At 41.0% G+C, this 144179-nt stretch overlaps 1 protein-coding gene across 4 annotated transcripts; it reads left to right on the top strand.

Annotated features, from left to right (window-relative positions):
* Positions 1 to 28984: 28984 nt before the first annotated feature.
* On the top strand, positions 28985 to 141709 carry GNG2 (G protein subunit gamma 2). 4 transcript variants are annotated; one of them, XM_080642481.1, is made up of 4 exons: positions 29047 to 29159; positions 49449 to 49490; positions 119728 to 119843; positions 138465 to 141709. In XM_080642481.1, the coding sequence occupies exons 3-4, from the start codon at positions 119757 to 119759 to the stop codon at positions 138591 to 138593; spliced, it is 216 nt and encodes a 71-aa protein (XP_080498607.1). In that variant the 5' UTR covers positions 29047 to 29159; positions 49449 to 49490; positions 119728 to 119756; the 3' UTR covers positions 138594 to 141709. The 4 variants fall into 4 exon arrangements, with proteins under 4 accessions (XP_080498608.1, XP_080498607.1, XP_080498609.1 ...); XM_080642483.1 differs by lacking the exon at positions 29047 to 29159 and adding an exon at positions 42584 to 42650; XM_080642482.1 differs by lacking the exon at positions 49449 to 49490 and having other exon boundaries at positions 28985 to 29159.
* Positions 141710 to 144179: the final 2470 nt, after the last annotated feature.

Raw genomic sequence — 144179 nt, 5'->3', positions numbered from 1 at the left:
CCTCAAAATGGCTGACAAGGCCCTACAACATGACCTGTGTCTTCCTCCCATTCTTCTCTGACCTCTGTCCTACCACCCTCTCCTTTGCTCATGGCACACAGTGGCCTCCCTGCTAGTCCTCAAATATACCAAACATGTTCTGTCCTCAAGGCCTTTGTACTTGCCATTTCCTCTGCCTGGCATGTTCTTCCTCCTGACATCTGCTTGTACTTCCCCAATACCAAACATTGTTCAACTCCAATAGCTTTGAAGTCATATTCCCAGAGACCACTGTACTTAATATTTCAACTTACCTCCTCATCCTCTCTTCTGCCACTTTCTATCCCTCTTTGCTTTAATTTTTTTCCAACACCTAATCACCATCCAGCATAGGGTATTTATTTGTTTATTGCATGTGTTCCCCAATAGAATATAATGTTATTGAGGACAGAACAGGAATGATTACTTGTTTAGTTCACTATGTTGTACTTGGTAATTAGAACAGTATTTGACCATATATTAAGTGTCCAATAAATATTTTCTGAAGGATGGTGGTTCTCAGATATTAATCTAAAGTCAGATTTGACATAATCTGGAGAAGCCCTAGTATAATTGAATTACCTAATGGCTAGTGCCAATGTTGTACTGCATTCAAAAGAAATCACAGTCTAACATCCAAAAGTAATTTTTCCTCCAGTTTTATTGAGCTAGAATTAACATACAACATTGTATAAGTTTACGGTGTACAGCATAATAACACACCTACATCTTACAAAATGATTACTACAAATTTAGTTAACATTCATCACCTCATACAGTTACCAACATTTTTTTTTCCTTGTGATGGGAACTTTTAGTATCTCCTTACTATCTTAGCAACTTTCAAATACACAATACAGTATTGTTAACTATAATCACCATATGTATATTACATCCCCAAGACTTATTTATTTTACAAGTGTAAGTTCATACCTTTTGACCACCTTCCCCATTTCTTCCAATCCCCAACCCTACCCTGGCAACCACAAATTATATATTTTTCTATGAGTTTGATGTTTTTCCCCCTAGATTCCATATATAAGTGAGATCATACATTATTTGTCTTTCTCTGTCTGACTTATCATTGTTGCAAATGGCAGGCTTTTTTCTTTTTTATGGCTTAACGTGTGTGTGTGTGTGTGTGTGTGTGTGTGTGTGTGACATTTTTATCCTTTTATCGATTGACGTACACGAGGACACTGTTTCTATGTTATAGCTATTATAAATAATGCTGCAGTGAACATGGGGGTGCAGATATATCTTCAAGATTAGGATCCTTGCCAGCATTTATCTTTTGCCTTTTTGATGCAACCATTCTAACAGGTGTGAGATGATATCTTACTGTGTTTTGATTTACATTTTCCTGATTATTAGTGATGTTGAGCACCTTTTCATGTATCTATTGGCTGTTTTAATATCTTCCTTAAGAAAATGTCTATTCATGTCCTTTGCTCATTTTTAGTTAGACTTTTTTTGTTATTGCATTGATAGTTCTTTATTTTGTACATTAACCCATAATCAGATAATAATTTACAAATATTTTCTCCCATTCTATCAATTGGCTTCTCATTTTGTTGATTATTCCTTTTGCTGTGCAGAAGTGTTTTAATTTGATGTAGTTACACTTATTAATTTTTCATGTTGTTGCTTGTGCATTTTAGGTATCATAGCCAAAAGAAATCATTACCAAGGAGTTTTTTCTCTATGATTTCTACTAGGAGTTTTATGTTATCAGGCCTTACATTTAAGTCTTTAATCCATTTCAAGTTAATTTTTGTGAGTGGTGTAAGATAGGAATCTAGTTTCATTCTTTAACATGTGAATATCTAATTTTTTCCAGTACCATTTATTGAAGAGACTGACTTTTCTCCATTGAGTTTTCTTGGCTTCTTGTCAAATATTATGAGCATATATACATGGACTTATTTCTGGGTTCTCAGTTTTATTTTATTGGTTTATATATCTGTTTTCATGCTAGTACCCTACTGTTTGATGACTGTAGCTTTATAATATAGTTTAAAATCAGGAAGTGTGATGCCTCCAGCTTTGTTCTTCTTTCTTGGGGTTGCTTTGGCTATTGGGTGTCTTCTATGATCCCATATGAATTTTAGGATTGTTTTCCCAAAAAGTAATTTAAACACTTCTGAACTCACAAAGAGGTTCCAACATGTAGCATAGTTCCTAAAGATTCTCTTCACAGTCGAAATTATTATTTTCAAAATGAAAACCACAGTTCTTATACAAATACACAGTGAGCATGTGTCAAAGCTTTTAACTCATTAAAATGTTGTGGAAGCCAGGTCAAAGGATAATAAGAGAATATTATATATGGTTAGAGACAGCAAAAAGGAATGTAGGAGTAAGATTATTACTAGTAATTAGATACAAAATTAATTCATTTACTATAGGAAAAAAAAAACATTATCTTTAAGGTTATCTTTTCTACTTTGAGAAATAATTTGCTTCTTAACAAGGCAAAAATTATTCTCTGTGCATGTCTTAATTAGTTGGACTGCCACAAAATACCAGAGACTGGGTGCCTTTAAATGACAGATATTTATTTTCTCAAAGTTCTGGAGGCTGGAAGGTCAATATTGGGGTGCCAGCATGATCAGTTTCTGGCTAGACCTCTCTTCCTCATTTGTAGATGATCACCTTTTTCCTGTGTCCTCACATGACAGAGACAGAAAGAGAGAACTCTCTGGTGTCCTTTCTTAAAAGGGTACTAATCCCATTCTGAGGGCATTGTGCTCCTGAACTCATCTAACTATAATAATCTGCCAAATGTTTTATCTCCAAATATTATCATACTAGAGGCCCGATACACGGAATTTGTGCAAGAGTAAGCCTTCCTTCCCCCGGCTGCTGGCAATGGCTTCCCTCGCAGCCCCGGCTTCGTCCAGAAGGTCATCCAGTCTAATTAGCATATCATGCTTTTATTATTATAGATTGAGGGTTGGGCTTCAACATATGGATTTGGGTAGGGTACCCAATCCAGTCCATAGTAACAGGCAAAACATTTACATCTTATCACTTTTCTGAAAAGTTTAAAGGCTAACCTTATGGAATTACAAAATGGTCTAATAAACATTTTGTAGAAATTAGAAAGACAACTTTACACCCTTCTGAATTCAGGTGACCCTTAGGAAGGCTTATTAGGCAGGGCCCTAGCATGACAAGGAAGTCATTTTGCCTTTTGGGTTTGGAAAATTTTTCTTAACATCACTGATTTACAGTATTTCTCTTAGATCCACTCAAGATTCAGATTTATTAGGTCTAAAGTTTATACAATTTTGGGGAAGGGTTCTCTGTGTGAAGAAGAACATAAAATGAGCGTATAGATGCAGTGCTTGGGTCCCAAGGACTTAGAAGGGGACTGTGCTGGTGAGAACTTCATGGAAAACTTATCTCATCCACCTTTGGTCCTCTTCCTAGCAATTTCTATACCCTTCCCGCCCCCCCCCCCCCCGCCCCCCCGCCCCAGATCTCTCTTCTCTTCTAAACATTCCATACAAATCTTCATCTTTTCCCGATTCTTTCCCCCTATTCCAAACTCTTCTCCAGCTCTCCTTGGTCCAGGAATTTCTTCTAATGTTTTTCTCAGATGAAATATTTTAACCTCACCAGGCATCTTTTAGTTCTTGCTACCCATCAAGAGACAAAAAAAAGTGCCTTAGAACCTGGGGTTCTAAGATTGTGAATACAAATATACATTTACTCTTTTTTAAAATATATTTTTATTAATTTCAGAAAGGAAGGGAGAGGGGGAGAGAGAGAGAGAAACATCAATGATGAGAGAGAATCATTGATCGGCTGCCTCCTGCACACCACCAACTGGGAATGGAGCCCGCAACCCGAGGCATATGCCCTGACTGGAAATCGGACCAGTGACCTGATTCCTGGGTCGACACTCAATCGCTGAGCCACACTCAGCTGGGCTACATTTACTTTTAGGAAAAGTCCAAATGCTTTTTACACTAAGTGGAGATGACTGGGAAAGCTTCATGCATATATTCCCTGTGAGTTTTTTAATAATGGTTGGGATGCCCTAATCAAAGGAATGAAAACCACTATTTGTGGCATTTCAGGCATAGGGGATGAGAGGATGATGTGATATTTGAAGGGCAACATTGATTTTTTTTAGAAAAGCTACCAGGAACACACATTCTATGCAGGGGTGGGCAAACTTTTTGACTCGAGGGCCACAATGGGTTCTTAAACTGGACCAGAGGGCCGGAACAAAAGCATGGTTGGAGTGTTTGTGTGAACTAATATAAATTCAAAGTAAAGGAGTGGAGGGGAGAGCAAGAGAACCCTCCGCTCTTTCGGCTCCACGGGCCGGATAGAACAGCCGAACGGCCCGCGGGCTGTAGTTTGCCCATGGCTGAATCTATAGAATATTACTCACTCCCTGTCACTGTACCCAGCTTTTCACCTCATTCCTGTGTGCCATCTGGTGGGATGATGAATGCAATCATCATCACATCGCAACTGCCACCGCTTTCCCTGCCATTTTTTTTTCCTTTTTTTTTTTAATGGTATGGGAGATGCTGTGTTTTCACAGTTCACAGTCACTGGCTTGAGATCCACTTGAAAAGAGCATGAGAATGCCTTTAAGGCACCCTCATCATGCAATATGTATCGTGTTAGAAACATGCTCCTCCTCCCTGGACAATGAGTGGAGGACTAACAAAAATAGGTAAGAAGATTTGCAGAATATTGACTTCATTCAGAAAGTGTATGAAATAAAGACCCCACTGAGGCTTGTGGAGAAGGCAGAGGACGAGCATTTCAGGGCTGGGAGGAAAAAGGAAAGCAGGAATTCTCTCAGAAAATCCTTGTTTTTCTGTTAAGTACAAGAATGCAAGCATACCTATTTTTCTGTGTATAAAAAATCCTCCAGAGTGTGCCTGCACTCATCATGTAGGGCCTCACAGCCCTGTGAGTGCCAGTGCTGAGATGATCTCCATGCCCCGGCTGGCCTCCATCCCAGGCCTGGCTCCCTGTTGAGGCCAGAGCCACGCGGAAGCTGGAACTTCCCTGGTGAATGACCACAGAGCCTGTCCACCAGCTGGGAGACAAGTCAAGTGCTAGTGTTACTCCCTCCAGAGGGGAGCAAGCCAGAAGGAAGCCTTCCCTCCCCTGTGCAATAACAGGCATGTGCTCCCGTGCCCTGTGGATGTCACTGCCACTGGGTCCTAGGTAAGGAAAACATGCCACTGAACCCTGGGGTTGTCAAAGCCACTTTCATTTTCTAGAAGAGTCTGTTTTCATGGGGAAGGGAGAGGAGAGCATAAGGGATGTCATCTAAATGGATTCTGGGAACACAATGAGGGCTTAATAAATGCGAAGTTATTGGGTACATGGCCTGAAGTGCTCATTAATAGATGCAAATGTTCTGGAAAAAGATTTTCTTTTCCATTCCCTTTAGGCATGCAGTTTATTTGTGCTATGTCCAGAGAGACCCATTTTTCTGTGCTCTCTGAGTTTGAACTCTTTATTATATGCCTGGTGTAATGATACCCAAATGCCCACCCAGTTACTGTACATACAAATAAGGATAAATTTTGTGCTAAAAAGAGCTGGGGACTCTGATGGTCAGCAGGGACTTCACCAAAGCAGTAAGATGCAAATTAACAGAGGGTGATTGAATTAGGCTTCAGCCCCCGGAATTATTACCAAGGCTCAGCTTTTTTTATTCTCTCTCTCTCTCTCTCTCTCTCTCTCTCTCTCTCTCTCTCTCTCTCTCTCTCCCTCTCCCTCCCCCCCCTTCTCTCTCTCTCTCTCTCTCTCTCTCTCTCTCTCTCTCTCTCTCTCTGAGGAACTAGCAACAAAGGAGACGCGAGAAAGCTTCCAGCCTAACCTGATGTTTATAAATGGCCTGGCTCAGCTGAGGGGAAGAGGGAAGCCAGACTCCGTAATTACCATGTGAAGCAGGAAGGAACACTGTCTTAATCATATTGGATAAGAGACAGAAAGTATCAGAAAATATGAAGCGGAGAGAAAGACTAAGCATCCGGTTTTTTCATTGTTTCAACATCTGAACCTACCTTTTTACCCCATTTTTTTTATTCTAAGAAGGAGAAAAATTACTTCTACATTCAGACCCCCAGACCTTCCAGCTCTCTTTACCCGGGATATTTCAGAGCTCCAAAGCTCTGTGGGTAGATAGGATAGCTGTTTTCAGACTGTGCTCTATTCCCCCTTCCTCCCCACAGCACCAGAATACCCCCTACACATACACACACTGGTTTGCAGTGTGCTAATCCAGGCATCCCAAGGTCTAGCCCACGCCTCCTTCCCAGGCTCCATGCTTCTCTACAAACACTAACACAGATGCACCAAACTTACAGGAGCATCCACTCCTGCTGCTTACCTACAGCTTCCCAATAAAGGAAAAGCCCACATTGATGAGGCCCCCAAATTGTCTTCCTTTAAGAATTGAGAGTAAATACAAACATATAATAAAGTAGAACATCTTAGCCAACGTGCTGTAGTTTTCCTTTTCCTACACCTTGTAAGTATTCGTTTTGCTGCTAATCACCAGCTCTGTTGCTGACAGGTGCTTAAAAGGAAGCATTAATGTCCAATCTTGGAAATTTCAGGATGAGATGCTCTCAGCTCTGTCACTAATTAACTCATCGAGTGACCTTGAACCCTTCATCGCTCTATTTCCTTTTCTAATAAATGAAAGAATACATTTTACCGGATTACTTGGACAGCCAAATGAGATAATGTATGTGAAAATGCTTTTAGAATGATAAAAAGTCATACAGCTATGTTTTTATGGTTACCTCAGTTTAGCCCCTGTCTCCTCCCTCTTCCATAACTCTAACAAGCAGCAATATCCCCTACCTCACTCTGGGTAACCTGACCAAAACATATCAACTCTAACCTATTTCTCCTTCTCTGAGTGCAGGCTCCTCTACCACACTCTTGTGTTGTTGGTTTTTTAATCTTTATTGTTGAAGGTATTACATATGTCCTCTTTTTCCCCCATTGATCCCTTCTAGCCTACCCCCAACCCCCAACCCAGGCCTTCATCGCCCTATATTCTGTGTCCATGGGTTATGCATATATGCATACAAGTTCTTTGGTTGATCTCTTCCCATCCCCTACCTTCCCCTGCATTCCCTCTGAGATTCCGCATTCTGTTCCATGCATACATGTCTCTGGATCTATGTCTCTGGATCCTAAATAGATGGCCCTGGAAGAACATTGTAAGGCAAATTTATAGGATTATCCACTCCTGCCTCTAAAAACACACAACTTCCCAATAAAGAAAAGTCTCAATGCTGACCTATAATAAAAGCTTGTCTTTATAAACATAGTAAAATATTTCCAGTATTATTCTGTTAAGCAATCTCATCTTAACATTGATGAAATAAAACAAAAATTAATTGGAAACCTGTTATTAAATATACCCCATTTTATATTGTTTCCCATGCCTAGACTTGGAAGAATGAAAAATGTTGGATGAGACTAAGAGCTAAAATTTACTGGACACTTACTGTGAGCAAAGCACTCTGCTAACTGTTGTCAGCTGTGCAGTTAAAAGCATGACTCATTCAACTATAAAGTGAGCACATGTCCAAGGCTTTTTAACTCATTAGTGAGGGAACCAGCAAGATGGTGCAAAGATAATTAGGAAGGTGGAAGTATTTGTAAAAAACAAAAAGGAATGCTTGAATAAAACTTGTAATTTAAATACAAATCTGGTTCATGTCCCAGAAGGCAGTAACATTGTAATCTTGGGGTTAATCGTTTTCATCTCTTCTGGGCAGGAAGAGAGAAAGGGGAAAGAGAGAAACATCCATGTGAGAGCAACACCGATGGCTCCCTCCTACACACACCCCTACTGGGGATTGAGCCCGAAACTGGGGCATCTGCCCTGATCTGGAATAGAACCAGCAATCTCTTGGTACATAGGACCAACTGAGCCACTCTGGCCAGGCCTGTTTTTCATTTTAGAGGAACCCACAGTGCATGAGGATTCCTTTTCTCCATAGCCTCACCAACACTTATTCTGTGCTGTGTTTTTGATAATAGCCATTCTGACAGGTGTGAGGTGACATCTTATTGTGATTTTGATTTGCATTTTCTTGAAGGTTGGCGATGTTGCACATCTCTCCATGTGTCTGTTGGGAATGAGTGACACACTAACACACACACCAACATGCATGGATCTCCAGTACATTATGCTGAATCAAAGAGGCCAGATGCAAGAGGCTACAAGTATATGATTCCATTTATTTGACAACGTCATTGGAATAAAAACAGATCAGAGGTTGTCAGGGATCAGAGGTCAGGGGAGGAATTAACTGCAAAGGGGAACAGGAATTTTGGGGAGGGTGATGCAGCTGTTCTTTGTCTTGATTGTGGTGGCAATTACTCGATTATATGCATTTGTTAAAACTCATATAACTGTACTTTGAAAATGGTATATTTTGCTATGTGTAAATTACTGTATACCTTAATGTGTTTTTTATTTTTTTAAATATATTTTATTGATTTTTTACAGAGAGGATGGGAGAGGGATAGAGAGCTAGAAACATTGGTGAGAGAGAAACATTGATCAGCTGCCTCCTGCACACCCCCTACTGGGGATGTGCCAGCAACCAAGGTACATGCCCTTGACTAGAATCAAACCCAGGACCCTTTAGTCTGCAGGCCGACGCTCTATCCACTGAGCAAACCGGTCAGGGCACCTTAATGTTTTTTAAAGACAGAAAACAGCTGGATGTACCACAGTCTCGTACAAAAAAGAAAACAACAAAAAAGCCCTTTACTGTCATTGTCATCTACTTACACTCAAGGAGTCTGAATATGTGCAGAACCATGCCTGACTTCAGATACATTTCTGGGACTAGATTGCCAATAGTCCTGAAACTTTCGCCATTGGCAGGATGCTCTGGGAGGACTGGTCTTTGCTTAATTATCTTGCAGGAGACAATAGAAATGTGCTGCACTTGTTTTGCATTAATTACTTAATGAGTAAGTTATGAAGAACTTATGAACTCCATAATTCAGGGAGTTATGAAGGACTCCAGAAGGTAATAAAAATACTTATAAGAATGGGCAAGGTGAGCATCTCATCTAGTTAAATCATTGCTCCACCTGGGTGGCTTCATCAGTGGCTATGCATCATTGTCAGAGTCTGTACTGCAGCCTAGGAGCGTGCCACTGTGTCTTCTGCTGTTCCTCACTCCTGATCTTTCTTTATCCCTTATCATTATATCATTAAGAAACTTCATGTTCCTGTACTGTGTCTGTTGACATCTTTCCATCAATCATGTTCTCTATGACTTCCATGAAATTTTCCTCACAAAAATCTATCTTCAACAGAAAATCAGAAGTGGCTACTTGAGCCCATTAGTCTGCCCCTTCTTATTCGGCACAGTCTTAGTTCTCCACTCTGGATGCAAACCCCACTGTTCCCAGTTCCTGACCTCTTGAGGTACTCCTTTTCTCTGTAAATGTCTCCCCTTTGTCTTCCCCCATTCACTGTCTCCCAATGTTCTCAAAGCTTCTGCATCTTTAGTTTTACTCCTCAACCTTGTTCCTGGGTTGTCAACTCATTCCATTGCCTCAGGACTTCTTCTGGAATAGAGCTGAAGAAGCTTTGGATCTAGCCAGTAGATGAAGAAAGAAGAAGGCTGTCTTTGCTCTTCTGCCCACAGGTCAAGCATCCAGGAAACGAGGCTGACTTTCCACACCACTATTAGTGATTGGCTTTTAGCTTGACTCCTATGCTTATAGCTGGAAGAGAGCCCTCCATTTTCTTCCATGTAAACTACATTATATAAACAAGTCCCTGAGAGTTCTCAGATGCTGTGAGCCCTGAAGCTAGGTTCAACTGCACACACGTACAGTGCCTGAAACATATTACCTCCCACCATAGCAAACAGCCCTCATGTAGCTGATAATTTTTTCCAAGAGTAGAAGTCATAGACAGACCCTGAGAAGTGACCACAAATCCATTATATGAAACCAGTCTAGTAAGTAAGAATATGGGCAGCTCCAGACAGATCCACCATTAGTAGGCAAATCAACCAAAATCTACAAAATCTGAGTCTTGCCATTTTGAGACAACACATGATAGGGAAAGCTCATGAGTGTAGGAGCCAAAACTTTAATTTTAAGTTGTGGTTCTTAAATGCTACTGCATGAATCAGCTGCAATGGCCCCTTTCCTCATGGACTGAGTCAGAATCTGTCCTTTAAAATATCTCCCCAGGTAATTCAACCTTTCACCCAGATTTGGGATGCCATGCTTAGAGGCTCCACCAGGAAAAGAGTCCCTCACTATTATATATTAATTCATATAATCTTCACTATGGTCCTATTTTAGAGATAAGAACACCAAAGCACAGAGAGGTCACAGCTAGTAGGTACTGGAGCCTGGATTTGAAACCAGGTAATCTGGCTTCAGAGCCCAAGATAGTATTGCAACAGCACTATTAAAAGGAAATTAGTATGTAGTACCCTGGAGCAATGGGCCAACTTTTACTAGTAGTTCAAAAGGAAAATGCTTACATTCATGGGAAATGGGAATCTTCAATGATATCTGTATTATTTTCTTACTATAATATTTGTTATAGAAATAAACACAATTATGGAAATATTAAATAAAACAAATTATATTATACATTAAATATGTTTAATAAACATATATAACTATATAATAAATTATGTTAATAAAAGGATATAAGTTGAGCAAGCAAAATATTAGGACACATGGAAGAAAAAGAATGGGAGGACATGAGAGGCAAATGAGAAAATCATTCTCTAGGAATTAGGACATTATTGTGAAAAACACACGTGACTTCCAGCCTGCATGGGGTAGGTACAGATTCAAGGAAATGCTTTTCTTCAGGGCTGTACAATGGTCTTAATGACAACCCTCAGACAATGCAAACTCTGTCATGAAAAAGGAATAAATTATGGCCTATAGACTGTACATGAACTATATATTAGTACTAATATATTTGAGAAAGGTGTTTAACCTGAGTTGACTCTTCATCTTAGCACCCAGACTGTCCCAGGCGGAAAACATGCTGATCTCTGAACATTCTGCTGAAGGAAGTTTTCACTCCACTGGATGTTATTTTCCTATTGTCTAAACGGCTTCCTTTCTTGTCTAACCTAGAGGGACACCATGACATCATGCTGATTTGCCCTTGCCTGACCTAAACAGTAATGAAACTGAGGTCCTTGAAAACCCTCCTATTCAGAGCTAGGACTCTATAAAAGCTTATTCAGATATGAGACAATTAGCCTGATAACATCTAGTCTAGACAGAGGGACTCATGAAAGAAGGTACCATTAGAATCTTTCAGTCTGGAGCTGATGTCTTGAAATACGTTTTCTAAAAATCTGATTTTATATGTGTTCTTTTTGGAGAGAAAGGGAGAGAGCAAACATCTTTCCCAGGTCTTCACCAGAGCAGTTAATGGTGTACCTTCTGTCTGCATCTCCGAGAGCTGTCCACGTCAATAATGGAGCCTGTGATTGGCAGGTAGAATTTCTTTTGCAGCAGTCACAGGGCTCCGCACAACTAAACAACAGTGCTGAGAAGCTGGCCACTCACTGTCGCAGCACAGGCATAGGGTTTCCCGGGGTCCCACCAGAATAGTCACGGACCTATTCAGGGTCCAAACTTAATCTAATAAGATGGCAACTCTTTCTACATTGCCAGAAGGAAGGCCCACATGGGACCCTTTCTTTCAGAGAACACAGTAAGTATCAGAACTGAAGACAGGGGAAAAATTCCTCTTCTTTTGCAGAACTCTGCTGCTAATCTTGGTGACACCAAAGTAGCAAACCGAGACATTGCAGCAAAAGACCCACTCATGTTATTGTAAAGCGGATGAGACCAACTTAAATTATAGTTACCTGAACTATTTCAGTTGCTTCTAATCAACACAATTCTGACTGTCAATCATAGGGAAGGTCTTTGGGGCGAAGAGAGAAAAGAGATACTGCTTTTGTATTCATGCAAACGAATAATGATTGAGTGGGCAGATGAAGGCATGCCATCTACTCTGGTTGTTTTACTCTTGAGAGTAATCCTTATCCCTTCTTTCTTGCTCTTCTCCCAGACACTTGACTATTCGGTGCTATGGAAACCACTCAAATATTTTGTGTCTACTATGCTCTCCCCTTCCACCCTGCTCCCTTTCAAAGCTTACCCTACAGTCATGGAACTGTTGCTCCCAAATGCAAACCTGATCATATTAGTCCTCTGACTAAAATCTTCGATGGTTGAAATGCTATGGAAGTACTTCCCAAACCAACACCAGCCCACCTCTTCAATCCACAGTGTACCCCACCAACACACCTTGGCCCTGTGCTCCCACTGTGCCAAACCATTCATGGTTTGCAGAATAAGCCATGCTCTGTCCAACCCTCATGCTCCTGAGCAGGCAGTTACCTCAGCCTGCAAAGTCCCCTTTCTCTTCTTTGGCCCTAGGCTGCCATCTCAATTACTACCGCTGTTCTAAAGACTCTCCTGGTAACCCAGGCAAAATATATCGATCTCCTTGCTATGCCTCCTCTTCTCAGTTTCCCCATCTGTGCTCTGACTTGGCTGACCCAGCTACTTAACCAGTTTGATTGCAGACACTCAACTTGTTGAGGTAAAAACATAGACCTATTTTATCTTTCAGATGACTACTACCAACTCTGTTCAAGTCAGCTCTCCCTAGGCAGCAAGCTCCCTGACCAATGTTCATTCTATCCCACAACTCTTCAGTCACTTCTGTTTGTTAAATCAATCTGGTCTTGTTAACCATCTCCTCTTTGGTTCAAAGCTCTCTCCATCTCCTCTGGGCAGACTAGACTAGGGCACATCTGCTCTCTGACTATAGTGAGGTGGAGAAATAGGAATCACTTTTCTTATTGGCTTCTTTGGTGGTGAGGTTGCTGGAAATCAGTTGTTTTTTTTGTGTTTTTTTTTGGTTTTTTTATATTTTTTTAATTGATTTTTTACAGAGAGGAAAGGAGAGGGATAGAGAGTTAGAAACATCGATGAGAGAGAAACATCGATCAGCTGCCTCCTGCACACCTCCTACTGGGGATGTGTCCGCAACCAAGGTACATGCCCTTGACCGGAATCGAACCCGGGACCTTTCAGTCCGCAGGCCGACGCTCTATCCACTGAGCTAAACTGGTTTTGGCAAATCAGTTGTTTTTCACAGCTGGTTTGGGGTTGTTGTATAAAGAGTCAGTGCAGTCAGATGAATGCTCCAAAATCCCCGTTGAAGAAGACTCAGTCCCAAGAAGGTCCCCTAGCATTGGTGGTTCTTCCCAGGAGAGTCCATATGGAGCCAATCACTTTTTAAATTTTTATATTTTTTTCTTTTTTTAATATATTTTTCATTGCTTTCAGAGAGAGGAAGGGAGGCAGGGAGAGAATTAGAAACATTAATGATGAGAGAGAATCATCAATTGGCTACCTCCTGCACGCCCCCTACTGGGGATCATGGCAGAAACCCAGGCATGTGCCCTGACCCGGAATTGAACTGTGATCTCCTGGTTCATGGGGCAACACTCAACCACTGAGCCACACTGGCCAGGCAAACTTTATAATTTTAAATCATAAATAAAAGTCCATGTATCTTTAAATTAAATCTGGCCAGCATATTCTCAAAATAAGCTCAGAAGAACTAAGAGATGTTCTGTCAAGACATTGCTTGGTGATCAGAGACATTTGGGAAATGTGATCAATATTATTGAGCCTCCTCCTAGTGTCACCTTAGATATCAAAAGCTCTGAGAAGTTCTGCAGTAAATAAACCTAACATTCTTAAGCAAAAGAATTTGTTTTGCAAAAGTATTTGAGCTCTGAATTTCCTGCCCCAACTTTTTACCTTGTGTGACATTTATTGACCCAGTTTAGAACATACTGGCTTTTGTGATGAGGCAATGTTAAATGCCAGAAAGAATATTAAGAAATAGCAGTTACATTGCCTGGATCCATCGGCTTCATACCCTAGACTACCATAGTTTTTATCTCTAGGGGCCATTCTCTGGCATCTATAAAACATGGGCTACTTTAGCTCATTGCAGCTCCAACTTCCCACAAGGTAGGTGTTCAAAAATGACTTCGTGATTCAGTTTCCGAAAATCAACAATACAATTAATAGTAAAAAATAATGGTGTCAGTTTTTCAGCAAACCTATGGAAATTCTTCTTGATTAGGTTTCTAAAAACCTTTATATGAAACTGTTGTCAAAAGGCAGAAACATTTGTCAAAAGACTGAAACAACACATGCATTTTAAACCACTTAACTCTAAGATTTGATGACAAGTCAAGAAGGTAAGTTATCAACAATTTAGTTTTTGTATGCATAGAGGGTAATACAAAATATGTTTTACATGCCAGTGTTCTTTATAGATATTACTAAACATAGGTAATACCCAGGCTTTGAAAACCATAGCAATCTGGATTAATCAAATTTTGGCATGTGGATTTATCAGGGTGTTACAAATCAATTTAAAAAATAGAAAAACAACTGCATTTTGTTGTTGGGTAGAAATAAAAATTCAAAAATTGTTGGATAGAAATAAAAATTCATCATCAAGCAAATATTAGAGCATTTGGAAACTTAATTCTAAAATTATTAAACTATACAAATAAAAGGAATTCTTAAAAATGTCCATGAGGCCTGATTTTTTTTGTTTCGTTTCCAGTCTAACTCAGTTCTCCCTCTCCAGTTAAATATCTCAGATTTCCTCTCAGTGAGACGCAGTCTGATTACTAAAGGGCTCTTGCCACCTGAGAATGGCATCTGTCTCCCTGTCACCATGCCAACTCCTCCAGCTACAAATGAGGGATTTCCCCTGTTTTTTCCAGCCTTCCCTCTAATGAGGGAGAGACACATTCAATCCTTCCTTGGGAAGAGCTCTATTTCTGATTGCAATTGTTTCCTTTCCTCCACTTTTGTGGGAGGAAAAAAAAAAAGGCTTTAGATGAAATCCTTTGTCTTTTTAAATATGATTTGTGTTTTCTCACCATTCTTACTGACGTCTTTGTGTGGTGCAGTGGATGGGATCCCACTGCATTTACATGGCAACCAGGAAATCAGTCATGCAGAGTTGCCATGGGAACAAGAGGGGGAAGGGAGGAGAAGTCCATTTTATCAGAGCCGGCTGTGTCCCTTCCTGGAAGCCTACAGAATTTTTAGACAGAGGTTATGATGAACACAACCACAACAAAGATGCCCGTTGGCATCAAGACCACTGTGTACTGGCATCACAAAGCATGCTGTAGATGAGTGTGAGAGTGAGCGTGTGGCAAACATTACAACAAGATGAAGGTTGTTGCCTTCTCCCCCATCAGAGCACAGAGGGTGCTGCTTGGTCCCTAGCAAGTTGTAGCCGGAAGTCTGTAAGCATAAGCTCCACACTGCATTGCCCTAGGCTTCAGGTCTGCAGAGGAAAAGCAGGTAACCACTGATGTGCAAGAGAGGGAGTGTCTCAGTTTGGGTGGGGGCACAGCTCTCCTTTTAAGGTAAGAAGAAGCCGTGAACTGCAGAAGTAGGACAAAGGGTACTGTCCCAAGAAAAACGGAAGTGTCTGCTAAGTCTTGTTTCCTGCCACATCTGCTCAGAGCTGAAGGCTGTCAAAATTCAAATTTTAAAAAAAAGTCATGTGAGGTTGGCCAGTGAGATTATGTTTTACAGGCATGATCATTAGAGCCCTCACTCGATAGGCAGATTGTGTTTTATAATAAAATAGGGACCGTGGGCCCAGAAACAGACTTGGCCCCTGGGTTTATTTAGTCTGACCTTCGGGGAGTCAGAACTGACCCATAACTGATCACATTTATCAGCAAAGTTGAGAGCACTCTACTTGATTTTAAGTCTTCTAAGGACAGGTTTCTAATGGGCCAGAGAGAAATGTTATTCTGTGATGGAGATCTTTCTCTTCGTAAAGTGAGAAAAATCCTTTCACCATCCTTTTTTATTATTATTATTAAACGGCAGAATGTTGCCCTTTTTCTCTTTTGAAGGTAAAATGAAAAAATTCTTGATTTCCACTCCCTTTTCCTCCAAACTGCCCCCCTCGGCTCCCTTATGCTCATTTCAGTAAATTGCTCAGCATTCATCCTTCACTGTAGAGTGTTCCTTACTCTTACTTCCTTCACATCCAATTTAGCAGCAATTCTTACAGGTCTGCTTTCAAAATACATTCCAAATTCAACCTCTCCTCTCTACTTTTAATACCCATCATCTCTCTAAATTCTGAAAGAGCCTCATTACTGGTCACCCAGTGTCCACGAGCTCTACCTATATCCTGGTCTCACAATGTAGCTTAGATCATGGCATGCTCTGTTCCAGGGGTCCTCAAACTACGGTCTGCGGGCCACATGCGGCCCGCCGAGGACATTTATCCGGCCCGCCGGGTGCTGCTGCCTGTCCTGCTTAGCAGCTGACTCGTCCTGGGCCCGCAGTGCGCATAGGAATTTGTTCATAGTTTGTTTTTTTTAAACTATAGTCCGGCCATCCAACGGTCTGAGAGACAGTGAACTGGCCCCCTGTTTAAAAAGTTTGAGGACCCCTGAGAGTCTGTTCAGACCACTCCCCACCCACCCCATGACTGTACATGACAATCTGAACACAACCATGGCCCACAAAACTCTGCCTGATATGGCCTCTGACTACCTCTCCATCCTCCTACCCTAACACTTTCCGATTCGTGCATCCCACTCTACCCACGCTGACCATCTTGCTGTTCTTTGAACACACCCAACATTCCTTCATCTCAGGGTCGTTGCATTTGCTGGAATACTCTTTCACACATGTTAGGAGTCCTCCTTCCCTTATTTCCTTCAAGTCTCCAAATACCCTCTCCTACAGAACGCCTTCATATCGGAGTGGATCTTGGCATAAAATAGAAGCTACACAATCTTTAGGAGAATGAAAGGACTAGTTACAGAGGTGTTGTAGAATTAGGGAAACTAACAGCAAAATGCAATGCCATGTCTAGGCTTTGAAGGGACAGAGGGAAGAACAGTGTTGTAGGAGCAGGCCGAGAGACTCAAGGGGCTGCCCAGAAAGAGCTGTGGTGACTGAGGGAGAAAACTGGGGCCAGAGCAGCATAGACACACCGAGGAATAAACACACTGACCTCATTTTCTGCACACTGGCCAAACACAACCGGAAACCAGAGTCCGGGGAGTCAGGGTAATGTAGTGTTTGGTACTATACAAGTCATTTATTGTTGGATGACTTGTATAACAAATTACCCCACATACCGTGGCTTCCAACAATAAACATTTATTATCTCTTACAGTTTCTGTGGGTCAGGATTTCGGAAGCAGCTTATCTGGATGTTGTTATGAGATAGCAGTCAAGAGGTCAGTTATTTGAAGGTTTGTGTAGAGTGGAGGATCCACTTCCAAGGAGGCTCACTTACACAGCTGGTGAGCCTGTTGCTGGTTGTTGGCAGAAGACCAAAGATTCTCCCCATGTGGGCCTCTCTGCAGGGCTGCTTGAGTGTCCTCACAATATGGCACCTGGCTGCCTTGAGAGTGAGTGATTCAAGAGGCCACGATTGCCCTGGCCAGTTTGGCTAAGTGGATAGAGCGTCGGCCTGCAGACTGAAGGGTCCCAGGTTCGATTCCGGCCAAGGGCACATGCCTGGGTTGCGGGCTCAATCCCCAATAGGGGGTGTGCAGGAGGCAGCTGATCAGTGATTCTCTCTCATCATTGATATTTCTATCTCTCTATCCCTCTCCCTTCCTCTCTAAAATCAATAAAAATATATTTTTTTTAAAAAGAGGCCAAGATGGATGCAACAATGCCTGTTACAACATAGCCTTGAAAATTACACACTGTCACCTCAGCCTTACTCAATTACTCACAGATCAGTTCTGAGTTAATATCCACAAGGAGACCACACAAGGGTGCTAACAGCAGAAGTGAAGAATAATTGGGGGCTATTTTGGAGATACCATGGGGTACAGAGCAAAGCAAAGAAAGGTGGAGAATGAATTGAAATGGATGAGGGAGGGTAGAAATCAGAGAATAACCAGCACCCTTCCTTAACCATCTTACTTAAAATATTGCATGCAGCCTGGCAGGTGTGGCTCAGTGGTTGAGTGTTGACCCATGAACCAGGAGGTTGCTGGCTCAATTTCCAGTCAGGACACATGCCTGAGTTGCTGATTTGATGCCAGTGGGGGGCATGCAGGAGGCAGCTGATCAACGTTGATGTTTCTCTCTCATCCATGTTTGTATCTCCCTTTCCCTTCCTCTCTCTCTAAAAAAATCAATAAAAACATATTTAAAAATATTGCATGCAGCCCTAACCGGTTTGGCTCAGTGGATAGAGCGTCAGCCTGCAGACTGAAAGGTCCCGGGTTCGATTCCGGTCAAGGGCATGTACCTTGGTTGCGGGCACATCCCCAGTGGGAGGTGTGCAGGAGGCAGCTGATCGATGTTTCTCTCTCATCGATGTTTCTAGCTCTCTATCCCTCTCCCTTCCTCTCTGTGAAATATCAATAAAATATATTTAAAAAAAAAATAAAAAAATAAAAATAAAAATATTGCATGCACACCCACCACTCTGTTCCCCTTTACCCCGTTTGATTTTTCCCCTCAGGAATTAATGGTATCTGATACATCATATTTATGTATCAACTATTTTATTTTTTTATTTACTCACTATCATATAAACGCCATGAGATAAGAGGTTTAGTCTATTTTGTTTCCTGCTGGCACCCAATAAGCTTCCAATAAATGCTTGTATATTTGAATGTATAAGTTATACCCAATTTCAGGTAATCAAGATAAGCACACAGCTATCTTCTCAGAAATTTAGGGGTAGAAAGGTGTTTATATTGTCCCATCTGATGGTCATCATAAATAGTGGGTCTTTGAAGGATTTCCTTAAACTATTGCAGAATAAAATGTCTTGCTAATGATTAAGCAAATCTATTCATTCTGAACACTTTAACTTCTTCCTTGAAAACTTATTTTTCTCTAGTGGTGTCTCCTCAGCTATGACATGTGCAACTTCTTTCCCTCTTGCCTATATTATTTGAGATTATTGCTCTCACCTTCTTCAGCTATAGAATCATTCGTTTATGTAATCCTTAAGTAAGGGTGAAGGTAATGTAGTTTTCCACTCTAAGGCAGTGTACCAAGTGTGTTTATAGTGTATTGTTGGGTTTTTAAGTCATATTTGTGCTGTCAATTTTCAGTTAGTATAACTCTACTTTCTAGATGCAGACATTTGGGGGTGGATAATTGTGAGGAATGTACATAAATATTTTAATAGCAAGCAAATTACTTGCCGTGGTCTGGGTGAATTCCAGTATTTTGAGCTGGGAAGGATTCAGTAATAATAACTGATCTTGTGCAAGTAACTTACTTTTTTCATTTGAAAACACAACCATACATGAGGATGTATAAAGAATAACAAACTTCTTTACTAACAAACTATAGGATTTAATGATTTTTTAAAATTATAAATAAATGGCCTGGCCAGAGAGGCTCAGTAGTTGAGTGTCGACCTATGAACCAGGAGGTCACAGTTCAATTCCCTGTAGGGGCACATGCCCGGGTTTCAGGCTTGATCCCCAGTGTGGGGCCTGCAGGAGGTAGCCAATCAATGATTCTCTCTCATCATTGATGTTTCTATCTCTCTATCTCTCTCCCTTCCTCTCTGAAATGAAAAAAATATATTTAAAAAATAAACCTACAGATGTTTGGCTTATAATTTTTCTCCTAAAATTAATCTCTGTGCTTCTCCTGGCATGCTTTTGCTTCTATTCATATATGCAACAAAAATTTATTGCACACCTACTATGTGCTATCACTGAGCATGGTGAGAGGTACTAGAGATGCAGCACTGAGTAAGACATTACCTGTGTATTCTAGAATTCCACATATGGTAGAGGATAGAGAATGGGAAACATGCAGTAACCATACTGTGTGATAAGAGATATAACCAGAATAAGCAAGAGGTGATTTGTGGAGAAGGGGAGATACACATAACCCAGCCATTTTCTTTTAGAAAATCATGTAAGTAAAAATAGCAATTTGCTAATGAATCTTATTGTTTTTGCCAAGTCAATAATTTGAGATTCCCAAATTTACTATACACCTCACAATTCTTCTCTGCTGAAATTTCCCTGTCTAACCATACAATTAATACTTAAAGAGTGCTGAATAACTTTTTACTAAAGCAACTGAAGTCATTTTTGTAACATTTTATAGGAAGTTATATCAAATACCTTACCAAAAATGTACCTTCCAAGTTTACAGATTTGGAAGAAGAATAATCAATTGACAAAACTTTATAAGAACTTTCTACATATAGTGGGGTTTCATTATAACTAAGTTATAACAGATTTTTCCTCCTGGTTTAATATTATTCCTTCGGCATCTTCCCTTTTTCAACATCAATATTACATTTTTGTCCTCTCCTCATTTTTTCTGATTCCCAAGGGCATTTTTGTAATATTTCAAGAAGCCTTCGTGGTTTGTTTGCTCATTCAGTTAGAATTTTGTAAAATGTATGTTCTTGTCCTTTCTAAGTGGTCAGTAATACAACTCTCTTCCATGGGGCCTAATTATTTAGGTTCACCTAAAGTTAACAAACATGTCCTTAGCACACACAACATGCCGAGCACTGAGTGAGGTGCTGAGCACACAGATGTCAGACACGACTTCTGTCCTCAGGGAGCACTCAGCCTAGTTACTAGACTCAAATGGACTTAATAGAAGAGGCAGATTTCACCATTCCACTCTCAGCATGATTCCCTCCTCAACTCCTATGGTTCTGTTTCTGAAATTCTATCATAGGAAAAATCAAAGTGAGTACCTTAAAAGTTGGGAGAAAACAGAGCTTTGGAGATCATAGGCAAACCTGTGGATATTCAACAAAGACAGGATGCCTCCAAACACCTTTCATTCTCTAGACTTTTGCTAACCTGTTTACTATCAAAATAGATCACCCTGTCTGCTCAGCATTATCTGGCACAGAAAAATCAAGTCTTACCTTTCTGCCTTACATACAAATAATTGCAGTTATTATTCTATAGCTTTTCTCCCAACACACTTCAAAATGATTTATTCCTGTGATACTAATCTCACTGATTCGTATCCTTTAATTTTGACATTCCTTTCAAAGGATTGTTTTTCCAAGGCTTTGCTTGTGCACAATGTTCCCTCATCTCTGTCATGCTTGGTTTCTGACTCCCTGTTCTTCTTCTTTTTTTAAATATGTTTATTGATTTCAGAGAGGAAGAGAGAGGGAGAGAGAGAGAGAGAAATATCAATGATGAGAGAGAATCATTGATCGGCTGCTTCTTGCACGCCCTACACTAGGGATCAAGTCCAAAACCCGCAGATATGCCCCTACGGGGAATCGACCATGACCTCCTGGTTCATAAGTCAAAGCTCAATTACTGAGCGATGCTAGCTAGACGCTGACTCCCTGTTCTTGATCTCATTGCTCGTTTCCTGTTGTCCCTGATATTCTGTGTGGATCTTCAGAACCATTTTAGAGGGGACATGTAGAATTACTTTTTGCAGAATTCCTTTTGTGTTTACGGTAACAATGCATTTGGTTTAAATTCTTCTGTTAACCTCGGTGACAGTCCAGCTCCACCGTCTGCTGGTGGAGGGTTTGGAACACTTCCCACTTAGGGGAAGACCAGAACTTCAGACACACAGCTGGCAGTCTCCACTCAGGGGGTGTCTAGCATTTGTTCCTACTTAAGCTGGCCAAACTCCCCCTGGGCACAGCTGTTTGGATCCACATCCATATCTCTATGGCTCTTTCTTACCTACTAGTACTTCCAACTCTAGTTCTGCCTCCCTCGCCATCTCCTGCCTTCTTCCTTCTTGTGTCCTTACATACTCAGTGTCATTCATCATTGACAAGACCTCGTGCTCACAATGAACCCACCTCCAGCCCTCCCAGCTTTTGCCCACCCGTGGCCTCTGAGTCCATTCCCTTCTCCTTCCCATCAACACTTGTATTTTTCTCCTGAGGTGTTAGGAAAGCAAATTTCTCAAACTCATTCATCACCGACAACTTTCCAAGGCTTAATGTATGTAACACATACATATGTACATTTGGGTTAACAACCCCAATGAGTTCAGTTTTGATGACATTTCAGGCCATATCAGAGAATTGGGGGGCTTCACACTATTCCACTTAATCCTCTAGTTAGCCTGCCCAGGGCAAAGGGAAAGAAGAACTCTTGCCTCTAACACTTTGCCCTCTCTGGAGGAAGAGTTGGCCATCACTCTGCAAACCCCTTGACCTACTAGCTTTTGTGCTGGGCTCTGAGACAGAGACTGGCCATTTTCATTTGTGAGGGTCAGCGCCTCTCTCTTAAGAAAGATTAATTCTGCTCACCCTACCCCCTGACTCTCTTTAAACCAGATAAGATTCAGTCTTTGTGGCTCCTAACAGCTGGGATTGGCTCAGATGTCTGGGGGAGGGAATGACTGTATGACACACAGATCAGATCATGATTATGCCTCGTTTTGAAGAAGTCTTCAGAGAGACTTCTATACCCTTGAGTTGATCCAAGAAATGCCTGGAATTCCGTTTGTTGTTTTTTTCTGTGATAAAATAATAGCTCAATGATTTACTTATTCATTTTAATGACTACTTGGCACAATTAAGCAAGCCATTAAATGTATCATCAATGTATATGAGTGGACAAGATTTATTAGTATATGAAGTCACCATATTCCCATTTCACTTTTCCCTGTTCATCGCAGCCCACACATGTGCTCAAGGAGTGCATTGCTGGGGTAGTTTGCAGCTCCTCTTTGATAAATACATTAAGAATGGGTAAAGAGAGACCAGAATTGAGACATCAACAGAAAAGTAGGGAGGTCTTAGCCAGAGAAGGCAAGTCAATCAAAATGGTAAAGGACTAGCTGGGCATGGCAAGGGGGAGGAGGGAGAGAGGAATAATATCATAGAGAGATTAGAGGAAGAGTTGGAGGATTTGACATATGAGAAGCTCTGGGACAGCTGTGAGGTGGCAAAAGCTGGAGAGTGCAGGAGGGTATGTGAAAAGTGTTTCTGGCTTATAAATTCATCTCTTTAAAGTTCACCCACAAATGCAAGTGAAACATAGCTTTTCCTTTTTTTCTACTTATTTTAAAAATCTATTTTTTTAAATTACTTTTTATTGCCAGACTATGCTTCTTTTATAAACAATTCACTACAGAAATGGAACCAGGAGTTGTTTCAGATTCTTTAGACCTAATCTCTTTCCTGCATTATTGGACATTCTAGCTGGATGTTCCTTGGAGTTCTTTAATATGAACATCCCCCAAATTATAGATATTGTTTCATCTAAAGCTTGTTCCCCTTTCAATAGCACCATTTTATTGAATGGTTACCTATATAACAAATATTTAGAGTTTGGTATGCATGTGCCATGGTTTACTGCAGACAATTTGCAAAAAAAAAGAAAAAGGAAAGGGGGGAGGAGGGGGGATAATTGTTTCTTATCCTATGACCAACTTCTCAGATCATAAACTTCCTTTTTACTTTCTCCTTAGTCACCCAAAGGAATACAAAAGCAGTTTTGGAATTTCTGCCAATGATGTATTTTTATTATACAAACATCTGTTAACTAGTATGTGACAAGCAAGGATGAATAGACTATGGCCCTAGTCTTAAGACGCTCAAATACTAATGAGTGAGGTGGACATATAACCACTCAGTAAAACAATGCAGTTAGTGCAGAAATGGAGATAGAGGGAAGGGACCATGTACCCACAGAGCAGGACACAACGGGCTCTGCCTGTGTAGTCGGGAAGGCTTCTGAGTGGAGTGGAGTCTGCCAGGATAAGGAAGGGTTGACAGCAAAGTGGAGGGAGGAATAAGGGCATTTTTGGCAAAAGGAAGAGCGTATGGCAAGATGTAGAGGAGAAAAGAGCATGGCTCCATAAGACACCTGCCTTAAAAGTGGATGTGGGTTGGGTTGATATGGGGTTGCAACAGGCTACATAGTAACCTTAGAGGGTAGTTGGGTGACATTTCAGAATGCCTTGTATGCATTCCATGCAAAGGGATTAAAATTTGTATCCTGTAAGTGTCGGGGGAGGGGAGGTACTGAGAAATTTTATCAGGGCAGAGTGACATGCTCAACTCTTCATTTCAGATACAGACTTCTAGTGGTCCTGGCTAAGAAGAAAAGCTGGAGGCAGGAGGAAGTATTGCAGTCACATAGGAAAAGCTAAGCAATTTATGTCATAAGACAATAACAGAATAATAGAGGCGGGCAGTGGTCAAAGAGATAGTTTGGTGGTGGGAATGAAAGGATGAGGAACTTTAAATCAGACATAGGGTAACAGATAATGGTGCTGATATTATTCTGATATTTCTGCTGTGGGCAACTGGTTTATATTCCTCATTCAATGAAATGATGATATAGAGAGGGGAACAAGCTTCAGATGAAACAATATCTATAATTTGGGGAGTGTACATATTAAGGAACTCCAAGGAACATCTAGCTAGAATGTTCAATAATGCAGGAGAGAGAACAGGCCAAAATGATGTTCTCTTTATTACCACCCGCCACTTCTATCAGGTAGATGTAAGAAATACAAACAGGGCCATTGATGAATATTAGATACTAGAGGCCCGGTGCACAAAATTCGTGTATGGGGGAGGGGGGTGTCCCTCAGCCCAGCCTGCACCCTCTCCAATCTGGGACACCTCAAGGGATGTCCGACTGCCCATATAGGCCCGATTCCAGTAGGCAGTCGGACGTTCCTCTCACAATCCAGGACTGCTGGCTCCCAACTGCTCACCTGCCTGCCTTCCTGATTGCCCCTAACAGCTTCTGCCTGCCAGCCTGATCACCCCCTAACCACTCCCCTGACAGCCTGATTGATGCCTAACTGCTCCCCTGCCAGCCTGTTTGCCCCTAACTACCCACCCCTGCAGGCCTGGTCACCCCTAACTGCTCTCCCCTGCAGGCCTGGGTCCCTCCCAACTGCCCTTCTCTGCAGGTCATGTCACCCCCAACTTCCCTCCTCTGCTGGCCTGGTCACCCCTAACTGCCCTCCCTTGCAGGCCTGGTCCCTCCCCTGCTGGCCATCTTGTGGCAGCCATCTTGTGTCCACATGGTGGCAGTCATCTTTGACCACAGGGGGGCAGCCATCTTGTGTGTTGGAATGATGGTCAATTTGCATATTATTCTTTTATTATATAGGATTAGATAGGATAGAGGCCTGGTGCATGGGTGGGGGCTGGCTGGTTTGCCCAGAGCAGGGTGGGGGTTCCCTTGGGGAATGGGCAGCCTGGGCAAGGGGTCTGTGGTGGTTTGCAGGCTAGCTACGCCCCCTGGAGACCCAAGCAGAAGCCCTGGTATCTGGGATTTATTTATCTTCTATAATTGAAACTTTGTAGCCTTAAGCGGAGGCCAAGGCAGGCCAGGGCAGGCGGAAAGCTTCGTTTCCTCCATTGCCAGGGAAACCCAAGCCTCCTGCTCTCTCCGTGGCCACAAGCATCTTGGTTGGGTTAATTTGCATACTCACTCCTGATTGGCTGGTGGGCATGGCTTGTGGATGTAGCGGAGGTACAGTCAATTTGCATATTACTCTTTTATTAGATAGGATTACAGGACTTTGTTTTATGCATTGATAAAATGTACTTAGGATAAGTTCATATTTAGTTACTGATGGCATGAACTGTTAATGGTGAAATGCAATTTTACCTCCTACGAAATGAACTCTCTGCAGACAGTATGAATGCTTACCACACTTGTGTTAAGAGCTCTGACCTGGATTAAATCTACTCTCTTAGCCGATCTATACCCCCACATTTTTGTTTTCTCTCTAGAAAAAACGGCTATTGGGATCACTTGAAAGCAATGAAGTTAATGACAGGAAGAGAAAGATCTTAAAATCTAGTTTTCACTTCCCAGCAATAGTCAAGTTAACCTACTGAGAGTTTTGTAAGGGCCAGAGATGAAGAAACAAGCAGCAGGCAGACAACTTCCTACAGGTGTTATTATCTGAGAGAGATTTTCCTATGTAGACAGAAAAATAAGTACCAATCACTCTCTGATGGCTGAGAGGAGAGTGAGAAGGGAAGAGAGAGAGAGGATTAAAAAAATGAAAGAGACCTATATGAATCCAGAGTTAATGCCAGAACCCACTATCTAAAATTCACCAAAGATTTGTTTCTCTAATCTTTCTTTCCTTTTTTTTTTTTAAGAATATCCACATTTTTTATTTTTTTAAATATATTTTTGATTTCAGAGAGGAAGGGAAAGGGAGAGAGAGGTAGAAACATCAATTATGAGAGAAAATCATTGATTGGCTGCCTCCTGCATGTCCCTTACTGGGGATCAAGCCTGCAACCTGGGTATGTGCCCTTGACCAGAATCAAATCTGGGACCCTGCCCTGGCTGGTTTGGCTCAGTGGATAGAGTGTTGGCCTGCGGACTGAAGAGTCTCAGGTTCAATTCCAGTCAAGGGTACATGCCCGGGTTGCAGGCTTGATCCCCAGTGGGGGGCAAGCAGGAAGTAGCCGATCAATGATTCTCTCTCATCATTGATGTTTCTATTTCTCTCTCCCTCTCCCTTCATCTCTAAAACCAATAAAAATATATTTTAAAACAAAACACAAAAAAAACAAAAAAAAAATCTGGGACCCTTTAGTCCGCAGGCCAACGCTCTATCCACTGAGTCAAACCAGCTAGGGCTATTTCTCTAATCTTTCCAACCATTAATAATTGTGCTTCTCATTTTTCTTAGACTTGGTATCACATATACATATTTAAACTTTTGTATAACAGCTTCTGATAACCCTTGGCACCAAGATTCCTGATTTAGAAGTAATTCATGTCTGATTTTCATTGGGTTGCAGGAGGCTGTGGGATTCCATGTCTAATCCTCTCCCACTACTGCAACTCTATTTGTTGGTGATTCAAAAGTAGTTCCTCATTGTTCATCTTAAAACAATCCATTTGTAATTTTCTAATGTTAGTGAGTTGTCACCAGGGTCCTTTTTGATAAAAGATTTCCAGGAAGAAATAAAAAGACAACGTTCATGGGACATCGAAGGAAAACAAAGGGTGTCCTAGGACTATCTCAGAACATTTCATAGAAATTGAATTCTGTACCTTCTGGGTTAACATGCTGTAGTCCCAAGGTGGTTTGGGAAGACTTACTTGGTGACTTACCTGATGATCTAGTTATCCTGCATCAGCCCTAGATTTCCGACATTTCGTGTTAGTTGACTTGCTGGAATGGTTAAGATGAGACTGGATTTAAACAGGGGAGTTGGGGGATTAACTGTTGCTGGGGAAAATGAACTTCCCAGCCCAGCTGGTGTGCCTCAGTGGTTGAGTGTCTACCCTTGCACCAAGAGGGCACCTGTTTGATCCCCAGCAGGGGGTGTGTGCAGGAGGCAGCCAATTGATGTTGATGTTTCTATCTCTCTCCCTCTCCTTTCCTCTCTCTCTAAAAGTCAGTTTTAAAAACATATTTTTAAAAATTAACTTTCCAGGCACTGATTCATAAGAAGAGATTTCTGAGCAGAGCAACTTGGACACTGGAGACCCCGCTCCCGCTGCCCCATCCCCAGCCTGTGCTTAATCTGTAGCTTCTGCAAAACACCTATGTTGTTATTGGAGGAGAATGACTTGCAGGTTGAATAAATTGCCACCAAGAGCATCAGGGTGTAGTCATGAATATACTAACTGTGGGGAATCCACAAACCAAGTACTGGTCCTGGTTTGGCTGCTGACTGTAGATGTCATTTGCCTTTTCTGAGCTTCATCTTCCTCTAAAAGTAATAAGAGCTAATATGTGTTGAATACGAATACTTCCTCTGTTTCAGGAATTATTACATTGTTTTTGTGTACCATCTCTTTTCATCCTCAGATATCTGCTGTGGGTGTGACAAAATGTGATTTTCCTTTTGCAGGTGAGGAAACTGAGGCAAGTAGAAATGAAATAAGTTGCCCAAGTTCATGCAGTCAGTAATGACAGCTTGGATTCAAATCCTGGTGGATGAACAGACTTCCTGCAATCTCTACCCTTGTCCATAACACTGCACCACCTCCTGAAGTGACAGGCAGGGGACTCTGCTGGTCCTTTCAGTTCTACCAGTGTGTGTGTGTGTGTGTGTGTGTGTGTGTGTGTGTGTGTGTACACGCACACGCAGTGGGCGGGGGGGGTGGAGGAAGTGGGGGGGTGCAGGAGAGAGTTCTCTTTTTGGGCTGGGATTACCAGTATATCGCAAGGACCTATGACGACCTCCTTCCTTCCCACCATCAAGGATCTTGGGAACATGTGTTCATTGTTAGGCTACAGGTAGCATTGCAAGACTTGGTTTAGCTCCAATGCCCCACAAGAATACTTATCAGGGCCATTCTTTTCTGAGTATATGAGTTAAGCAAGACTTCAGTGGTAGTGGGGCCTTGGAGAAATTGGGCGTTGGAATGTTGGCAACAGAGAAAAATGCTGCAGCAATGTGTTGCAAGCATCCAGCTAACTCAATTTGAAGGGGACTACAGTAAATCAGAAGGAGCCATTGAGGCCAGGGCTGGATCTCAGGGCCAGAACCTGGCCAGGGCTGTTGACCCTCCCTAAAGAACAGCTGTAGCCCCAGCAACAACAGCAATGAAAACAAGCCAAGTTCAGGCTAAGAAAGCAGACTGTGTGCTGGCCTGGGGGTCCGCAGATGAAGCAGTTGCTGAAGACGGTTGTGGAGATGAGGGTGAGGAAACAAAAGGGATAGGAAGGAATAGAGCACCAAAGGGGCTGGGAACAAAAGGGGATTCTTCTGGTCAAATTGTGTCAGTAGCCCAGGAAAAGGCGAGACCCCTGGTGAGCCCTGAAATGGAGTGAAAGGGAAAGAAGAAAGCCGCTCACAGCTACCAAGAGGAGGAGGAAGTGGGAGATGTGCTGCTTCCTGTAGAAAAAGCGATGACTGGAGACAAAGCTGGGTGGGGACTAGTCCCTGGGCTGCAGGCGCTGCTGCTACACATACACACACAGCCGCCACTCCGTGGGCAGCTCCTACTACTGCCGCTGGGCTGGGCTGGGCTGGGCTGGGCGGGCTGCGCGGAGCTCACTGCACACATCGGCGCGGAGAGGAGAGAAGCCACACTTCTCTGACCAGCCTCGGAGCCAAGGTAAAAGAAATGCTTCTCATGTGGCTCCTTTTTAAATGAGTAACATGACCGGCGCCTGTGGTTTTAAGGGCAGATTTCTTAGGGCAGACAGGGACATTGTTTCAGGATTGGGGGAAATGATTAGGATGGGTTCTTTTAGAAGGGCTTTTTTTGAATGACCACATTTGCTTTAAAAAAAAAAAAAAAGAAAGAAAGATTATTAGTGCTTCGCTTCGGTGACTGGTGAAGAAAACACAGTAAATGAAAGAAGCTGTTTGCATAGTTCTCTTGGAAGCAAAGCAGGGCTGGTTTGAAATCAATTGGAGCTGTGGAGCTGTGCGCTGATCGGAGCGTCGCAGTCCTGCTTTAGGGGTGTAAGTGGTGTAAAATGTTAATTGCATTATCTTTCCTACTCATTGTGCTGGCGTATCATTTGTTTTGCAGCATAATGACTGTGATTTGGCTTTGGGGGTGTGGGTGGGGTTTAAATCCTTTTGTACTCAGAATTTGCCAACAAAGGCTGTGGAATTGCGTATGTGAGGGGCAGTATTTACCATTAAAAAAGAAAAAAGAAAGCGTGCCTTCCCCCTCTGCTCTGTATAGCTGCTTTCAGGATAACCTCAGAAACAGCTACCATTTGCCAGTAGGTCTTATCCTAAAGTTGCATCCTTTCTCGGGGGAGTGTGGCAGGTTTAACTTGCCCCAAATGGATACATGGATTTTATGTTTATATGGATTTTTTTTAAATCTCTAGGTGAAGATACATATTAATTTCAGTGAGAGATTAAATGTCTAAGTGTTTCTGGGTTATTTCCTTACCTGTATACATCATATAGACTGAAATAGTAAGATCGGAATGCAATTTTTATTCTTTGGTTTTCTTGAGCAACGGATGCTCTTAATGAGAGTCTGTGACCATGACTTGTTCACATATTTATGAATGATACGTAAACGTGCAGTAACTAGGTCTAACGGATAAGAAATGAGATTATGAATTTTGTTTGCATCATATGTTGGAGAAAGAGTTTAATACCCTAGTGTAGCTGGTTTTAAAAATTAAGCTTTGTCTCCAAAAGAAAGTGCGGTTAAGCAATAAATGGTCATTGATAAAAGGTTTTTCTTGAATTATTAGAATGAAAGGAGATACATATTCAAAGGAAAGAAAGAATTGCTTATAGTAGAGTAAAAATAATATAAAGGTCACATTTACATACTAAGAAATTCTTAAAATATAGGTTTTTAAACACTAAGTAAGTCATTGAGAGTGCATATGCCTTCCCATTTATCACCATTCTCAATTCTGAGGAGCTATAGGGTTTTTTTAAATGCCATTTTAGGAAATTGATTTGGCTTCCCAAGATTTGTGGTGTAACAGCACATTTTTGAGAGAGAAGAATATTTCAGTGGGGGAGGAAAAATGTCTACTTTTCTGAGGTTCCTCATTAAATGAAACCTGTGCTATATCTAAGAGGCAAAATATTGCTGGTGTTGAAACCACGTAGCTCCCCTGATTCACTGCATTGAATCAAAACAAGTCACGCCACGCATTCCGCAGTTCCACTTCCCATTTGCCTCCTATCGCAAACATAAAGATATCTGCCAAAGAGGGGATCTAGGCTAGACCTGGGATCCAGAATGCCCCTACCTGGAGTTCTCTGATCAAGCTGCCTGCCAACAAATGAAGTCGTAAATGAATGAATATGTGGCTCACACTCGGGTACTTAAGTATAGACTGTATTCACTAGATAATGCCAACACTGCTTTGTTTGGGGGTGTGTAGACAATCTGCGTTCCTCTGCTTTGGGTGTTTCACCCAAGAGTAAGAAAATAAAACCTTGGCCCATAGGCACTGGAGAGTCTAGGGAGCCCCCTGCTCTCTTTCAGAAAACGAAGAGGTGCCTGTTTTCTGCACAGCACACATTTCCTTCATTGTTAAATTCCAGCTTGAAGCACAACAATAGTGAGTAACAGCAGATCAGTAATTACAATGGTAGAAGGTTTAGGGGAAAAGATGAAAATGCTCTTACACTGTAAAATGAGACTGTTTCTACTTATCCTGGCCATATGGACTATTGAAAGACATAATGCAAAAGCCCAGGGTACTCAGTGGCTTTTGAGGGAGTCGACCAACACTGAAATTTTAATTGAATGTGTGTGTGTGTGTTTTCTTTCTGCCATATGGCCAATGGCTGGGAGGAAACATGACTCTTACTTCATAGCCAGCCCTGGGCCTCATATGGTAGGCACATAGTGAATGTATTTGGTTGACTGGCTTTTTTAGCCTACTTCTGAAGGCAGGCCTAACTTTTAAGTATAAAAGCTCTATGGTCAAAGCAGAAAGCTTGTTCAAGAAGACAGTGTGGGTAGACGAATATAACATCATGAACTGAAAGGAATGCAGGCTTCCAGAGTTGGCAGATCTGCCTTTGAATCCTGCCACTGGTTTTTACTATTTGACCTGGTATGTTAACTTATGAACCTTAGTTTCTTCATTGTAACGAGGGCTTAATAGTACCTAATCAAGGTGGTGGGGTTTTTCGTTTGGTTTGGTTTCATTGATTTTTATTTTGTTTTTGCTTTTTTTGTGGATATGTGAGTGCCTGGGACATGGTAGGTATTCAGATGTCATTTTTTTTCCTTCCTAAGTGGCATAAGGGAAAGTTAGCATATACTTGATCTTTGTCACTACCACAAAGGTTCCAGGAGACTTTTTTTTATTGTAGTAAAAAATATATATATTATGAAATTTCCCATTTTAACTATTTTTTAAATATACTTTTATTGATTTCAGAGAAGAAGGGAGAGGAAGAGAGAGATAGAAACATCAATGAATAGAGAGAATCATCAATCGGCTGCCTCCTGCACACCCCCCACTAGGGATTGAGCCCTTGACTGGAATTGAACCTGGGACCCTTCAGTCTTCAGTCCAACACTTTATCTGCTGAGCCAAACTGGCTAGGGCCATTTTAACTATTTTTTAGTGTATCATTCTATGACATTAAGTATATTGGTATTGTTCAACCACCACCACCAGTCTCTAGATCCATTACATCTTCTCAAATTGAAACTCTGTTCCTATTAAACAATAACTCCCCAGCCTCTCACTGCCCCACCACCCCAGCCCCTGACAACCACCATTCTGCTTTCTGTCTATGATTTTGACTACTCTAGAAACTTCATATAAGTGGAGTCATATAGTATTTGTCTTTTTGTGACTGGCTTAATTCACTTAGAACTTGTCTTCAAGGTTCATTGTAGCATGTATCAGAATGTCCTTCCTTTTCAGGCTGGATATATTCCATTGTATGTATATACTACATTTGGTTTATGCATTCAATGGACACTGGGTTGCTTCCATGTTTTAGCTATTGTGAATAATGCTGCTATGAACATGGGTATGCAAATATGTGTTCGAGTCCCTGCTTTCATCTTGGTTTGGGTACTCAGAAGTGGAATTGTTGGATCATATGTTAACTCTATGTTTAATTTTTTTTTTTTTGAGGAACTCCCAAGCTGTTTTCCACAGCAGTTGCCTGCATGATTTAACATTCCCACTAGCAGTGTAAAAGGGTTCCCTTTTCTCTACATCCTCAGCAATACTTGTTATTTTCTGGAAGTTTTGTTTGTTTGATTGTTTGCTTGTTTGTTCATTTGTTTTTTATAGTAGCTATCCTAATAGGTATGAATTGATATCTCTTAGTGGTTTCAATTTGCATTTTCTCGAGGATTAGTAATTTTGAGTCTCTTTTCATGTGCTCATTGGCCATTTATAGATAGTCTTTGAAGAAATGTTTATTCAAGTCCTTTGCCCATTTTTCACTTGGATTGTTTTGGAAGAGACATTTTTAAATGGTGGGATCTCTTAACATAGTGTGTCATAAAGATATGAATATAACACTTGTATTTAATCTTCTGCATACATCAATATTATTCCTGCCCAAGTAGAATACTTCTCCCAAAAATAACTATAGAGAAGGGCTGTAGTAGTTAAACAGCAACAATTGGTTTCTGAGACAACAGGTTTCTACTAATAAAATGTGATTCTCATCTAAGTTTCATGTTCAAAAATAAAGAAATCTTTCTGTGTTTAATTTCCCACTACACATTTTACTCCTAATGCCCAAACTGATGAAGTAGGGTATACATGGGGCTGAGGAGAGCTGGGCAAGAAGATTACTCTATTAAACAGAGACACTATCTGAGCTTTATGCTGTGGTTGCAGTCACTGATCTTGAATGGTTTGAAGAGTTCTTCAATGATTGTATGTTAACTTTTTGTAATGCACTTTGTGTGTGTGTTTGGGCTGGTGGGTAGAGAGCTGGCAGATAATGACCCCTGAGTTTGTTTACTTCCCAAATCTATTCATTTTACAAGTTCTGGTTCTATGGATACCCAAGGAAGAGAGGAATTACAGAGCTATATTAAGGCTTAGCCCCTGGCCTACGACATTGGGAACAGTAGAGCTGAAAATGACTTGGGAACCAACCTAGCCTGCATTAACCCCCCATGACTGATAATGAAATGGGCTTAGAATTCAGTTATCTGTCCAAAGTTGCACAGTTGATTAACACCTCACCTCCCAATTCTATCTCTAGTTCACTTTCTTCCATAATATGGCCAATAAATAGAGAGTCTTTATACTTTGTCATTTTTAAAATTGTTTATAAAACCAAATTATTTTGTTTAAAAAGAAGAGCACAATGTTTACATTTAATACCGTATGTAAATATGAATTTCTTTTTGTTCAAAATTGTTCAAATATGAAGATGCCACTGTGGAAATGAAATTCAGATTTTCAGCCAGCAACCGTAACACTCTAATGACTGGAACGACAGGTCGCTATGACACCCACTGTGGCCATCGAACCAGCCGGGTCCGGCCAACCTCCTGCAGCCCCTCCCCCTAGCCAGCCCCACCCCTGATGGCCCTCGCACCCCAATAGGGGGCGGGCCAGCTTGCCAACCTCCCATAGTCCCTACCCCTGGCCCGCCCCGCCCCCTATGGGCCTCCTCCACCCTGATCCGCCTGCAGCCCCTCCTCCCGGCCAGCGCCACTGCTGATCACCACCCCCACCCCAATAGGGAGTGGGGCTGGCCAGCCAACCCCGTGCAGCCCCTCCCCCACCTGGCCCCACCCAAGATTGGCCTTCCCACCTCAATCAGGGGCAGGGCCGGCTTGCCAACCACCCTTTGCCCCTTCCCCAGGCCGCTGGCCCCCAATGGGCACCTCCCACCCCATTTGGGGGAGAGGCCAGCCGCCCACCACCCACAGCCTCTTCCCATGGCCAGCCCCACCCCCAATAGGCCCCCAAACCCCAATCAGGGGCAGGGCTCACTGGCCAATCGCCCGGGGTCCCTCCCCTGAGCCGGCCCAGCCTTGATCGGGCCCTGATCAGAGTGGGCCGGCTGGCCAACCTCCCACCATCTCCTCCTCCCGACCCACCCAGCCCTGATCTGCCCCGACTGGGGCTGGGCCGGCTGGACCCCACCCGGGCACGAATTCATGCACTGGGCCTCTAGTGTGTGTGTGTGTGTGTGTGTGTGTATATACACATATATATACATATATATATATATACACACACACTATATATATATACACACACACACACACACATATCAGGTAATATATATATATATATATATACACACACACACACACATATATATATATATATATATATATAAAATCAGGTAAGAGTATTATATATATACTAGAGGCTTGGTGCACAAAATTTGTGCATGGGGGGGGGGGTGTCCCTCAGCCCAGCCTGTACCCTCTCCAATCTGGGACCCCTTGGGGAATGTCCAACTGCTGGAATGTTAAACTGGCAGTTGGACATCTCTCTCATAATCCGATACTGCTGACTCCCAACTTCTCACCTGCCTGCCTGCCTGATTGCCCCTAACTGCTTCTGTCTGCCAGCCTGATTACCCCCTAACTACTCCCCTGCCAGCCTGATCAATGCCTAACTGCTCCCCTGCCAGCCAGATCGCCCCCACTGCCCTCCCTTGCCAGCCTGGTCACCCCTAACTGCCCTCCCCTGCAGGCCTGATCTCCCCAACTGCCCTCCCCTACAGGCCTGGTTCCCCCCAACTGCCCTCCCCCACAGGCCTGGTTGCCCCCAACTGCCCTCCCCTGCTGGCCTGGTCCCCCACAACTGCCCTCCCCTGCAGGCCTGGTCGCCACCAACTGCCCTCCCCAACTGTCCTCCCCTGCAGGCCTGGTCGCCCACAACTGCCCTCCCCTGATAGCCATCTTGTGGCGGCCATCTTGTGACCACATGGGGGCAGCTATCTGTGACCACATGGGTGCGGCGATCTTTTGACCACATGGGGGCAGCCATCTTGTGTGAGGGCGTGGTGGTCAGTTTGCATATTACCTCTTTATTATTTAGGACATATATATATTTCCCTAAAATTTTTATATTAAGGAAAACAAGTTATATTTAATGAGAGTCAGTGTTCAGACAATCTCTTGAGGACTTCATTAAATATTAAAAAAGAGGGAGTTCAATTCTCAAACTTAAGTGATAATGTGTTTCTTAGAAGTGGTACCACTGTATACCAAGGTTCAAGATAAGACAGAATCAACCCTTTTATCTCTTGGCAAATGTGTGTAAATAGCCAAGCTCTTAATGGAAAACCAGTTACTTGCCCCTGTTCCTTTGGAGTTCCTTTGGCCTTCCCTTGTCACCTGCCAGCCTGGTTGTCAGGGTCAGACAATCCCATGATCCTTGCTCTCAGGTGCTGTCAATCAGAGCTAATGGAGAGGGCCTGGGAACTGAGTTGATGGATTCTACTCCAGATTCATTACAACACCAGCAAGGCCATTGCTGTTCTTTTTATAATCCTTTTCTTCCTTCTTTTTTTATTTTATTTATTTTTCATCCCCTGTGCATTTTGATGAAAACCATTAAACCTAAGTCCCTATTCACTACAGACAAACCACCTCAACCTTATTCCTTACCACTTCAAGATTTCTCTGTCTTCATTCATTCTCTTCTCCTTCCTTCGTAGGTCAAATTAACATAGTCTTTTCTTTCAAGTCAAGAGTAAACTCTCTATTTGGACTTTCCATTCCATTTCCTTTCACTTTCTAGGGGGACTGTGTTCTGACAATAATTCTCTCTCCTTCCTACATATTCGGTTTCCTGTCTTTATTGGCCTTTTCCTCCTTACCTGCAAGCATGCTTAGTTTACACACATATATTAATTAAACAACCCTGCTGCCATCAAGCTTCTCCTGGACTTTTTTAACCTCTATTAACCTGTTCTCTTCCTTCCTGTAGAGAAGGAAAAACAGTTTTCCTTCTACCCTTCTAAGTTCTCAGCTGAGCACCCTGTAACAAAAGACAGATCAATACGAAAAACAAAAACAAAAACAGACATCTATTAACATGTATTCCTCATATATACAGGGAAGATACCAGGGAAAAATGAGTAACTCTCAGAGGTGGTTTAGAATTCAGGCTTAAATAACATCTTCAGCTAAATGACAAAAGGGAGGAGGAGAAGTAGAAGAGGACAGTTATGGGGAGGTGATCAGGAAAAGCAGGGTAAGTAAGAGTGAGATTGTTATGCAGATTTAAGTTGCTGCCTCTCCATTGACAAGAGTCACTAGTTATTTGGCTATCCTCCTCTGCCTGTTTCAGAGAGGGAGACACCTTTCAAATGGAGATTTCCTTTATAAATGTAAATTTTCCTTATAAAAGAGGGAAGTTCTAATCTGTTTTCAGAATTTCTCCTGTGTATGCTGTTTCCCAAAATAATATGCTCAAAATAATCCTTATGACAAAGAGCCAAATTTTGAGGTGCATATTCTGCCACCCTCATTCCTCTCTGCAGCCTCCCAACTTCTCCATTAACTCTTAAGTTTCCTCTAAATATGACTGTTCTCAGATTTGATTCTTAGTTTAGTTTAGTTCCTCTCCCTTAATCAAATCCCTTCCTATGATTTCAGTCATTGTTTCTGTGTGGTCAGTCCCCAAACTGATTCTCCATCCTGATCTCTCCACCTACTCTCTAAACTTACACATCAAGCTCCTGGCAAACTTCCCAGAACATCCAACCCACTGACAGTGAAACTCACATGTCCCAAACAGTGCTGGCCGTCACCCTCCTCCATTCCTCAAAATTAGCTTCTCCCCTGACTCCATGACTATTAATGACACTCATTCTCTCAGTCCCTCAATTATAAAAATGCAATTTCACTATTTTTCTCATCAACAACACAAGTTGTAGTCAGTTGCATAGCACTTTGCACTGTCATTGAAAATATATCTTGCATGGCCGACATGGCTCAGTGGTTGAGAATCAACCTGTGAACTAGGAAGTCACAGTTTGATTCCTGGTCAGGGCACATGCCTAGGTTGCGGGCTGGATCTGATCCCCAGTGTGGGGCATGTAAGAGGCAGCCAATCAATGATTCTCTCTCATCATTGATGTTTCTATCTCTCTCTCCCTGTCCCTGCCTCTCTGAAATCAATAAAAACATACTCAAAAAACAAAAACAAAGAAAATCTATCTTGACACTAGCTGCTCTTTTCCGTGTCAATAGCTCTGTTTTGGTTCAGGCCCTCGTAACCCCAGCTGGACTGGTTTGTTGTTTGTGTTCTTGCCTCTCCCTAGAATGACTTTTCTGCTTCGCCTTCCACATGTCACCCCCACAGTCTTTCTTCTCTAAATAGCCAAATTTCACCCCCTAAAGCTCAGTTCAAATGCTACCTTTTCCATGAAACCTTCCTTGCTTTCTTTCCTTCCCTCCCCAATAAGCAGCAATGTTCACCTCCCTGGAAATCTTTTGTTCTTTCATCATAGCAGTGTGCACATTCTAATGTGTATAATGGCAATCTGAATTTTTTTTTCTTTTGCAAGATCTTTGACAAGAATGGTCACACCCAGTTTCATCTTTATCTTCCTTAGAGCACACAAAAGAGTTTGGGTTTTCTTTTGTTTGTTTTTAACTTCAGCTTTATTGAGGTACAGCTTTATAGAGGCCTGGTGCACAAATTCGTGCACGGGTAGAGTCCTTTGGCTTGGCCGGTTATCAAGACCTACCAGGGGCCTGGCCGGCAGCGGGGGAGGGACTGTGGGGGTTGGCCGGCCAGTCGTGGGCGGGGGGCGGCCAGCTGGGTGAAGGGGCTGAAGGAGATTGGCTGGCCAGCCAGGGGGAGGGGTTGCAGGAGGTTGTCTGTGGGAGTGCACTAACCATGAGGGGGGCAGCTCCTGCATTGAGCGTCTGCCCACTGGTGGTCAGTGCACCATAGCGACTGGTTGACTGGTCGTTCCAGTCGTTCTGGTCATTCGGTCATAATGGTCGCTTAGGCTTTTATGTATATAGATAATTAATAAAATTATAAGATATTTAAAATATACATCGTGGTGATTTGATATACATACACACTGTTAAAGATTACATACTCCTATCTAGTTAATTAACACATCCATCACCTTATCTGTCTATCTATCTATCTACTTATTTATTTTTATTTGGTGAGAACATTTAACTCCTCAAAAGCATTTTGTTTATCACGCATTCATTTAATGAACTCTCTTGAGCCACTTACTGTTTGATGCAGAGTGGGCTAGTCTAGGAGCCCACTCATAAACTACTGGGGAAACAGACAACAACTGACATAATTATAAAACAGTTAGTCAGTTTGTCCACACATCTTAATTGAATGTCTGCAATGTTTCACATGTACTTTGAGGGGCTAGGGGAAATTGAATGAACAAAACAGGCCAGTCCTTTGTTTTCTTGGAACTTACATTATAATATCCGGAGAGACCCAGTAAACATATAAACCAGTGTAAAATGGTGGTTCTTAGATCTGGCTGCACATTGGAAATCACTGAGGGGTACTTTAAAAAGCATACCTGTGTCCCAGCCTCAACCCATCCTCATTAGATCATAATCAGCCAGGATTGGACCCCATTGACGGAAACAAATTGTATCAGGTGGTGGTAAGTGCTGAGATGGATTAAAATCAAAATAGGTTGAATGATAGAAGTTGTGTGTGTGACAACGTTGGTACCGGGGAGTTTACTTTTATTGGGTAATACCTGAAGACCTCTCTGACGAGGTGACATTTTCATTGAGACCTGTATTATGGTGAGGAGTTAGCCATATGATGATCTGGGGGTAGAGCGTTCCCAAGCAGAAAGTGCTGGGTTCTAAAATAAAGATGAGGTGAAATTTCAGAGGAAGTGTGGCCTTTTCACATATATGTACCATAATCTAAAAATAATGTGTTTCATCTACGAAAGAAGCTTTTTAATTAAACTAGGCTGACTACCAATGTGAAACTTGGCTGTTCTATTGAATACTTGGTCTGGGCTGAATTTTATAGATCCATTGACCTACCCAGTCGGGAAGATGACTCTGTTTAATTATATTTTCCTACACTGCAATCAGCACTACAAGGCTTGTTGTCTGAATTAAATGTCAATCTCCTTGTTTAAAATAAACTTAGGTACTTGGTTTTGTCACTTCAGTAAATAAATAGAGAAAGCAGTAACTTCTACCCTTAATTCTGGGGAGGCGGGGGGACTCGGGGAGCCAGGGAAAACACTCAGGAGTCATTCAAACAGCGTCCACTTCTCACTCATGTTTGAATGAGTGAAGATCAACACATTTCAAGAATCAAGTTGTGAACTAGCATTTGTTGTACATTCCATTTGTGATGAGAAGAGTATCTTTCTATCAGGACGCTTTGGCTGCTAGTAAAAGAACACCCTACCAAATGGCTTAAACAATAGGGAACTTATCTCAAAACCTCCTGATAGGAGGGTAAGTCCAGAATTAGTCATAGGTGAACAATGTTCTTAGCAACCTGAATTCTTGGCTTTCCTCCCATTCTGACATCCTCAGCAGGTTGGTTCACCCCCTTAGGCCCACCCTGCAGTGCTGAGATGGCTACTACAGTTTCAGAATTATAGGCAGGTTTCAATGTCTAGAGGCACAGTGATGTGGCTAGTTTCTTCCTTCCTTTCTCTCTCTCTCTCTCTCTCTCTCTCTCTCTCTCTCTCTCTCTCTCTCATATATTTTATTGATTTTTCTACAGAGAGGAAGGGAGAGGGATAGAGAGTTAGAAACATCGGTGAGAGAGAAACATCGATCAGCTGCCTCCTGCACACTCCCTACTGGGTATGTGCCTGCAACCAAGGTACATGCCCTTGATTAGAATCGAATCTGAGACCCTTGAGTCCACAGTCCAACGCTTTATCCACTGAGCCAAACTGGTCAGGGCTCGCCCTTCCTTCCTTCCTTCCTTCCTTCCTTCCTTCCTTCCTTCCTTCCTTCCTTCCTTCCTTCCTTCCTTCTTTCCTTTCTTTCTTTCTTTCTTTCTTTCTTTCTTTCTTTCTTTCTTTCTTTCTTTCTTTCTTTCTTTCTTTCTTTCATTCTTTCTTTCAGGTTATGGGTAAAGCTATCTCCAGCAGAATTCCCCTCACAACTCACATGCTTGTCTCTTAGTGGGTAGGCAGATGGCCGCTGTGATTGGCTAATATAAGAGTTTCATCCTGAAGCTTTGGAGCAGTCCACCTTTCTTAAGAACAGTCACCAAATCCCCAAAAAAAGGATTGATTCTATTAGCAAGGAAGAAGGGGTTGATGTTATTGGGTAGATAGTCAACAGAGTCTGCCAATAATATTATTTCCATTTTATAAGTGAAGATATCAAGGCTCAAAAAGGTTAAATCACTTATCAAGGTCGCACAAGTTTGAGTCCAACAGTGATTCCATGGATTTCTCTTTGAAACCCACACACATACACACACCCTTGTTTTGGTTGATGGAGATGATCTAAGTAGATTGGAGAAAGAATCCTGGAAGAAAATACAAAATGGCTGATGTCAGACTAAATCAAGAAGACCCTTCTAAACAAATTATTCCAGAAGAAAATACATCAGCATCTATACAGCAATAAGAATAACATTTAATTTGGACAACCAGCCCAGCATGTCTGCATTGTAAAAATACATAATTAAATTGAGTCTTTATGACTGGTCAATTAAATCAATTTGATTGAAATAAAATCCACCCTGGGCCAAGAAATGAGCTGGAGAGGCCAAGGTTCTGTGTACAAGTGTCTGCTGGACTTAAATGAAAACCTTGCTTTTTCTAGACAGGGATGTATTTTGTTGATTGTAGCATCTGTAAGAGGAGTCATCTCTAGAATTTTTGATTATGAGTTATTTCACAAATAGGTTTTCACTTTCTAACTCCAGAGGCAACCTGCAGTTTCATTCTTGTTGCATTTTTTTCTTGGTTCCTACCTTCTTCTCTGGTGTTATATTTCAGAGGCTGAATATGTGAAGCAGCAACAGTGAAAAAGGGAAATTTCCGGGAATTGACATTACTGCAGTGTTTTGACTGCTCATCTCTAAGTGTATTTCTGTGCATCCTCATCATTACAGACTAGGTATTCATGGTAGGAGTACCTTCTCTGTAATAAATGATTGAGTGCTTCCTACTCTTATATTTGCAATTTAAAACAGAAAGTAAAGTTAATTTTTAGGCTTTGCCAACAGAGCTCTGTTTGAAAAGGGAATTTATCTGATCTGTGCAGAACCATATAAAAAATTGTGAAAAAATTTAAGCAGGGAAAAAATTCTCTCATTTTTGAGGCTTTCCTTAGAAAACTCAATTCGTCCTTTGTTATCTTTTTAAACCTCATGAATGATGGTTATGCTTAGGGAACTCTGTTATGTATAGGCATTAAAGACACTTCACTAACAGTTTTAGTTAACAGTTTTAGACCTCTCAGAGAGGGAAGTCCCATAGCCATTGTGTTGACATAGAACAGCCTCAAGATTTATTTGAATTAAAATAATAAAACATTTAACTATGCAAAGGTGAAAAGTCCTAGGGGAAAGAATGGTACAACTTGTCTTTTATTATATCTTAAAATAATTCTAAAATACCATAGTGTAGCAGGGGTCCTCAAACTTTTTAAACAGGGGGCCAGTTCACTGTCCCTCAGACCGTTGGAGGGCCCGACTATAGTTTAAAAAAAAACTATGAACAAATTCCTATGCACACTGCGGGCCCGGGACGAGTCGGCTGCTAAGCAGGACAGGCAGCGGCACCCGGCGGGCCGGATAAATGTCCTCGGTGGGCCGCATGTGGCCCATGGGCCATAGTTTGAGGACCCCTGTAAGACTTCCTACACAGGAGAACATGGTAATTAAAGAACATTAGAATCAGAATTTCTTGGGCAAGTTGCTTAAAATTTATATGCCTGTTTCCTCGTCTATTAAATGGGAGATTATAATGGCAATACCTACTTCACAAAATTGTCAGGAGACAATGATATCGTGTATAGAGAATATTTATTTAGCATAGTGCCTGACTTACAGTAATTATTCAGAAGTGTAGCTGTTATTAGTACAATTGGTACTGTTACCACAAGCTGGAGTAGGGTGTCTTTTATTCTCTTCACAGAATTCTGACCAAATTCTAGCAGAAATGATTATGGCCCAACAGCAATCACAGGTGCTCAGAACTTGGGGTAAGGAATCATCGAAGGAAGCCTATTTGTGTGAGATGGTCACATGTTGATGTTCTGACTTAGTCAAACATCCGTCTCAAGCATGTGCTATTTGCTCAGTAATCCATGTGCTTCGTCATAAATATTTCCAGTTTTCCTTCCCAATTCATGATAAGTTTATGCTTCCCTGTCCACTTTAGTTAGGTGTCGCCACGTATCATACATTGGTCAGTGAAATGTGAGCTGAAATGACATTTACCACTTCTAGGAAGAAGCTTGTAAGAAGCAGGGTGTAAGCACATTCCTTGGTAACTGGCAGTTATGGAGGCACAGAAAGCGTGGCTGCTTTCTTAGGCCCGAATCTTAGAGTAAAGACAACCCAGAGATAGTCCCTCCATGGACCCATAATGGACATGTAGTGAGAGTGAGGAATAAGCTTTGCTGTCTTGAGACACAGATTTTAGTTGTTGTTTTTTGTTGTTGTTGTTGTTACCACAGTATAACCTAGCAGGTTATCCCTTTAAACTCTAGAGAAAAAACACAGTATTGGTAACAGTACATAAAAGACGTAGCTGTTTGAAGATAGCAATTTTTAGTGATTATTTTGTGTGTGCATCATATTATATGTGGTATTACACATAAGCATCAGGAAACTTAGACTTTGAAGTTAAACAGATTTATATAAAAATTTTTAGTTAAATTTCTTGTAAAATAAGATTTATCTCCACTTCATACAGAGGAAATCAACAAACTAACATTACCAGCATTTTTTTTTTCCTTCGAGGGAGTCCACCGTGATGCTAAAGTCAGGACTCTGAATTCTAGGCCTGATAGAATCATTAGGTAATGGTCTCTCTCGCCGAGAGCTTATTCAGAATGGTATCTTGTGAAGCAAAGGTGCTGAGAAGAGATAATGCACTCCACCATGCCCTGGCTGTCATCTCTGGTAATAAAATAGTCTTCCCTAACCCCTAACCGCTATTGCAATGTTCCAATAAACACTGATGCTTATATATAGAAGGTCTTAAATAATATGTATTGAGTAAATAAATGGAAGTAGTTCTTCTAAATGTGCTGGACTCTTTCATGTCTGCATTTGAAAAATAAATGTCTTTATTTTGGACATTAATTTAAAAACATCTCCATATTAAGGTATTTATTCTTTTTTAATACTTTACATATGACCGACCATGTAGCTACAGATTTAGGCTATTTTATTTCATATTTTTTACTCCTGATTATTCCACTTGGGTCTCTCAAACTATGTTATGAAATCCCTTAATTATTTAAATTGGGAACAGATTAATTATCTCCAGTGTACAAACTCAAATTAATTTCACTATTAACTTGAGTTTTAAATTGATTAATCTTGGAGTGTTTAAGGAACCAAGTGAAATTTTTTTTTCATCCTTAAGGAAAAGGGCATATTTGACTTGATGAAACTCTCTCCATCATCCCCATCATGCTAATAGGAGTAAGAAATTTACCAGAAAACTTTGGGTAGATTTTATAAACCAGCCAGAAACCTGTATGTCTGGAGCTTCTGGGGGAACAATCTGTGAGTCATTTTAAAAAACAAACACACTCATCATCACAGTGCGTGTTGTTGCCATGGTGATTAGGCCTGTGGCGTTGGCTTGCTTGTGTTCCAGTAAAGGGAAGAAGGGGAGAGAAACGGAGAATTCAGAGCTTTGACTATCAGCTTCAATTATTGCAGGAAGGAATATAGGGTGTTCTTGAGAGCATATTGGCACAGTCATCGTCAGAGGGAAGTAAAGAAACCCTGGCATCCTGCCTTTGTTGTTGAATATGAGTTAGCCATATTAGTGTTGGGTGTTGTGAGTCACAGGTGAGAAAAGGACCATTTGGTATTCTCTTGGGAAGAAGGGGGAAAGATAGGGTTTTTAATCTGATATATAATCCTATATAAAAAGGTGCTAAAATGCTAATTAGACCAAACAGCAGAAGGACCATCCGGATGACCTTCTGGATGACCACCTGGATGACCTTCCAGACAAAGCCAGGGCTGCGAGGGCTGGCCAAGGCTGTGAGAGGCTGCGAGGGCCGAGACCCTGGCATGAATTTCGTGCATCGGGCCTCTAGTTCCATATAAACCTCTAAGGTCTGCCTGGTGAACTGTCTCATATGCAGGTGCACAGGGCTTTAATGATCCTCTAAAAGGCATGAAATGTCAATGGCATAACATTATTGCAGATTTAAAGGACCCTCAGTGCATTATTCTAATACTAGAGGCCCACTGCATGACATTTGTGCATGGGGGGTGGGGGGGTGTCCCTCAGCCCAGTCTGCACCCTCTCCAATCTGGGACTCCTTGAAGGATGTCCGACTGCCCTGTGGGATCAGGCCTAAACGGGCAGTCGGACATCCCTCTCACAATCCAGGACTGCTGGTTCCCAACTGTTCACCTGCCTGCCTTCCTGATTGCCCCTAACCACTTCTGCCTGCCAGCCTGATCACCCCCTAACCACTCCCCTGACAGCCTGATTGATGCCTAACTGCTCCCCTGCCAGCCCGATTGCCCCTAACTGCCCTCCCCTGCAGGCCTGGTCACCCCTAACTGCCCTCCCCTGCAGGCCTGGTTACTCCCAACTGCCCTCCCCTGCTGGCCTGATCGCCCACAACTGCCCTCCCTTGTAGACCTGGTCCCTCCCCTGCTGGCCATCTTGTGGCGGCCATCCTGTGTCCACATGGGGGCAGGATCTTTGACCACATAGGGGCAGCCATCTTGTGTGTTGGAGTGATGGTCAATTTGCAGATTACTCTTTTATTATATAGGATAGAGGCCTGGTGCATGGGTGGGGGCCGGCTGGTTTGCCCTGAAGGGTGTCCTGGATCAGGGTGGGGGTTCCCTTGGGGTGTGGGGTGGCCTGGGCAAGGGGCCTGTAGTGTTTTGCAGGCCGGCCATGCCCTCTGGCGACCCAAGCGGAGGCCCTGGTATCTGGGATTTATTTATCTTCTATAATTGAAACTTTGTAGCCTTGAGTGGAGTCCACGCTGGCCAGGGTGTGCAGGAAGCTTGGCTTCCTCCATTGCCAGGGAAACCCAAGCCTCCTGCTCGCTCTGTGGCTGCAGCCATCTTGGTTGGGTTAATTTGCATACTCACTCCTGATTGGCTGGTGGGCATGGCTTGTGGGTATAGCAGAGGTACAGTCAATTTGCATACTACTCTTTTATTAGATAGGATGGTTAGAGACTGGTCTTAGTGAGGTCATTGTTTCAGATGTGATCCCCAAGTAGACCAGGTATCTTTCCTGTATTTTGTGGTGTAGATGTGATTCCTTTATCTTGGATAGTCATCTTATAATGCAGGCCCCCTAGGTCACAGAGGAGACCAGGAAGGTTCTGTGAGCTCTGCCAAATCTTCCCTCCTCCAGGGGAAAGTGAAATAAAAAACACTGTTGATGGGCAGTCAACAGAATTATTGGGCCAGTGGAATTGCTGCAAGAGTGATTCATTATGATTCATTATGGAGAACAAACAACACCCTTAAAGTAAAGGTATGAGTTAGTGCACATTTTTAAAAGAATGTTTCTTAGTTCACTTTGAGAAATCTATGTAGTTTCTTAAATGGATATACAGTAGTCCCCCATATCTGGGGGGAATACATTTTAAGACACCCCCCCCCCCCCCCGCAGTGGATACCTGAACCACGTATGCTTTTTCCTATACTTACATATCTTTTCACTTAAAGGAAGATTTTATATCTTTTTTGCATATCTGAGTTGCCAGCGTCACTATTCTTGTGCTTTAGGGCCATTCTTAAGTAAAATAAAGGTTACTTGAACACAAGCACTGGGTTACTGTGACAACTAATCTGATAACTGAGAAGGCTACTAAGCGACTAATGGGCAGGTAGCAAAGACAGCATGGATACACTGGACAAGGAGATGATTCTCATCCCAGGCAGCATGGAACAAGATGGTGTGAGATTTTATCACCCTACTCAGAATGGCATGTAATTTAAAACTAATGAGATGTTCATTTCTGGGATTGTTCATTCAATATTGTTGAACCATGGTTTACCATGGAAACAAAACCATGGATAAGGGGTAAGTACTATAATACTTGTCTACAATTTTATTTTTTTAGAGTATTCCTCAAGCAGATTTTAAAGCAGATTTTATTTGGAGTTAAACAATTTTCCCTAGTAAAACTATTTTTCAAAAGGTTTCATATAAAGTGCCATGGGGTGTGACTAAGGGTCATACAAATTCAGGGAGTTTGTGTGTAATCTGTGCACTGGCATAGGACGTAATAACTACTTCTCATAACTATAGGTTTCATTTTTTCTCATAGGTGGGGAGAAGGCACATGTTGCCAAACTTATTCTGTGCTATCTTAATTTTCTTTTTTTTATATATATATTTTTTTATTGATCTTAGAGAGGAAGGGAGAGGGATAGAGAGAGAGAAACATTAATGATTAGAGAGAATCATTGCTCAGCTGCCTCCTGTACGCCTCCTACTGGAGGATCGAGCCCACAACCTAGGCATGTACCCTCGGCCAGAATCAAACCTGGGACCCTTCAGTCCGCAGGCCGACGCTCTTATCCACTGAGCCAAACCAGCTAGGGCTAATTTTCTTAACATTAGTAAGCAAAGCTTAACTTATAATTTTCTTCTGATGATCAAATTGGTGATTATTGAAAATTTGGAAAATGGGAAAAAATTGGAAAATACTTAAATTGTAAAGAAAAAATAAGAATGACCCTTCCTATTAATTAGGTTGTTGGTTGAATTGTGTGTAAGAGACCTGATTTGATAGTGGCTGACACATGCTAGGAGTTACTTCCCTTTCCCATAGCAATCCAGAAGTGAGTGGTCCAGGGCTGGTAAGATAGATCTTGCTCCACAAGATCGAGGGACCCAGGCTTCTGATATCACGTTGTTCATCATTCCTAGCATGCTTCCCTTGCTTTATGGTCTAACATGGCTTGCCATAAGGACCCCACTATAACCATCAAGAAGGGAGAAAGTTGAAAGGGGAAGGCATGACCCAGAAGTTGCACATATCATTTTTGTAGCCATCCCTTTGAACTTTGACTCATGGGCACATAGCATTAAGGGAGGCTGGGGGAAGTAGTTATTTTTGACGTGTATATGGTATGCACTAGTTTAGAATTCAATATAAGCATGGAATAAAAAGAGAGAGGATATTGGGGCATATCTAATAATTTCTGCTACTTCCATTATTCTATACAAAAGAAATAATACACTGTTTACATTTGTATGTATCTCTTTCTAATATTTTTTCTAGAAAAAAAACTATCAGAAAGTTTATGTATAATATTTATTAGAAATATTACATATTATATGTTAAATGAATATTACATATGAAAATACATAAAATGTATTAGAGCTATGATTTAGAAATATATATATTAGAAAATTAGTTGAGGTTATACTATATATAAAATATGCATTTTTTATCATTGAAAACTTTTTTTATTCACTGTTTTAAAAGTTCTATCATGTAGAGTTTCTGTTTTAATAGGTTGTATTTGATATTTAGTCTATTTTTAACATATGGTAATAATTTATTATCTACAATTTTGGATTTTGTTTGTTTATTTTTGAATAAAGTCAAGGAGTAGCATCACTAAGAAAATAATTGAGAATATACTTGAGGATCTTGAGAAATGCTGTCAGACTGCTTTCCAAAGAAGTGGTGCTGATTCATGCTGTTGCCGATAACACAGGAGAGTGCTGGAGCACCCTGGACAGGCTCATTTTGCTAGTCCGCTAGTCACTGTTCTCTCTAGGGTCCATTCTCTGAAAATAGGTTGTTTTTGCCTTTACCTTGTGTTGTGTGTTTTTTATTCCTTTGCTGTCATTAATCATGGTAATAGTTTCCTAATAATGTTGGTTTATTTAAAAACATATGATTCCTTAAAGTCATCTGGGACTGTGATTGGTTGGGTTGAGACCATAGCACATGTGCCAGTCTTACGCAATGTGAGATTGCCAGAGACACTGATGTTCATTAGGATGCAATGTGAATTGGGTTTTCACCCTTAGTCAGTACTTTGGATGTGAGGCACCTCTTTGTTCTGAAATGCAACAAAAGAGGAGCAGTAAAGCACTTCCTGGGGCACTTCCCTTGGAGCTGGTTGCTGGGGAGCTTTTCAGCAGTAAGGAAGCTCCTGAGCATAGGAACGTTCTTAGATATGCACCGTATTTGGGCAGTAGTCAAAATTAGGCCACAAATCTGCTCAACATCCTCAGAGGTCATAGTGCCTTGGTGTATAGTGATTTCTACTTTTAAACAGCTCACAGAAGGTTTGGATGCTAAAGATGCTTTTATCACCACTAACTTGTCCATACACCCTCTTAAAGTGCTAGATACACACAAATGGAACTCCAACTCCACCCCCAACACCTGGAGAAGGAGTGTGCTCTGTCTCTGCCACTTGGGTCCTGCTGGGAGCTAATCAGGTTAGGTCAGGGGAAAGCTTGTTTTTATTCATCTCACTGGTACACAGCCTCTGTCACAAAGATCTCTGCTTCCCCCAGGACCCCCAACTTTGTGTTTTCATGTTTTCTTGCAGGCTAGGGATGTTCACAAAGAAAGGAGCTCCTATTTTCACAGATATATCTCTTAAAAGAAAAAGAGTTAACAAGATGTCTGCTTCTTGACTCAGAAATATAAACCTATCAGACCTTCCTGCTCTTCGAGCCATGTGGCCATCACCACCAAATCCCGCTTACAGAAACATTCATTTGCTTGTTCAGCTCGTATGTATCATGTTATTTCTCCTTTTTTTTAAACAACACATTTTCCTCTCTGCTTTCTTGACAGCCGGGATCGTCCAGAGAGCCTTAGGCTTCGGGCACTGAAAGGGTAAGGCTTCTGAAGTATTTTCCTCCAGGATCTTGAATCTCACCAGAAGTTCAAGAGGAAAATAAGTGTCTGAAGTGATGCTATAGAGGAAAGCATTGAACATGTGATATTTATCAAACATTCATAGCATCTGTAGCAATAGTGACATGACTTCAGGATTTAAAGAGGAAAAATGGCTCTCCTTGTTAGTTTAAACCAGGTTTCTCACATAGATTCCCCGATTTTCTTCTAAAACCCGAGTTGGAGAGCCTTTGCGGTCGCTGCCTTAATAAAATGTATTTCTGTGACACTAAACACAACGACGTGGTTGTAGCCGTTGAGAACATGCCCTGGGAAAGGGAGATGTTAGGTAGATCAGAGATTATTAGCTCAGAGAGGGGTGAGCCCTGTTCTTAACAGATTGGTTGTAGACATTGTATGGAGATTGCCAGAAGCAACAACAATAACTACATTAAAAGGGCAGTTTAATGCTGGTGGGGTTTCTCCTTGAAGAAGCTGACTTGGCTTTGAAACTAAAGCCATTGTAATCTTTGGGTCTCCATATTGCTGAGACAGGTGATAATGTATGTGTTTTCCCCAACCAAGATATACCGTTTCCTCTAGTCAGTGGCTTGGATTGCCATCCTCTCTTTTTAAATTTCACTTTATTATGAAAAATTGCAAGCACATACCCAAATCAAAAGAATGATGTAATGACCGTCAATAGCCCTATACATTTATTTTTATCAATTATCAACTCACAGCCAGTATAACTTTATTTATACCCCCACACACTTCTCTTCTTTTCCCATTGGATTATATGACAGTGGCTTGAATTTGGTTGTTGAATCTTTAGTATTTATTTACATAATTATTTAGTGGCTACAGTAAAATACTAATAAGTAATAAAACCTACTTATAACCTGACTTAGTTTACTGGAGCTAGTCATTCATCCATTTATTCTTTCAGCAAATATTTATTATTTACTAGTGTCAGAACCTTCTTAGAATAAGAGAGCCAATTTTCCCCACCTCACATTTATGAAGTCCTCAAATTTGGACTTCTGACATCTCCAAATGAGGTTGTTTGTCAGAGATACTCTGACAAAATTAAAAGATGACACTCATCATATAACTTTAATTGTTAAATGTAAACATTTAAAATGTGCCACAATTTTTAAAACCTATTTTGACATTTTTTCACTTCTGAATATACTGGAAACTTAAAAACACAAAACACTTTTCCCAACCCTCTCATGTACCTTCTTATTTTAACATAAATATTTGTTCAGTTACCTGCCTCCCTTTCAAGAATATAAGCTCTGAGAAAGCATTTTGCCTTTAGTGTCTAGCAAGGTGTCTGGCACTTGTTATATACTGAGTGGCCAGATTATTATGATCTCTGAACACATACTAATCTGGCCACTTAGTGTGTGTGTGTGTGTGTGTGTGTGTTATATAATATATATAATATATATGATACATATAATATATATAATATATATATATATATATATTAGAGACCTGGTGCATGAATTCTTGCATGGGTGGAGTCCGGCCAGCCTGGCCAGGTTGCGGGGACATGGGCGGTTGGTCAGCCTGCCTGCTGGTCAAACTCCTGGTTGAGGGGACAATTTGCATATTAGCCTTTTATTATATAGGATATACACTGAGTGGCCAGATTATTATGCATTCAGAGATCATAATAATCTGGCCACTCAGTGTGTATATTTAATACAGTTGTTCAATGAATGAACATATGAGTGAATGGCAGATGCTGGGAACATAAAGATGAAAAACACACAGGCCTTGCCCCAGAGTTGCTCAGTCTCATGGGAGAGAGAAGCTTGCAAATAGGAGGTCTCTGAGCAGTGCTCTGGGTGAGAGAGAAGAGGACTAATGTGGTGGGGAGTTTGGTGAGAGGCTTGTTGGACAAAGAAGCATTTATTTGAGCTAGGACATGAAGTGCCATCCATCAGAAAAGTTATAGAAAGGAATTCTGGGAATAAGGAATTGCATAAAAGTACACCAAGTCCCCGAAGAGCACAGTGGAACCTTTAGAAGTTTACAAAGGCCTTGGCATGGTTGGGAAGTGGCCTGCTCCAGAGATGTGGCTTGAGGACCAGGCCGATGAAGCTTGGGGACTCTAGGGCCAAGCTCAAGAGTGGATTCTAGTTTGAGTGTGAAGACAGAAAAGGGCACATAATTCTTTTTAAGGATAATTCCTTAGGCTGCAGAGTAATGTATAAAGCTGTGGAGAGAGACTAATGGAAGGGAGGCCAGTAGATCTTGGGTTTGGAAATGAAGGGCTGATATGGGAGAACTGATGGAATTGCTGATTAAGGATGAGAAGTAAAGGAAGGAAGACATCTAGAGTAACTGCCAGATCTCCCTTTTGGGAGATGATATGGGTTGTGCGTGATAACTGGGCTACAAATACAGGAAGAGGCTTCAACTCCATGGAGTGGCCACGTCCAGGTAGCTATGTCCAGGAGGCTGCTCAGAGGTGGGTACTGAGCAGTGGTTCCGAGTCCTGGCTGCACATCAGAATCTCCAGGGAAGAGTTTCAGAGTTCACATGCAGACCCTCCCCAGACCAGGCGAATCAGAATCCTGGGGGCAGGGGCCTGGATAGCTGCAGTTTCTAAAAGCTTCCCAGGTATTTTAATGTGCAGCCAGGACTGAGAATCTCTGGTTAAGACCATGTATAGCTTTTGCTACTCCATAAGGAGGTTCTTTTGGAGTTCAGTATTTAATATCTTACAGGTGAGGGTTGAATTGTCCCTATATTCTACCAAATATTACTAATAATGAAGACTGTTATATAAGTATTTGATATTCTTTGTCTAATATTCGGGTTGATTTCTTCCAGGCTAATACATGTTTTTAAATAGCTTAAATCAATCCAAGCAGAATTTCTACTCTCACCTAGAAGCATTTTTGCTCCTTGCAAAATTATTGGTTTCAGTTATGCTCAGTGGTTCCTTATATAAGTGGTCTCCGTGCTAACAAACTAAAGAAAGAAACTAAATAAAGTAGACGTGTAAAAGGAAGTGGTGTTTTGTACTGTTGTAGGAATTGTGAGCATATTTGCTCCAGTACTAAAATCTATTTTTTAAGTCTATGCAGAGAAGCAAAAATGAAACACAAGGTAAGCAACAGTCAAATATTGGGGTTTAAAGCAAAATACTACTAAGGCATCATGCAAATTAAATAGCAGCAATGATGAATATTTTTATTTCCTGTCACTACTGTAACAAATTGTCACACACTGGTATAAAATGAGACAATTTTATTATTTTACAGTTCTGCAGGTTCGGTTGTGCAGGGATCTCACTGAGCTAAAAGCAAAGTGTCAACAGAGCTGAGTCCCTTTCTGGAAGAATTCATTTCTTTGACTTTTATGGCTTCTAGGGTCTGATTTCCCCCATCTTTAAAGGCAACAACATTGCATCTCTGTGTCTTTCTACCATAATTACATCTAATTCTGAACTCAGCCAGAAAAGACCCATGTTATAAGATTTGGAACACCTGGATCATCTAGGATAATCTCCCCTTCTCAGTGTCCTTCATTAATCACATCTTCAAAGTCCCTTTATCCACCTAAAGTTACATATTGATGGGTTCCAGCGATTAGGACATGTTCTTATTTGGGGGCTATTATTCTGCCTACTCCAAAGTAATTAATTGTTCTAATCTCTTTAGGAGGTAGAAATGCCTCAGGGAGCAGAGATAAGATGATCTAACATTTTATTGTTTGGGTTGAGAAGCCTTAGGGTTCCTAAATTGATGAAGCAGGTCCTTGTCTTGATTCTGCAAATCCTGTTTTCTAGATAGAGGCACTGAAGGCTTTTGGTTTTCTTGGAGTGTTTGGCCTGGGGTCAAGTGGACAGGTTGAAGTCCAAGGGCTCCATTCTTGGCCAGGCTTTCTGGTACTCTCCGTGTGGCCTCTGGAGAGTGCTGCTTTTGGCACTTCTCCAACTCGGAAAAGTTTACCTACAGTGTGCAGGTTCCAAGGTCTTTGACTAGCAGCAAAGAAATGTGAGATTTTTATTTTATGCTGTTATGTCTGCCTGCCATCTTATACTTTATTTATTAGGCTCTAAAATGTGAAAATTGAAGGAAAAAATAACATACTATTTCAGAACCTCACTATAGCAGTATTTACTAACTTCTAGGGATGGTTTCATTTCCTCCATACATTAGGTAGGTCATCCCCAACAAAGTAAGAAAGCATTTCTTAACCTAGAGAATGAAATGAATCTCTGGGTTAAATTTTTTTGAAAACCATCTCTGGAATAGAATGTGGTCAGAGTTTTTTTATGGAGATTTAATTTTTTTTTCCACCTATTTTTTGTAGCAATCTCCTTTCTATTCACTTCTAGACCCTTCAGCAATGCAGATCTGAAGGCCAAAGCCTGGGCTCGAGATAGAGTAACACACCACCCTTGTTTGTTGAACTGAGGTGTTCCTTGTACATGGGACCTTCAGTGCTGAAACTAAGAGAATCTTGGGACAGATCGGAACAGTTGGTCAACCCAGATGTCTAACAAATGGCTCTGGTGGAAAGTGGCTGTCGTGTTGATGAATTAAAATAGAAATGTTGATTGAATTAAACAATGACAACAACCCTCAAGGTTTGGGTTGACAATAAGGGTGAATCTAACTCTTGGAAAATCTGTTTCCACATATATGTGTTTGCCCATATCAACTTTAAAAAAAAAAACACAAGAAAACTAAGATTCATAGCTAAGAACAAGCACCATTTTTGAAATATTATATGTCATAGCCTGCCCTTGTCATTCTCCAGTGTCACCAGCAAACTCCTGCACGATGTCTCTGATGATCACAGCTTTGATGACTTCATTATTGAGGTGACCACAGGACCTCGTTGAATCTTTCTCAGCAAGTCAGCATGTATGGAAATTATACGATCCAAGATTCCCAAAGCATCATAAAGCTCTCTTACTTTAAATTCTGCCTTTTGTAGAACTCCCCTCCCCGCCTCCCCCCTCTGCTTAAGAGACAGCATAGACTATTCATTCAGGAATAGACAAATATTAGGAAGTTTAACTTGAATGCTCCCAGGGGAAAGGATTGGAATGGATAATTTCTTGGAGTCTTATCCAGCACCAAGAACTTGGTGCTTTCTGACCTCCCAGTTGTAGAGCATAAACGACTTAGTGATGTAAGTGGCTGTATCCATAGCAAAGTCAGCCTGAGAAAACAGGAATACTAAAGGTCCGAGGCCCTCATCCCTTACATTTCTATGGCCTCCATAAAGATTTTTGCTCTCTAAGCCATGGGGACTAAGCAGAGGACTGTAAGTGTACCTGAAAGAGCAATAAATTAGCTCTTTCCAGAATAGACATTTGACTTTTAGAGTTGATGGTGATTTGTGTATGTATGTATGTATTTGTCCCCTATCTTCCAAACTGTCCTAGTTGATAGGTACAAAGGATTCTCTTTCAATTTTTCATCCTTTTTTTTTTTTTTTTTTTTTTGGTCCACAAAAAGATTGAGCACTCTCAGGGTAGGATCTGGGTTTCTGACAAGGATAGGTATTAGATAGAATTGTGAATTATTTTGATATTCTCCTCAATCCCTTTTTGGGGTTCTTTTCTTGTAGGACTCCCAATCTTGGTTTTATTTTAAGACCAGCCTCATTTCATCTTTGAACTTATGCTGTTTTTTTGTGAATCAAACAAGTTGTAGCAGAAATGAAAGCAGGTCAAATCATGATGTTGTCATTTAAACTGAATTTTTTATTCTTTTCTGAAGAGAAATTAGAGAGTAAGTATAAATGAGATCCAAATAGCTACTCCAGGTACAGGGTTTCTTTGGGACAATGGAAAGGTCTGGAAACTAGATGGAAGTGATGACTACACAGCTTTGTGAATGTACTAAATGCCTTTGAATTGTACACTTTAAGATGGTAAATACTATGTGAATTTTCCAATTAGAAAATATCAATTGAACTTCAAGGGATTTTTTTTAAGAGACTGTTTCTCCTTATCTTAAAACTTTGGAAGAAAAAATTGTTTTTTAAGTAAAACAGTTTAAAACAGTGGACTTTCTTCCACCTCTCTTGGGATAGAGGTTTTGTCATTGAAGCTGGAAAGTTTTTTAATATCCTATAGTAGCAGATCACAATTGGATATGATAAAGTGGAAAGATGTGGTAACTTTAATGAAATGTGAGCATGAAAACAAATTTCATATAAAGAAATGTTTTTAGGAAAATATCTCCTTAGATAGGCACCAGGGCTGTCACCTGATCAAAGTCTGACGGCAATTCGTTTAAGGGATGACTCTGTTGGGTTTCTACATACAATCTTTGGTTTAATGATGAAACGTTAAGGTTTTTTATTCCTTCTAGATTCAGAGACAACAATTTTGACCTTTCTACAGAGATGTAACTAGGCAACCAGTATAGCACTTAGCCAGTGCTTAGCATCCAAACTTCGTAGCCATTGCATCATTTTGAAAAAATACTATTTAAATCTGTCCTTTGGCTTTGGCCTTTGCTGCTATATAACCTTTAATTTCTTAGGAAATATCATGCAAATCCCCAGATATAAAATAGCATGGTTCCTAGAAGCCCAGCATCCTCTCCTATTTGCAAGGAAATGAGCTTCCAAGAACAGTGGCAAGAGCTGTGAGGCAGCCACACGCACTGTGCTTTATAATTGGGAATTAAGAAAGCAGGTTTTATTGTTAGTGTGTGAAGGTGTAAGAATTTAAAACCATCTCCTCAGCAGGTGGTAATAAGCATTCCGAACAAAATGATTAATGGAAAACATACATTCACAGAGATGAAAGCTGTCTTTTATTCTAGTGAAGCTGATTTTACTTTGCTGGATAGGTAGTAACTAGAAATACCCAGTATGATCAACAAACAAGAATGTATTGAAAGTTTTTGATGTTTAGACACTATACTGGGTATGTACTATATTTATTTTCTCTGATAAGCATGCTTTTAATTGTTTATTATGAATTTATGTGTAAGATTTTAAAAATTCAGGTAGTAGACATGGGAATAAACGAAAACCGGAAGTTTCTTTCCAAACACCAACTTAGCCCCACTCCCTAGAGGTAACCCTAGAGGTAACCACTGTTAATAGTTTCTTCCGTGTTTCAGAAGTTTTTTATCTCCTGGTTAATCCGTATTGGAAAAGTGACTATGGTAAGTGCCATTAAACCATCTGTTCCTGCCCTAACTGGTTTGGCTCGGTGGATAGAGCAGTGGTCGGGAAACTGCGGCTCGCGAGCCACATGCAGCTCTTTGGCCCCTTGAGTGTGGCTCTTCCACAAAATACTACGGCCTGGGCGAGTCTATTTTGAAGAAGTGGCGTTAGAAGAAGTTTAAGTTTAAAAAATTTGGCTCTCAAAGGAAATTTCAATCGTTGTACTGTTGATATTTGGCTCTGTTGACTAATGAGTTTGCCAACCACTGGGATAGAGCATTGGCCTGCGGACTGAAAGGTCCCAGGTTCGATTCCGGTCAAGGGCATGTACCTTGGTTGCGGGCACATCCCCAGTAGGAGGTGTGCAAAAGGCAGCTGATTGATGTTTCTCTCCCATCAATGTTTCTAACTCTCTATCCCTCTCCCTTCCTCTCTGTAAAAAATCAATAAAATATATTTTTTAAAAAAATAAACCATCTGTTCATGAGCTTCTCCTCTGAACGACATCTTTTAATTTGAAACTCTCCGGGAGACTTCTTTTTGAAATGTGTCTTTTAAAACTGAAGAAGTAAAAATGTCAGAACCAATGTGATGCTTTCAGAGGGCTGGTGGTAGAGAGAGCTGTAACTGCAGAATGGCAATGTGGAATTTTAGTCTCCCTAGAATTTGCATGCAGAACTTAAGGAATAAACCTTAAGGTCATGCTTTATGATTTTCCAATGCATCTGGAGCACATTATCTGCCTTTATCCTTTTGATGACCCTGTGACGCAGCAATTGTTTACTTGACTTTACCAAGGAGGAAGCTGTGGTTCCAGGAGGTTAAGTAGCTTGCCCACAAGCACAGCTGAAGAGTGACAGGACTAGAACAGGAGCCTTTTCCAGGTTGTACTCCCGCAATCCACACTGGTAACTGCGGAACGGGAAGCGCCAGGTGCAGGAACAAGCTGTGGTTCCAGCAGTGACCAGCTGCGAAGTAAAGGGGAACCATGCTGGGCTTGCAGTCCGAAGACCGCTTATGCAGTTGTTCTGATTCTGTCCCCTGGGCAGATTGTTTGATGAATACATGCAAATTAGGGTGGCTGGCTCTCTCCCCACAACTTCCTCACCGGCTATGTCTATTCCTGTTTTGTTTGTTTGTTTGGGTAATACTGGCCACAGGGGCGGGGACTTGACCCAGGCTGGGGAAGCCCCGACCACAGGAGCTGGTTCAAAGGGTAGACAATAGGTTCTTCCTCTGGAATTTTCCAACTCAAGTTGAGGGAAGAGAGGTTCCAAGACAGTGAGAAGCACGTAAGGCCATGTTTCAGTCTGTTGAGAGAATGAAATCTAATGCTCAGAGGGGAAGAGAGACAGAAAGACAGAGACAGATAGATAAAAGCAGAGAACATAGTAACAGAGTCCACGAATCCAGTTGATGTGAGCCAATACATTTCCATATTTTTGCTTAAGCTAATTTAAGTTGCATCTAAAAGAGTCTTGACTAATATCTCCAGGCCTTTGTTTCCTCATCTGTAAAATGGGGGGGGGGGGACTTATAATATTTGCCCTGACTACATCTGAACTACACTAGTCCCCACTATCCACAGGGGACACATTCCAAGACCCCTAGTGGATGCCTGAAACCTTGGATAGTACCGAACACTATATACACGATTTTTCCTTATACATATGATAAAGTTTATGAATTAGGCACAGTAAGAGATTAACAACAATAACTAATCATAAAATAGAACAATTATAACAGAATACTTTAATAAATGTTATGTGAATGTGTTCTCTCCCTCAGAATATCTTTATACTAACCCTTCTTCTTGGGATGATATGAAATGAGACTATGCCTATGTGATGAGATGAAGTGAGGTGAATGACATAGGCATTGTGACATAGAGCTAGGCTACCATAAGGGTTACTTGAACACAAGCACTGTGATACCATGACAGTCTGATCTGATAACTGAGACAGCTACTAAGTGACTAAGGCGTGGGTAGGTATACAGTGAGGATACTCAGAACAAAGGAATGATTCAGGTCCTGGGTGGGATGGAGCTGGCTGGCATGAAATTTCATCATATTACTCAGAACAGTATGCAATTTAAAATTTATAAATTGTTTACTTCTGGAATTTTTCATTTAATATTTTTATATTGCAGTTGACTGGGACTAACTGAAACTGTGGAAAGCAAAACTGGATTGGGGTGGAGGGGGCTGCTGCATTGTAAAGATCAGTTGAAATAATAAATAGGAGAGCACTTTGTAAATTGTAAAATGCTGTATAAATACAAGATAGTATTATTCATTGATATCTTCCATTGAGTTAGGAAAAGTTGAAAGAATGAAATTAACACTCATTTGGAAAATAAGGAGAGCCTTGTTAGAGCCATCTGGTGCTATGCAGAATTAAATGGAAGCTGCCAGAATTCCCCAGATTTCCGTTAGAAATACTCTTTAAATTCTTACAGATACTCATAATGAATACAAGCATGACTCTTACCTTGCTGACTCAGGTTAATTCAATGAATTTCTCTTTTCTGTCTGTGGCCTAATCTAAGGCAAACACACACATATACACACCAAACAAAAATAAACAAAGCACCATATTATTATTTTAATATTTTAGCTTTTTTACTTAAAAGAGTTTCACATGTTCATGTAAAACTAAATGACATTTTGGCTTCATCAGAGAAAAGTCATCAAAGAAAATAAAACAGAAAGTAGCTATTCTAGTTATACTTCATTTAGAAGTGATATAGTTGGGGTGATTCTGGGGATGGGAGATTAGTTGTTTTGAGCTTAGATGAGATCAAGATCCATTGTTTTCATTAAAGGACCTGTATCTTTTTAAAAATACATATTTTTTTTATTGGCTTCATAGAGGAAAGGAAAGGGAAAGAGAGCTAGAAACATCAATGATGAGAATCATCGATCAGCTGCTTCCTGCATGCCCCCTACCAGGGATCAAGCCTGCAACCTGGGCATGTGTCCTGACCAGAATCAAACCGTGGCCTCCTGATTCATAGGTCGATACTCAACCACGGAGCCATGACAGCCAGGCTCTATATCTTTGACACAAGCTCTAAGAAATCAAAACCTACTTGAGATCATAGTGTATTCATGAACAGGGAGCATCAGTCACTTTCATAGCATTTGTACTACATATGAATACCTCTCAGTGAAGGAAAACAGGTAGTACCTCTGAAACCTGGTCTCTCTTGTAGATTTGCCACTAAGCAGTTTTTGTTGTAGCAAACGTCTCTTTCTTCATATTTGATCATTGAAACCCCCAAAGTGGGTTTAGAATCTCAATCTAAGTAGAATAGCATATGGAGAAAGTTTGAAATATGATCACCTTGGAAATATGATGTGTAAGCATGAGGGAGCATGACATAGCAACCTGAACATGTTTCACATCTCGTACATTTTAAATCTGAGAGACATATCCACTACCTTTACTGTTCCTGTCAATCCATGTGAATATGCCTTCGAGCCACACAGTGGCCATTGCAGTAAGGTTGAGTCACTGCTGTGTGACCACACTTTACCTAACCATTGTTTATCTTTGTCAGGGTGTGACATGAACCCCATAAATGTCAGTGTTTTCATATCAACGGACGACATGGGGTAAGTTCATTTTCTGAATAGCCCTCAGAAAATGTCAGCAGCATTGGAAACAATTGACAACTTCAAATTGATTGATTTTAGCAGAGCTTAATAAAGCGAATGCTTACAAACACAAGGGGAGAGTAAAGAGAAAGTGCAAGTTAGTGCACGTCTGCAGGGCTGCTTTACCACCAGCTGGCCTGAAGGGACCAGGCCTGGGAGGAGAGGGCCTCCCGAGTGGAGCTGCAGCCTCCAGGAAAAGGGGAGAGCTAGATTATATGGACACTTCAGGCAGGGATCCCAGAAAACAACTACCCTGAAATGATTCTCCTCTCTCCTTCCGATTTGCTTGTGTTCCCATTGACCAAACCCAACGGGAAGACAAGGAACAAGGTAGCCTGCTGCTGAGTCCATACTGTTTAGTCTCCTAGGGTGCAGAACTGGTGGAGCAGAATGGGGGCTGAATCGGGAAGGGCAAGTGGAACATACAATATCCAGCACAGTTAACCTTCATTATGAAAGTCTTGCGTGAAAGAAATGGCACCCTTTCCTTCCCCAAATCTAACTCTCTTGCAAAAAGCAATTGTTTTAACCAACTTTCACTTTTTAATTAATTTTACTTAATCCAAGTCATAGCTCACATTTAAATGGGCCTCAATACAATGGTAGCATTTGGGTGGAGTTCAGTTGTTTATGAAAAATAACCTGGAGGAGGGAAATCACCCTCATGCTTGACCTATTCAGAGATGAGCTGACAGCTTCAGCTTAAGGTCAAGACTGGTGAAAGGATCAGCAAAAAGTAGATACAACTCTGAATAGTCCACATCCTTGGGTGTCCTATAATCAAAGGAGTGACTATTGTTCCAAAGGAGTACAATGCCCAGCTAGTGGGTTGAATGGCCAGTTTTTTTGTGGTTTTTTTTTTTTGGTTTTGTCCAGCTTGCTTTTCATCTCAGATTAACTATTGTCAGTCCTTTGACCCATGGACCAGGGTAACTTGCCTTGATCTAATACAGATTAACCATTCTGACCCGCTGAAGGTGATTAAATCAACTGAATCAAATAAATACCCATAATTGGAGAGGTATTTGTGGCAGCACGTGATGATGGGCAAAAGAAAACAAATTTGGAATGCCACATCCTAAATTGTAAACCTCTTCTATGGCCCAGAAAATCCCCTGACTTTGGAAATTCTGGGGTTTCAGACCTAGGGACTTCAGACCCAGGGATTTCAGACAAAAGAGTTGGGTCTGTAATAGGAACTGTGAGAGGCAGTGTGGTATAGTGAAAAGAACATGGATTTGGTTGTTAAGAGGTCTCAGCTTAATTCGGACTGTAGCCACCTTGGTGAATTACTGAACTACCTCAATCTCAGGTCTCCTCATGTGCAAAATGACAATACTTTGACTTGTTATAAAATTAATTGAAACCTTATATGCAAAATGAAGGCAGTGATTTTCACACAGTAGTCATTAAAGCACTTTGGGGGGGAGTATGCTCACTTTTTAAGTAATATTGTTTCTTAACCGCTTTATTGGGCTATAATTAACATGAAATATTATTGACATACAGTAAATGATACATTTTTAAAGTTGATGTATTTTGAATGCATAAACCCATAAAACTATTGCCACAATCAAGATAATGAACATATCCAATTGAGTTCCCTCTTGTCCAATAACGAGATCTCCTTCCCAACCTCATCTGGGCAACCGATCTGTTTTGTCACGTAAATTCAGTCATATATTGTATTATAAAGTTCTAGAAGAAAATGGCTTTTCTTTGCTCAGCATAATTACATGGAGGCACATGTAATTTATTTCTTTTATTACTGAGTACTGGTCTGTTGGATGGGTGTATCACAATCTGTTCACCTATTAGAATAAATTGCTCAATTATGTCTTAATTTTGTTTCTCTTCTTCTTTTCTTATTAATAGTATGAGAAAAAAATTCACATATTTCATGTTACCAGAGCTTACATTTTCATTAACATCCTTCAGGAGCAGCGCAATGTACAAGAATTGGGTATAAATGCAGATATAAAAGTAATTGTGTTCATTAATCTCTGGCTTAGGCTTCCTAGGTTTCTTTTGTTCTTTACCATAAACAAGCAAGCTGGAGGCCACACCTCAAATGCCTATCACCCGATGAATGAATGAAATTATGGTGAATCTCTATAATAAAATATTATCTGCCATAAAAATGAAATACTGACTCATGCTTGAAATACTGACTCATTCTTGCAACGTGGACAAACCTTGAAAAGATTATACCCAATGAGAGAAACCAGACACAACAGTCCACATTATTATTTGATTTCTTGAAATGTCCAATGTAGGTAAATCCATAGATACAGAAAGTAGATTACTGGTCGCAGGGGATACGGGATAGGGGGCTGGCGGGTAGGGAAGTGGGGGGTGGGGAATGACTGCTAATGAGTATGATTTTCTCTTGAAAATGTTGTGGAATTTGAAAGTGGTGATAGATACACAACTCTGTAAGTATTCTAAAAATTCCTGAATTGTATACTTTAAAAGAGTGAATTTTATAGTGTGTGTACTGTATTTCAACAAGGCTGTTACTTTTAAAAAGCAATCTGTGAAACTTTGCTTGGATAAAAATATTCAAGAGCAGCAGTAAATTTAGTTTCTCTCTTTTTGTTTGCTAAAGGGAAAACTTACAGCTATTTACCTCATTGATTTGCTGCCCCCTGCATTTCCAGGTCTTGAGCACAAAGTGGAACTTGCTAGCATTAGGAAGTACGAAAGTCACATCTGCAGTGAGTGGTATTTTGGGAGCTAGTTTAGCATCATGTTATTTTTACTTACTTGAGATGATAAAGGGCCTGTAGCTACCCTGACTTTTTGTCTCTTCCTTCCCTTTTAAAAATAACACGTATTCAGATTATCTAATCACCCCTTCCTCTAGCCTTAGTTAGTTAAACTAGATACAGGATATCCTGTCAGTAAAGCATCTTAGCTAAATCAGATTATTTACCAAATCCTAGCAGCAGTAGATAGAGTTAAGTACAGAAGTTCAAATACTCAAAATAATCCTTGGAAAGGAAAAGAAGCCAGCGGCTCCGAATTAGTAGTGGTTTCACACAGCTGTGGGGTGGGAACAAGGATAGACTTCCTCCCTTTCCAATGTCTTCCTTCAACTGGTGAAACAGGGCCCTGTTCAGAAAGCTCCTAGCTGTGAATCGGGACCCACATTGTCATATCTGGAAATAGAGCTCCAGCTGGTCTATTCCCAAGAGATCAATGTTTCCTGGGGCTCAGGTTTTGTCATTGGGAAAAGGCTCCTCTCCTCCCCCGCCCCTTGCCCTGCTCTTGAAAATCTTACTAGCCAAAGTTTGAGTTTGGGTGTCATTTAGTTGAAATCATAAAGTGAATAAAAGGTATTAACCTAGAGTGAGAGCAAAGTCTATGTAATGCTACTCAGAAATGTTACCTTTGATTTTTGCTATAACTTAGCAAATAAAGCTTCCCAAGGTGACTTGACAAATTTTATGTGGGTATGTGTGTTTATCTTGGATTTTCTGTTATATTCTCTCCAGCTCCTGGTGCACTATAAAAATGCATTACAGAACTTTCTGTTTTATCCCGGCCCTGGAAGAACATGGCTCCGAGGGATGTTCCTTTGAGTATTCCTCTAGAAATACATCTATTCATTTATATGTCAAGCATCTACAAAGCAGAGTATATCTGGAAGATGGTTAAGTGGCTTCTCCCGAAATAGGATGGGCTTTGTAGGCACAAGCCAACATTGACCTACATTCTTTCTGTGTATGTGCGTGTGCATATGTGCATGTGTAAAATTTGCTATACATACATTCATGTACACACACACACACACACACTTAAAGACTATTACTTAAACAAACACACATATATTCCTTGTTTTTTGCCCCAGTTTTATGGATCAGTATTACTTAAAAAATGTTTTTAATTAAATTTTTTGTTGATATAAAAGCCTGTATTGGTTATATTAGTTTCAGGTGTACAATATAGTGATTCAACATTTTTGTACCTTACAGTGTAATCATCCCACTGATTCTAGTAATCATCTGAAACCATGTGAACTTATCACAGTGTTATTGGCTATGTTCCCCTCCCCCTTTTCACCCAATTCATAAATGAAAAAAGATATAGGCTATGTGTATGCATATACAGTGGAATATTACACAGCAATAAAAAGAATGAAATCTTGCCATTTGCGACAACATGGGTGGCTCTAGAAGGTATCATGCTAAGTGAAATAAGTTAGAGAAAGACAAATACTGTATGGTTTCACTTATGTGTGAAATCTAAAGACACAACAAGCAAATCAAAAACAGTCCCATAGAAACAGTGATCAGTATCACTTTTAAAGACTTCTGTTTGCCTTCCCCTAACCCAGTGGTCGGCAAACTGCGGCTCGCGAGCCACATGCGGCTCTTTGGCCCCTTGAATGTGGTTCTTCCGCAAAATACCAGGTGCAGGTGCGCACGTACAGTGCAATTGAAGGAGTACCCTAATTAAGATAATAACAATGTACCTACCTATATATTTTAAGTTTAAAAAATTTGGCTCTCAAAAGAAATTTCAATCGTTGTACTGTTGATATTTGGCTCTGTTGACTAATGAGTTTGCCGACCACTGCCCTAACCCCTTCTTCCTTTCTTCTCCTTCCTAGAAAGGAGACTTTTAATTTTTCATTCTCCTGCTTTTTCTTATATGGCTTCATGTGGCTGTTTTTGAAATGGAATCATGCTTTTTCTCTGGTTTGAATTTTTACCTAACATTATGTTTTGAGATTCATCCAGATGGATATGTGTAGTTATTGGTTCCTCGTTTTTACCATAATCTAGTATTAATCAGTACATCAGTATTATTCTTCCACTGTGTGAAATATACCACACTTTACCCATTCTGTCCATTTGTGGCATTCAGGTTGTGTGCAGCTTTTGTATATCATGAAAATGCTGCTCTAGTAGTGGTATATATGCCTCCTATTCCTCATCCAGGAGTTTTTCTAGGATATATACTTTGGAGTTCAGTTGCAAGGTCATTGAATATGCATTGTTCAACTTTATTTGGTAATGCCAAGTTATTTTAAAGTGGTTACAGCAATTTACTCTTCATTAGCAGTGTAAAAGTGTTCTATTACTCCACTTGTCAAAATGCTCTCTGAATTTTTATTTTCACTTGTCAATAATGTTCTCTGAATTTCAATTTTGTTTTCTATGTTATGAAATTCCTTTTGTAAATAACAAAAATTGGTTTGATTTTTATTTGAACTATCTTGGTGCAAGGGACCAGGAAAGAAATTGGTTTTTGTTTACTGCATTTGATAACGTTAAATGGACCACTGCTATAGATTCTTCCTCTAGTCAGGGGTAGGCAAACTTTTTGACTCGAGGGCCACAATGGGTTCTTAAACTGGACTGGAGGGCCGGAACAAAAGCATGGATGGAGTGTTTGTGTGAACTAATATAAATTCAAAGTAAAGGAGCGGAGGGGAGACCAAGAGAACCGGATAGAACAGCCGGATCCGGCCCGCGGGCCGTAGTTTGCCCACGGCTGCTCTAGATATATGTTTTCAAGTAATATCTGCAGTGAAAGTTTCATTTCTTTTACATTCTTAAAATTTTTAATGTCTTAAATATTTTTAATTTGCAATTTTTTTTAGTTTTATTTTTTTAATCTTTATTGTCACAGCACAAGTGTCCATCAGTAGATGAGTGGATAAAAAAGCTGTGGTACATTTACACCATGGAATACTATCCTATATAATAAAGAGGTAATATTCAAATTGACTGTCATGCCCTCGCACAAGATGGCCACCCCCATGTGGTCATAAGATGGCTGGCAGGGGAGGGCAGTTGTGGGCGATCAGGCCAGCAGGGGAGGACAGTTAGGGACAACCAGGCCAGCAGGGGAGGGCAGTTGGGGGCAACCAGGCCAGCAGGGGAGGGCAGTTGGGGGGCAATTGGGCCAGCAGGGAGCAGTTAGGCATTGATCAGGCTGGCAGGGGAGTGGTTAGGGGGTGATCAGGCTGGCAGGCAGAAGCAGTTAGGGGCTATCAGGCAGGCAGGCAGGCGAGTGGTTGGGAGCCAGCAGTCCTGGATTGTGAGAGGGATGTCTGACTGGCGGTTTAGGCCTGATACCACAGGGGTCCCAGATTGGAGAGGGTGTAGGCTGGGCTGAGGGACCCCCCAACCCCAGTGCATGAATTTTGTGCACCGGGCCTCTAGTGCAGCTATAAAAAGGAAGGATCTCTTACCCTTTGAGACAGCATGGATGGACCTGGAGATTATTATGCTAAGCAAAATAAGCCAATCAGAGATAGACAAATAATTTGCAAAATTTTTAACGAGTAAAACAGTACAATGATATATGAAGTTTATTGCCCTTTTTTTTTTCCTCTCTCCCCTCCCCCAAGTAACCAGTATTAATGTCCTGGGGTATATCATTCTATTTTTTTTTCATGCTCATAAACATGTAATAAACTTATATTAGATTGAGTCTTATGAGATTGCCTTTTACTAGCTTCAAAACAGTTGAATATCAGCAATTTTGTTTAGTTCAATTATACACATATCAGCAGTTTCAGAGAGTCCAATAACACTGCATGCATATCACATCTTTGAGAATTTTAAAAAATACAAGCATTGTCATGCTACTATGTTTTACATGCAAATCTCACAGACATTTATCCAGCTCATTGTGTGGATCTAACTCACTTACGTTCATGATGCCTAGTGTTCACTCCACTGTCCCCTACAGAGAGAAATTCACATGGTTTTCCTTGTTTGTGGTGTGTTTCATATAAATAACCTGTCCCTATATACAAGCTTCACTCTGGTTGAATCCCAAAAGGGAGGATTCTTGAATCAAAGGCACATGTATCTTACATTTTAAAATATGTTGAGAGATTTCTTTCCAAAAAAGTTGTACCAGTTCAGGCTTTCATTAGCAAGTATGAGACTCCTTGTTTTTTATATTCTCATCATTCTGGTATTACTACTCTGCTGGGTGAAGAATAATATTCTATTTTAAAGTGCATTCCCTTGAATTTTAGTGAGGTAGAGTATATTTTCATATATCTTTTTATTGTTCTTTTGTATCTCTTCTTCTGGGAGTTGTCATCTCTTATTCTTTGCTCATTTTTCTAATAATATTATTTGACTCCTCAATTTGTAGGGAGCTCTGTTGAACAGAGGCTTATTTGAAGATAAAATCCTCAAGATATAAGGTAGATAAGGAATATCATTTATTGGAAAAATTTTATTACCAGTTTTAAAAAATACAGTATTCATGTATTTACTTTTACTTTTTCTCCCTTTATTGATTTTTAGGGAGAGAGATAGAGAAATAGGAACAATGAGAGAGAAACATCGTTGATCAGCTGCCTCCTACATGCCCCCTACTGGGAATCAAGCCCGAAACCCAGGCATGTGCCCTGACAGGGAATCAAACCAGCAATCTCTTGATTCATGGGTTGATGCCCAACCACTGAGCGACACCAGCCAGGTCATGTATTTACTTTTAAAGACTAGAATATACAAGTAGAGTCATTTTTATCCTTGGAAACTAACAGTGTAGGTAGCCTTCTTCATATTAAATCTCATAGAAATGCCAATGAAAATGTCTCAAACAAAAGTCTTTAATAACATAACCTCAATATTCAAAACACAAGTCAAAGAAGAATTTTCAAAATAACCCTCTAAGTTTTTAAATGATTATACAAGAATAAAAAATAATAATAAACTTTAAAATTGTCTTATATGCCCTGGCAAGGTAGCTTCACTTGGTTAGAGCATTGTCCCCATACACCAAGGTTGCGGGTTCAATCCTCAGTCAGGTTACATACCAATGAATGCATGGAAAAATAAACTTCAATGAACAACCAATTGCTGTTTCTCTCTCTCTCTAAAAAAAAAAAAAAAATTGTCTGATATGGAACAACCATTTTGAATTTAAGTCAGAATTCAAAAATGAATTAAATTTCTCTAAATGATAAGAAACAAGATCTAGGGCCACAAAACAAAGGCCACATAGTAAAAATGACAATATCACAATTAAGGACATTTCTACAAGTAGTAAAGAGTTTACAATGAGAACTGCTAAATAGTTAATTAACAATGTGTGCTTATTAAGTACGGAATGAAATACAACATTACATGGCTTACGTAAAAGTGAGTAAATAAGGCAGGCCAAAATGATTCATTTCTAGAAGTGAGTACAGTGTTTTAACTTAGAAATAGTAAGAGTACATGAGCCAATAGAAAAAAATAAATTTTAAATAATCAACAATTTAAAGTATAAAGTGTTCGCCTATCAGTGGAAACTAACATCTAGAGAAAGATATAAAGACATTATATATAACATTTTCAAATTTCAGTAAGGAAGAAATCTAAAAACATCTGGATGGAAAAGCCAGACAACACTCAAAATAATGCTTTCAGATGTGGCCACAATTGAGACCATGAACTCCCCAAGGGAATGAAACATCTGCAGTTCTTTTTATGGAAAAAATTATCTAGGCAAGATGTCATTCATTTGGGAAAGCTAAAGAAATATGTTCACATATCCCACCAACCCTAAAGAATCTCTGATCTGACACTTTGGGTCCAAAACAGGAATTTCTTTATATTGTGGCTGATTTATCAACTCTCAAGATGGGAGATTAAAAACACTAGATAGGAAGGATCAATGCTTCTGATCAGAGTCCCATTACAGAATTAAATTGTGGTCTAAAACTTAAAAGGAAGAGAGGAAGGGGACCAATATTTAGGGAGCAGCTACTATGTATTACATTTTTTTTTACAATAACATTATTTCACTTAATCTTTAAAAACCCTGGTGGTCTGATCCCCTTGTTTCAGATGGGAAAACAGTCTCCGAGAGGTTAAGGAACTTGCTTTGTTAAGTAGTAGGGTAAGAATGTCTTTCTGACCTACAAGAAAAACTAGAAGTTTCAGAATAACAGTCCAGAAACTGAGAATGAGATATGAAAGTGAGGGCTGAAGCCCATACTCAAGTGTTCCCTTTTACTCATGGAGAGAAGCCTAAGAATTTTGGGCTTATTATGACTATAACTAGAAACCAACAGGAAAAAATGTATTTGATGATTGTCACAATTGTGTGTATTGGTGTTAGATTTGGGTTAAGTAGAAGTAGGTTTACTCAGTGCTTTCCTCCAAAAATATTTCAAAAGAAAGGAGAAGGGAGTATATATACAACATTTAATTAATACCAATGGCATGTATTAAGCAAAAGTAATAAATAGTAAAAATAAGAGGAAATAAAGAATGATAAATGATGGCGCAAACGTAATAATCCTAACAGACATAAACTTAATTATGGCTCAAAACAGATGCACCTAAACCAGAAGGTCATATATTAAAATACAAGGCAGGACTATGATACATTAATGGGACATCATAAGGACACTGAGAATAATAATATCTGAGAACTAATTGCACAACAAAGTGGGTAAGGTGGAAACTTAGAAACAAAAGGAACAAGCAAATAGTGTTAAAATGTGTACGTGGTGATACTAGGGTGGAGTCTCTCCTTTGGGGGGCGCCATTCTAAGAATGAAGGTTGACTTTCTAGTATTGTGTGGTGTATTCGAAGAACGCTTAGGGCCAGGGAAGAGCTTTGGCCTTTTGAGATTTAGAAATCTATGTTGTGCACTCCTGATTTACTAACACCAAGTAGAGTGGGACAGTCAGGTTTAATCTGGACTGAGATATAGTGGGGTCCCAGCATTCATTCATGTAGAGTCAGGAGATGTGTGAGTTCCTTGGTTTGATGATCCTGAAGAGGAAAGAGGTTTCCTCCGGTCAGGCTCCTAGAGCTCACTGGGCTGGAAATAGATGTAGGAGTCAGGGTTACCTCTTTGCACAAGTACAGGGGAGTTGTGGGAGTAAACCAGTGGTGTAAAAAGCATGTTAGAAGTAAGGTGTCCGAGGAGCAGGTTATAAAGGTGGAACCAAGTATCCTGTTGAATCAGATCTCTTCAAGAAGGAGAAATAAACTGAGGAGTTGAATTGATGGAAAAGTTATTAGGTGGTGAATTAGTGATCAGCTTTGCTTTGCAGGGACATAAGCCTATCTGTAATGGTGACCTGTGGTCCCTTCTTAGCTGGTTCTGGGTGGACAGGGACCTCCTTTGGTGAAAGGCCAGATGGAGCTGAAAGTGACCAAGTAGTCAGAGAATGCAATTGGCCTGCATGCTTGAGGCCATGGTCCCGTAGGTTATGACAGCCACAGGTCCTCTATGTGTGAGGAACAATGTCTTCAAGGAAGGCCATGGGAAATATCTGCATGATAATCACATTCTTTTCAAGCCCTGCCTCGAAATGAGGTTGCTGGGAGGCAGGCCAATAGGAAAGGGGCTCTATAATCAGAGAACCCTCTGACTATGCAGTTAACACTCTCTGGCTGTTTTCTAGAAGATTCTTGCTCTCTGGGTATTGTTTTTCATTTCTTTTCCATCTGTGGCCTGGGCTGCTCAAGTAAATTGTCTCTGCCCTGTGGTTACATATGTTAGAGACCATAGATTCTAGTTTACAGATCTCATATTCTGAAAAAATTGGAGTGTTTTTATTCCAACCACTTCCTAAAGCTGTCTTTGAGACTGATATTATTGCCTACAAATGATTATGAAATATTTAAATTATACAGAAAAATTCTTTCCTTCCTCCCTCCTTCCCTCCCTCCCTCCCTCCCTCTTTCTCTCTTTCTTTCTTTCTCTCTGATGTAGATATGTGTTGAGGTACATGAAGGAACAAACAGATTGCCCTCATAGTTCTTTGTTTCCTCATCCCTGTTTAATAAAAGTAAAAATACCCCCCAAAAAAAGTAACATGAAAGAAAGCTAAAAAGATTACATTAAAGAAAAAGAGAAAATTATTAAAATAATAGCTCTAGCAAAAGACCAATGGAACAAACAAAATAGCCACAAAGGACTGGGGAAAGCTCTTTGTCTGAATGAAAAATAACCAAAACCGATAGGATAGGCATTGAATACAGATGCATGTTGTATTGCAGAGCCTCTGGCTCTGTCACTGCAGCCTCTGATATAGGGCCTCTGCCACCACAGGGAAGAGCTTCCCTAACAGCTGCTTCTGGGGCCACGTCATAGTCCCCTGACTTCCCTGACAGTCCACTACAGCACCGGGACATTCAGGTTCCGCCACAATATCACGAGGATTTGGTGGAAATAAAATAAGTAGTATGAGCCAGACCACTCATTACTAAAGCCCTTAAGTTCTGATATATTTCCCCTTTAGCAGCAGTGAGGACAGATGGGCAAGAAAGGGAAGGGAGGGTGCTGTGATAAAATCTCCACCCTTGGGAGTGCCTTGTCAGCTTTCTGGAAACCCAGCCCTACTCTGGGATTGACCTTCAAGGACTTGTGTCCAAGCCTGTTTGTGAGACCTCCCCCCATCTCTGCGGCGTACTTCTGGTCCTCACAATCTTGCTGACAATTAAGAGTTTGCTTCTCTGCCGAAACCGGTTTGGTTCAGTGGATAGAGCGTCGGCCTGCGGACTGAAGGGTCCCGGGTTCGATTCTGGTCAAGGGCATGTACCTTGGTTGCAGGCACATCCCCAGTGGGAGGTGTGCAGGAGGCAGCTGATCGATGTTTCTCTCATCGATGTTTCTAGCTCTCTATCCCTCTCCATTCCTCTCTGTAAAATATCAATAAAATATATTAAAAAAAAGGGGGGGGGGTTGCTTCTGGGCTCTTTGGGGGAAACCCAGTGTTTTTCCCTGTCCCAGTTCATTTCTGCCCATCAGCTCTTGTTTGGCCTCGAATCTGCAGTGTCCAGCCATTCTTTGTCAGCCAGCAAGCTCTGAACAAGCCCCTTCCCTCAGGATAGGGCCATCCCCAGCCCAGGTCTTCGTTGGAACTGATGCAAGAATGGTACCAACAGTAGGCAGAATTATGATGTATATCAAAATTAAGGGTAGAAAAACCACATCTGGTTTTTTGTGTTGTTTCTTTTAGGTTTCTTGTTTCTTGAAATTGTGGTAAAATACACATAAAAGAATTTACCATTCTAACCATTTAAAAGTGTATAGATTAGTGGTATTAAGCACATTCTTACTGTTGTGCAACCATCACCACCACTCATCTCCAGAACTCTTCATCTTAGAAAACTGAAACTGGACCCATCCTATATAATAAAGAGGGGATATGCTAATTGACCATCATGCTGTCACAAAGATGGCTGCACCCACAGCTGAAGCCAAGTTCCCATAAGGAGCCTTAATGAGCAATCAGCAGGAACCTGAGGTTACGCCCTCCCCCACCCCTGTAGGGCTTGACAGGGGACCTTAGGCCGTGCCTCCCAACCCGGGAGGGCTTGACGGGGGACCTCAGGCCGTGCCCCCCGCCCCAGCACTGGGCCAGGGGACCTGAGGCTGCGCCCTCCTGCCTGGCTGGGCTTGACAGGGGACCTCAGGCCATGACCCCAACCCAGCAGGGCTTGACTGGGGACCTCAAGGTGCATCCCTAGTGCTGGGTCAGGGGAACTCAGGCCATGCTCCCCACCAGGTGGGGCTTGACAGGGCATTTCATGCCACACACCCCACCCCAGCACCAGGCCGGGGGACCTCAGACCACACCCCCTGCCCAGCAGGGCTTGACAGGGGACCTCAGGCCATGCCCCCCACCCAGTGGGGCTTGACAGGGGATCTCAGGCCATGTCCCCCACCTGGTGGGGCTTGATGGGGGACCTCAGGCACTCCCCCCACCCCGTTCTGGGCTGGGGGACCTCAGACCGCACCCCCCACCCAGCAGGGCTTGACAGGGGACCTCAGGCCATGCCCCCCACCCAGCGAGGCTTGACAGGGGATCTCAGGCCATGTCTCCCACCTGGTGGGGCTTGACGGGGGACCTCAGGCACTCCCCCCCACCCCGTTCTGGGCTGGGGGAACCTTGGGCCACACCCCCATCCTGGCGCTGGGCCAGGGGACCTGAGGCTACGGCCCCTGCCTGGCAGGGCTGGCAAGACAAGGGTGGGACTGGCCACGTCTGGATCTAGCCCAATGTGGGGGGAGGGGAGGGCGGCCGGGTCTGGGTCTCAGGCGATTTTGAGGTGCATGTGGGTGGGCAGGGACTTGACTCTGGGTCCCGTGGTGTGCCCCAGACTCTGACAGGAGTAAGGTTTTCATATACATTTCACTAATTTTCTTTCATCTCTGACACTTCTATTATAGATAAAGGGTAAATAGCAATATTAAATTATTTCCTCTAATTAATCCCCTTTTAATGTGCACGAATTTCGTGCACTGGGCCACTAGTTAAACAATAATGCCCTAATGCTCTTTGCTCCTACTTTCTATCTATGAATTTTATTACTATAGGTGCCTCATATAAATATTTAGGTACAGTATATTTATTACATGCAATCTTTGTCCTTTTGTGTCTGGCTTATTTCACTTAGCACAATGTCTTCAAGGTCCATCCGTGTTGTAGTATGTGTCAGATTTTCTTTTCTTTTGCATGACTTTGATTAGTATTTCATTATATGTATATACCACATTTTATTTACCCATTCATCTATTGATGGACACTTAGTTTGCTTCCACCTCTTGGCTATTGTGAATAAGCTGCTATGAACATGTACATACAAATTCCTTTTCAAAATTCTGCTTTCAGTTCTTTTGTTGTTGTTGTTAATCCTCACCTGAGGATATTTTTTCTATTGATTTTTTTGTTTTAGACAGGGTGGAAGGGCTGGGGGGGAGACACACAGAGAGAGAAACATTGATGTGAGAGAGACACATTAATTGTTTGCTTCCCACACATGCCCTGAGCAGGGCAGGGGATCAAGTCTGCAACTGAGATATGTGCCCTTAAACCAGAGACCCTTCAGTCCTTGGGCTGACACTCCAACCACTGAGCCAAATCAGCTAGGGCCAATTATTTTTGATAAGTACCCAGAAGTGGAATTGCTGAATCATATGGTAGTTCAGTGTTTTTATTTAAGAAACCACTGTACTGTTTTCCACAGTGGCTGTACCAATTTACATTCCTATCAACAGTGCACAAAAGTTCCCTTCTCTCCACATCCTGAAAAAGCACTTGTCTCTTGGGTAGTTATCATTCTAACAGGTGTGAGGTAGTATTTTGTGGTTTTGATTTCCCTGATTTTAGTGACATTGAGCATCTTTTCATGTGCTTATTAACCATTTGTATGTCTTCTCTGGAGTAAAGTGTATTCAAGTCCTTTGCCCATTTTTTATCAGGTTGTTTGGGTTTTTGTTTGTTTGTTTGTTTGTTTTTATCATTCAGTTGTAGGAGTTCTTTATATATCCTGGATATTAACCCCTTATATGATTTGCAAATATTTTCTCCCATTTCATGGGTTGCCTTTTCTGTTTATTGTGTCCTTTTATGCATACAAGTTTTTAATTTTGATATAGTCTAATATATGTGTTTTTTCTTCATTGCTGGGGAAAATATTTTTCTCTCACACACATAGGAAGTTACAAAAATATATTATCTACTTGAACACATGGAAATTTTTAATAAGAACTTTTAAATTAACCCTGGCCGTTGTGACTCAGTTGGTTGGGAGTTATCCAGTGCAGCTAAAGGTTGCCGGTTTGATTCCACATCAGAGCACTTGCCAGGTTGTGGGCTCAGTCCTTGGTAGGGGACATGCAGAAAGCAGCTGATGGATGTTTCACTCTGGCATTGATGTTTCTCTCTCTCTCTCTCCCCTCCTCTTTCTAAAAATAAAAAAAAGAACTAAGAAATCAGAAATTATATCATGTCATATTTTGTGACCATAGTATAACTCACCCACAAATAGTTGTAATAAAAATAACTATCTATATAATAAAGAGCCAGGGTCATAATGACCATTACGACCAAAGGCTCGACCAGACCAGAAGTCAGTGCTGGGTTGCCTGCCTAGGGGGCTGCGGATCACGCCTGGAGAGAGGCCTGCAGAGAGAGAAGCAGGGTCTGATCCATAGCCTCTGTGGCAGCCATTGATCAGAACTTGGCTCTTTTTCTCTCCCAGCCTGGCCAACAGCTGTGCCTCCATTTCTCTCCAGGCCTCCACTGGGGCTGCTGATCAGCCCCACCTTTCTGATCAAGCCCCATTGATAGGCCCAGAGATGCTGACTGGCATAGAAACTGACCAATCAGAACAAAATCTGGGTCAACTATGAGGAGCCAATGGCTGCCTAGGAGGCAGAGCTTTTGATGCTGACTAGCATAGAAACTGACCAATCAGAACCAAAATGGCCAGCAGGGGAGGGCAGTAGGGATGGGATCAGGCTGGCAGGAAAGGGCAGTTAGGGGCGATAAGGCAGGCAGAGGCAGTTAGGGACAATCAGGCCGGCAGGGGAGGGCACTTGTGGGCAACCAGGCAGGCAGGCAGAGAGGTTAGGGGCAATCAGGCAGGCAGGAAAGTGAGTGGTTAGGAGCCAGTGGTCCCAGATTGCAAGAGGCGTGTTCGACCGCTAGTTTAGGCCCAATCCTACAGGATCGGGCCTAAACTGGCGGTCAGACATCCCCCAAGCAGTACCCAATTGGAGAGGGTGCAGGCTGGAGAGGGTGCATGAGGGAACCCTCCCTCCATGCATGAATTTTGTGCACTGGGCTTCTAGTATATAAAATAATTTGGTTATAAACCAGCAGTACAATGGAAGAAGTGTATTAATTTCAGGATTGCTCTATTCTTCATTTCTTTCTTCCCTTGGATAAAGAAACTGTTAGTTGGATAGAGAAGAGAAGGAGTCTGCTGCGTTTAAGAATGGCAAGAAGGAAACAAATAGTATTTTGGAGTACCTGCCAACTGACAGGTGACTTGCAAATTTATTAATTTCTGGGTAGGCCTGCGAGGAAGGCATTATTGCTGTCAGGTCATGGGCTAAGACTCAATCCCTTGTGCAAAGCCACAGACTTTCTGAGCAGCAGAGCTGGGATGGAACCCCAATGCCTATTTTTTTCTGACCCATCACCAAGTGAGTTAATAGTTAACTAATAGTTAACCAATATTTAACAATTTTAGTTGAAATATTGATCAGACACTTCATGGACTATAACAAGATTACTCTAAAACTAATTGGTAAGAATTAACTTTAAAATTATCAAGGAAAGAGAAATAATCAAGGATGATTAAACATGTATTATAAAGTCTCACATTTTATTTTATTTTTTTTAAAATATATATTTTATTGATATTTTACAGAGAGGAAGGGAGAGGGATAGAGAGCTAGAAACATCGATGAGAGAGAAACATCGACCAGCTGCCTCCTGCACACCTCCCACTGGGGATGTGCCCGCAACCAAGGTACATGCCCTTGACCGGAATCGAACCCGGGACCCTTCAGTCTGCAGGCCGACGCTCTATCCACTGAGCCAAACCGGTTTCGGCTAAAGTCTCACATTTTAAAATGGCATGATAGAGAATTAAAAAGGGAAACAGATTATTACGGCAGAACAAAGACCTCAGGAATAGCCTTCATACACTTGGGCTTTCATATATAACTAGAGGCCTGGTGCACAAAATTCGTGCATGGGGGAGGGGTGTCCCTCAGCCCAGCCTGCACCCTCTCCAATCTGGGACCCCTTGGGGGATGTCCGACTGCTGGTTTAGGCCCAACCCCTGTGGGATTGGGCCTAAACCAGCAGTCAGACAGCCCTCTCACAATCCGGGACTGCTGGTTCCTAACTGCTCGCCTGCCTGCCTTCCTGATTGCCTCTAACCACTTCTGCCTGCCAGCCTGATCGTGCCCTAACTGCTCCCCTGCTGGCCCGGTCACCTGCAACTGCCCTCCCCTGCTGGCCCGATCGCCCCCAACTGCCCTCCCCTGCTGGCCCAATTGCCCCCAACTGCCCTCCCCTGCTGGCCTGGTCACCCCCTACTGCCCTCCCCTACAGGCCTGGTCGCCCACAACTTCCCTCCCCTTCCTGCCTGGTTGCCCAGAACTGCCCTCCCCTGCCGGCCATCTTGTGGTGGCCATCTGGTGATGGCATTCTTGTGGCGGCCATCTTGTGATGATGTTGCACAAGGGCATGATGCCACCTATGCTTTTATTATATAGGATATTCTGAGCTTACACAATCATCAGGGGAAAGTGACTCATCATTTTATCAAGGCTAAGTTTACTATTAATTCATATTTGGAAAAAGTCATAGATCAAAGGGTCCCACGCTAGCCAGAGGTGCATTTGACCAGAGGTGTGTGTGTGTGTGTGTGTGTGTGTGTGTGTGTGTACGCACGCGCGCATGTGTGTGTGTCTGTCTGGATTTGAATACTTATGTGTAGGACATCCAGCATAAAATGTGCCAGAGAATCTACCCTTCCTTATAATCCTCATCTTGTCAAAATTGCATTTCTATATCTGCCTGGTCCCTTTGCCACTGAAGCTGTGTCTTCTGATGTACACTCATTCCAGGGGAAGGATTCTCATACAGTTTAGCATGCATCAGAATCACTAGGAGGTCTTGTCAAACTGACTGCAGGATCCCACCCTCAGAGTTTCTGACTCAATAGGCCTAGGGTGAGGCCCAAGAGGCTGCATTTCTAACGAGTTCCCAGGTGGACTGTAGTTCTTGGACCTGAAATAAGTACATAAATTGAGAGCAAGCACTGAGAGACTATTGTATACAGATCATGTATCCTAGACATGTACCCTTGAGACATATACAATCCTATTACCTAATGTCACCCCAATAAATGTAATAAAAAATAAAAATAAAAAATAAACTATTTTGCAAGTGTAAAAAGAGAGAGAGGCTATTATACTTTTAAAAGAAACTTATTACAGCGTAGTTTGGATGTTTGGATTCTATTGAATCTGATCATAAAAATGGGTTTACATTTTTTATTATTTTTTAAAATTTCATTTTTCTAGTAATATATTTTATTAAACTTTATGAAAGCATTGGTCCACAGGGATTGGAAATGAAAAACAAACAAGTGAACAGAAAACATATCCGCAGCCATGGACCAGCTAGCATTTCCTTGATCTGAGGTAGGCCACAGTCTGTCAGCCTAGAAACTTGAGCCAAGAGAGCAACCAGAGTCACAACACAGACACACGCTGTCAGGCTCCACAAAGAACTGGACTGTAAAACCACAAGCCAGTGGCAATTTCTCAGTTTGCAAGGAAAAACAAAACTACCAACGGGGCGGGTTACTCATGTTGGCCCGACACTGAGTCATTTCTCTGCCTGGGAAACCAACTTATAATCTGGAGGTTACTCCATGAGCATGGACATGTAAAAAAAGGAGCTAGATATATGGCTTGTGTGTTGGTGACAGCAAGCTGTTAACCTACTGAAGGCAGGATACAGCTGCTGAGTGGACCCTACATCTCCCAAGCCTAGCGCTTAGATGGATGGACATTTACTAAGGAAGCATCTTTTGACGGTCCATCAATTCCCATTCCTAACTGACAGGTGATGGGATTAATCCAGCCAGGTCACTGCCATCAATCTAGTCAGCCCTCTGGAAGTAATTCTGTCTTTGATGATGTCTTGGCAAATCTCCATTGTGAAGCATTAAGTTATGATTGTCAAAGTCAATTTTGAAAAGTGTTAAGAACATGAATCTTATATAGATACATAGTGAGCACATCAAAGATTTAATGAACTCATTAAGGGAAACAGTGAATGAAAAACCTAATTAAAGAATACAAGGAGTATGTATATAGTCACTGAAATAATATTGCCAAGTTACATACAAAACTGGTTAATGCCCCATGGGGTTGTAAAGGCAAAGCCTTTTAGGTTATTTTTTCGATCAAATAATGTGCATTTCTGGCAGAAAAAAATAATCTGTAATTTATCAGTCTTCTGGCTTTGCAGGGTCTTGGCCCTAATCAATAGTAAATTAAAAATCTGGCTGTCTACAGTGTCAGATGAAGTTGGGCAAGTTCCTAGTATGACACCAATAGGGCACACAGTAGCCTCTCTGCCTTATTTTTGAGTTTCAGAATATTTTTCTTAACAAACTTAATAGTTTTACTCTCAGAGAGCAATTCTATTTCCTTATTTCGATGTTCTCTGGAAGAGGGTAGAGATAGGTCTAGGGAAGATCAGTGACTTGGCCTTAAAGGGATTTGGATCTATTGGTTGTCTCATTGCTGGAAAGAGTAGCTCAGTATTTAAATGCTCTTATTAACGAACTTTGGGTTTTGTTTATACAGGTTAGATATTCAACCAGTGCGTACAGCTGTGGAGCATTTAAGGATGATTCCAATGTGTTCCCACATCCTGCCAAGTTGACCACCTAAAATATTTAAGAATGTGTAGGATCAGTTATCTAAACAGGTGTCAAATCTGCAGGAATTACATTTCTGAAAAATCATTTCATATAAAGCATGCATTATGTGTTAAAATACTGAAATGTTTTCATATCAATTGGGAAAGAGAAATTATCTTGTCATTGGCATTGTAAAGTATCTAATGATGTCACCCATTGGTAGCCCTGGAGGTGGTAATGGACCTGGGAGGGGTGCCAGCACAGATACGGGTAGCCCCAGCAGCCACTGAGTGACCTGGGAGGCAACAGTGGAGGTGTGTGCAGCCTCCTTGCCCTGCCCTAGGGCTGCCTGGAGTTAGCAGGGCAGCAAAGCAGGCCCAGGCCCTCTGGGTGGCACTGGGAGCCAGACATACGCCTGCTGTGTGTGAAAAGCCGTCAATATGCCCAGCTGCACCAAAGATTCTAAATATTTAATGTCTGTCAATATATGGTGAAGTCATTGATGTGGTTCTTATGGGGCATCACTTAGCGAGGTAACAGCATCATCACAACCAGTGATGTAAAAAATCAACAAGTGATTTGGAAATTTCGAGAATATTTTGATGAATTATTTTCTCCATAATATATCACTTGTGAATATATTAGGATGTCACTATAACATCCAGCCCTGGCTAGTGTGGCTCAGTTGGTTGAGCGTTATCCTGTGTACCAAAAGGTCACCAGTTCTATTCCAGGTCAGGGCACATACTCAGGTTGTGGGTTCTATCCCTGGTCCTTGTGCATGCAGTAGGCAACTGATCGATGTTTCTCTCTCACATCTCTGTTTCTCTCTTTCTCCCTCTCCCTTCCTTTATCAATAAAAACATATTTTTAAAAAGGAAATAACATCCAAATCATACAGAGCTGGTCTAGAGAAGACTTAGGGACATTGGATTCACTTTCATTACCTTTACCTTTTCACTTTGAACCATAGGCAAGTTCAGAAAGAATAGAAGCCAAATATGTCACAGAAATGGGTAACCAATAGAGGGGGTATTCCTTGGTAGGGTGCCTTCAGATATGACAGAGACTTAAGACAGACAACATTTTCCTTCAGCCTTCTAAGCAAACTTTATTTCTGTCACTAGTCCACTGAAGTTTCTAGACTCTTCCACATGAGGCAGGAGCTTCTATTCCCTGCCTTTCCTACCATGTGGCCCTCAAGGGCCCCGCTCTGTTCCTTCTTTCCTCTTCCTTCTTTATTTACTATTCTATATAACTTTTTTGACATACTAGGAATTACAACATTTTATGTACCATACTTAATGTAAATGAGAATGCTCTTTTTGTTTAAAATGTATACTCTGTAATGTAAATTTATGCATAAAGCATGGTTTGCTTTAATCAATGCACTGAGTTTTCACATTCAGGGAGTGGGTAGAACTGAATTAGATTGCAGTTACGTTTCAGGGGAGAATGAGAAAGAGAAAGTCTTTTTGAAATAAAATTTTACAAATCTCAGTAATGGAATATTATATAATGGGAGCTATACTTTTCATTTCCATTGATTAAGAAAGCTATTAATTGAAGAGTCCTTTTGAACAAATTTGCATTTGATGTATCATGCTATCATCTACTTATATTTGGAAAATAGAAGAACACATATATTGAATATGTTTTATATGGAGCCTGTTTGAGAACCCCTTGCAGGGACTTCATGATTTTTTTTTTTTTACTAAGCCACACTGGAGACACAGGGTGACAGTTCCTACATTTTGTGCCAGCTGGCAGCTACTGCCCAGGCTCCTTGGACCACGCAGGCAGCGAGTTCTTGGTGCCTTGGCAGAGACTGGTTTCCCCGGACATGCTGCCATGCTTCCCTGACCTCTCTTTGATTTTTCAGGTGGTGGTTCATACCCACGTTGTGTTCAGTTATACAAAATGTACCATACATGTGCAAGCCATTTTAAAATAGAACATAAAAGCCGTTCCTAGAACTACTTGAACAGATGCTTATGGCTGGATGAAAAGCTATCGAAAATAAGAGTCTCGAGTGGAAACACACCAACACTAATAGCAGAAAAGACTGGAACAACAATGGAAGCTCACTTCCCTCTCGACGTTATGCAGAATGAATCTACTTATGAAAGGAGTCCATTTCTTCTTTCATCAGAGATCCCACTTAGCAGGGAATAATGGGCTGCTTTTTCAGCTGATCTGTCCTTTTGTCTTTGTTATGGATGTTCTCTTATAACATTGAATATGAACCACTGCCTGGATCAGTAAAGTAACAATTCTATTGGGTCAGATTTAAATGGCAGAAGTCTTTTAAAAGGCACACGGTTTTAATTTGAAAGTTTGAGGCCAAATCAGTTCCAGGCACCCATATCTTTGGTGTCTGCCCTTGGATTCAGTCCCTTTCCCCTCCTCATTGGCGGTCCCTCCCGAGGACAGAACACAATGCCCTATAGTGACTGTAGGTGCTGGTGTTTACCAGTTTGAGGTTTGTGCAAAGCAGAAACCAGTGTGAGACTGAGTTTAGAGCATAAAGATGGTAACTTTAAAAGGCTGTATGTACAGTCTAATGAACAAAATAAATTGAGGAACAAAGTAGAAACAGGCATGGATAAATGGAACAGACTGACAGCTGTCAGAGGGGAGGGGAAGGGCGGGGGGAAACTGAATGAAAGAAGGTGAAGGGATTAGCTAAAGGACATATATGCATAACTCATAGACACAGACAACAGTGTGGTGATGGCCAGAGGGAAGAGGGGGCGAGGGCTGGATGGAGGTGGACAAAGGGAGGGAAAAGGGGGACATATGTAACAGTGTCAACAATAAAAATAAAGTTTAAAAATAAGTAAAAGGCTATATGTGCAGATTGGGGAAAAGGCACTAAAAAGTATATACTGGTAGTGGATCCGGTCCTATATTAGTTATCTATGGCTACATAAAAAAACCAACACAGACAATGTCTTCAAACAGCAGACATTTTTTCTCTAACAGTTTCTGTGGGTCCAGGAGTCGGCTGGGTGGCTGTGGCTCAGGTGTTCTCTGGAAGCTGCAGTTGAGGTGTCAGCAGGGGCTGCAGTCATCTGAGGCCTGACTGCCCGGGAGGATCTGCTTCCAAGCTCATTCGTGTAAGGCGTTGGCAGGAGGCCTCAGTTCCTCGCCACAGGGGCCTCTGTACAGCTGCTCTCACATGGCTTCCCCCAGAGCCAGTGATCTAGGAGGGAGAAAGCCCGAGATGAAAGCCATGGACTTTTAGAACTAATTTTAGAAGTAACAAGCCATCATTTCTACCACATTCTACTGGTCAAACAAGGGTGTGGACACCAAGGGTCAGGAATTATTGTAGGTCATCTTGGAGGCTGGCTACCACAGTCCCATGGACCAGCTTTTCTAGGAACCATGGAATGGGTTAGCAGTATTCTTTGTAAGTCTGGTGCTGTATCTGATGACAGCCTGTTGATCAAGTGAATAACAATGACTTTTTCAAAACAAATTTTGTGTTTTTGCTTAAAACTGTAAACTTGAATATTATTCAATTGAAATAAAATATAGTCACAAAGCCTGTAAATAATAGGTAATAGTGTACAATGTAGAAATTTAAATTTTCATGTAAACTTATAACCATAGTTAATAGCATATCTATATATCACTATAAAATGCTAGAGGCCCAGTGCACAACATTCGTGCATTCGGAGAGCTAGGGGGGTCCCTCAGCCCGGCCTGCACCCTCTCACAGTCCAGGACCCCTCAGGTGATGTCCAACTGACAGCTTAGGCCCACTCCCTGTGCACTGACCACCAGGGTGCAGCTCTTGCATTAAGCGTCTGCCCTCTGGTGGTCAATGCGCATCATAGCCACCGGTCATTCCACCATTCAGTCGATTTGCATATTAGCCTTTTATTATATAGGATACTTAATGAACACTATACACTATCCTGAATCTTTTTTCTTTTTTTTAAATTTTATTTTATTGTTTATAGTATTAGAAATAGTAGTACATATGTTTCCTTTTTTTTAACAGTATATTGTGGATATCTTTCAATGTCAGTATATAAATTAATTTTTTACTATCTGCATATTCCTTTATTGAATGACGGTAGCAAGTAGAATAACTGTCCAGAATTGTCTAACCAGTCCATACTGTTGGACAGTTACATTTTTCTCCTATTTTAGACAAAATGAGAATCATGTTTGTAAGTATATCTGATGTGTAAGAATTCTTCAGGGTAAAATTTCAAAGTGAATTATTGAGTGAAGAGTATGTGCATTAAAAATTTACTAGATATTGCTGAATTGTCTGCTAAAAATATTGTACTTACACTCTTTTCAGTGGTGACAAAAGTGCCCCAAACACCTGGCTTCTAATGATATACCTTGCTGCCATTTTGTAGGAAGGCATATGGCATTGTACTTGGCAGAGAAACCTAAGACAAAAAAGAGGAATGGCCAGTGTGGCTCAGTGGTTGAGTGTCGACCTATGAACCAGGAGGTCACAATTCGATTCCTGGTCAGGGCACATGCCCGGATTGCAGTATGATCCCCAGTAGGGGGCATTCAGGAGGCAGCCAATCAATTATTCTCTCTCATCATTGATGTTTCTATCTCGCCCTTCCTCTCTGAAATCAATAAAACATATATTTTTTTAAAAGAAGAATAGGGAAAAAGGCCTGTGGTGAGATCAGAGTAACATCAGAGAGAGTGAAAAGGACCCTGTGAGTGGTTGGTTCTAGGCGGCTGCACCCCACCAATCCCCAGAGTTCTGCATGCAGCTCCAGAGCCCAGGTGTGGCTTCGTTGCCTTCAGTATGAACATTGGGTTGTTTACCCAGCTTTCCTCCTAGCGAAATAACTGATGTCTTCAGGTTTCTATGCATCAGTGAAGGCAGTCATAGCCTGGACGGGAAGATAAGTGGAGTGCAGCAAGCCAACTTCGCCAGTTCTTTCCAACAGCCTGCACAATTCTTTCCTGAAAATCTCACCATTTCTTTGCCTGACACCTTGGACTCAAGATCCTTTAAATAGCACACATAGTGTCTGAGAGAAGTAGTACATTGATATCAGCCACTAATGTGTAAACAAGGTTAATATTTCACATTATTTGATGAGACCATTAATTAACTCATGGCTTCATTCAATATATAATAACTATTGAATACCCACTGTAGATTAAAAGCTATCATAGGCTCTGGGTATATAATTGTGATACCAAGCAGGCACCAACATGGAGCTGCCAGTCTAGTGGGGGAGAGGGACAATAATCAAATAATCACAAATATGTATTTGCAAACTGTAATTATGTCTACAAACGAGCAGTATTTTAGGGACCCAGGAAAGTGTAAATCTAAAGGATGAGTTTGAGGGCAGTAGGAGAGATCCTGGGAGACCCAGGTCAGGCAGAAAATAAAATAACAAACAGCACGCTTGCCAAGACTTGAGGTGGGAAGCAGTTTTTTTCAGAAATGCTGAAAAAAGCCAGCGTGGCCAGAGGGGGTCATAGCAAGAAATGAGGTTGGAGAAGGGGCTGGGAGCCAGATCAGGCAGGGCCTACATATTTTGCTGGAAGAAAAAGTTTGTAAAAAAGGAATTCAGGATTTGGGAATGTTCAAAAGGGCAGGTACGAAGGGCTGGGGGCAAAGTGGTGGAACTTGGGCTGGAAGGATGAGATGTCAGCAGGCTAAGACAGTCCCAATGGCTTCATTAGCCATGGACCTCCTTCCCCTCATTATCCACATGGGCTTCCTGGGGCAGAATGGCCTTGGCTGGGACCCACTGTTGCACCGGTGCACACTCTAGCGCCCGCACAGCCTTGCCAAGGCCTACCTTTCCGCCCTCACAGATTTGAAAGTCTGTGCCCCACTTTGCCTTTCAGCCGCCTGGGGGGATTCCAGCAGAAGTCCATGCCCGATTCTGTTAATTGAATTACAGAAGAAAAGGCCCTAGTGCATTCAGCAAACCGTAATCCATCTCCACATTACCTTTCAATGTTGAATGTTTTAAAAAGCCCACTGCGCACGCCTCTACAGCGGCCCTTAATTGACATAATATGGGTCACCTGTCTACATGGAATTAGCTGTGGAGCTTCCAGAACAACCTACTTTCCCTCCCTTCTGCCTTTAGTTCTTGAACTTAATGCATCACTGCTGCTCAAGTCAGTTCTGAGCCATTATTTAACAAAGAGGCGTACAGCTGAGAGCTGTGCTCCTCGCTTCAGAACGTGCTAGGTGCGATTGGGGGAGTGAGCAGGGAACCAGGTCAGGGCCTTGGGAGCTGGGTCAGGGCCCTGTCAGTGCTGCTCACCAAGATGGTCAGCTCAGCTTTTGCAATCATGTGAAAGAAAAAGTGTAAATGAGCTTTTGCAATCATGTGAAAGAAAAAGTGTAAATGGCTTGGTGCCATGATTTAATGTTTCATGCTCTTTAGGTCAGGCTTGATGAAAACTGCGTGTGTGTGTGTGTGTGTGTGTGTGTGTGTGTGTGTGTGTGTGTGTGTTTGGGAGGGGGAGACGCATGAGAGTAAATTGGTTAAGAAGCAGGATGTGAGAATGAAATAGTCCCTGAGCATGAACTTGGTGTTGCTGTGTCCTGATTTGGGAAGTCTCAGAGCCGAATGGCTGAGTATGTGGCCTTGGAGACCCGCTGCCTAAGCTCAAAACCTGGTACCACCACTTACTTCCTAGGAAGTTCTGGAGATTGAATGAACTTATTTGAGCTTTATTTTCTCTGCTGTAAAATGGGAGTAATGATAGTCTTCTCTCATGGAGTTTTGTCAGGATTAGAAGACTTGCGGCAGGAAAAGGCCTTTGTAGAACATAATTATTTAGTAGATTTAAAGTATAGCTAACAGGGCCAGGCTCTGTTCTAGATGCCTTAAACATACTAACTTATTTAATTTCCACAAGACCCCAGGAAGTATGTGTGATTGTTCTCATCCCCACTTTCCAGATGGGGACAGGGAGGCACAGAAGTTAAGTAACTTACCCACCATCATCCAGCTAGTAGATGCCAGAACTCAGACTCAGCCTTGGATGGTGGGGCTCAGAGTCTTAACCACTGTGCTACACTGCCTCTCAGCCATATAGAAGTGTTAGCTTTAATTATTACTGGGAGAGGCGGGGAAGAAAATTGAGGCTGCTTTGGCTCAGTGGTTAAAGCAGCAGCCCATGGACTGAAGGGTCCTAGGTTCAATTCTGGTCAAGGGCAGATACCTCAGTTGCAGGCTTGTTCCAGCTGGGGTGCATAGAGGAGGCACCAATGATGTGTTTCTCTTTGTTTCTCCCCCTCCCTTCCACTCTCTCTAAAATCAATGGAAAAAATATTCTCAGGTAAAAATTAACAACAACAACAACAACAAAAAAGAAAGAATGGGGGAAATAGAGGAGGAATAGCCAGAAAAGGAAGAAGAAAGCACTAAGATTCCCTTCTATCTTGGGCAGGACTGGGAGCCTCTCTCCCTTCCTCTCCCAACTCCTACCTCCCCCTTGGCCCCCCGTTACTAACTCTGTCACCCCAAACCCTTAATTCCAGTGGCTCAGACAAAATGCTGAGTGTGTCCTGAGAATGTTACACCCTCATTGAAGCCTCCTGATCCCAGGTAGATGAGGGAGAGATGGCCGCTTCCTGCTGCTGTTACAGCTGCCCTGCTTAGTGAAGGCTGCCAGGGGTCTTTGCAGGGCACCTGCCACCACCACAGGGCAGAAGCCCTCTTGTGGGTTGAGTCCTGTTCACTTTCATTACCACTGGCTTCTTCAGGCACCAGAAATCCTCAGGGGTGACATTCTCAGAACAGAATTACATGATTGACCAGATCTGACATTCTAGAGGACAGTTGTTCCCTGCAGGATTACCAGCCTAGATTCTTTCTTCTAATAAGTCACCACACCAGGGAACAACATCTGTGGGCAGTCCTTTACAAAAGCCCCACTGCGGAGTGGGGGGGGGGCAGGTAAAGGCATGTACTGGGGGGGTAGGGGAGGCCGGGGCGAGGTCAATGGGGGGAAAAAAAAAAAGGAGACATATGTACTACTATTTGTAATACTTTAAACAATAAAAAAAAAAAAAGCCTTACGCCAGACACTATGCTGTAGCTCAGGGCTCTGAGACCTGGCTTCGATGTGCTTTGTTTCCTTGAGGTGGGAGATTGCCTGAGGAAAGCTCAAATAAATATTTAGGTAAAACTGCTGAAGTTCACTAACTCCCTGGGAATTGTTTTAAGCTGTAATGTTAGTGCTCTGCTTTTAAAGGGATGCTACTGCGGAAATGTTCAGGATGGAGTCTAACGATGTCTGCTGCCCAATTTCACATGGTGGAGAGAGACAGAGGGACAGAGAAGGCAGAAGGGACAACTGTTAAATCTATTTGGTTAGTGTACTGGTGTTTATTGTTTTACTAGAGGCCCAATGCACAAAATGCGTGCAAGGGGCTCAGCCCTCGCAGCCCCTCGCAGCCTCGGCTTTGTCCAGAGGGTCGTTCTGCTGTTTGGTCTGATTAGCATATTAGCTCTTTATTATATAGGATTCTTTCAACTTTTCTGTATGTTTACAATTTTTTAACATAATATGTTGTGGGAAATAAAAGCATTAAGAATAAGGTTAAGGAGAAGAATTTTAAAAATACAGTTGCTATGGATGGGATCTGTACAATGGGAGTGTAATATAGGATCAGTGGTCCTTTTCTCCATGTCATCAGCCACAGGAGCAGGAGAGGTTGGAGGGAAGGGCAACATGAAAATATGGGGAAGGCAAGCTCCAGAGAAAGAAATAAGCATCGCTAACTGCAGAGCTCAAAGTTACTGTGGGAGTGAAGGTTACAGCCTTTAAATTACATGTGTAAGTCTAATATTAGGATTGAGGTAACCCCTGTATTCCTTTGAAACTGATCCAACAATAACAACAGAAATGTTGCACATATATATGAAATATTTTCCACATGTTTCATTTCATATGTATATAAAAATAATGGAAAGAACATTCCTAAAATTTTCTCTAAAAAATACACTACAAATGATTTTATATTTTTCATATTACCTCTCTGAGCTTTCCAGATTCTTTTCAAGTGACATATTTTATAGTCAGGAAAAAGGCAGTATTTTATAAGACAAATGTTATGTACATAGTATCTCTATTTAATTTGTTTTCTGTATTTACCACATTAACAACTGCATCACATGGAATTTACTCCTTTTATCCAGAAATTAACATTACACATTTTCATATCTAATAGGGCTTATGTCTTGTATCTTAACAGAAGTTAATGAATAAACCTTTGATGGCTTTTATTCACACTTTTAATTTTATGAACTTTGACCTCCTTAATAAGTTGCCTAATTTCGAGTTTTTCAGATGTACTGATTTGAAAAGTGCTTTGGCCAATAGTTCCACAATTTCAGTCTTGCTTTCTTTAAAACTTGAGTAGAACTGTCCTGTGTGGTGACTTATCTCCATGCAGTTAGTCTGTTCAAGAATGCGATGTGCATTTACCGTGGCTTGATTTATTTGCTCAGACATTTCTGTTTCCCAAGATTATTTTCAGATGGGAATCTCTCCAGTAGCTTCCTGAGTAAAGACCAGTGCCAAGAATTCATTTAGTGTCTTGACAAACGTGTTTTTATTCCTAGGCCCATATTATGTCCACAAGTAACCAAATGATGTTTTTGAATTTGCATGAATGAGTTTTATAAAGGACACACAAAACTCTTTTTGATCTAATTGAAAAATTTTATTCAATTTGCCATATTTACTAGGCCTACTTGGGTAGGAATTTCCCATTTGTGTGTTTAATACTAGGAGTCACTGCATCAAGTATACAATTCAAGGTTTCTTTTCGCTCCTTTGCTTGCTTGCTTTTTTATATACTTTTGCAGAAGGGACTTAAGTAGCAATGATCATCTCTTTCTTGAGAATGTAGTGGTTCCATGTTGGCTCTTGTGTATGTGTGTCTCCACTTTTATTCCAGCTAGAGGCTGCCAGACATGGCAGTGCCCTTGCGTAGGGATCACCAGGCAACATAACAGACATCAGATCAAGGCTGATGGAAGAGGACCAACACCTGGGGCAGCTTTGTTAGGCCCAAAGAAATGCTGCTGAAGAAACACTGACCACAGTAACCCTAGCTCCTGCTTTCATCCTCTCTTCCTGAATCTTCTTGTAAAAGCCTTCCTGCCAAGAGTGCCCTTAGCGGAGGAAGGATTAGAATAAATGCAAACTGTTTGGGCAAAAGGTTTGGTAAATCATCTTGGGTGCTAAGCCCCGTGTAATGTTTTCTGATAGTATTGAGATGTCAGCAATTTTTTATCTATTTAAGGCTTTAAATAGACCACATGGGTAATGTGCTTCAGGTGCTTATCACTAATTAATTAATTCATTTGTAAGTGAAATACCTAATTAAAGCAGTCTAAGCAAGCTCCTTTGCAGCCCTGATCTGGTGGGTCCAGTATCCAAGAGAGATCTTGGCTGATGAAGCTTGTTGAATGTATTCCCAGGAGGCTAGTTAGCTTGATCAGATTTTATGTGAAGGGTGTTTGTTTGTTTAGTGTAATATAGGTTTAAACTGATCTTTAATATTGACCAGAGTCACTCACATACTCATAGCTTTGGAAGAAACCAGAAGATTGTATGATTGGGAGCTCTCTTGATAAAGCAGGGGAAATGGACAACAGATACGCGTGGCTGATGGCCTGCCTTACTGCCTGCACACTGCCATCAGGAAGGGCCACAGAGCCTGTCACTACAGGAATTCTCCCTTGGGTTTAACTTCAGGGACATTTTGTCTACTTATGAGTATGCTTTGCCTTTATCTTGTCAGAAAACAACATAACCCAAAGTATTCACCATTTTGCCCCAGATATTGAGACATTTTAGTCATGTTTAGTACTCAGATGTATTAATCAGTTCAATTATCTGTTCCCTATTCTCTCTTTCATCTTTTTTGTTGTTTTTCTCAGAATAAGGGCATCATCATTACAGGAAAAGAGCCTTGTAAATACAGTGGATAAAAATAATTTTCCGTTGAGAAATTTTTATTTTATGATATTAAACCTCTGCTCTGTAATGAGGGGAAAGGATAGATTTGAGTGTAAGAATTATGACTGACTCATAATATAATGTTTTGTTCTTGTCAACTGTCATAGCCTCAAATAAAATGAATTAGAACAAAGAGTATAAATGAATTCATCAAAGACACCTAAACTGCTGTCGGATACAGGACAGATTTAGAGAGGCAGCAGGTAAATGAACTTGGAATAAATGCATAATTAGGGGGGAAATGGTGCATTAGAAGCCACCAGTTACCTTCTGTAGACTTGTCAGTATGGGGTCTGTCTCTCACACAACTTTTCAAACAAACCCCAATTCCTGCTGATACCACCCATCCTCAATCAGAGTTAACGTGTATTTTTTATTTTAAAAACAACCTTCCTCTATAAATTGTAAGCCCTTAAAAGAATTTCTCCGCAATGGTAAATGGATATTCTTCTAAAATGTTTTGTGAGAAAATGCTATTTTTTAAAAAAGAAGTGGCATTGCTCTAAATTAGTTATTTGAAAGGAGTATGCACTTAACAGGAAATACTCCTTTTGGCCTACATATAGGAAGTAAAGGTCTGTATTCAGAACTTTGTAAACAGAGGTTGTGGTCTTTTCTCAGGCAGAAACATAGCACAGAAGACCACATACAGGCTTTTTCATTCTCCTGGGAGTGTGGCAGTAGGTGATAGGTGACAACAATATTTATAGTAAGACTAGAGGCCCGATGCATGAAATTCATGCAAGAGTAGGCCTTCCTTCCCCTGGCTGCCGGCACCGCTTCCCTCTGGCACCCGGGACCCCGGCTTCCCTCGCAGCCCCGGCTTCATCCGGAAGGTCATCTGGAAGGACATCCAGGAAGACATGTGGTCTAATTAGCATATTATGCTTTTATTATTATAGATAAACTATAATTACTGTCATTTTCAGAGACGGGGGCATTAGGAATACAAAGGATAGAGTGGGACTATAAAATATTATAAAAGTCAACCTCAGAAATGAATTGCTTGAGAATGGGACCTCTTCCTGTTTAATTCTTTGTCCTCTGTTGTACAACATACAACATAGAACAAGCACCGAATGAATAAAGAACTGTTGATTCAATTAATGAAATCATGCATCATTCTATCTACATAATCATTTTATTTCTGTATGAATTTCCCTTATGTTGACTGGTAGCTGATAGTGGCTAACGAGGGGCTAATTTTAGATAGAAAGCCATATTTTAGATCTATTATTATTTTAGCGAGGAGAAAACACAAATTGAATGGATGCTGGGATAGACCCACTATTTGCCCCCTGGAGATAAATGGAGTAGTTGAGAATTGTGCACCATTGGCAGAACGTGGTGGGAAAATTTGCACATTGGTTTCCCACAAGGACCTATTTTGTGCTGTTATTTCATATTTTGGTCTCTAGGATGCCAATATTATAACATTTTAAAGTGCTGAAAATTTCACCACCAAAATAATTCTGAAAAAGAAAATGGAACTTAATCAAATGAAGCACACTCTCCTGGGGAGATGGGGCTTTGTAGCTGGTGCATCTTCATCTGGGACCAGTGAGAAGGGAGGAAGCCTGGAGCAGAGGAGGGGGCACTGGGAGACCCAGCTGCCTGCAGTGTGGCGGGCCTCCTTGGACCACACCCAGGTAGTGCAGGCATCCCAGGAGAATGAAAAAGCCTCTATGTAGTGCAGGCAGTGCCATGGACGGGGAATTACCATTCTGCCAGCTTTGAAGCTACCTCCTATCTAACAGCACTTAAGATTCTGGGAGGAAGGCCTGGTCATTGAGGGCTGAGGCCTGGCAGAGGCCCAGCCAAATGGGCAGAATGCAGGGAACATGACCTGGGTGCCCGGGTGTTCCAAGCTTTCTGGCTATATGGCTTAAGAAGCAAAATCTACTTCATAACTCACCCACTGCTGGAGATCTGATTTTAAATGCACTGCAGGCTTGTTCAGGGCCAACTCAGGGACAAAGCCTGCTAAAAAGCAAGGTGTTGCTGCAGAGAAGGAGGTGGTGGCCAGGAAAGACGTGGCCTAATGATTTTCCTTAAACCTCTGGTAGCACAAGGCATGGGAATGCATCTCCAGCTGACCTCCCCCCTACCCCTCTCAAAATGATTTCTCATTTCCAAAATTTCTTCTATCAAAGTAGAGACAGTCCCCAAATGCTCTGGGGTCAAAACACCCAGTCACCACCCTTCCCAGTGAAACCCAGCCACTGCTGAGAAGATAAAGAAGGAGCAATTTTTCCATAGAGGCACTAGATGAGCTCTGGGAGGAAAGCATAAGAAAATTGCATCCCATTTGTCAAATGGCCAAGACAGGATTGGTTTCCTTGTCCTGCAATCTCCTCTGGAATCTTCCTTCGAGATGCAACATGCTCTAGGGCCGTGGTCGGCAAACTGCGGCTCACGAGCCACATGCGGCTCTTTGGCCCCTTGAGTGTGGCTCTTTCACAAAATACCACAGCCTGGGCGAGTCTATTTTGAAGAAGTGGCGTTAGAAGAAGTTTAAGTTTAAAAAATTTGGCTCTCAAAAAAAAATTTCAATCGTTGTACTGTTGATATTTGGCTCTGTTGACTAATGAGTTTGCCAACCACTGCTCTAGGGAATTGGCGCCTGAACCTTAGTTGGTGTCTTTTTTATTACTTAACATCTAGCAAATGCTGTATTTTAAAATCAGAATTTCCTCTGATTAAGGAATTCAGAATTAATCAAGAAAGTTTTTTTGTTCCCTGAAAGTAAAAATTGGGCTTTTTTTTTTTTTAATAAAGACACACCATTGAGATATTTAGCCATGATTATTTTAATCATAAAAGCAGATCTAAATTTTTTATCAATCATCAGACACATTATTTTAAACATGACCAAGCAATCCCCACCTCCCTCTCCAAAAAAAGGAAGAAGACTAAAGTTACAGAGTAATAAGCCAGAGTGATAAGGGGAAAAAAGTGAGATAGAAGCGATTCCCCGGAGCATTTTTTTTAAAAAATATAGTTTTATTGACTTCAGAGAGGAAGGGAAAGAGAGAGAAAGAGATAGAAACATCAATGATGAGAGAGAATCATTGATCGGCTGCCTCTTGCACACCCCTCACTGGAGATAGAGCCTGCAACCCAGGCATGTGCTCTGTGCTCTGACCAGGAATCGAACCTGTGACTTCCTGGTTCATGGATCGATGCTCAACCACTGAGCCACACCGGCCACGCATTTTTGACAGTGTCTCAAGACACCTGTGGAGGTTGGGGCCTAATAAGATTGGGCTGTGGCACCAAGGTGTGGTCACGCACGCTGCTGAGCACTGCAGTTCTGCTTAGTTGTCCTTACATCAACAGAAGTCCCAAGAGGGAGCCTTTTTAAAATATAAAGGTGACTTTTATCTCTTTCATTTAAAAAGGAACAGATTTTGCAGTTTCATTTTGATAAGATGAGGCTGTGTTGAATCCAAATTTCAAGAAATATCTGTCCATCCTACCTTACACAAAGGTATTTTCTACAAATAAAAATGCAGTTGTTCATCTCTGGCATGGTCCCCTTGAGAGAGCACTTACCTTGCGTTTTGTGGGCTCTCTTTTTGATCATTTATGCTTCTCAAAATACGTAACTTACATACACAAAAATGAGACAGATTTTACTTGGATCCAGCTATAAAATAGAAACTAAAGCAGAGGATCACTTAGGCACAAAGTTAATGCTACTGACTTGAATGTTTTCTTCATTGTGAAAGAGTTAAAAGTGTTACACTTTTGGGAGAAATTCTACATAATTATCAAGGAAATAGAATTTAGAAAACTGCTTATAATTCAGCTAGTGTGAAAAAATTTGTTCATTTCGATTCCATTAATTCACAGTTTGTTTTGTTTCAGATAGCGACTGATTAACGTTAATTTTACTCAACAGACCTTTTCTCTGTGGATAATAATGCAAGTGATTATAATATACTAATGCGTAAACAAGATTGTAAGAGTAATGTTTAAAATGTTAAAAGAATCATGTTTTTAGCATCCTGAAGGTCTTTTGAAATAGCTCTTTATGTATAAATGTGCAGGTCAAATGGGAACATGCCAAACACAAATTATTTTTTCTAATCTTTCAAGCAGGTCCCCAAAGAAGTGTATTGTGGCAAACTCTGCTCACCTGCTTTGAGTTACCCTCAGAATTTAAAAGCATTGCATTTCCTCCTAACATATTCCATAATTTACATGTTTCTGACTGGTCATCTACTTAGCTTGATTATCAAGATTTAACATTATAACCAGTCCCACCCTGTAGGTTTCTGACCCTGAATGAAAGGTAGATTTGTAAGCCAACTAGACTTCTGCTGATGGAGACTTTGTCCTTTTGCATATGTTCTGCTTGAGCAGTGGATGTGGTCCAGGTAATGAGCAGTGAAGAACAGGCAAAATGTTGAGCAGCCTAAGATCATCTTTTAACACTGTGTTTGCTGAGTCTTTGGTGTAAGTCCATTGAACATATATTAATTGTGCACCTATTACATACCAGGTTCTAGCAAATAAAACAGATTTGTCACCTATTGACTGTTCGAACTTGGGAAAGCTTCTTAACCTCTCTGTGAATCCATTTCTAAAAATGTAAAATGGGGTAATATTAGGACCCACCACATAGTGTTATGAGAATTCAATAAATTAATTTAAATAAAGTACTTAGAACAGTGCCTGTCTCGTGATAAGTACTTAAGAAGTGTTACTATTATTATTAATATCCTGAAAGGAGGTTACCTCCTTGAAGGATGGGATTCCAATAGATGAAGAATGCTCAAGACACTGGAGCAAACATGTAAACAGACTAATTTGTGGGAACCAAGATTTATATTCCCACGATTCCTACCAAAGCTCCCTTTGTTTTAAAGGGACAGCTTTTTATTGCTGGTAGAGGGGCAATAACTATTTGATATCCACAGGGACTCTCTTCTTCCTTAGAACACAGGCAGGTAATTAAGTCCCTCGGTATGGGATGTGTACAGGATATTAAACTAGTGCTTGCTTCATAACGTCATTACACCTGCGGCCAGGGCCACAAAGCTGAGCAGATCAATGCCATCACCAGAGGTGCTGAGATGTGGGTTCTCTCAGGGCAATGAGTTTTTGTTCTTTTTAAGCAACATAATGAGACCTCATAAATTAAACTTGGGAAGGATTTTTCAAATCATGAGTTCTTTAAAAATGATAAGAATTCATTTCAGCCGATGCCTGCTTCCTGTAGAGATTCTGTTTTAATCAAGCTAATAAAGAATTGTGATAAGCATCATTTTCTTGCCATTTCTTAATGAATCCAAATCTCTAAAACCCCACCATTTTTTCTTTGTACTATTTTCCTGGGCATTTTCTTCATAAGTGGTAGTAGCACCTGGATTTAGTGAGATTGTGATAAAATTTTATTAAATGTTTAATTAATGAAGGATAAATTGATTCTGTACTATATATCTTTCGTTTCTGTGTGTGTGTGTGTGTGTGTGTGTGTGTGTGTGTGTGGAGGGGGGAGGACACATGTGTGTTAATCATGTAACAGCCAAATAAGTCAAATTGTAAAACTCTAGTCTTTTTCTGTATACTTATTCAGATTCTGGGATGTCTGAAATGGTTTAGGAGATTTTGCTTCTTTAGGAAAAGAGGGGGGGAAAAAAACCTAAGGTAGTATGATGGGAAGAAAATTGCTTGAATCTTGTAAAATATAACATGCAGCTGTTAGATAAAAAGAAAAGGAGAAGAAACAAATAAAAAATTAAGTCTATTCAGAGAACACCTAGTTCCCTGAGATTTTTCTGGAGACCAGAGCGCTAAGATTTCTGCAAAAGGTTCCTTGCGTGGATGGATCCCTTTCTAGGGGAAAAGTGGTTGTCCAGCCAACTGCTCTCAGCAGTGACACCACCACCTTGACCCCACTCCCTATCTGACACCAAACCCTGGAGCTTTAACCTCAGAAAGGCCCTGGCACTTCCCACTGCCCCTCCTTTGTCCCCCGGGAGCCTCCTTCCCCTGTCAGTTTCTCCTCCCTCTGCAAAGACTGTTCAGAAGGAGCTCAGTTTTTCCTAATGAGTCAGGAACAAAAATGTCTTTATGTGGGAGTCTGTTTAGGGAATAACCGACTCCTGTTCATAAAGGCCCCTTTCATTCTGTTTGCTGGTATGTGCTTCCTGGGCAGCCGCGGGTGGGATGCTCAATGGAGCCCAGTCAGAGATGCAACTGCTAATTTCCAAGGCTGTGGGGGGGGGGGGTGGCGGGGGGAGGCCGAGGGCGGGGGGCGGAGTGTGCACGGGCCACGGGATGCTTCGCACCAGCGCCCAGAGCTCTGCCTTCAACAGGCCAGCATGCATTTTGTCAGCAGAGCAGTTCTTTCTGCCAAATACCTTTCTTTGTGGCTTCCCGTGTACAGGAGGTTTTATTTTTCACAAAATCCCCATATTGAAATATAACAACTGAGCAGCGAAAATAATAGGCATTAAGTAGGAAATGAGTGGAAGCTGCCTAAGGTTTCTTTATGGCAGCCACAGTAAGCCAGTGTGGTGCAGTTCCTGTTGAAGCCATCGAAAGGATGCCCAGAGCAAAGTGGGGCGATTCGGAGAGAGTCCCTGCTTGGTCTTGGGTCTTTGGTGGAATTCCAGAAAGGTCTCAGGCTTCCAGAAAATTGGAGTCTGAATTGTGGCAGTAAAGAGAGGGCTGACTTAGTGATTCACAACATTTTTGAAGCTATAAAATCAAAAGGTTAGTTAGTTTAATTTTCTCCCCATATATACACAAATATATATGTATATGATTTATATTATGTATGTGACATATTATATATATTTATATGATATAAATTTAAATGAAAAGACATCTGTTTGTGGGACTCTTAGTGGACTTCATAGCACCTTCTTAAACTGGGATAATGCTACTATATACCAGGATTAATACAGTAAAAGTTTCACTCTATTTTATTTTTACATAAAAATAAACATGGAATTGAGTGCAAAATGTATAGGAATTTAAGATAAGATGGAGCGTAACCCTTGCTTGTGATAGGAAAGGCACACAGATTCCCTAGGGCCGTGGTTAGCAAACTGCTGCTCGCGAGCCACATGGGGCTCTTTGGCCCCTTGAGTGTGGCTCTTCCACAAAATACCACGGCCTGGGCAAGTCTATTTTGAAGAAGTGGCGTTAGAAGAAGTTTAAGTTTAAAAAATTTGACTCTCAAAAGAAATTTCAATCGTCGTACTGTTGGTATTTGGCTCTGTTGACTAATGAGTTTGCCGACCACTGGTCTAGGGGCATAGATTTACTTTCCTCTCAGCCTCAGCAGACACCTGGAGACTCCTCAGCTTAGGGCTGGCATGCAGGTCAGCAGGTACGGGCAGCAAAGGTCCAAAAGACTATCTACTCAAAAATATCTAAATACCCACCCCTACTTTTAGTCTATAGCTAAATTCATTAGCCTTTTCAGGATTCTTTTTTTTTTTTTAAGTATATATATATTTTAGGTTTAAGCAGTTGGTCATCCACATCTTAGTATGAATTACTTTAAACACTAGCTTTCTGTTCTGGTTGGCTTTACAAGCCAAATCAGAAGCTGCGAATTTCTAGTGTAAGATCAATTGTGGACTACAGAGAGCTAGCCACTTCGTTCATCGGAGGCTCAGCTTCCTAATCTGAAAATAGGAATGATAGCACCTGCTTTGCCATCATAGAATAGCTATGAAGTCAAAATGATGTACAACGTGCATAGAAGACCTCTCAAATTATGAAGTACTATTTAAATATCATCTCTATTCATAATTTTAGTTGAGACTAGTTACCAGATGGAGAAGAACGGCACAGGAAGAGGTAATTTTGAAAGATGAGCCATTTAGGAAGGTCAGGCCTACAGCGTTATCTCAGTGAGGGACCTGGGTGTTTGGAAGTATTGCAGATCAGAGGAGAGAAGGAGGAAGAAAGCGGTGAGTAAATGCCAGAACAAAGTTCTGCCCTGCGATTCAGCAGAGGACCTTGTGGTAGACTCCTGATTGCCTCTAAAGGAAAAAGTCCATAGATGAGATCCATCTTAAATTGTTAGACAATCCCCAGGACACGGACTAGAAAGTTCTGAGTAAAATATTTCTCAAAGCAATGACCTATCAAAGTGTAAATAATTGAAGGTAAACACTGGTTCCACTTACCTTTCAAAATCCGTAATGCTCGTGTGTGCTTCTCATGATGCTGCCTGCCATCTCTCTGTGGTGTTCATCAGCCTAGCAATAGCAGCAGTCATTAGGCAAGTACTAGGTAGGGGGCACTATTCTACCCTGTACATGAATCATCTTATTTTATCTTCACAGCAATCCTAAGAACCAGATACTTTAACACTCCCGTTTTACAGTTGACAAAGCTGAGGCTGAGTATTTAAGTAACTTGACTAGTTAGTATATTTGTCATATACTAACTAGTCAAGTTACTTAAATACTAGATAGTGCAACTATAGAATTGAGTAGATACTGTGTCTCCTTGTTGTACTTCCTCCCAACCCACGGCATAGCCATTGTAGGTAAAGATAATTATAATGAGCAGAAGACAGGAAACACTCAGAGTCGGCTCCTCTGACCATCAGAGGACACTCCCTTCTTTGGGACCAGCACTCAGATTCTCTTATGCAAGACTTGACCTTGAAACCTTAAATGTCCTTGGACAGGTGAGGACAGAGTAGGCCCAAAAGGAAAAGACTCCAAGGAAGTGATCGGTTGTGTTTTTGTTTTGTTTTCTAAGCTGAATAAGGGTTTGAGAAGAATGAGGTGTAGGGACATTGAAAACACAGTGTCATTTAAAAAAAGTGATCTGTAGTATTTAGTGAGCTCTTAAATCTGTCGTCGGCCATGAAGAGATACATTAATTTGTTCTGCCTCCCAGATCCCCCTGAAATCATCAGTTTGACATTCTTTGCTTCTAACACCAGGCTTCACCAAAGTGCATCTAAGTTTATTTGGAGAAAGTCAGGAAGAGCAAAGCAAAATAGTGGCTTTTCCATCTTACCTTTAAAAAATACCCTGTCTCTTCCCTTCTAAATATGACATAGAAAGTACATTCATATGTTTTTTAAAAGGCAGAAGGTTTATGTCTGACTCTTGAATGAGCTTTGGACTAATTTTTTCAGGGGCAGGGAGTGCAGTAGGTAGAAACGTAGACAAAAGGTCGATGCTCCCGCATGCTGTGACCCACCCCAAACCACCACTGACACAGGATAATGGTGGCCCCAAAACTGTTCCCTGTCTGAGATTTTTAATTTTTTAAATGATTATTTGTGTTATTCTTTACCCACTCTTATTTTTTAAAAGTCAATAAAATAAACTAACATTTATCATAGTCTAGGTATTAAAATTACCATAAGACAATCCTTTTGAAAAAATACTTGGCTCTAGGTACCAGATACCTGTATTTCTCTATTTTCAGGCTCATTCAGATCAAATGACTTTCACTTATATCTTGATCAATAATAACTCAGGATGTGGGCACCTTTCTTGCGCTCTCCATTGTTCAGAGAGAGGAGGCTCTTGGAGGCAAGTGCAACTGTCTGACTTGAGGCAAGTTGCCAAACACGCTTCAACTGGCTCCTTCTCTCGGGCTATTAATTAGGAGAAGAATCTCTCCTCCTTCCTGGACTGTGCTGACCTTCTCATTTTTTGTCTCTGACCATTAGCAGTCCCATTTGGTCAGATAATTCCATTTGAGTGCATAGTCGATCCAGCAACATGGTAAATAATTTTGCCTGGGATCAAATGTCTATTGCTTATCTGGAGCTGATGTCATTTTAAATTACAATCACCATATGTCTTTTCTCTGACCTCTTCTCCCAATTTAAGAGCATTAAAATTCAGATTTTTTTTTTTTTGTAAGTCAGGGTCTCTAGTTCCACTAAGTCCTACCTCCCACTGTGTGTAGAACAGTAAATAACATTAAACCTCCCAAATCAGTCACGCTTGATTCTTTATGTCATTGGCTCAAATCATGATTCCACATCATTGAAGTCTGTCTTAATCATGTGACCAGGGATCAAATAAGAATTCGTCTCCAAAGCCGGAGAAAACTGTTGGTATCTTTGTTTTCTGCTTCTGTTGTCAGCTTTTGTCGCATATTTAAATTGAGTTTTTTGCCTTTTTCACTGTCACTTGAAACATTTTGTTTACCTTGAAGTCTGTGACTTGAACAAATCATAGCCTGTGCACTGAGCACTCAGAGCTTTGCATTTATTAGCTAGAGATAAGTTATTATTTTTGTACTTCACTGTTTTATTATTCAAGATTAAACCACAATTTCCTTTACACGGGTATTGCAAAGAGAGTTTACAGCAGTGTTTACTTTGTTTTCCCAGAGGACTCTGTGTGCACCAGATTCTTCTTTTTCCCCCCAGCTTCATTGAAATATAGTTAACATACAGCACTGTGTAAGTTTAAGGTATACAATGTGATTATTCAAGACATAATACATTACAAAATAATTACCACAATTAGGAAAGTTAACACATCCATTACCTCACATAATTACCATTGTATGTGTGTGTGTGTGTGTGTGTGTGTGTGTGTGTGTGTGTGTGTGTGATCTACCCTCTTAGCATGTTGTCAGATTCGCAGGACTTATAGCTGGATGTTTGCACCTTTTAACCAATATCCCCCCATTTCCCTCACCCCAGCCCCTGGCAACCACCATTTTACTTGGAGAGAAATTCTTATTTAACCTAACAGACCACTGTATTTAGTACTATAAACTCTTTTTTTAATTTCTTCCTCTTTCTGGAAAAAAAATGGGTTAGGTGCCCCTCCTAGGTACTCCCTGAGCTTTCTCCTGTCTTAGCACCCAGACACCATGTTGAAATTGCCTCTTTGTAGGTCTGTCTTTACCTTTAGAGTATAAGCTCCTTGAAAACTGGGCTGTGTCCAGTTCCCCGTGTTAGCTTGGCACCCAGCGCCACCTGGCTCATCAGTAGGCAAGCTCCAAATCTCTTGATTACACTGAGATCTGAGAGGAAAGTAGCCACAGAGGGTGGTGGGATTCTGTTTAATTGCCCAGTTAGATTAAATAAAGCCACACAAGTGTTTAGGAAGACTGATCTGTTACATAAGGAAGACTGACAGTTTTTAAAACTAAGTCTTTGGGTGTGGTTTTTTTTTGGTTTTGGTTTTTGGTTTTGGTTTTGGTTTTTGTTTTTGCAAACAATGGGAGGAAAAGAGGATTGATCCCCTGTGTAATTAAAATCCTAAGGTTTTGTTGTGACACCAAAACACTTCATGAGAATACCAAGTCTCCTCTGAAGTCCCTCTTGGGTGTCTGCCTTTTGTCCATCTTTGAACCGTCACAGTACCTCATGTGAACTGAGCCATTGTCTCATAGCAGTCGTGGACTCTCTTTGTTTGCACTACACCGTAACTTCAGTAATTCTAAGAGACTTTTACTAAAGATTCTGTTCTGTCCTTTGTGTATATGTGGGACACTTAGGAATAAAAAGTATTTTACAAGCAAGTAGGATTACTGACATTAGGGTGTTTAGGACCAATTTCTAGGAATTTCAAATGACTTTGTAATGTCAGAGTATTAATTAGACCTCTGTAAAATGAATTGGGTTCTTTGCTTAATCAGGAGTCACCTGCATGACAGGCCCAGCAAGTAAGCTGGCTCAGACGCAGGGGTGTGTGTTGTTTCCTTCCCAGCTGTTTTAAATAGCTGCTGCGATGGGGCCACTGACTTTTCATTCATCCCATTCCTATCCACCCCAGTGGTGGGTGCAGCTCATAGCTGCACTGCCCATCAAACATTCGCTCAAGAAGGGAAAAGATGTGAGGATGCTATGGATCCAGAGTCACTCATTAAGCAGCCTTTCAAACAGACAAGGTTTCTGAAAATGGGTATCTACAAATCACAGAATTCTCTAGCAACTGCAGCAGAATTTGCTTCTGCAAGCAAGGCAAGAGGGAAAGAAAGAATACCAGACATTGTCATAACTGTAAGCCTTATGTGCCAGAGTCAAAAGCAATTGGGTGTGGGCGAGATTAATGAATATCCAAGTGTTGAAACGAAACATAAGTCTACCTTTCTTTCCTACTCAGCTTTGGTATGATTTTTCATGGAAATATTGTTCAGGATGAGAGAAGACTTGCCACAGGGACTCTCTGGATCCTTCTATGCTTGGCCAGGTGGAAAACACAAGGATGTGAGGCTGGCATTGAGAGGAGAGGCTGGCTGTAATAATTGGCGTAGGTTGCTTTGATGCCAGTTTGACAGATAAATAAACATTTTTATAGAAGATTCAATGCCTCTGGAAAACTATTTGCTAGGATGATAATATCTGTTCCCACCAGCTAGAAGAAAATGTATCATCCTCATTTTAAACTCACCGTAATGACAGCATCTATCGCCAGGGCTTCCAGAATACGTTTCTATACAGACTACCAATCACCACCCCTACCTGTAAAGTGGCCTGTTCACCTTCGCCTCAACCTGCATGACACTCTAACCCTCAGCCAAGCGAGTAATGCTCTAACCAGGCGTGAATCGCTCTTCTGGCTCTTTTGTGTGTACTTCCTGTGGTGTATTTGGTTAGTACACTGTACAAGCATGTTTTGAACAGTCTTATTCCTCTTCAGCAGAATCAGCTTTGCTTTATTCCAGGGCCACAAAATGCTTGTTCAGCCCTGTCCTGCCATGTTTCTTGGTGATAGGGCCTGGCTAACCCATCACCACCATAAGCAAAATGTTTCTGGATGTGAGCTCCATTCCTGGGTCCTACTTAATGAAGGAAATTAGTCATTTTCATTGAAAAGATCTACTAAGAAAAGAGATTCTACTTTCTGGGGTTTTCTAGTGAAAGGACCAGTTCTCAGAGACATAAGAATTGGCTTGTATCCACCTTCTGTGAGCTTGGCCAGGTCACTTGCTGTCTCTATTGTTTCTTCATCTGAAAATCTGTTTCTGATTTGCCTCAGACATGCTTCCCCCAAACAGAGGGAAATATAGTATGAGTTCTTGAAGGTAACCTTCCACAATTATACCTACCATTATTTGTTGATGGCCTAAAATTAAATGAAACAAATGAGCCTTAGGTGTATCACTTAGAAGTTAGCATCAAATCCCCTAACCTATATAGGTAAGAACAATATTTAGAGGCCCAACAGGAAACCTGTTTCCAAGCTAACTTCCTATAAGGTATAATCTATTTATATTTACCCTCACCTGAGGATATGTTTTTAAGAATTTGAGAGAGAAAGAAAGGAGAGAGAGAGAGAGAGATTGAGAGAGAGAGAGAGAGGTGAGAGAAACATCCATTGGTTGCCTCCTGTACGTGCCTAACCAGGTTGAAAAGTTACTGTGAAAATTAACTTGGTTGTCTATCGGTGGAAAGATTATCGGAGATTTTTTTTTTTTTCTGAATCTCTGTGTTTTGAGTGACAGTGAAGAAACAGCAGGCTCAATAGATTGGTGTCCTGGATTCTTAGAATTGAAGTAATCTGGAAAGGTAGGACAATGGACATGAGAGAATGGAAAGCTTGAATTCTCCTTTCAGCCAGCTGGGGTCCTCTTGGTCTTAGGGCTTTTCTGCATATTTACCCATTTTCCTTAGACATTTAATTTTAGAATTTGGGCTGAAATTTAACTGTGTTGAGAGAGTCCCAGAGCTGTGAGATTTCATGATACAGTGACAGGAATGGAACTATGTTAATATCTATCAAACAACTAGTAAAAAACCATAAAATGAATCAAGCACTAATCTACCTCAATTCTCTCATTTTATAGAAGGGGAAATTGGGGCCAAAAGGGGTAAAATTACTCACTTATGATTATGCAGCAAAGTTGAAACTCAAATCCAGACCTCCAGCCTCAGATTTCAGTACTCTGTATTACTCCACACTGATTCTGACATTTCTTCATGAACATTGATTCAGTACCTTGGGGTAGCATGACTCAGCTCATTGAGCATCCTCATGGCTCTGCTACGTCCACAGACCTCTGTCTTTCCCTTCAAATTTCCATCAATCGAACCACATTTATTAAAGAGATGATTTCTAAAAATTCCTTAGCGATCTACATAATTATCTGTTTCTCCTTCCACACAACATCGAGCCTATTTTATTAAAGTGCAGGAATCTGTTTAGCAAATACGATTCACTCACTAATGAGGGAAACTGCAGTCAAATTTGCTGGTTATCTACATTCTTTGCGAAAATAGTACAAAAAAATAACTAAGGTGGGAAAATCAAGTCCAATTCCTCTAGTCTAAGTAGATCAGAATGTCTCACTGTTGAGTTGTGATCAGCATAGGATAGGGAGGGATCAGCAGAGAGAGCAGGCTATTGCTTTGACTTCATTGACTCCCTTCTCCCCTTCCCCCACTTTCCTAATAGGTTTTGCCTAGTAGTGACCACACATTGGGGGTGGGGGAACAACTGAGTAAGAACCTGAACCTTAATAATAACTTAGGGAGTACTAAAATGTCAGAAATACTCAAGAAACAGTAAAAAGTGGGCCTAACTTTTGAACCAGGATTTAAGTCCTTGATTCTGACACCAGGTTATAGCTGTTTTGTTTTTTTATTTTTATTTTCATTATTGAGATATATCCCTCATCCCACCCACCCCGCTTTGTACCTCTCCAGCTGGCTCCTCCCCTACCCATTTTTTAAAGGCAATCCATTTAATCACTCTGGCCCTTAAGATTTTTTCATCTGTGAAATAAGGATCTTGGTTCAGTGAGTTTCAAATGTCTTATATTTAGCTTCTCATCAAGCATTGGTGGCATGAATTTACAAAGGAGCCATTTCCTAACTTGCTCATTCCTAGAAAAATTCTGAACTCTTATCCTGGAGAAGCTTCCTTTCATGAGGCGCTCAGGGGCTGCCCAAACTGGCCCAGATGTTAAATAAAGCACATTGCCACTCTGGGCTCTATACATTGAGAGGTATTTTCTAAAGCTGTGTCACAAGTGATTAAAGGGTATTGAATCAGTGATTAGATAGTTCTGCATGATAACTTCTGGGTTCTGCTAAACTCTGAGATTTAATAACTCCGTGAATTCTAGAGTATATTAATTAAGGTAAGTCCAGTTCACAGTCTTTGCTTTCTCAGAACTGCGCTGGGTACCTGGGGATTGGTCTCAAAGGTGTTCATTCCATGAGGGCAGGCTAGGAAAGGAAGAAAGTGAGCAGCCAAGGTGGTTACGTAGCTCCTGAAAATAGTGTCTGCGATGGAGGTGCTCTGGGGACTATATATGCACAATTATCAAGCCTTTTCATCGGCACACCAAAACGGTGACATTTAATGTGTATATATAAATTATACCTAGATAAAACTTACTTTACAAAAAGCATCTGTAAGATGAACTTCCCAAGTCCACATTTCACACAAGTTCCTTTCACCCTTTGGAGATGGCAAGTAAACCGCTGTTCTTGCCTTTCCTCTCCTGCCATCCAGGGTGCTTCTGACTCGTTGTGGGCAGTGGTTGTCTATGCCCTTATTTGGTGGCAAAGTAAAAAAAAAAAAAAAAAAAGTTACTTGTTTCTTCATCTTTAATTTCTTAACATTTTTTCTCTATTCACTCCTTATGATCAGAGGTATATTGGCATGGCAATTTATTTTATGCACCTAGAGCAGCAGTTTTAAAAAAACAACACTGCTTAAGATAATAACAAAATGGCTCTGTATGACATATCAGAGCTATGTAATAGCCTTCAAAATGGACACTTGAGTAATGGGGAAACATTAAGATGACTTCATTCTCTTAAGAATGTTGGGCGGAGAAGGAACAAATCTTGCAGCGTGGATAATGAGAAAATATCTCAGAAGGCCAACATTTATGCAGGGCCCAGCAGATGATTATGTATATTAGTTAATATTATCTTCCCAGCATGATATTACACACCCAAAAGGCACTTGAAAAGTTACTGCGAAGATTAACTTGGTTATCTATCAGAAGGATTAGAGGAGCCTTTTGTTTTCTAAGTCTCTTGTGTTTTTCAGTTTTCCAATAATAGCTATGTATTTGTTTTATAACAAAAACTCTTTTTAAAAGCAAATTGGGAGAAAATGGGCCTCTGCTTTCCCTGGTATTAAACTAATAAAAAGGAGACGAACCCAAGCCGGCTTTGCTCAGGAGTTAGAGTGTCGGCCTGCGGACTGAATGGTCCCAGGTTCGATTCCAGTCAAGGGCACATGCCAGGTGGTGTGCAGGAGGCAGCCAATCAATGATTCTCTCTCATCACTGATGTTTCTAGCTCTCTTTCCCTCTCACTTCCTCTCTGAAATCAATAAAAATATATTTTTTTAAAAAAGAAAGGAGACGAGGCCTTCGGTGCTGTGTTTTTGAGCTGTGGCCTCACACTGGGATTCTGTCTGAGATGAGTGGCCACAGGTTGGTGGAGGGAGGGGGGATGGGAGGCCAACGTTACAGAGGAGCTTTCAACATTGGACTGATGTTTACGCTCTCAAACAGAGCATTTGTGTAACTTTGCAACTGGGAAAAAATATTGATGCTTTATATTTTGCCAAAAACAACCCAGAATGCACCTGGTCCCTTGAGGATGTGTCCCTTGTTTTCAGGAGCCAGAAAATGGTAAAAGGGAAAAAGGTGCAAGTCACAAGCTTATCTTTTGCCGCAAGAATGCGGGGATACTTGAAGATCAGAGGAGATTTAGAACCTGGGAGGTGCCCTTTGAGGGGACATGCTTCATAAGCACATTTGCTACTAACCCAAAGCCATTGTTAGCAATCTGTATCCAGAAACATTTGGTGGGGCTACAGAGAGGGGCCCGCATGATGTTGTGTGCCAGGTACCCCTCCTCAGAAGTAACAAACATTTCCCGATGCATCTAATTAATATATGTTCCCAAGGCCGGGTGCTGGGGTGCTCAGGACTTGCATCTGTTTAAAATATTTATTGAGCTCTGTCTGTAAATACAGCAGACAAGGTCTTTGATGTGTTTACATTTAGAGGAGAAAAGAGACTAATGAGATATAAATTAATTCAGTGACTCCAGGTTATTGTGATGCATTGAAGAAAATAAACAGGGTGATGAGCTGGGGAATGACAGGGGCGGACGCAGCGCTCAGACAGTGTGATCAGGAGGAGACAGCATCTGACGTAGGTCTGCAGGAGAAAGCAGCGGCTGTGTGCGGCCCCTCCCAGGGAAGATGCAGCCCTGCAGAGCATTGCAGACCTCGGAGCAGCACGCACAGGAGCCCGAGGGTAAAGCCTGGCTTGACCTGTCTAACCAGCGAAGACAGAAAATTTTAGAGCAAATTGGGGGATAGGAGGGCACGTTTTATAAATATCTATGGGAGGGACTCTGGACAGAATACTAATAATTGATAATACCAGTCGGCGTGCAATTTTAAAAATAGGCAGAGGAATGGCTTGTTTTCTGCTAGCACTGGCTCCCTGGCTGGGGTGGGCTTGAGGGACTGAGGAGGCTGCTGTAGTTGCCGGGAAGGTTTCTCAGAGGACGAGAGGCTGGAGCTGGGCTGTCAGATACAAGCGTACAGGAGGGATGAGAGATGTGGCAAAATCATGGCCGCCACGGGCATGAGCTGTGTCGGGAGAACAGGGAGCAAGGCTGGTTTGGCTGAAGACTAGGGCTGGTGATGCCGGCAGCAGCAGGCAGTGGAGGTTTTGATGGAAATGCTCGCTGTATGTGCACAGATGCTCTGCTGGCCTTTACATTCAGGAGATCGGCCTGAGGAGGAGGCAGAAGGCAATTAGCCTCAGGTGCTAGGCTTGCAGGTTTATTCTGTAGCTACTATTCGCGGATGTGAGCCTTGCCTCCAGAAGATACCAATGAAAGAAAGTGCCTTCCTAGAATTATTAGGATAGCACATCTGCTCGGTGGCTGGTTTCCTTAGAAACACTGTGTGTAACCTGGGCATATGCTTCTGACTCGCACACATGAAGCACTCAATAAATTTGTTTGCTAATTCCAAATCACAATTGATTTTCAAATCATCTCCATCTCTTCCATAGGTTGTCAATGCAAATCAGAAAGTTCAAAATTGAATGTAAAGATTTACTCATCTTCCTCCCCAAAAAGATTTCCTTCCCTTTGGATTTTTTTTTCTTTTGAGTTCTTGCTTATTATTAAGTTCTCACTTAATAGAGTCACAGTTGGACATCATCGTAGTATTTTGTGTTTTTTTTTCCCTTTGCCTTAGTCCCTTACTCCTTTTCTAGGTTCCTTGTTGTGAGCATTAGAGGTTAAGCATGTCATGTCTTGGGTCACCGTGATTAGTAGTTGCTCAGTAAATGGTAGTGGTCATTCTCTATTCATGCCTGCTTCTTGTGTAGCACTCCATTAGTTATAACACGCTATTACAAACATTAAGCACACTCATGCAATCCTGTAATTGTTATTTCCATTTTACAGCTGAGCCACCAAGCTCCAGAAAGATTAAATGATTTTCCCACTGTAAAACAGCTTGAGAATGTTGGAATTACACTAGAATTCAGATCTCCTATCGCCTAGTGCCTGTCTTTTCCTCTTGTACAACCTGTCAGTTGTATCACTGGGAATATTCCCAGACAACACAGTGATAAAAAAACAAACCTGAATGGAGGAGGTCCGGTTCTTACTGGGGGGTGGGGGGCTGTGTTGAGGAGCTCAACCAAAGGACTTCCGGTGTTACCATTTTGTAAGCCTAAGGGGCCATTGGAACAGTGGCAAGGAAGCGCGGATAAACCCTCGGAGTTTGTCCGTGCCTTGAGATCCACTGAGAATTTAGAATTGAAGCAGTGGGTTGTTGTTTTTTAAGAAATTAATTAACCAATAGATAATTTCCTACAGGGAGGCAGAAGACCGCAGCCTGTCAGATACCCTTTGCCTGCTGTTGCAGAGGATTAGACATCAGGAGGTTAACAGAGCCATTTCTATGGAAACAAGCTCATTATTTCTCTTTTGTTGGAATCCTACTGGTTCATGGTCTGGGCTTCCATATTTAAAAAAAAAAAAAAAGAAAAGAAAGAGAAAATCCAACATATGCCATACAAAATACTAATCCTTTTTCCTTGACGTGAACAAAGCCCATTTAACATCTAAGAATGTCAGCCCCATTTGTGGATAACAAGCTGTTTCCTTAGCCAGGGCCCAGATAAAAACGAAAAGCTTACATGTCATTTTTAAGTTGCAACATGGCCTATTCATTCCTGTTTCATTTTACATAATCTGTAAAATCCATGACTTTGAGTCAACATTGTTCAAGGGATGTGTTTTTGTCAAGGTCGTTAAGAGCAACTAACTTGGTGCTCTCTCCAAGAGGAAGGCTGTGTCTTGCAGAGAAGCTGTTTCAGAAGCAGCAGCTTACTGGAAAGCAGAGACCCTGCCATCTCAAATCATGGTTTCTGGCAGCCCAGTGGAATGGGGGAGCTGTGCTGTGTCTTACTCTCCACCTGCACAGCACGGATGGCTCTCATGCTGATTTGAGAGAAATCAGATGGGATCTTGTCTTCCTTCCGTTGGGCAAGTGGCTATATCCCAGCAAACCCTCATAGAAATAGTACAGAGTGGACTTTAAGTTGATGTCACTCCCTTGATTCCTTTCCTTCCCTATTGGCACACTAGCCCTCACTCCCACTTGCTCTCCCTGAGCTACAAAGACGGTAAAATTTGCTATTATGTTTGTGAAATAGGCAAACATATACCATAGTCCCCAGATTAGGATCGGTCTGCTGCCTCTAAAAATGTGAATTGAGAGGGCTGTAAGGAAACCTTTCTCTGGGGAGAATGATTCAGACACACTAATGTTCTGACTTCATCTAAACCTCAGTTTCCTCCAGCCAGGGATGCAGTGGTTACTTGCTTCCCTGGAATTGTGAGGGTTAAATAGGATAACGCTTTAAAGCACTTGGCCCACTTCCTGGCACACGGCAAGCTCTTGGTTAACAAGCTAATGTTCATTTTTAATATGAGTTTCTGGTCCTCTGGTGAAAGAACAGAGCTTTTGGCCTGTAAAATTGAATTCCCGGAAATGAGAAGCACTAAAAGATGGGGGAGGTACTTAGAAGGCCCCTGTTTTAATTTGTTTACAAATCCATCTTTCACCTTCACCAGCTTGTGTTGTCCAGCTCTCCGCATCCTGGCTGCCTGCGAACTCCCTGAGGCTCCCCAGGGGAGGATATCTTCCGGTGCCTCCTTCATCTCCTTGGACACTCTCCCGACCCCTCCTCTTCCCTCTCTTCCACTTCCTCCTCTCCTCTTCAAATATCAATCAGCGCCCAGTGGAGTTCAGTATCATTTCATACCCCTTATCCCCAAGCTCCTCCGTGCCTAAGTCTGTGTGGATATTCTCTATCCCTCTCACTGTCCCCCCACTTGCCCCATTCTCATCTCTGTTTTCATTCTCCTCCTCCAGTCTCCACACTGCTGCTCAAATATGAGCGAAGGCAAGGGAGGAGACCAGCACATTGTGATCCCCAAAAGATATCTTGATGACGTTTCCGAGTTTTGAAACACAATTGGGAAAGAGTGAGCATCCAAGATGGACTCCAACCCTGAGACTCTGGGGCCTGGAAGTGTTGAGGGAGAAGCAACACGTTTCACGAATAAATCCCTTATTGATTAAAAATATCCCTAGTGGCTGGAGCACCAAAAAGAAATTAGCGTATGCTGATTAGTACAGATTGAAATGTGCTATTTTGGTATCAAGTCAAAGTGGCCAACTGGTAACAGAGAGAGATGCCTGACAAAGAGCGACGCTGAAGCCTGGCAGGCTATCCTACAATTATTATTCTTCACACTGCAGCTGCTACGCATACATTCACTGGCGTTCTGACTGTTAAAGCCCTTCGCAGGCATGGATATTAACTGTACCCTTTGTAGGCGTAATCTAATCAATTTGTGAGGCTGTCCTTGCTTGCTGCAGAATAAATTAGAGTAGGGATCAAAACAGATGAGTGACAAAATGACCAAGCTGAACTTGGGTCGTGGTGTAAACAGGTAACAAAGATTTTTATCTAGGCGACTAATGTCGAAGCTCAGAAATAGTTTTAATTAGAATCGTTTGAAATTAGTCCTCTAATTCAAAAGCCCTCACCAATAAATGATATGGCTAACGGACAGATGAGAATCCTAAAGGTATCATCAGGTGACTGAGAGACCATAAATCTCTCATTTGTTTTCTAGACCTAAAATCGTTTGTGTTATTGCCAATGTAATCTGAACCTGTAACTATACAAAACAAATAAATCAAACCGCCTTAGCACCTACTGCAAATATCAAAACACAGTTCTGAGAAACACATGGTTAGAATGAAAATGAAAGACCACAGGGAAGCCTGCTGGAGGCCAGGCTGCCGGGCTTAAAGAACACCATTAGAGTATTAATAGAATGGGATCCTCCACAATTAACCTACACTCTCTAAGGCAAAAATCCCATTATCAACACATTTATTTATCTTCGTGTCACAGAAATAAAGGGTTGTGTGTTTATTCCTAAGCCTAAATGGCAAGAAAATGTGTGTTTTCTTAACGGAAAGGTTCCTCCTGAAAGAAACTTAAATGCTGGATGTATCATTAGAAAAAGAAAGCTCATCAAATGGTCATTAGTCCATGGCAGGCCTATCTCTCCTATTGCTGGGGTGGGGGTCAGGGTGTTCCTCTCATCAGTTGAAAACAAAAGAAACAAACAAAAAAATGCCTTCTGTATTATTCTTGGGTTTGGAATTCAGGTGGGATAATTAGGACATTCTTGCGGAGGCCTGCCAATCTGTCCTACACAAGCTTTATTAGTGTTCCAGGGGGGTTTGTCGTTTGTATTCTTTTTGCTCGCTGGCAGATAAAACCCAGCATAATCTCCTTCTACCAGCACATTGCAAGAAAGAGACTGTTCTCTTTTTTATTATTATTATTTTATTTTTAATTTTTATTGTTGAAGATATTACATAGTTCCTTCTTTTTCCCCCATTAACTTCTTCCAGCCTGCTCCATCCCTCCTCCCCAAGGCTCTCACCACCCCGTTTTCTGTGTGCACAAGATATACATATATGCATGCAAGTTCATTGATTGATCTCTTCCCACCCACCTCCCCCGCCTTCCCTCTGACTGTTCTCTTTTAAATAAACAGGAATCAAATATCCATAAAGCATAACGCTAATGAAAATTAAGAGCACTTAACACTTACTCATCACTGGAACAACGGTAATAGGGATCCTAAGACACAAGTATAAAAGCCCAGTTAGTTGCAACTTTCCTCGCAGAGTACTTTCTTTGAGCGGATTTTTCATGCATGACTCTCTCTGTGGCTACTTTGTCAGTGTCCTTTCCCCTCGAGAGTACCATGGGCCTTTGAGCAGCCCACGTCATTGTTGCCTGGCACTCTATAGGGCACGAGAGAGCTTCTCCCTCTGCTCCCTAAATGCCAGGAGCCTCTCTAGTTATTAGCATAACCCAGACCACCCCACACATTTCCAAATGCCTCTGAAGGGGTGGTACCTCCGCTGATTTAGAACCACTGCCATGAATCTAGTGAGGCTTGCAGAATAGATTGAATCCTATTTGGACATTCCAGAGGGTAAATTATTAGAATTTCAAAAAGAGCTTTTGGCTATAGAATTCTGAACGAATTGGTGTGCAGTATCATATCCTCTAATTCAAACGTAGAGATGTGTGACCACCCGCATTCTATGCCGTAACTTGGTTGCCAGATGATACAACACATGACAGCACTACCAGTTGCTGGGCTCAGAACAGCTTGATGAACCAAAGAGTGTCACTCTAGCACTACCCAACCTTTGCTCATCAACCCAGCTGACTCCCAGAAATGACCTCAGGAATCCAGAGTTTCCCCAAGAGAACCAAATTCGGACTCAATTTCCTTCTGCTCCACCAATTTTGCGGAGAAGTAGAGTCCACCGCTGGGTGAATCTCTGGAGTAGCCCTCTGATGGCTTCAGGGCCAGGCTGGGCTTCGGCAAAGGTAAACTCCAGTGCATCACAAGGCAGTCCAAAGACTGGTCTGATGGGGTGAGAGAGGAGCAAGGCATGGAGATGAATCACCCTCTATTTTTTAACCAAAAGCTTTTAGTTGTTCTTAAGAGGTATGTGTGTTTTAAAGCTCTATCTGACTGATCTTTTCGGCAGAATTTCACTTTTTCTTTCAGCTATTTTAGTTTGTGTATTCAAACAATTTCCTTCTCTCTTATAAAAAAAAATCATTTCTGCCCAATTTGGGTTACATGTAAAATAAAACAGGAACATTCGCCAAGAATATCTGATGTGTGTCTGCTTCCCTGTTGAAACTGCCTAAGCCTCTAACGGCTCTGTCAACACTTTTCTTGGCCCCATTATGTTCACAAGGTGCAAGACCCTTTGCTCAACCACACTTCTCACAGCATGCAATTACTCTCAACTCAGGTAGCATTGAAAGGCAAAAGGCTTCCTCCTCCTCATTAAAAAAAACAGTAATGTAGCATTTCTATACACTAACAATGAGCAATCTGGAAAGGATAATAATTGAAAATTTCCATTTACAATAGTGTCAAAAGAATAAAATACTTAGAACTTAACTGAGAATAGAATTAATTTAGGAATAGAATCGAGAGCACAGGAAGGAACCCTCACATATATGGTCAAATGATTTTCAACAACGGTGGCAAGACCAGTTAATAGGGAAAAGACAGTCTTCAACAAATGGTGCTGGGAAAACTAGATATCCACATGCAAAAGAAAGGTGTCGTACCATTAACTAATGCTATATATAAAAATGAGCTCAAAATGTATCAAAGACTTAAATGTAAGAGCTAAAACTATAAAACTCTGAAGAAAACATAGGGAAAAAACTTCACAACGTTGGATTTGGTGATGATTTCCTGGATATGACAACAAAGGCACAAGCAACAAAAGAAAAAATAGACAAATTGGACTTCATGAAAATTAAAAGCTTGTGTGCATTGAAGCATACTATTAACAAAGTGAAAAGGCAATTCATAGAATGGGAGAAAATATTTATAAGTCATATATCTGATAAGAGATTAATATTCAGAATAGAGAACTCCTAAAACTCAACAACAAAAACACTATTTCAAAAATGGGCAAAAGATTTTTTTTTATTGTTTGAAGTATTACAAATAGTAGTACATATGTCTCCTTTTTTTTTTCCCCATTGACCTCCCCTACCCCCCAGTACATGCCTTTACCTGCCTCCCCCCGCCCCAGTGTCCTGTATCCATTGGTTATGCTTATATGCATGCGTACAAGTCCTTCGGTTGATCTCTTACAGCACCCCCCCACCAACCTCCCCTGCCTTCCCGCTGTAGTTTGACAGTCTGTTCAATGTTTCTTTGCCTCTGTATTTATTTTTTCCCCATTTCTTTCCTTTAAAAAATCTTGCCTCTGCAGACTAGAAATAAACATATAATAACAAAAAATGTTTGAGTCCCAATTTCAATGTCCAACAGTTCTGAGTCCCCGTTTCAATGTCAAATAGTTCCTTATGTGTACATGTCAGCAATGATATCTGGATGGTGGGCACATGGTGGCAATGCAAGGGCAAAGGATTTGAATAGACATTTCTCCAAAGAAGATATACAAGTGGTTGGTAAGTATAGGAAAAGAAGCTCAATATCACTAACGTTATGGAATAAAAATCAAACCACCTCTCACTTATTAGGGTGACTACTATCAAAAAACCAAACAAACAGAAAATAACAAGTGTTGGTGAAGATAAAGAAAAATTGGAACCCTTGTGTACTTTTTATAAGCATGTAAAATAGTACATCAGCTGTGGAAAACAGTATGGCTATTCCTCAAAAAATAAAAAATAGATCTGTATATAATCCAGCAATTCCACTTCTAGGGATATACCCAAAAGAACCAAAAGTAGGGTCTTGGAAAGATTTATATATCCATGTTCATAGAGGTGCTATTCACAGTAGCTAAAACATAGAAGTGACCCAGGTATCCATCAACAGATAAATGGATAAGCAAAATTGGCTATGTAGATACAATGAAATATTATTCAGCCTTAAAACAGAAGGAAATTCTGACACATGCTACAGCATGAATGAACCTTGAGGACATGAAATAAGCCAGTCATGGGAAGACAAAAAGTGTTATGATTTTACCTCCATGTGGTAACTAGAATAGCCAAAACCACAGAAACAGAATGTAGAATGGTGGTTTTCAGGGCTGAAGGGAGAAAAGAGTGGGAGTTATTGTTTACTGGATATAGAGTTTCCATTTTATATGATGAAAAGAGTGTGTGTGTGTGTGTGTGTGTGTGTGTGTGTGTGTGTGTGTGTGTGTGTTTAAGTATAAAATGTTTTGGCCAAATGCCTCAAGCTTAAACGATAGGCCAACTTTTCTTATTTACCACAGCCACTTTTTAGGAAAACACATACTTCTTTGGAACACTGGTCTAGGACTCCACAGTTTTTAGTCTTCAGGAGGGGAATTTTGTCAGTGCTTTTATGGGAAAGCAGCTGGATGTGAAAAAAAAAATGCACAAAGCAATTCTCAAAGTGTCACTAGACCTCTGTTGGGTCATATGGTACAACAAGAACATTCAGGATGTATCTTTCAAAGCCTATTTTTTTTTCAAAGTTTATTTTTTCTCTTAAGACTTAAGGCCATTTAGATTTCAACCATGTTCTCTCCCAGAATGTCTAGACTGGCATCCTGCCCCATTCCTCTTCTTTTCCCATCTCAACCCCAGCCTTCCTACTTCCCTTCTCTTGCCTGCACAGAGGTCTCCTTCTATGGTAAGAAGAATAAAGTCCCCCAAAGATGCCCATGTCCCCATTCCTGGAACCTGTGAATATGTTGTTACATGGCAAAGGGGAAACAAGATTGCAGATGGAATTAAGGTTGCTAATCAGCTGACCTAAAGATAGGGAGAGTATCCTGGGTTATCTGGGTGGGCCCAGTGTAGTTAGGGGGCAGAAGAGAGTCAAAGGGAAATGTGACTGGAGAAGATGTTAGGGTGATATAACATGAGAAGGACTCAACTCACGATCGCTGGCTTTGAAGATGGGGGAAAAGGCCAAGAGCCAAGGAAAGCTGGCAGCCTCCAGAAGCTAGAAAAGGAAAAGAAAGAGCTTTTTCCTCAGAGCCTCCAGAAGAAATGCAGCCCTGCCAGCACCTAGAATTTAGCCGAGGGCAGTGGTTGGCAAACTGCGGCTCTGTTGACTAATGAGTTTGCCGACCACTGGCCTAGGGAGACCTATTTAAGATCCCTGACCTCCATAACTGTAGGATAATAAACCTCTATTATTTAAGTTACTAAATATATAGGAATGTATTACAGCAGCAATAGACTTTCTAGCTCAGTCTCCTCAGGACATCCACAGTTTTCCCGGGAACTTGAGCAGGCATTAGGACATAGACTTTCTTAGATACTCAAATGAAAAGAATGGGTTATGTACTCAGTTAATGGCAGATCTGTTAGCCAACAGCAGAGAAACCCTTAATAATGGTGATGGAAACAAGATCAGTGCTCATTTCTCTTCACATAGATGGTAACCAGTTCACAGCTGGTCTGGTGGCTCTACCATGTCAGTAAGGACCTAGCTCCTCCCTGCTCACCCTGGAGTGCAGCCTAGAGGTTCAAGATGGAGCTCTATGGTCAATATGACTACCCTCCAGGCCAGTGGCAGGAGGAAGGGGTGGCAAAGTCCCCCCCTCCCTTCAAGGATACTTCTGCTTATATCTCATTGGGCAAAGCTTAAGTCATTTAACTAAACTGAGCTGCAAGGGAGGCTGGGGAATGTATCATTGAGCTTAATACGCCCAGCTAAAATTCAGGATTCTGGTGGAGAGGGGAAGGGGAGTCTCTGTAAAAAAAAAAAAAAATTAAAAAAAATAATATATATATTATTAGAAGAAGGAGGAGGAGTATTTGGAAGCAAGCTGTGATCTTTGTAATCTCATTTATATTCAAGGGCAGAAGAATAGCTGACCAGAATCCCAAAGCTCCCTCAGGCCCCAAGAGGATTTGGTAATTCTGTGATAGTCTGTATTCGAGTCTGTATTCTACTGTGATAAATTTTAGGTTGGCTTCACAAAACAGTGTCCAGGGGCTTGTAGATCATGGCTGCTTCCAACTCTGGATGAATGGAAGAGTTAGGCTACTCTGCTGGGTAAGTCAGTATTCCATCTTGTCCCTGTAAGGTTTTGCAAACTAGTTAGATGTTTGTTTGATTTAGGGGCATATACTTAATTTCTCTGTAGGACTAAGATTGTTGGATCCCTAACTATGCTGATGAAATCATAGTTGTTAAAGCCTCCTTTTATGTATTTTTGTGTTTGTTTTTACATGTTTCTTGATCTTCAAGCATATGAAAGCAGAGTCAGAGATCTTTGTGGCTTTAAAATTCCTTGCATCTTCCTTCCCCCTTTATTCTCTCCAAAACCTTTGAAAATAAATTGAGAAAACAGTTAACTTATCTTCCAATTTATTCTTCAGTATTCTTTATAAAATAGCACTCTCTAGAAAGGGACTTCTTTGTTTACAGAGAGTCATACATATTTTTTTTTTTGTCATGAAGAACTAGATAACCTAAAGAAATAATTTATAGTCTTTTGTGTTTTTTGTGGGTTTTTTTTTTTTTTTTGGTAATTAAAAATTATTTCTTGATTTTAGTAAAAAAAAACAAAAAACAAAAAGAAAAAAAACAAAAACCTATGTGTTATTCTTCCTTCCCCATGTTTTTATTTGCTCTTTCCTTTTTTATTTTCATTTTTTTTTTACCCCTTCAATACCAGAGATATTGTTTACCCTGACTTCTTTAAGGAGAACCGAAGTTTTTTATCATCTGCTGTAGCTGTTCTGTGAACTACCTTCCTTTTTCTTTTTTTTAATTTTATTTATTTATTGTCTAAAGTTTTACATATGTCTCCTTTTTCCCTGCGTGAACCCCTGCCCCCAGCCATTCCCACCCCGGGTAAGCCCCCACCGTGCAGTGTCTGTGTCCATTGGTTATGCTAATACGTATGCATACAAGTGCTCTTCCTTTTTCAGATGGCAACCTGATCCCACTTTATCTGTAGATAAAAATATTCCCCAAAGCTAGCCGAAGTCATGATTTTTAAGATAATGTCTTCAGAGTGTTGTAATGCTTTGCATTTCTTGAGTCATGCAGCTCTCAGACTGCTAGTTAAATTGCAGACAGTGCTTCATTATTGGGGGTCAGTGACCCCAAGGGGCACATTTACACAGATGGTCCTGAAATAGCACATGGCATTTCGGCAAGAAGCGAGACCTGATCAGAAGGCGGGGAAAATGGGCACTGAAAATAAAATAGGATACATTCCGAGATGAACAATAAGAATAAAGTGAGACGGTGGGCCAAGGAAGAATTAGAAGAGGAATGAAACTGGTATAGGAAGTGGAAGGGGGTGGGGTCAAGGATAGGAGGGGGTCTGGCAGAGCCTGGGCAAAGAAGCCATCTCACAAGCTACATAGATACAGGACTCTACTCTCTAAACATTTGTCTTCTATTTTCACACTTTAAAAAGTAAGTCTATTTTACTTAATGTAGAATGCCATTCATGAACTCATTGACATAATTAACAATTTAGACCTGGCAATCCCTCCCCCTGGACATTATAGATGTGTTTCTGAAGCACTGTGAAGAAAGTGGGTAGTTGTGAAGAAAGCCATATTCCAGACAGAGTGAAGAGAAGTGACTATTTAAAACAATGCTGGATCGGTGACACTGCAAAGCCACACCTCCCATTGCAGTGTCTCTGCAGTGTAATAGGCCTAGGTGGTTAAAGGTAACCAAAAAGTTGGTGTTTGAGCCCGTCAGGAAAACATGGAAACTCGGTGTCTTTAGTCCTGAAGGATTATATAATTTCCCATTCCTCTCTCCACCTGCCTTTCACTCATCCTCCCAGGGCACTCACTTAACACAGAATCTGACAATAGTCGTACCCTATAAATAACAACAGTAACAATGTGTACACTCACCCTTATTATTTTGAAGTTATTTAATAAACTATGATAATGTTAATAACTTGCTTTATTAATGTGGCAGCACATCTGATTAGGTCTGACTTGGTAACAGACTTCATTTTTTGCCCCTAAATAAGGATGGAAGGGCAGAAGGTCAGGAGTTGAAAAAGCAAACTCCATATTCTGGTCCACCTGACAGTCTGAGGCAGAGCTGGACTGAAGAGATAGAGGGCTGGACTAGCCAGGCCTGACTCCAGCCACTCTTTTGAGATCCCTCAGTTCTGATGAACTTGCGCACTTGGCAGCTCCTGAATTCTCTGATGCATTCTTCCTCCTCGTTTTCTTTCTCAGGGTGTCTGAAAAACCCACCCGGCACTCCAATGGCTAGCAACAACACTGCCAGCATAGCACAAGCCAGGAAGCTGGTGGAACAGCTGAAGATGGAAGCCAACATCGACAGGATAAAGGTAGGCCAACAGAACCCACACAGCTCATCTAGCCCTGACTGTAAGGAGCATGCTTGGCAGCAACCTGTCATTTACTGCCTTTTCCATAGAGAGCAAGGAAACCAGTGAGGATGGAAGAGAAACTTCATAATTAGGCAAAAGTCCATTTTTCTAATGTCTGCTCTCTCTAGATTTCTTCAGCATAACATGATAGCATAAATTAAAATTGGCTATGCATGTAGAATTAAGAACAAAACAATAACAACAAAACAGAAATAAAAGATAGGCTTCTGACTGAATTCTAGCCAAGGAAATTGAAGAATACAGTCCACCAGGACACCTCCCTTACCTTGTAGGACCCTCTTCTTATTTGGGTTTTAATTTTTTTCTGTCCTGATTTAAGTTCTAAGTTTAAGTTGTCCATCTTTCATGTCTAATCCTTCTAATTCACCATTGTAGGTTATTATTGTATTTTTTAATCCATCACACATGATCTCCCTGAGAAGTCAAATAGCCTAAAGGTTTAATGGAAGATAATAGTCTATTTTTTTTTCTTCTTTCTTTTACTCCCCATATCTAACCTGACAGCTTTGCCTTAAGTTGGGCCTAACTCATGGAACCAAGACTTTAAATTCAAACTCTTTGTTGTCAGATTTTAAATGTAAAATTGACCTACACAGCGTCATTATTAACAGGTAGCTACTACAGGGTTGGTAAAGTGAATTTTTGTCAATTACCAAAACTTCACTTCCTCAGAAGACCCAGCATCTTATGAAATGGACCTCAGAAATATATCTCATTTTACTAAAATAAAACTAGGCATTCTTCCAAATGCCTTTTTTATAAACTAGCATATTTTTTCTACTTTCTCCATTCCTGATTTACTTCCTTTGGAGTGTGTTTGTAGAATAAGGAGCAACAAATTACGGCTCATGAGCCAGATTCACCCTACTGCCTATTTTTATAAATAAAGTTTTATAAGAACACAGTTGGAAGCCCATTCATTGACATATTGTCTATGGCTACTTTCACACTAGAACAGCAGAATAGAGTAGTTGCAACGAAGACCATGTGGCCCACAAAGCATAATATGTTTATTCTCTGTCTTTTTATAGAAAACTTGGTGGCCCCTGGGTCTAGAGCAATGGTTCTCAGCTCATCTGTACATTCAAATCACTCAGCAAATTCTATAAACAGACCAGTTCCAAGACCGCATTCTAGACCAATTCAACTAGAATGTCTTGGGGTATGATTCAGGCATGAGCATATTTTTTTAGTTATTAGTTAATATTGTATAGCTGAGGCGAAGGACCTGGGTCCTAGGGAAAGGGGTTAGCTCCTTTTAACTCCCATCAGATTTGTGCCAGAGAGTGGTGGGAGAGCTGGTCTTCCCCTTAAATAAGCTTTTCCATCTATCCTAAGTCTCCTTTGTAAAATCTGAGTCCTGCTAAGGGGCCACAAGATGTAGTAAACAGCTTCTACTCTTCTTGTAACAGCTTTCATTCTTCTTCTTTATTCCCAAATGAGATAAATAAAGGGCCTTCACCATCTGCCTCGCTTCTCTACCACCTCCTCTTCTCCTCTTTTCCCTTTGCCTCTTCTTGTATACTCCCTTGCTGAAAAGATACAATATGGTGGGCACAGTAATTGCTGAGAGAAGTGAGGTGCCCAAGGATTATGGCATCAAAAGGAATTTTGCAGCCCTAGCCGGTTTGGCTCAGTAGGCAGAGCGTCAGCCTGTGGACCCCAGGTTTGATTCCAGTCAAAGGTACATGCCTGGGTTGCAGGTTCAATCCCCAGTGGGAGGTGTATAGGAGGCAGCTGATCAATTATTCTCTCTTCATTGATGTTTCTATCGCTTTCTCTCCTTTCCTCTCTGAAATCAATAAAAATAATATTTAAAATCATTTTTTATAAAAAGGGAATTTTGCAGTTCTTTTTGTGTGTGGATTGGGGGTCAGTTTCTGCTCATAGACCTTCTGGAAAAGTCCACTTTGTCTTTTGGGGTGGCCCAACTAAGATAAAAGTGTTGGTGAAGAACTATTGTGGATGGCATTTTCTATTACTACTCAGCATCCCCAGGCCTGGCTCCTCAAGGAGGTTCTGATAGTGTTGCTGGTGATGAAAAGCTGACAGTGGGAGGAAGAAGACAGATATAGGCCTTTTCAGTCCAAGGTCAGACCTTTAAAATTCCCACCTGAACTATTAACTGCAAGGGTTTCTTCTAAGCTGTTCTCAGAAATCCCATCCATGTTGTTGCCAAAGAAAAATTTCTATAAGAAATATTATAGCCCTAGCCGGTTTGGCTCAGTAGATAGAGCCTGCAGACTGAAGGGTCCCAGGTTCAAATCCGGTCAAGGGCAGATGCCCGGGTTGCAGGCTTGATCCCATTGTGGGGTGTGCAGGAGGCAGCCGATCAATGATTCTCTCTCATCATTGATGTTTCTACTGGTATCTCTCTCTCCCTCTCCCTTCCTCTCTGAAATCAATAAAAACATATTTAAAAAAAAAGAAATCTCATTATATTCCCCTTCTACTGAAAATCTTTTTGTGATTGCCATCACCTGAAAAATAAAATTCAAACTCTTTTTTAAAAACTTATTTACCAATTACAGTTGCCATATAATATTATATTAGTTTCAGGTGTTCAACATAGTGATTAGACATTTGCACACCTTAGGTGTGATCACCCCTATAATTCTAGTACCCATCTAGCACCATACATAGTTATTACAATACTATTGACTATATTCCCTATGCTGTGCTTCACATCCCAATGACTGTTTTTGTGACTTTCAATTTGTGCTTCTTAATCCCTTTCACCGTTTTCAATGCCTTTCCAAGTACAAGTCTTTTACCTCCTTAGTTAAATTTATTCCTAGGTATTTTATTCTCTTTGATGCAATTGTAAATGGGATTGTTTTCTTAATTTTTCTTTCTGATTGGTTTTTATTAGTGTATAAAATACCATCAATTTCTGAATATTAACTTTACATCTTGCTACTTTACTGAATTCAGTTATTAGTTCTAGTACTTTTGGGGTGGAATCTTTAGGGTTCTCTCTATATGTAATATTATGTCATCTGCAGATAATGACAGTTTTATTTCTTCCTTTCCAATATGGATGCTTTTTATTTCTTTTTCTTGTCTGATTGCTGTGGTCAGGACTTCCATTCCTATGTTGAATAAAAGTAATAAAAGTAGGCATTTTTGTCTTATTCCTGATCTTAAAGAAAAAGCTTTTAGCTTTTCATTATTGAGTATAACCTTAGCTGTGGGTTTGTCATATACCAGTATGGCCTTTGTCATGTTGAGGTATGTTCCCCCATCCTTACTTTGCTGAGAGTTTTTATCAATAGATGTTGGGTTATGTCAGATGTTTTTTATGCATCTATTGGTATGATCATATCATTTTAATCCTTCACTTTGTTTATGTGATGTATCACATTATAAAATTCAAATTCTTTGGCCGAGTATGCAAGGTTCTTCTGGGCCCTACCCATCTTTCAACTTCACCCCCTTCCTTTTGCCCATATGTTATAAATATCTTACTAAGAGCTTTCTAAATTGCCAGGCCTTGTTAAGTACTGGAGATAAAGAGATGGATATAGATGAAGACATGATGCTTGCCCTCAAGGATCTCCTTGTCTGTGAAGGGTCACACAAAGTATGAGCAAGACCTATCAGTAGTGCCAGTTAGATATCCAAGGAGCATAATTACCAAGTATCATCAGAAAGAAGCCACAGCACACCTGGTTCCCTCTGTATGCTACTTCTGGAGCGACCGAATCAATCGCTGGTAAAAGAGAGACAAAGCATCAGCCTAATCAACTGAGCACCAAGGAGCGGCCTTCCTGGGTGATCTTCTCATTCAAATCTACGAATCCCTCGTGACGTCATTATTAAATTGCTGGAAATGCTGCAGCAGCCTGTATCTCAGCATTTGCTCTGCACATCAGAGCCAGGTCGGCATGCTGAGGTGAAGTGTCAGGTTATTTTTAGTTTAGCTGTTGGATCAAACGGCTGTGTTGACAGTTGTCAGTTAGCTGGTTTAGGGCTTGCTTATCTGCCTTTAGAGGTCCCTTCAGGGCTTCTGAGCATTCAGGCTTCAACACCTGCTTTCAGTGCAGATACTGTCAGCAGGAAGGGGCTTCTCTCTGAAGAGCCCAGGTTGTGATTTTCTAGTCTGAGAGTTACCTGTTCAAGTCATCATTTCTGGCAGAAGGGGCTTTACATACATCAGATGGAGCCTACTGTGGCTGAGGCCACAAGGAGCAGGAGGTAAGGGGCACAGCTGGCCCTGGAGCTGCAGAGGGTCCCTTAAGCAGGGAGTAGCCTAATCTCTCAGGTGGCTGCGTAGAGTAGCCCTACCATAAAAGGATCTGAGTAGCATATTCATTTTTAAACCTTCTTGTTTCCTATCTCTTTACATCACAGATCCTGGGAGATGTGGGCTAAGGAACCCATTATCTATTCATAAGCTGCAGGCATATATAATTATACTCCCAGCCTTTCTGTGCTTCTTTGTTAGCATTTCATTCAGGAACAAAAAGTAAAATCAAAGGAAGCTGGGCAGGAGTGTGGGGAAGGGGCAGAGAGGGTGTTGTGGAGACGGTGCCATGCAGATATGTGAAAGAGCAGTATACTCACACTAAGGCAAGTGAAAGAAACCCTGTCCTGCCCTAACCGGTTTAGCTCAGTGGATAGAGCGTCGGCCTGCAGACTCAAGGGTCCTGGGTTCGATTCCGGTCAAGGGCATGTACCTTGGTTGCGGGCACATACCCAGTGGGGAGTGTGCAGGAGGCAGCTGATCGATGTTTCTCTCTCATCGATGTTTCTAACTCTCTATCCCTCTCCCTTCCTCGCTGTAAAAAATCAATAAAATATATTTTTTTTGAAAAAAGAAACCCTGTCCTGAGAGAACAAGCTGAGAGCAAGCATAAACGTAACGGACAGCAGGAGTTAGTACATCTATTTATTCATCACTATATTAGGAGTCTTTGGGTTTCTAATAATAGGAACCTGACCCAAGCTAGCTTAAGCAAAAAAAAAAGGGATTGATTGTAAAAGACAGAGAGTATCTCAGGATCCAAGAGCAGACATGTAGCTGGGTCAGCAGTGGACGTGAGAATTGAAAGGCCATCAGGAATTGTGGGCGCTCTGCAACGTGTCTCCGCTTCTCTCTGTGTGTTTGCCTCTTCCTTTTCTGAGGAAGAATAGATTTCTCAGCTGGCTATTCCATGTGGCGGACGCAAGATGACTTCCCCTGCCTCCCAGGATCCCATGTCACAGTTCCAGCTCCATGAAGAAAGAGATAGATGGATTCAACCCCTTTTAGTCTCAATTCCATATTCTTGGAGTGGCATCTCCGTTCTAGCAAGAATGAGCCACCTGCAGCTACAGTCAACTGACCTTAAAGTTGAACCACATTGCACAAACATGGCTCCTAGGAATTAATTTATCCATCTGGATGGGCAGGGGATGGACATTTAAGGAAGGGAGAGAATCGTTGTAAACTGGAAAAAATGTTATATCATGAAAGATAATGTAGATGTGAGAGCAAAAGAAAGCCAAGGCCAGGAAAGTAGGGGAAGTGATTGCTTCTTTACTAACTGGATGCTCCATAAATTGACCCCACATAAAAATGTCAAACTGATTCCTCATTTCTCCCAAATGATCCCAATAGACCTAACTGGCTCTATTAGGGGTCCGCTCAAATCCTCACTTGTCTGTGAATCTTTATTCTGACCATATTTACTAATCAATTTTCTAATTAATTTTACCCTCATCAGATAAATTTTTCCAACTAAACCATATAATCCTCAAAGCCAAAGACCATGTTATTTATTTCTTTGCTGCCTTTATGGTGCTGAGGTCTCCAGGCATCCAGGAAACACTTTCTCAGTGGATAGTGTTAACTTCATGTACTGCGAATGTCGTATGACAAAACACTAGGAACTGTATTCTACGTGACATTTCCAATTATATCTATGGTTTGGAAATTCTGAAAATTAAGGTAATTGCCAAATAAAACTGTGGTAATAGGAAAATGTAATGAACTATAAAAAGGAAGGGCAGAATTGACCATTTTACAGATAAATAAAGTATATTATGTCATACGTATGATTATAAGTAGCCAGTATTTAATAGTATGTCTTCTTTTTAAAGCAGTTCAACATAAAACGAACAGACTGATTTTCCTAACTGGCAAATACATGTAACTTATTTAACCAAATAATGAACATTTCTAATGATTAAATCATATTTCTGGTGATTGGCTCATGACAGATTGGAATTGAATTTCACAGAAAGCTGTACTGAGAATGGACCAGTTAGTCATCATACTTGGTACTAGAGCGGGGACATACATCCCAGGTTTGGGACTTTTTAAGTATTTTTTCAGTACTGAATTGAAAGTTTTAACATTTCTTTCCTCAACATGCTTGCATTCGGTTTGTTAGACAGAATGAAATGCAAGCCTCCTTGCCAATGGAGAGTATTTTCAGGGATAATAAAATTGGCATCGTTTATCAAAGACTTACAGAGGAAAGGGCTGTGTTCAAAGCTGGCCAGTTCTAATTCATTTGATTTGCTGAAAATGAGGCAAAAATTTAAAAATGCAATCAAGTATACATTAATAATTGAACATAAAGCTCAATTTTTATAAGAGTTTATATAATTTTTAAATTTTTAATAGGTACTTGTTAAGCACCAAGTACATGCTTAGTTATGCATTGTGCCTGGAGCTAGAGAAATAATACTGTAAAGCTTTGATAATTTGAAATCTCTGGGAAATAAATTTTTCTGAATAGCCTAGTGTTCGGGCCAGATGGTTTCTCCCTTATTAAAAAAAAAAAAAAAGTAACTATTTTGGAGGGTAATTTTGAATGTCTTTCTTCTTTTATTAAATAGAGTAAATTAAATATAAGGTACTTTTTCTTGATGACTGTTGTTTCAAAAATTAATTATTCTATTTTCTTTTTTTAAATATCCTATTGATATGTACCATTAATTTAATATCACCTGGGAGTCAGACCACTCATTTCTCCTACTTTGAAAAGTCTCTCATCTCTTCCCAGAGGTTCTGCGGTTTCTTTTGCCTTAACCTATATTGCCAGGCCTGTGACAATGCTCAGTGTTCAGTGTAACGTCGTCCCATTTTCAAGCCTCCATCCTAGTGAAATCTTTGAGCTTCTTTTAAGCAACAAATTAAAGTCGTCAACCTGCATGGCTCCATTACTGCCAGCAACTCAAGAAAGAGCTATTGAATGACGATACCCTTAATGCCAACAACTCCCCCCATGCACAGGCAGTGGCAGCCTGCCAGTGCTGACTTCTTTGCCTGATGGCTTGCAAGCATTATGCAACAGCAATTTGAAGATGTGTCTCAAAAGATAGACTGGGGTGGAATTACATCATTTGAGGCACCTTAAAAGAAGAAAAAAACCTGTCTCCATTTTAGGATGTAATGAAGACAGAGCTATATCCTAGCATGCCAGTTATGTTCTTGGATCTGATTTTTTTTTTAATTTAATAAATCTTTATTGTTCAGATTATTACAATTGTTTCTCCTTTTTCCCCCCATAGCTCCCCTCCACCGGGTTCCCACCCCACCCTCTGCCCTTACCTCCCCCCCACTGTCCTCATCCATAGGTGTATGATTTTTGTCCAGTCTCTTCCCGTACCCCCCATATTCCTTTCCCCCTGAGAATTATCAATCCACTCCCATTCTATGCCCCTGATTCTATTATATTCACCAGTTTATTCTGTTCCTCAGATTTTTAATTCACTTGATTTTTAGATTCACTTGTTGATAGATATGTATTTGTTGTTCATAATTTTTATCTTTACTTTTTTCTTCTTCTTCCTCTTCTTAAAGAATACCTTTCAGCATTTCCTATAATACTGGTTTGGTGGTGATGAACTCCTTTAGCTTTTTCTTGTCTGTGAAGCTCTTTATCTGACCTTCAATTCTGAATGATAACTTTGCTGGGTAGGGTAATCTTGGTTGTAGGTTCTTGCTATTCATCATTTTGAATATTTCTTGCCACTCCCATCTGGCCTGCATAGTTTCTGTTGAGAAGTCAGCTGACAGTCGTATGGGTGCTCCCTTGTAGGTAACTAACTGTTTTTCTCTTCCTGCTTTTAATATTCTCTTTGTCTTTTGCCCTTGGCATTTTAATCATGATGTGTCTTGCTGTGGTCCTCTTTGGATTCCTTTTGTTTGGGGTTCTGTGCGCTTCCTGGACTTATAAGTCTATTTCTTTCACCAGGTGGGGGAAGTTTTCGGTCATTATTTCTTCAAATAGGTTTTCAGTATCTTGCTCTCTCTCTTCTTCTGGCACCCCCATAATTCTGATGTTGGTACGCTTGAAGTTGTCCCAGAGGCTTCTTAAACTATCTTCAAATTTTTGGATTCTTTTTTCTTTTTGCTTTTCCTGTTGAGTGTTCTTTGCTTCTTTGTATTTCAAATCTTTGACTTGATTCTTGCATTCCTCTAGTCTGCTGTTGGGTCTCTGTATAATATTTTTTATTTCAGTCAGTGTATGAATTTCTAGTTGGTCCTTTTTCATATCCTCGAGGGTCTCGTTGAATTTATCGGCCTTTTCTAGGATATTCTTGAAAAACCTTATAACCGTGGTTTTGAACTCTATATCCAGTCGTTTGTTTTCCTCCATTTCTTTTGTTTGTGATCTGTTTCTTTGTCTCCGCATTTTCGTTGCTTCCCTGAGTTGGTAGGGTGGCTTTGTATGCTAGGTGTCCTATATGGGCCAGTGGGTAGGCCTCCCAATTACCTGAAGTGGACACTCTTGGTGCACCCCTTTGTGGACTGTGTGTACAGCCTTGTTGTAGTTAAGTCTTGATTGTTGTTGGTATCACTGGGATTGACCTCCAGACCAATTGGCTGTGAGGACTCACTGTGTCTATAATGGAAGAACTGCTGTACTGGAGACACGCTTAGGGGGCTGGACTTGCTTCAGTGGGGCTTTGGTGTTTACTGAGTCTGCCTTTTGAATGTGTCACTTATGGATGTGAGGAGTTGAAATCTGGTGTCTCACACTGACCACTAGGTATACTGGCTTCTGGATCTACAATGGGGTGCTGGTCAGCTACTGTCTGAGGCCACCCAGCAGAAGGTACAGCGAGAACTACAGTTTTCTCCTCTTTGCTTGGGGTTTGGAGGTTTTGGAGCTGTCTGACCAGAGCTGCAGTTCGGTTAAGCTGCGCTAGGGCAGGTCATTTATATGCAAAAGCCACTGCGGCAGAGCTTGGGTGGATTTGTAGATTGTGTGGGGCGGGGTCTCAGGGAGTCACTAGGCTAGGGCGTGGCAAACCGCGATGGCTGCCAGTCAGCTATCTCTGTGTTTCCGTGTTTCCAAGTCCCCGCGTCTCGCACCCCAGCGCAGTAAACAATGAGTGCTACACGCACCTCTGCAAGAAAGTCACCCTCACTTTCGACCCGATGGTAGACAGTCCAGCTTCTCCCCGTAGGAGTTTGGTTCCCCAGCATCTCCCCAGAAACTGGAGTTCAGAGTAATCTGGAGCTTGTCTCCCTTCGGGTTGAAAGAAGCAGCGCACCCAGACACCTGCCGCCAGCCCGATTCGCGCGCCTCCGTACCTCAGCTTTTCAGCGCTTGTGCATGTCTCACTGCTCTTTTCTCTTTCCTTCTAGTTGTAGAACTTCCACTCAGCCAGCTTTCCCGTGGTTCTGGGTGATAGACGTTTAGTCTTTTAGTTGTAGTTTTGAAATTGTTGTGTGAGGCAGCAGTTTAGGTGTTTACCTATGCCGCCATCTTGGTTTCTCTCTTGGGTCTGATTCTTATGCGTACAGACAACTGCTTCTCCTCAGAGCTGTCAGGGTGTCTGCCTGGAGTAGGTTCCTTTTGTTTCTTTCTTCCTTTTTTTTTTTTTTTTTTAAGGGCCTAACAACACAATCTGGCAGCCTTTATTGGGACTATATAAGAGTCCCCCTTCACTTCCTCCTGGTTCTTAGCCCCAATGTGGTTTGGTGAGGCTGCTAGATAGCAGGGTTTTAGCAGTTGCCATTCTGGGGAGATCCTTGCTGCTTCACTTGCCTGTAAATTTCATCTCCTTAATCAAGGACATGCTCCAACAGTTCACCCCTACCACCTGCCCATACTGAATAATTTTGGCTGTCTATTTCATCATTCCCAACAGCATACAAATATGATGTTAATTCTCCCTCTTAAGTAAAATGTACATTTTTTTTCCTCTGGAATCTCCCACTTTCTCTCCCAGCAACTGCCTCATTTGTTTGTTCTGCTGTATAGCATGACTTCCTGAAAAAGTTGTCTGTATTCACTGTCTCTAAATTCTCCTTTCCCTTTCTTTTAAAAATTAATTTTACTCTGGAAATAATATCAAAGTTACAGGAGAGTTTCAAATACAGTGGAAAGAATTTCCCCCCCTGAACCATATGAGAATAAGTTGTCAACAGATGCCCTATCTCTCTAAATACTTTAGTGTGTATTTTCTACAAGTAAGAATGTTCTTCTATAATCAAAGTACAATAATCAAATCAGAACTAGGAAATTAGCATTGATACATTACTACCTTCTAAAATTCAGACCCCATGTAAGTATTGCAAATCACCCCAGTAATGTCCCTTTTAGCAAAAGGACCCAGTTCAGAGTCATGTGTTACATCTAGTTATTAGATGTCCTTGACTTTCATGACCTTGACCTTTTGAAGATTACAGGCCATTTTGTGTATTGTAACTCAATTTGGGTTTGTCTGATATTTCTTTATGACTAAATGTAGGTAACAAAACTGTGGCATTCATATATTAGAATTGATGGGACATTCGTCTCATTAAATTCTGTCAGTGGAGTATGATTTCAAATTGCCACTTATTAGTAATGTTAACTTTGATTATTTGATTAAGGTGGTGTTTTCCAGGTCTCTTCATGTAAAGTTATCCTTTTCAATTTATATTAATGAATATTTGGAGTTTGGGAGAGGGAATTTGAGATTATTACTATCCCATTCCTCATCAAACATTCTAATGTTTTAAATTGTATTTCATTATATTGATAGGGATCCATGGTTTCCTCTTTTATTCAATGGTCCTATCATCATTTATTTTGATGTTTAAAGCTGGCTTCTGTGTCCTTTTGACATGCCCCCATCATTCTTGGAGTGCTTTCTTAACTTTTGGCACAAAAGGATGTCCTATGATCCTCTTGTTATTTCCCTGCCCCAGCCCTGGGGTCATCTGTTTCTCCAAAGAGTACAAGGTCCTTTGAGAATGGCCTTTAGAAATCATGTTGTGGATGTCAAGTGTGCTCATTGCTGAAGTGTTGTTCCTACTTCACCTTAGTGGACAGAGCTGGAGAATACACACACACACACACACACACACACACACACACACACACATTTTTGCATCTATATTTATTTATTTTACTCTGTATATGTATATATGTAACCATGTCTTCACACTAACACCAGGTCCTGTCCTACATCACAGGATTAATTCCAGCTTTCTGCTTTCCGTATTTGAAACTCCACTGCAGGGAACCATGCTCCCATTCCACAGCCTCTACTCGCACTCACGCTCCTATGCTCCTCCCCAGATGTCCCCTGCACATATGCTCTCCTCGCCCTGCTGGAGCTCTGACATCCACCCTGGCCCCTGCCCTAGTGTGGAAACCTACCTTGCTTGGTCCACCCAATGCCTTTCAGATTGCATTGAGTTGTTGAGGAAGAAGGAGGAGGAAGCCCCATTTGCTCCTAACCCATTTCAGTGAGGCCTTTCCTCCCATCATTGTACTGAAGCTTCTCTCATCAATATCGCCAATGACTCCAGATTTTTAAATCTAATGGTCAATTCTCAGTTTTCATCTCACTTGACCTTTTGGCAGCATTTGATATGGTCAACGTCTCTTTATTCCTTGAAGCACTTTCTTCACATGGCTCTCGGTACTTTCTACTCCCACAGGCTACTCCTTCTAAATTTCATTTGCTGATTCCTCTTAGGCTCCTCAGCTTCTTCTATTGAAGTGTTCCAGGTCTTGGTCCTTGTCCTTCTCTTTTTTATCTAAATTTACTCTCTTGATGATCTTGGTCATTCCCAAGGCTTTTGTACCTTCTATATGGCCTCCATTCCAAAATTTATAGCTCTAGTCTTGCTCTCTCACAAACTGTAACATTGTATATCTCACTGATTGATAGATGTTTCCATGTCAACCTATCCAAAACTGACTCCTGATCTTCCCTACAAAAACCTCTCCCTGCAGCCTTAACCAATGGAAATGATGCCAACTTCATCTTTTCATTTGCTCAGTCTGAACACTTAAAATTATTCTTCAGTTTTCTTTTAGATTTACACTGTACCTCTAATCCATCAAAAAATCCTGGTGATTCTACATTGAAATGCTGTTAATTCAGAATTATACAACTTCTTACCACCTCTGCTGCTATTACTGTATTCTGAACCACCGTCACCAACCTCTCACTTGGATCAGCAATAACATTGAGCGTCGTCTCCACTTCTACCCTTGACTTCCACAGAGTCCTGTTCTCAACACAGCATTCAGAGTGCTCCTGGACAATATGTCAGTGGCTCCCCATTTCTTACTGTAACTTTCATTCTGTATCTTTTTACCTAAAGATTGATTACCTTCTCAATTGATTACCTTCTCAATTAAGTAACCTGTTCCTCACCATCATCCCCAAATACACTCTCAATCCCTTTTACCCTACTTGACTTTTCATTTTCTTATAAAACTTAGTACTTTCTAGCATTATCTATAGCAATTTATCATGTCTTATTTTCTGTTCTCTTTATATTCTCACTCAAGTACTGTGTAAGCAATTTGATTATGCTATGCTTTGGAGTAGTTTGATTCATGGTTCTTCATTTAAGGGTTGTTGAGTTACTTGAGACTATGGGTTTGCAGTTTTCATCAAATTTGAAATTTGGAAAATTTTCTACCATTATGTCTTCAAATATTTCTTTCCTCCTCTCTACCCACCATTTCTCTTCTCTCCTTCAGAGACTTCAACTATACGTGTTTTGGGGTCACTTGAAGTTGTCTTCTTGCTCAGTGTGTGCTGTTTATTTCTTTTCAGTCTGTTTTTGCTCTGCTTCATTTTGGACAGTTCCTTTTGTCGCCTTCAAGTTTACTAATCTTTTCTTCTTCAGTATCTAAAATATTGCTAATTTCATATAGTGTACTTTTCATCTCCAGAGATTTGATTTGTGTCTTTTTAATATCTTCCATGTCTCTTTTTACCATGTTTTCTTTCCTCTGTCTTTTTTATTACATGGACAACATTTACAATTACTATTTTAACATTATCTTTAACTACAATGTCAGGGTTTTTTCTTTGTATTAATTTTTCTCCTCATTATGGGAGAGAATTTTTTTTCCTAGACATTGTGAGTTTTATCTTATAGCAAGCTGAAGTTTTTTGTTCCTTTAAATATTCTCCTTTAAATATTTTAATTTTGTTCTGGGGTGCAGTTACGTTACTTGGAAACATTTTGATCAAGGCCTACTTTTAAACTTTGATAGGTGAGTCCTCAGCAGCCTTTAACCTATGCCCATTTGGCACCACTACTGAAGTAATACCCTTCTTAGGACTCTATCCATCCCCCCATTTGTTGTGAGGCTTTTCTGCTCTAATCAATGGACACAAAAACTAAGAGGGCCTTGGGTGCTCATCATGGGTTGTTTCACTTGGTCCTTTCTGGAATTCTTTGCACAGCTTCCAGCAGTTTTCTCCCACATGTTTGCTTATCAGCATTCAGCTAAAGACTCAAAGGAATCTTCTGAAGGCCTCCAGAGCATGAGTGCTCTCCATCCACCCCCACCCCTACCACTACCACCACCATCACCACCACACACACCAGTTCTTTCTTCCCTGTTACTTTCACCTCAGCTCAGGGACATTTCTGAACTCTGGTACTCCCTACCTGTGCTGTGGCCTGGGAACCCTTTCAGGCAATTAGCCAGGCAATCCTAGGGCTTGTCTTGTGTTCATTCTCTCAGGGATTACTGTCTTGTGCTGCCTCTTATATAACATTTAAAAACCATTTGTTCGTATATTTTGTCATATCTTTACATTTAAGCAGAAAGGTTTAATTGGTCTCTGTGACTCTATCAGAATCAGAATTGGAAGTCTGCAATACTGCATCAGTTCCACAAAGACAGAAATCTTTGTGAATTTCATTCCCTAATTCCAAGCCCCCAGAACTGTGTCTGGCATGTTAGGTACTCAGTAAATATTATTTGAATGAAACATTTGTTGAATAAGATTACGTTTGAGAACTCCTTCAGCAATTATTTGAGTGTCAACTACATGCCAGGCACCAATTACACTGTGGTGAATAAGGCAAAGACAGTTCCTGCCTTCATAGAGCATCGTGCTTAAAGGGAAAGGCATATATCAAAAAGAAAACAAACAAGCATGATCATAATTATATACTGTGGTAAGTGATGTTCTATGAAGGAAAAGAATGGGGTGCTTTGAGAGAGAATAATGAGGAAAGTCATTCTTGGGTGAAGTGTTCAGTAAAGACTCTACAAAGAGGCAATATTTCAGCTGCCCCCTGAAGGAAGAGAAAGAGCCAGCCTGTTGAGGCGATGGGGAGAGGAATGTTTCAGGGAATTGTATGTGTGGAGCTCTGAGGCAGAAAAGAACTTGGAGATTGTGTGAAATTAGAGGAGACCTGTGCGAGGAGGGAAGAATGCCACACATGGAACTGGAGTGGTGGGCAGGCCCAAAGCAGGCAGGACCCGCAGGTTGTGTTATGATGTTTTAGTTTTCTACAAAGTACAGTGGGAAGCTATTGAAAGTTTTAAATAAGGAGTGATCGGAGTCAATTTATATATTTTAAATGTCTTTCTAGCTGCATATGAAGAATACTATTCCTGACACAGTTAAAATTCGTAAACATTTTTTGTGCCCTAAACCTGTTGGGCTGCCTGTTGAAGAATATGGTCCCCTTCTCAGATTAATGTTCTCAAATTACAAATAAAACTAATTATATTGAAGTATACTTCATCAGAATATTTTTTAGAAAAAAAAAAGGATGATATGGTTATATTATACTCTTCTATTAGCTGATTATATAAGATCTAATAGTGGGACTGTAATGATAAAGTAGGTGAACATAAATGAAAGATTGAGATGTTTGTAATAACTGTACTATGAGGGAAAATATCTAATTTCTGCTGGTGACTAAGTCACAGAAACTGCTAATGCTACTGTAGCATGCTGTCTATATCTATAAAGGAAAGAAATGCTAAATTTCCATTGAGGTTAGTGAAAATAAAGATGTAATTTTTTTAATCATTGAAGTTCATAGACTACCCCCTGAATTCTACCCATGGACCCTGTGTTAGTCTGTTTGAGCTGCTGTAACAGAATACCATGGACTATGTGGCTTATAACCAGTAGAAATATATTTCTCACAGTTCTGGAAACTGGAAGTCCTAGATCAAGGTGTTAGCAGATTTGGTGTTTGATGAGGATCTACTTCCTGGTTACAGAAGGCTATGTTCTCACCATAACCTTACATGGGGAGAGGGGCAACGAAGCTCTTTTCGAAGGACACTAATCCTATTTATGGGAGCTCTGCTTTCATGAACTAATTACTTCCCAAAGACCCCTACCTCCAAATACCATCACAGTGGTGAGTAGGATTTCAACATATGAGTTTGGGGAGACACAGTCAGTCTATAGCAGATCCCTTGGGAATTTTAAGAGGCTATTTCACTAGTCATGGAGAAAAAATGTGGAGGCTTGAACTAGAGTAGTAGTAATAGAGAAGACAATAGGGGACAATTTTGAGATATTTTTGGAAGAAGATTCAAGAGGATAGAAAAGAGAGAGATTACCTAGAGTTATTGGGGAAATTTTCATGGGAAAATGAGGCTTAGAGATGTAAAATGTAAAAGAAGCTGTGTAGAAAATGTTAAAAGGGATAGTCAGAAAGCAAGATTTGACAGGCAGATTATTGCTGTGAATCACTGTGGGTAAGGAACAAAGATGACCGTTATGGGTTAGAAAGGAAGAGGGTTCATGAAGATTAAGTCAGGAACACTGAGACCCAGGGCTCAGCCACTCATGAGCGTGAAACCTAGGGCAAACACTTATCTAATGAAACCTCAACTTCACATATTACAGTTGAGGATAATAATAGCTTGTTGTAGGAATTAAATGAGATACTGTATGTAAAGTGGTTATCACAGTTCTGACACATAACAAGGGCAGACAAATATTAGCAATTATTCTGATTACTGCTAGGATTCTGACATTGTATTGGACTATCACCCACAGGAGATTGCAATCTAGTTGAGGAAACAAGATAAAACACATAATATATTTTGAGAAGGAAATCATTCAGAATCAAGTGTTCCAATACAAGAAATGAGCAATTCTCAGCTATTAATCTTGCCCAGAATGGCACTTTCTGTTTCATAACAAGATTTTGAGAATTTCTGCCACATATTTGTGTGTGAACATTGCAAACAAGTAATGATGGTGCTGGGTATCTTCTTAACAAGTGAGTTTTAGATATTACTTGCATGACCTTGACCATGAGCATCTCCTTCAATTTTATCCAGTTTCTGCTGCTTACAGCTAAGCTCCTGTTTGGTGTAATAATGGCTATGGCTCAGACAGTAAAAGGCACACAAAAAAAGTAATCAAGATTCTGAAAGTCTGTTCTTTGCTTTCATTTAGAGGAGCTAAGACAAGAACAGCATGTTTCCTTTCATTCTGTCATAGTAGCATTTCATTAAGATGCACAAAGAATTTTAATCAACCTTTAGAACTAGCCCTACGGTTGAGTAGTTTGTATGTGGATGGCTGTGGCTTAATGGCAAAACATAAGGGTCCAAGTTCTTTTTCTGCTGTGCTTTGCTATATGACATTGAATAACGCATGCAATGTGCTGAGCCTCAATTTTTCATTTGTAAAAGGAGGGTAACAGTTTCTACCTCAGATTATTGTGTAGATCAAAAGAGAAAACTTAAGTCAATGTCTGGAACAAAATAGAAGCACAATAAAAATATTTTATAAGCAACCTAATGCCAATTAAAAAGTGATATTTAAGGCAAAAACTATAACAAGAGACAAAGAGGGTCATTCTATAATGATAAAGGGGTCAATTCATCAAGAGGATATAACAATCATAAATATGTATGGACCTAATATTGAAGCACCTAAATATATTAAGCAAATATTAACAGATCTGAAGGGAGAAATAGACAACAATATGATAATAGTGGGACTTCAATACCCTTAACGATGGATAGATCTTCCAGACAGAAAATTAGAGAAAATGTTGGACTCAACCTTCATATTAGACCAAATGAACCTAACAAATGTATACAGAATATTTAATCCAACAGCAGCAGAATACACATTCTTCTCAAGGGCCCAGGGAACATTTTCCAGGATAAGTTCAATAATAGGTGACAAAACAAGTCTTAGCAAATGTAAGAAGATTGAAATCATACCAACAATCATTTCCAGCTATAGTGGTATGAAACTAGAAATCAATAACAGGAGGAAAACTGAAAAATTCACAACTATGTGGAAATTAAGCAACACACTCCTAAACAACCAGCCAATTTCATCAAGAAGACATAAAAAGGGAAATTAAAAAATATCTTGAAACAAACCAAAAAATGGAAACACAACATACCAAAACTAATGGGATGCAGCAAAAACAGTTCTAAGAGAAAAGTTTACAGTGATAAATGCCTACATTAAGAAAAAAAAAAGATCTAAAATAACCTAACTTTACATAGCCCTGGCCAGGGTGGCTCAGTTGGTTGGAGCATCATCCTGTACACCAAAAGGTCACAGGTTCGAGTCTCAGGGAACATAACTAGGTTGCAGGTTCATTTCTCTCTCTCTCTCTCTCTCTCTCTCTCTCTCTCTCTCTCTCTCTCTCTCTTAAAAAATTGATAAAGACATATTCTCAACTGAGGATTAAGAAAAAACACAGATTAAGCACAAAATTAGCAAAAGGAAGGAAAAAACAAAACAAAGATTAGAGTAGAAATAAATGAAATGGAATCCAGAAAAACAATAGAAAAAGATCAAAAGATCAAAAACAATAGAAAAAGAGCTCGTTTTTTGAAAAGATAAACAATATTGACCAACCTTTAGCCAGACTAATAAATAAGAGGAAAGACTCAAATGAGTAAAATCAGAAACGAAAGAAGAGACAACTGACTCCACACAAATACCACATAAAAAAAAAAATTCTAAGAGAATACTATGAAAAATCAAATGCCAATATATTGGATAACTCACTCTCAGGGCTGTACAAATGCAGAGTTGAGACTTGCAGGACCTTGACTCTGAGCGTCTCCTTCAATGTTGTGCCCTAAATGCCTTATTCCCCTCATCCTCGTCCTGGACCTGCTTGCAACAATCCTGTGAGGTCAAGATCATCAACTCCCTTCTTGGCAGATGGGAAACAGAGGCTTATGGAGGTTGAGTATCTTGCTTCACTTTCACTTGAGCTAGTAAGTGGTGGAGTTAGGATTTGAACCTGAACTCTTGAGGGGAGTTGGACACCAAAGCCTGGGCCTTGACTGGCTGCACCTGCATCAATGCCTCCTCTGAAGTTTCGCTTGTTGTCTTCCTTTCCAGGTATCCAAGGCAGCTGCAGACTTGATGGCCTACTGTGAAGCTCATGCCAAGGAAGACCCCCTCCTGACTCCTGTTCCGGCTTCAGAGAACCCATTCAGGGAGAAGAAGTTTTTCTGTGCCATCCTTTAAGTCTCCATGAGGAACCTGAAGAGCCTCGGGGCTCCTGGGACACTGATGTAGAGTTTTTAGCAAAGTGGGCACCTTTCCAGTCCACAGCATTTAAATAGAGGGAGGACAACCACCCCGGAAACTCCAGGCTATGCATGTTTAAAGAACTGGTCCCCTTTATGACAATGAAAGCCAATCCACACCCTGAGTTAAGAGCTCTGATATCTGCAGAACTGCCTGGAGGAGGGGACTGTGTAAATTTAAAATCCGCGTCATTTCTTCCCTGCTGTCCCTCCCAAAACGTTCTATTTCTGCTTCATATTTTAAGAAAAAAATCAAACAGACAGCTGAACTGAGCGAAGATATGTATGACCTTCTTGGAATGAATATTGCCTTTAGATACCCTTTGATCAGCTGAGTTGTCCAGTGTAACCGAGGTTCGGTTTAATGGCGTTGATGTCTAGTCCGTGTGCCTTCCGTTTCCTTTTATCTTTCTCCCTGACCCTCCCTCTCACCCCTCCCCATTAGAGTAGGACAGAGGAAAGGCTGGACTTGTCTGTGAGACTGAACTCCAAGAATGTATAGGGAGATATTCCCCGTGGTTTATCCTCATGGTGATAACAAAAACAATGCCGGTTGTCTGTGTTCTCTTATCACTATTCCTAACATTTGTACATGATAGCTTTGATTCTGCAAGTTAAAGTAAATCATGTGTTGTGACTGGTGCTTTCATATATTTGTGACAATTTTTGAGTAATATTGCATGAAAATGTCCGTGTTAACATCCATTCAGAAGTTTTGTTGTTTTTCTCTAACGTTTGGAAAAGGAATGAGCGAGGAAAGAAGCTGGGAAGGAAAAAAAAACTCAGTATCTTGAAATTGAGGTCACTTCAGCACCTAAGCCATGCCTAAAACACCCCCTAGTTTTCCTCTCGGTGTAAACGCCTCTCCAACATGATTTCCAGAACCCAAAGCATTTGGGTTTTATCTGGGATGCTCTTTATCCAAGGCATCCCAGATAAAACCCAACGCAGGAGAGGTAAGAATCCATCATGGTTGGGAGGTCTGTTTGTCAAAGAGTAAGAGAAAATTCCTTCTTTCCCTGAATCTCAGAAATCCTAGATCAAAAGAACTCCTTCTGTGCTCTTAAGAAAAAACGTGCCCCCCTCTTTTTTTCAAGTATCAGGAGAAATGAACCCATGACACCAGAGAAAACCCGTTCTCAGAATCCCTGCTGTTTGCCCTCCTGGGAGGAGAGGAAGGTGTCCCTCAACAGCCACCTCCACCAGTTGAGGGTCTGGCTTCTTTTTCCACTGAGATGGTCTGTAGGTGCCACTCGCCTATTTTTTTTTCCCGCTAAAATATTTTCTTTGTTTTTATTCTCCGTCTTGTTTGTTAGAATCTCTCAGTCTTTATTTACAACTTCCTTGCAGCTAGGGCCCTCTCGTCCCAAGAGGTGGCGTTGAACGTGACTTTTCATGGCAGCTGTAGCCTCCATCGGTAATGGGAAGCCTTTGTCACTTTTTTTTCTGTGCCATCTCCAGGCTAAAGAGAGCCTCTCTTACATCTTCTCGTTTGCTTCAAAATCCCAAAAGACCATTTCCAAATTAACTGTATTCTACTCTCTTTCCTTACCCCCATTAAAAAACAAAGAAGGATGGAGAGGAAGGAAAAGAGAAGATAAAAAGACTTACTAACTACGCCAAGGACAGATTTTGAAACAGACTTGGTAAATATTTCCCTTAGTCCCTTTTTATGGGCATGCTGGTAAAAAAAATAAATGTATCCAATTAAAGCTCACACCTGGAGTGGGCAAAGAGAATACTGAAATATTTGTGAAAGGAATGAATGCACTTCTGTAACCAGATCTTCTGCTCTGTTCAAACTTTGGGATTTTGTTATAGTCAGTAGGACACAGATGAAGATTTAGAGGAGAAAAACCCTGGCAGAGTATGTATTAAACTACATTGTTGTACCATTAGCTGAGTAATACCGTGGAATCAGCGAAAACCATATCCATTTGTAATATGAATCAAAATATGAACTGAATATCTAGTCACATAAAAACAAGTGTGAATAAGCACTCTTTGTTGGTGATGGCATCTTTATAAGACCCTGATGATTTTCATAATCCACACCATTTATTTTTCTCAGAAGGACTATTTAAATTTTCATGTAAATCTAGATCTTTAGAGCAATGAAAGTGAAATAAAAACTCTAGGAAGCACCACAATACAGCTCTGGCTATTCAAAGTAAAGGAAATTCCAAACTTCATGTGAACTTGGTTCGGAAAGGAGAAAGAAGATAGCAAATACACAGCCCATCTAAGTTTAAGGAAAGTGTTTTGTCTTTTTCATAATGGCATGTCCCACAGTATGGAACTATAATACCAGAGTTTTTATATGAGTTTTGGCTTATTGATAGTTTTACTTATTAAGGGGGGAGAAAGCTTTTTTTATTACATATGCCTCTGAAAAGCTTTAATTATTTTAGAAATTCAACAATCATTTTCACCAGCATAATTTTATCTGAAGGGGAAACTTAGTTTAATTATTAAAGGTCCTAATTTCTGTGTGTAATGTATTGGATAGTAATGAAATCTGCCATAGAATTAGTTAACCAGTAACAATAACCCTCATATTTAATAAAACAAATTTTTGCATCATTCTCAATATTAACTCCAGTTTCATTTCTTTTAATTTTAAACCAAATATTATTTTATTTAAATCAGAGGTTGTAAATAAGTACTTTGATCTGAGGCTAATTTGATAATAATATTTGAAAGAGAGTGCTTACCAAGGAAAAATTTTAAACCATTTCTTCATACACTCATTCACAAATAGAATTTTGAGAAATCAGCATGCTGTCTTAAGGAATATTTGTACTCTCTCTCTTTTAAAAAATATTTGCTTCTAGCTGCTCCTGGCAATGGTGAATTGTTACATTGTGAATATACATCAATGTTTTCCCAGCCTAAAAATTGTTCACATTTTTCCTACATAAGATCCATGGAGTGTGTCTTTCAAAGAGAGGGAAATACAGAAATGTTAAAGCAGGGAAACCTGAATGCAATGTGTACATTTTCATCCAACATGGACCATTTATTTGTTTTAATAAATGAAATTTTCAGACTCAATTCATATGCAGTCAATTTTATTGCAAAGGCCTGTGGACCACCTCACCCACTGGTCAATTTGAGAAGGATAATGACACATAAAGTGAATGTGGAAATGGGAATTCATTTATTTTCTTTAGGGTTTTGTTAATAGAGGTACCCTAAGGGACAAAAAACACACAGGAGGCTCTTTACAAGCCTTTCTCCCTGGTGTCTACAGTTCAGGTACAGGGCATGGGCGCAGAGGAAGGTGGTGGGGATGCATCAGGGCTCTGATAGACCATGAAGACAGATGAGCTCTATTCATACTCTATCATGCTGTAGGTATACCACGTGGGGATTTTTCTATTTTTTTTTTAAAAAAGCCCTGGCCAGCGTGGCTCAGTTGGTTGAACATTGTCCCATGCAGTTTGATTCCCCAGTCAGAACACATGCCTGGGTTGTGGGCTCGATTCCCAGTAGGAGGCATGCAGGAGGCAGCCAATGGATGTTTCTCTCTCACATCCATGTTTCTCTCTCTCTCGCTCTCCCTTCCTCTTCCATCCTCTCTCTCAAATCAATAAAAACATATAAAAAGAACAGAAAGTGTTGTTCTCCATTAGCTATTTATGATTGACCCTTGAACAATGCAGGGGTTAGAGGTGCTGACTACCCCCTGCATGCAGTCAAAAATCTACATATAACTTTGCATTCCCCCAAAACTTAACTACTGATAGCCTACTGTTGAAGTCTTATCAATAACATAAACAGTCAACTAACACATATTATATGTATCATATACTGTATTCGTACAATAAAGTAAACCAGAGGGTACGGGGGGGGGTGTTATTAAGAAAATCATAAGGAACAGAAATGTAATACTGTACATATTTATTGGGGGAAAAACCACGTAGATCTTTGCAGTTGAAACCCGTGTTCAAGGGTGAAATGTACTAGCTTTTCATAATACCCAAGGAAAGACACAGCCAATTTGAATATGCTTGCTCTAACTCCTACAGTGCAAGAAGTGGCGCCTGGGAGTGAACATATAACCAACCACGGGTGAGAATGTAGGCAGTGCCTGGACATGAGATGCTGAGGAGGAAGCTGGTGGGTTTCAATGCTGCTCCTGTTCTGTTGAGCCCCATGGGAGGATTGCCTCCAGCTCTGGTTCTTTAATAAGCTGGTCGCATTTTAGCGCTCACAATGACGTGGGAATTGGAGCTGGGTCAGCTCCAATCCACAAATTGCAAATAATTTGCCAAGGGAAATCCCTTTCCCTTTGGTTCTGCCCCAAATCTACATTTCTTCTATTTAGAACCAGGAGACTTGGGCAGAGTTTATTTTTAATGAAGGGGGTCACGGGCTCCCAGGCCTTTCCTCGGTAAGAACTCCTACTGTTTCTCTGTGTCCATGAGAGCAGCCTGGGGGAGGGCGTGCATCTCCCGCTGAGGTGACAGAAAGATCTGCCTGGCGACTCCAATCCCTACCATACACAAGCAAACATGAGCTCCTCTAGCATGAGCTAGACAATCAGAATCACATCACACCCAGAGTTCCCTTGTGACCTGAGGCAAGTCCTTTAACCTCTTCATGCTGTAAAATGGGGATAAGAATATCAGATTCACTTGCCTCAAAACCAAATGAAAGCGCAAGTACAGGGCCTCATGAAGGAAGAGGTGATGAGGAATCCGTACACACTGCTGTATAACTTTCAAAGAGAGGGAAAGGCTAGATAGTGCCTTCTCACCTCTTGACTCACCTTTTTTTTTTTTTTTTTTTTTTTTTTTTTTTTTACCTCCATGGCCCCTGATTGAGACCCTCAAAGCCTCATGCTTGAGTTCCAGCCACAACTGGCTGGTGTGACCACTCTGACTCTCATCTCCTCCACTCTAAGCCACCCCACTTATCACTGTATACATTCATCAGGACCCTGTTGGTGGCAAGTGGCAGGAAACTAACTGAAACTGGCTAATGACCAAATGAGCTCTGAAATAGGTGCAACTTCAGGCTCAGCTGGATCCAGGTGCTCAGGTGATGTCATCAGGTGTCTCTCTCATCCCCTGGCTCTGCTTTTCTCTGTGCTGGTTTAATTCTCAGACACACTCTTTCCCTGCAGCATCAGGATAGAGTCAGCAGCCCCAGGCTTACATCTCACTGATTTAACAATCAAAGAAGAAAGATAACGGCAAAAGTCCCTGGCCGTATCTGAAATGCTTCCTAAGACTCATGCCCATCTAACCCTGAACCTAAGCATAGAAGTAAGGTCACTGTGCCACACCAGCCCAATGGTGGTTCTCAGGAAATTGAACTGCTCCTATTGGAGGAGGAGAGATCAAAGGTTAAAGGCAAAAACAAGTGGTGCCAAACACATCTGGCCAGACCCACTGATGTAACCTCAGGTTTCACTACGCTCAGAGGCACAGAGTGTTCTGGCTCATGGTGCTCTTATCACCCCATAACATGGGTCCCCCCTCAAACACCTGGCTATCGAGGCCCACCCTACTCATCC

The sequence above is a fragment of the Plecotus auritus genome, assembly GCF_963455305.1.
Source record: "Plecotus auritus genome assembly, chromosome: 1".
NCBI classification, from domain to species: domain Eukaryota; kingdom Metazoa; phylum Chordata; class Mammalia; order Chiroptera; family Vespertilionidae; genus Plecotus; species Plecotus auritus.
Note: the sequence above shows the minus strand (reverse complement) of the source record. Positions and strands in the feature narration are given on the sequence as shown.

Bases quoted from the DNA above. Each gene is read 5' to 3' on its own strand.
- GNG2 (XM_080642480.1), top strand. From the start codon at position 107,634: ATGCAGCCCTGCAGAGCATTGCAGACCTCGGAGCAGCACGCACAGGAG. The intron at 107,689-119,727 runs GTAAAGCCTGGC...TTTCTTTCTCAG, and splicing joins GCACGCACAGGAGCCCGAGG to GGTGTCTGAAAAACCCACCC. The intron at 119,844-138,464 runs GTAGGCCAACAG...CTTCCTTTCCAG, and splicing joins CCAACATCGACAGGATAAAG to GTATCCAAGGCAGCTGCAGA.